This window comes from Myodes glareolus, chromosome 18 (genome assembly GCF_982192425.1).
Source record: "Myodes glareolus chromosome 18, mMyoGla1.1, whole genome shotgun sequence".
Lineage (NCBI taxonomy): Eukaryota > Metazoa > Chordata > Mammalia > Rodentia > Cricetidae > Myodes > Myodes glareolus.
The window spans coordinates 70,117,366-70,250,115 of record NC_142043.1 but is presented as its reverse complement, the minus strand read 5'-3'; the positions used below and the strand labels follow the sequence as shown (position 1 = coordinate 70,250,115).

At 46.4% G+C, this 132,750-nt stretch overlaps 4 protein-coding genes, 3 long non-coding RNA genes and 5 pseudogenes across 13 annotated transcripts; 2 read left to right on the top strand and 10 right to left on the bottom strand.

The window, feature by feature from the left end:
- Window positions 1-17,305: 17,305 nt before the first annotated feature.
- LOC148119236 (large ribosomal subunit protein eL6 pseudogene) lies at window positions 17,306-18,243 on the bottom strand (annotated as a pseudogene).
- Window positions 18,244-22,726: 4,483 nt separating this feature from the next.
- On the bottom strand, window positions 22,727-26,355 carry LOC148119235 (uncharacterized). The gene is made up of 2 exons (XR_015735524.1): window positions 25,954-26,355; window positions 22,727-23,627 (listed from the first exon to the last, which is right to left on the bottom strand). It is a non-coding gene; the product is annotated as an uncharacterized LOC148119235 (long non-coding RNA).
- Window positions 26,356-32,877: 6,522 nt separating this feature from the next.
- On the bottom strand, window positions 32,878-33,663 carry LOC148119234 (serum amyloid A-4 protein pseudogene; annotated as a pseudogene).
- A 4,725-nt stretch (window positions 33,664-38,388) lies between these two features.
- Window positions 38,389-41,382, bottom strand: LOC148119233 (H-2 class I histocompatibility antigen, Q10 alpha chain-like). Its single transcript, XM_087898583.1, has 6 exons — window positions 41,277-41,382; window positions 40,778-41,047; window positions 40,329-40,610; window positions 39,466-39,741; window positions 38,824-39,338; window positions 38,389-38,696 (listed from the first exon to the last, which is right to left on the bottom strand). The coding sequence occupies exons 1-5, from the start codon at window positions 41,347-41,349 to the stop codon at window positions 39,082-39,084; spliced, it is 1,158 nt and encodes a 385-aa protein (XP_087754709.1). The 5' UTR covers window positions 41,350-41,382; the 3' UTR covers window positions 38,389-38,696; window positions 38,824-39,081.
- Window positions 41,383-49,937: 8,555 nt separating this feature from the next.
- On the bottom strand, window positions 49,938-50,723 carry LOC148119232 (serum amyloid A-4 protein pseudogene; annotated as a pseudogene).
- A 4,587-nt stretch (window positions 50,724-55,310) lies between these two features.
- On the bottom strand, window positions 55,311-58,460 carry LOC148119231 (H-2 class I histocompatibility antigen, Q10 alpha chain-like). Of its 3 annotated transcripts, none has more exons than XM_087898584.1 (6): window positions 58,359-58,460; window positions 57,880-58,149; window positions 57,431-57,712; window positions 56,572-56,847; window positions 55,930-56,445; window positions 55,311-55,802 (listed from the first exon to the last, which is right to left on the bottom strand). In XM_087898584.1, the coding sequence occupies exons 1-5, from the start codon at window positions 58,414-58,416 to the stop codon at window positions 56,189-56,191; spliced, it is 1,143 nt and encodes a 380-aa protein (XP_087754710.1). In that variant the 5' UTR covers window positions 58,417-58,460; the 3' UTR covers window positions 55,311-55,802; window positions 55,930-56,188. The 3 variants fall into 3 exon arrangements, with proteins under 3 accessions (XP_087754710.1, XP_087754712.1, XP_087754711.1); XM_087898586.1 differs by having other exon boundaries at window positions 56,326-56,445; XM_087898585.1 differs by having other exon boundaries at window positions 56,326-56,445; window positions 56,667-56,847.
- LOC125404690 (H-2 class I histocompatibility antigen, L-D alpha chain-like) lies at window positions 55,723-105,136 on the bottom strand. 4 transcript variants are annotated; one of them, XM_087898575.1, is made up of 8 exons: window positions 104,873-105,136; window positions 104,411-104,680; window positions 103,925-104,200; window positions 102,143-102,418; window positions 101,899-102,012; window positions 101,686-101,718; window positions 101,490-101,537; window positions 55,723-55,802 (listed from the first exon to the last, which is right to left on the bottom strand). In XM_087898575.1, exons 1-7 carry the CDS (start codon window positions 104,943-104,945, stop codon window positions 101,491-101,493), a joined length of 1,089 nt encoding a protein of 362 aa, XP_087754701.1. In that variant the 5' UTR covers window positions 104,946-105,136; the 3' UTR covers window positions 55,723-55,802; window position 101,490. The 4 variants fall into 4 exon arrangements, with proteins under 4 accessions (XP_087754701.1, XP_087754700.1, XP_087754699.1 ...); XM_087898574.1 differs by lacking the exon at window positions 55,723-55,802 and adding an exon at window positions 81,337-81,876; XM_087898573.1 differs by lacking the exon at window positions 55,723-55,802 and adding an exon at window positions 100,930-101,349 and having other exon boundaries at window positions 104,873-105,135.
- On the top strand, window positions 79,462-80,361 carry LOC146889967 (Y-box-binding protein 1 pseudogene; annotated as a pseudogene).
- LOC146889964 (H-2 class I histocompatibility antigen, Q10 alpha chain-like) lies at window positions 81,337-88,774 on the bottom strand (annotated as a pseudogene). The gene is made up of 7 exons (XR_015735519.1): window positions 88,648-88,774; window positions 88,174-88,443; window positions 87,666-87,941; window positions 86,004-86,279; window positions 85,764-85,877; window positions 85,551-85,583; window positions 81,337-81,876 (listed from the first exon to the last, which is right to left on the bottom strand). The product of XR_015735519.1 is annotated as an H-2 class I histocompatibility antigen, Q10 alpha chain-like (transcript).
- On the bottom strand, window positions 100,930-121,138 carry LOC146889966 (H-2 class I histocompatibility antigen, Q10 alpha chain). Its single transcript, XM_087898589.1, has 7 exons — window positions 120,987-121,138; window positions 120,519-120,788; window positions 120,000-120,290; window positions 119,157-119,432; window positions 118,913-119,029; window positions 118,700-118,732; window positions 100,930-101,349 (listed from the first exon to the last, which is right to left on the bottom strand). Exons 1-7 carry the CDS (start codon window positions 121,048-121,050, stop codon window positions 101,345-101,347), a joined length of 1,056 nt encoding a protein of 351 aa, XP_087754715.1. The 5' UTR covers window positions 121,051-121,138; the 3' UTR covers window positions 100,930-101,344.
- On the bottom strand, window positions 116,790-118,345 carry LOC148119230 (uncharacterized). The gene is made up of 3 exons (XR_015735522.1): window positions 118,305-118,345; window positions 117,167-118,164; window positions 116,790-116,804 (listed from the first exon to the last, which is right to left on the bottom strand). It is a non-coding gene; the product is annotated as an uncharacterized LOC148119230 (long non-coding RNA).
- On the top strand, window positions 118,954-120,233 carry LOC148119229 (uncharacterized). The gene is made up of 3 exons (XR_015735523.1): window positions 118,954-119,056; window positions 119,831-119,935; window positions 120,049-120,233. It is a non-coding gene; the product is annotated as an uncharacterized LOC148119229 (long non-coding RNA).
- Window positions 121,139-132,750: the final 11,612 nt, after the last annotated feature.

The following is a 132,750-nucleotide window of genomic DNA, read 5'->3' as shown; positions in this document are numbered from 1 at the left end:
GCAGCTCTAACCCTAAACAAGTGCTCAACCCTTGAATGGGCTTGGATGGCTCCCCTGGGGACAACTTCCTGCTCCCCAACCCCCTCCCAGCCCCAGTCCCCTCTCACAAGGTTCCCCTCAGAGCCCTGCGGCAGCTTTCCTCACCAATCCCTCAAAGACTGAGCCTCAGACTTGGGTACCCAGCTTCCCTTCCTCAGGGGACGCTGGTGTTCAGCCTCGTCACCCACCCCTCCCCCAGCCCCCCAGGCCGAGGGATACCTTTGTTTCGGGGACTCGACAGGCGGAAAGATGCCAAGGAATGGGATTAGGAGGAGGGGGTGCAGGAAGCCTACCATAGCTTTCCTGCAGGGATTTTCTGGGCCTGAGAATCCTCCAGGATCCCGTTGGCTGGCCTGGTGCTTGTTATGTTTGCAAGAGAATAGCCCTCGGAGAGCCTGTCTGCAAGGGATGATGTTTGTCTGTCTGCACTGACACCGACACCTTGCCCTAAATGAAGTCCCCAGGGTGGATCTCACAGCCCCAAAAGGGCTCAGGACCAAAGCACCCCACCGCGTAGACAGCCAGACCAGAGTTCTGAGCCCGGGCCCGTCCCCGCCTGAGGCGGCTGGCGAGGGTCAGTGGCTCTAGCTGCCTATGAGAGCCTGAGTGTTCCTTGGGGAGTCTCCTGATGTAGTCAGCAGCCTTTGTCATTTGTTCATTTACTATTTGGAGATGGAGCCTAACTCTAGATACCAAGCTGACCTTGAACTCAGGGCAATTCTTCTGCCTTAGTCTCCCAAGAGCTGGGATAACTGGAATGAGCAACGAGCTCACCTTATTCTCTGAGAGACTGTTTTAAAATCACGTCCTAAGTGTGTGTGTGTGTGTGTGTGTGTGTGTGCGCGCGTGCACCGCAGAGCACGGGTGGAGGTCCCCTTCTTCATCAGACCAGGTTGTCGGGCTTGGTGGTTGATGGCAGGAGCCTTTACCTCAGAGCCGTCTCTCTGGGCCTCTCTGGCCTTCCTTCTGAGTCTGCATTATGACCTTCGCTTCTTGCTCCTCTTCCTAGCTTTATGCCTGAATTGTAGTTCTTTTCTATCGATTAGTCTGACAATCTGCAGACGTTGAGGCTGGTGCTGAGTTCACAAGGCAGCCGTGAACTGCCCCCAAGGCAGATTAAGGGAGGGTAGGGCGAGAGGTGCCCCACCCCACCCATCTTCTCTGCCCCCAGGACAGAGCCATCACACACCTTTGTCATGCATTTACCTGCTGTCTGCCCTGAAGACTCGGCCTCCCAGGGGGGGAGGGGCAGGCTAGAATCCCCCACGCCCAGCTCCTCCACCCACCAGCCTCTAAGGCCTAGAGATCTCTCTCCACAGCAGGCCCAGTTCCTCCCCCCTCCCCGGCTGCCTTGTTTTCCCAACTCGACACCAACCTTGTCTCATGGATTATAATGTGTGGTTACTCCAGGTGGTGACCCACTGGCCAGGGCAGGAGACATGTTCCGAGTGCTTGGCTCCCTAGTGACCGGCTGTCAGAGCCAGGCTGACCCTAAGCATTCCTGGAGTCTAATGCCCACCTTAACCACAACTGTCCCAGCAAGTCACCTCAGAACTGGCCTGAAGATGAGGCTCTCCCTGGCCTGGCCTGGTCCTGTGCTGTCAGCGGGTGGCCCTGGAGATTGGAAGGCTGGTGGCTTAGCTGACCTGGTTTCTTGCCTCCTGGGTCTTAGAGAATCATCATAATATCTTTTTTTTTCTTTGAGAAAGGTCTTCCTATATCACCATAATGTCTTAAATCCCACAAATTCCAGCCAAAATTTATTAAGTCTCCATGTGCACCATATTTTAGGACCAAGCCGAGACCTGTCCCAGAGCTCTAGAGAGCCAGGAAAGGCAGATGGCACCAACGTTTCCAGTCGGGAGCAGCCTACCAATGCGGCAAAAGGGTTTGATGGAAATCCAGATGTGGTGGTCCACACCTGTGATCCCAGCCCTTGGGAGTCCAAGGTCAGGGGCTGGAGAAACAGTTCAGCATTTCTGTTCCCAGCACCCACGTTGGGTGGCTCATAACCTCTAACTCCAGCTCTAGGGAACCCCCAAGTCTCTGACCTCTGTGGGCATCTGCAGCCATATGCACACACACACACACACACACACATACACACACAGTGTTTCTCTGTAGCACTAACTTTCCTGTAACTGGCTCTGTAGACCAGGTTGGCCTCAAACCCACTGAGATCCTCCACTTGCTTCTGCCTCCCGAGTGCTAGGAATAAAGGCAAACGCCACCAAGCCCGCTCTGATTTATATATATATATTTTCAATACCTGGAGGGACAACCGTGGGTGCTGGGAACCGAACTCTTATATTTTTGGTTGTGAGCCTAGCCTTTAACGGCTGAGCCATCCCTCCAGGCCTGATTTTTTTTTTTTAAGAGAGTTTAAGGCCAGCCTTAACCACAAGAGTCTCCAGGCCAGCTTGAGCCACAGAGACCTGTTTTAAAACAAAATAAGCAGAGACTTTGACGGGCAGCTCTGCTACTGTGAGCCCAGCCAACGCTCACTCGCTGGGTTTGCGGTGCAGGGCACCTGGAAACTCAGCAAAACAGACTCACACGAAGGATAACAAGATTAGAGCTGGAAACCACCTATTTTAGCTTCGGGGTTTTGTCTCCCTATGAGGCAAAGGGGAGAGAAGAAATGGGGAGCCTGCAGAGACCTGGGCTCAGTCAGGCATGAAAATATTCTCCCTTGCTCATTTACAGGGCCTCCCCTGCTGGACAGCACCCAGCCCCTCCAGCCGCCCACCACCGCACCCCGCGGGGCTTGACACTTCTCTTCCCAAAGAGCCGGTGAGAGCAAGGAGTGGGGAACAGGAAGAAACCAGAGTTCTCCACACTGGTTTGGATTCCTTAGCTGACTGCAACTGCAGCTCCCTTTCCTGGCCTTGGTTTTCGTGCCTGATCGGAAAGACTTGGGGCAGGCTGAGGAGGACCTGGCACTTCCTGAGTCTAACCTAGATTTGATCCCTGGGGCCCATAGGGTAGAAACATGTACATGTGTGCATGTCTGTGTATGTGATGTGTGTGTCTGTGCCTGTGTGTTCACTACAATGCCTGGCCTAACTCACCATTTTCTTCCACCTTGGAAAGAAAACAGCTGTCTTCTTCCCACACAGACGCCTGTCTTCCTCACTCCATGTTGAGAGGGGAATTCTCTGTAAAGAGAAATTTGACATTAGAGAGATGGGAGGGGACCTGGTGAGGTGAAAGCTCCTGTCTTCTCCATCTACCACCTCCAGGCTCCTCTCAAGCTAGACCTGAGCAGTTGCAAGACCGGTGTGGCTTTGGGTTTCAGTACTTGGATACCCATGAGAAACATTTCCCAAGCTGGGCAAGATGTCAAATCCTGCAATCTGGGCACTCAGGAAACTGAGGCAGGAGTACAGGAAATCAAAGATTAGCCTGAGGGAAACTCTGTGTCAAAAAACAGAGAGGAGAAACTGGGAGGAGGGAGAAGGCTCAGAGGCCATGTTGACAAATGGCCCTTTTAGGTGGAGCTCAGTTCTAATGCTGTGAACAGACCTTCCGAAGGATCCGCCCCCTCCATCCCTACCCAGGCCCCATCCTCTATCCTGTGCACGTAAGGAATAGACGTTACAGATACTGTACACAGCTCTGGGAAATATTTTTTAAGACTTATTTATTTATTTATTTATTATGTATACAACATTCTGCCTCCATGAATACCTACAGGCAAGAAGAGGGCACCAGATCTCATTACAGATGGCTGTGAGCCACCATGTAGTTGTGGGAATTGAACTCAGGACCTCTGGAAGAGAAATCAGTGCTCTTAACCTCTGAGCCATCTCTCCAGTCCTTATTTTATTTTATCTTATTTTGGTTTTTTGAGACAGGGTTTCTCTGTAGCTTTGGAGCCTGTCCTGGAACTAGCTCTAGTAGACCAGGCTGGCCTTGAATTCACAGAGACCCATCCTCCTCTGCGTTCTGGGATTAAAGGCGTGGGCCACCACACTCAGCGCGCTTTTTTAAATGAACAGGGTTTCACTGTGTAGTCCTGGCTGGCCTAGAACTTACTTTGTACACCAGGCTGGCCTCTACCTCCTGGGATTAAAGGTCTGACCCATGACCATGACCAACCCAAGTCTTGAGATTCTTGACATAAAAATTTTTTGGAAGAGCCAGAGTGAAGGAGTCAGTTTGTGGATGGGAGGACAGCCCGATGCACTTAGGTCAAGCTCTGGCTTTGGGGGAGGTGCACCCATGTGCCACAGCTCTGGCTTTGGGAGAGGTGCACCCATGTGCCACAGGCTATGGCAGACGGACTGGAGCTCCTGGAGCTACACTGGCTAAAAGAGGAGATGACCACTGAAGCTAAGAGAGAAGGGGAAAAAAGTATAAAATTTTTATCTCAGGTGTGGTGGTGCATGCCTTTAATCCCTGCAGGAGAATATCTTAGTTTGAGGCTAGCCTAGTCTACATAATAAATTCCAGGACAGCCTGGAAATAAATAACTAAAATAACTTTAAAATAATTAAGTAGTTTTAATGAAATAAAATAAATAAGTAAAATATTTATATTTTTATATTTAAATTTCGATATTTAGCTGGGCAATGGTGGTGCACGCCTTTAATCCCAGCACTCGGGAGGCAGAGGCAGGAGGATCTCTGTGAGTTCGAGGCCAGCCTGGTCTACAAGAGCTAGTTCCAGGACAGGCTCCAAAGCTACAGAGAAACCCTGTCTCGAAAAACCAACCAAACAAACAGATAAATAATCTGTATTTAAATTTAAAATAAAATAAATAAATTTTAATTAAATGAGATAAATAGTTAAAATATTTTTAAATCAAATTTAATTTATAGTATGTGTAAATAGAGGAGGAGAACTTTAGGCAGTGAGCTTACAGGTGCTGGGAACTGAACTCCTGGTGTCAGGTTTGGCAACAAGAGTCCCTACCCACCATGCCCAGAGGCTGAAAGAGAGGACCTTGCGGCTAGCCTAGGGCCCTACTCTCCCAGCCCTCCCCAGGTGCCCTCAGCATCTCCACCTTCCCTTTCATGGGCCCCACCTGTTCTGTGTGCTGAGGCCCCAGAACCCGGCTCCCTGGGTTTCTAGAGAGGATTATTCCACATGAGCGCCCAGAAAAAGAACTATGATACACTCTGCCCTGCATCTCCAGCAGCCAGCCGCTCCCTCCTGCACCACCACGGACCTCATTCCTTCAAACCACCTCCTCACTTGTCTCCTCAGGAGAGGGAGATAAAAGCCCACCCACAACCCCATGGGAAGATCAAGTGAGATCTTTGTGCTTAGACTCTGACCCTGCCCCCAACACGGTCTTACTACCTGGGCTAGAACTTTCTATATAGACCAGGCTGGTCTTCCTGCCTCTGCCTTTGAGTCCGAGACCTAAGTCATGTACTCCCATGCCCAGCCCTGCTCTGATTTCCTGAGTTCTAACTTTTCTTTCCAGCTTCTGCTCTCTATATAAGCTCCAAGAGAGATGTCCTGCAGCTTCATTCTGGCAGGGGGTAGGGAAGGGGTCAAACTAAATGAGATGGGCTGGGGTAGAGCTCATTGGAGGGTGTTTGCCTAGGATGAAAGGCCGTGGGTGGGTCGCATCCCCAGTCCACCACTGCCTGACAAGATTAAAAGGGACAGTTCATGCCACCATATGGGACTGTGGCTCAGTGGTAGAACACATGCCAAACACACACGGCTCCCGATTCAATCCCCAGGATTGCAAAGAAAACAACAGCAAAAACCATACAAGTAAGAATTTAAGGGCTGGGACTGGAGAGATGGCTCAACTGTTTAAAGCACCGGCTGCTCTTGCAGAGGATCCAGATTCAATTCCCAGCACCCACATAACATCTCACAGCCATCTGTGTCTCAGGTTTCGGAGATTCTTCTGTTCCACAGAGTTACACACATATAAGTTCACACACACACACACACACACACACACACACACACACTTTAAATAGCACTTGTTGCTCTTGGAGAAGACCTGGGTTCAGTTTCCAGCACCTACATGGTAGCTCACAATCATGGAGGTGCTGGAAATTTCAATTCCAAGGGATCCAATGTCCTCTTCTGACCTTTGAGAGGAACAAGCATGCATATGATACACATACATGCAAGCAAAACACTCATACACATAACAAATAAATATACCTAAAATAACCATGATAATAACAATAGGGGTCTGGAGAGATGGCTCAGAGGTTAAGAGCACTGGCTGCTCTTCCAGGGGTCCTGAGTTCAATTCCCAGCAACTACATGGTGGCTCACAGCCATCTGTAATGAGATCTGGTGTCCTTTTCTGGCCTGCTGGCATATACGGAGGCAGAAGGTGGTATACACAACAAATAAAAAAATCTTTTCAAAAAGAATAACGTAAGCATGAGTGTATTGACTACTCACATCTGTAATGCTAGGGGCACAGGCAGGCAGATCTCTGAGTTTCAGGCCAGTCAGTGATGGACAATGAGGCCCAGTCAAAAAAGGGCTTGGGGTGGGGGCGCTAAGAAAGTGAGAAAAAACTATGTAAGCCAGGTGTTGCAGCTCATGCCTGCCATCCCAGTACTGGGGAGGCAGAGGTAGGATCTCACCTTAAGGCCAGGCTGATGTGCATAGCAAAATTCTGTCTCCCAAACAAAAGTGAAATAAATTGTGAGGACGAGCAGCTGCCACCAGGAGGTGTGCAGGGAGTGGTACCTTGGTTCAGAGTAGACCCAAGGTTGTCTGCTAGGTGGAAACAAGGTGATGTCTGATGGAATCCGCTTAGCTTAGAACCCTGTCTTCATAGCTGCTGGAGCAGAAAGGAAAGCCACCCCTGGGTTTGGAAATGTGGGATTGATTTCTTTTCTCCTTTAGGGAAGACTGGGGGCAATGACTAAAGAGGGAGAGACAGAGACCTATCCTTGAGCAAAGCCAGGAGGTCTTATACTTCATCCCGCCCTTTCCTGTGTCCATATCCAGGAAGTTGGCACTTCTGGGGAGTAACGAGGGAAATCAGGGGTGAAATCTTCAGGCAGAAAAACATAGCCAGAATCTCAGGAAGAGTGGAGTCCAGAGCCCAGCACCAGACCCAAATTGTATACAGAGGATAATAAAACAGCTTCACATATTTGGGAAGGTTTTGTTGTTTGTTTGTTTTGCTTTGATTTTATATTTGTAAGGGAGTTAATTTTTAATTTATTTGTTTTTAATCTTTGAGATTATAATATAATCCCATCATTTCCCCCTTCCCTTTCCTCTCAAATCCTTCCAGGGACTCCTTCCTGGTCTCTTTCAAATTCAGGGTCTCTTTTTTTCAGTAACCTTTGTTAAAAACATATTGTTTGGGTGAACGTGTCATCCCAGCCCCTGGCATCCATATACCCAAACAGTCTAGAATGTTCGGAAGGAAGTTCCACCCCAAAACCCCTCCTCTGGAGCTGCCTCAGTCCAGACTCTGTCCTTGAGAAAGCCCCCCAAATGATGACCCCTCCCCAGAGATGCTCCTCCCCCCCAACAAATACATGGTCTCCTCAACTTCCCCTGGGGCCACCCAGAAATGCTGTGCTCAGAATAAACCCGGATTTATTGATTCAGTTTGATTGGCTTATTACATCAACTGCGGCGGATTCCCAGTAACCAGGAATTAAACTCAATACATATACATATATATGTGTATACTCTTAAATATTACCTGTTCAGTCTGTATAACATTACCTGTTTATATGTTTTCGGGCTGACCATTTTGTAGGTTAGCCAGCTGGTGTGCTCTTCCCTGGGGAAGACCATTTCTCCTGCTCCCAGCCTCCCTTAGTTGACGGTAGATTCTGTAGGTCGAGGCCTCCTGGTCTCTCCCCACCTTATCTCCTGTCATTCCTGTCCAGCTTGTGTTGCTGAGACTTTATGACATCACTAGAAGACACAGTCTCACAGCTAACTCCCTGACCCTCTGGCTCTTACACCCATCCTCCCTCTTTCCCAAGCCTTAGGTGTGGGAGTTGTCCCGTAGCTCAACAACTCAGCATTTCCACTGGTTGTGGTCCATGACTTCACTGTCCTTGGGTATTTGGTTAGGCCGCCAGTCTCAGGCATGATTTCCCTATTGGTTTCTTGTTTTGTTTTGTTTTTGTTTTTTGTTTTCTGAGGCAGGGTTTCTCTTTGTATCTGTCCTGGAACAATTTATGCTGGAGAGGTTGTGGGGTAAAGGGAATACTTCTGCATTGCTGGTGGGAATGCAAGCTGGTACAGCCCCTTTGGATGTCAGTGTGGCGATTTCTCTGAAAATTAGGAAACAACCTTCCTCAAGACCCAGCAATACCTATTTGGGTATATATCCAAAGGATGCTCAATCGTGCCACAAGGACATGTGCTCAACTATGTTCATAGCAGCATTGTTTGTCATAGCCAGAACCTGGAAGCAACCTAAATGCCCCTTGATCGAAGAATGGATAAGGAAAATGTGGTCCATTTACACAATGGAGTACTACACAGCAGAAAAAAATAATGACATCAGGAAAATGGATGGAGCTAGAAAACATCATTTTGAGTGAGGTAACTCAGACCCAGAAAGACAATTATCACTTGTACTCACTCATAAGTGGCTTTTAAACATAAAGCAAAGAAAAACCAGCCTACAAACCACAATCCCAGAGAACCTAGAAAACAATGAGGACCCTAAGAGAGACATACATAGATCTAATCTACATGGGAAGTAGAAAAAGACAAGATCTCCTGAGTAAATTGGGAGCATGGGGACCTTGGGAGAGGGTTGAAGTGGGGAGGGGAGAAGCAGGAAGGGGAGCCAGAGAAAAATGTAGAGCTCAATAAAAATCAACTTAAAAAATTGCTGATTGTGGTGTTTCCAGGGGTTCCTGTGCAGAGCCAGGCACTCACTCTGAGAGCTCGAGGCGTTCTACGTAGAGTTCCAGACTTCCAGGGCTACACACAGAAACTGTCTCAAAAAGCCCACCTCAGCCTGCGGTGTACCTGCCTGAAGTTGCCCATCAGCTCCCAAATGCCGAAAGCATACTCTCTCAGCCCTGGGCTGATGTGGTTTCTTGGCAGCCTATGACCTCAGATTCCCCCTTCCTCTTGTCATTCTCAGCCTCCCTCAGTGGCTCCAGTGTCTGTTGGGACCAGAAGGGGTTTCCTAATGTCTTCACTGCTTCTCCTGGTTCACACTGTCTAGCACGACAGGCTAAACTCCAAAGCTCTTCACAGGGCTTTCTTCCCCTTGAAGCTCCGACCCTCTCTCCTGCACACAAACATTTTCAAGGGACCCTTTCTGAACTCACCTCCGCATAATTTCCAGCAGCGATCGATCCTCCAGTGCCGTGTTCTCACTTTCCGTAATGAGAGTCGGGGCTCGGCTCCTGCGCACACCGGCATCTGCTTAGGAGTGACTAAAAGAACTAGATAGATAGAAGTCGCTCATCTCATGCCAATTGTGTGAATCTCTGGCAACTAAAACTTCTAAACTGGTCGGGCGGTGATGGTGCACACCTTTAATCCCAGCACTCGGGAGGCACAGGCAGGCGGATCTCTTGAATTCGAGGCCAGCCTGGTCTACAAGAGCTAGCTGTAGACTTTGGACAGGTTCCAAAGCTACAGAGAAACAGTGTCTTGGAAAAAACAAACAAACAAAAAAATCTTCTAAGCCACGGGCTGGAAAGACGGCTCAGTGGCTACCAGCACTGACTGCTCTCGCACTGACTGCTCTCGCAGAGGGCCGGGGTTCAGTTCCCAGCACCCACAGGGCAGCGCAGAGCCTCTGTAGCTTCGGTTCCAGAAATCTGTGACTTTCTTTTTTTTTAAAAAATATTTATTTATTTATTATGTATACAATATTCTGTCTGTGTGTATGTCTGCAGGTCAGAAGAGGGCACCAGACCTCATTACAGATGGTTGTGAGCCACCATGTGGTTGCTGGGATTTGAACTCAGGACCTTTGGAAGAGCAGGCCATGCTCTTAACCACTGAGCCTTCTCTCCAGCCCAATCTGTGGCTTTCTTCTGACTGACCTCCTTGGGCACCAGGCACACCTAAGGTGCTCATACATACAAGCAGGCAAAATGTCCACTCATATGCATAAAATTAATAGATCTAAAATGTTTTAAAAACAAAGATAAGAAATTTTTTTCTTTTTTATTTTATATACATTTTTTATTGATATTTATTGAGCGCTACATTTTTCTCTGACTCCCCTTCCTGCCTCTCCCCTCCCCACTTCAACCCTCACCCAAGGTCCCCATGCTCCCAATTTACTCAGGAGATCTTGTCTTTTTCTACTTCCCATGTAGATTATATCTATGGGAGTTTCTCTTAGTGCCCATATTGTTGTCTAGGTTCTCTGGGATTGTGGTTTGTAGGCTGACTTACTTTGCTTTATGTTTTAAAACCACCTATGAGTGAGTACATGTGATAATTGTATTTCTGGGTCTGGGTTACCTCACTCAAAATAATGTTTTCTAGCTCCATCCATTTTCCTACAAATTCAAGCTGTCGTTATTTTTTCCTGCTGTGTAGTGCTTCGTTGTGTAAATTATCACATTTTCCTTATCCATTCTTCGATCGAGGGGCATTTAGGTTGTTTCCAGGTTCTGGCTATGACAAACAAAGCTGCTATGAACATAGTTGAGCACATGTCCTTGTGGCATGATTGAGCATTCTTTGGATATATACCCAAAAGTGGTATTGCTGGGTCTTAAGAAAGGCTGCTTCCTAATTTTCTGAGAAATCGCCACACTGACGTTCAAAGGGGTTGTACCAGTCCACATTCCCACCAGCAATGCAGGAGTGTTCCCTTTACACCACAACCTCTCCAGCATAAGCTGTCATCAATGTTTTTGATCTTGGTCATTTCTTCAGGTGTAAGATGGAATCTCAGAGTTGTTTTGATTTGCATTTCTCTGATGACTAAGGATATTGAGCATTTCCTTAAGTGTCTTTCAGCCATTTTAGATTCCTCTGTTGAGAGTTTTTTGTTTAGGTCTGTACTCCATTTTTTTTTATTGGATTATTTGTTCTCTTGGTGTCCAATTTCTTGAGTTCTTTGTATATTTTGAAGATCAGACCTCTGTCTGATATGGGGTTAATGAAGATCTTTTCCCATTCTATAGGCTATTGTTTTGTCCTGTTGACCAAGTCCTTTGCTTTACAGAAGGTTTTCAATTTCAGGAGGTCCCATTTATTAGTTGTTTCTCTCAGTGTCTGTGCTGCTGGAGTTATATTTAGGAAGTGTTTCCCTGTGCCAATGCATTCAAGTGTACTTCCCACTTTCTCTTCTGTAAGGTTCAGTGTGGCTGGCTTTATGTTGAGGTCTTTGGTCCATTTGGACTTGAGTTTTGTGCATGGTGATAGATATGGGTTTATTTTCATTTTTCTACATGTTGATATCCAGTTATGCCAGCACCACTTGTTAAATATGCTTTCTGTTTTCCATATGATATATTTTGCTTCTTTATCAAAGATCAGGTGTTCGAAGATGTGTGGATTGGTATCCGGGTCTTCTATTTGGTTCCATTGTTCCTCCTGTCTGTTCTTATGCCAATACCAGGCTGTTTTCAGTACTGTAGCTCTGTAGCAGAGTTTGAAGTCAGGGATTGTGATGCCTCCAGAAGTTCTTTTATTGTACAGGATTGTTTTGGCTATCCTGGGTTTTTTGCTTTTCCATATGAAATTGAGTACCGTTCTTCCGAGGTCTTTGAAGAATTTTGCTGGGATTTTGAGGGCATTGCATTGAATCTGTAGATTGATTTTTGTTTGTTTTTTGAGGCAGGGATTCTCTATGTAGCCCTGGCTGTCTTTGAACTCCCTATATAGATCAGGCTGGCTTCAAATTCTCAGAGATCCACCTGCCTCCCCAGTGCTGGGATTAAAGGTGTACTCCCCACCTGGTTAGGAAATGAAGCACTTCCAAGCTATTTTTGCTTGTCTGTGACCCAGAAAAATGAGGCTTCTAGGAGAGCATGCCTGATTTAACTGCTCCTTAGCGTGACAGAGGAGGCGCTGATGACCCAGCCGGCGGCACAGCCACTCCTTCCTCTCCTGTGTTTTAGGAGCCCCACTTTCTAGCTTCCCTCCACTGGCGGCATCCTCAACCACCTTTCTCAAGCCTGTCTGCACCCTGGCAAGCTTCATCCCTTCCCTCGGGAAGGGACCCCAAGCTGCTACACAGTCTGCTGCCCCAGCCTCTACACCATTTTATGGATCTGCTCGACAGTTCCCCTAAGAGGAGACAGCAGCCCCTAAGATCAGGGCTCATTCACCCACCATCTTGATGCTTCAATCAAGAGAGTCCACACCATAGAAACTCACTTCTCTGTTCATCTCTTGTCAAACTGAGCTGCCGAGGAGATCACCTCTGACCCTCCCCTCCCTCACCCGCACTCTAGGGGCTGAGGACGGAAGATTTCCAGTTCTGGGTCAGTGCGGTGACAAACTTAGACCCTGCTCAAACCACAAACCAACAAGCCAGGCGTGGTGGAACTTTTGTACTGGATCTTCAGCACTCAGAAGGCAGAGGCAGGAGGATCGCTGCAGAAGTCGTCCTGATTTACACAGTGAGCTCCAGGACAGCCTGGTCTGCATTGTGAACTCCAGACTGGCCAGAATCACACAGCAAGACAAACAAACAAACAAACAAAGCCCACAAAATAAAAGCAAGAGGAGATGGTTGCCCAGTCACCCGCTTCTGAGAGGCACCAGCCTCTGAAGGACCCCGTCTTGGCTCTCTGGGCTCCAGGAAGGCTCACAGCACCCTATATGGGACCCCGGACGGCAAGGTCTCTCCACCACTGAGCACATCTGAGCCCCTTAGCTCACTAGTGTCTATGGTGACCAGTGGGGGCAGCTGTGGTTCACCAGCCTCAGGTCTCTGAGAGCAACGGCAGCCTCTCCTGTGAGGCTGGGTCGGGTGCAGCCTGGGTCCAGATTCAACCAGACTGGGAAAAGTAGAGGCAGCAGACAGTCACACAGATGGTGTCCAGCAGTCCCTGACTTAGCTTCTGCCAAGAACGGAGGGGCAACCTGAGTGCCAGGCGCCTTGTGCCTCTCCCCTGCACCTGTGTACGCCCTGGAAATCCCAGTAGCAGGAGTACAGCTTCCCTGAGCAGGGAAGTTGTCTTGTCGGGGTGAACACAGACAGGATAACAACACCTGAAAAGCCCACCATTTTATTCTTTGAGATAGGTCTGCCACTAAACCTGAACGTGCCCTTTTGGCTAGTCTCCCAGGATCTGCCTATCTCCACCCTCCATGTTGGGGTGACAGGCAGGTCCAGCTATGCCCAACATTAATGTGGTTGCTGGGAAATCGACTCGGCTCCTCTTGTGTTCACAGAAGCCCTTCTTAGCCAGTGATTCTTCTCCATAGACTCTTGCTTTTTCTGCTTGTTCAGCCAGGGATCCCAGGCCATGGACTAATGCTGCCCATAATTAAGGTGGGTCTTCCCACGCTAATTAACCTAATCTAGAGAATCACTCACAGGTATGCCCAGAGGCTGGCCTAATCAGGACCACTCCTAACTGGCATGCCCAGAGGCTCTTCTCCTAGGTGATATTAGAACCTTCACTTCAACATCTTTCTTTTTATTTATTTATTTTTGAATTTCTAGACAGTCTCACCATGTAGGCCTGTCTGGCCTGGAATTTGACGTGTAGATCACGTTCTACTCAAATTCACATAGATCCTGCCCCTGCTTCCAGAGTGCGGAGGAGACTAAGGCAGGCAGGTACCACCAGGCCTGGAAACAATCATCCTTAAACATCCCAGTGGGTGAGGAGGCAGCCTGAGCTACGTGAGACCCTGTCTCAAAAATAGAAAAGAGATTGGAGAGATGGGTGTCCAAACGGTCAAGAGCACTTTCTGGGGATCGGTGCTTTTCCTACGCATCGTTTGTGAATTCCAAGTCAGGCATCAGGTGCCTCCGACCCCGGGCGACACCTGAACTCAGGTGAACATAGTCATATGCAAGCACACACCTACAAATAATTAGACCCCCCTCCCCCCAGACAGGGTTTCTCTGTAGTTTTCGAATCTGTCCTGGAACTAGCTCTTGTAGACCAGGCTGACCTCGAACTCACAGAGATCCACCTGCCTCTGCCTCCCAACTGCTGGGATTAAAGGCGTGTGCCACCACCGCCCATCTTAAAAATAAATCTTAAACTGGGTGATGGTGGTGGTGCACGCCTTTAATCCCAGCACTTGGAAGGCAGAGGCAGGTGTATTTTTATGAGTTCCAGTCCAGCCTGTGTTGAAAAACAAGCAAAAAAAAAAAAAAAAAAAAAAAAAAAAAAAAAACCCACAAAACCCAAAACCACAACCAACAACAAAGAAAGATTAGGTGTTTTGGTGGATTGCTGACTCAGGCTCCGGGGCAGGGAGTATTTCCAGGGGCAGTGTGAGGTCACACTTGGGAGAAGCAGTTTCCAGGGGCCATAGGTTTCTTTATTACCTCCTTGCTTCCAGAAGGGTCTTTTCCCCCTGCGTGTTTGTCAGCCACAGGCGTTAGGCTGGTCATCGGAGGTAGTAAACAAACTTCATAGACAGGCTGAAGTGCCTTATCTCCGGTTCAGGCAGGTGACCGGTCCGACTGCGGCTTCACTTGCCCCGCCCTGGCTGAGGCCAGCGGTATCCCAGAGGTCCAAGGTGAAGGTCACTTCAACTGTTGGGAGTGGTGAGTTCAGCCAGAAAGAAGCCCCGGTGAGGGGTGTGAGCCACAACTCAGGTCGCTACCTGGGCACTAGAATCCACTCCGGAGTTTTCCACTTTCTGAAAACATCTTGCCCATCCCTCAAGAAGAAAGAATTTGGCCTTTGATGTTTGTTTGTTTTAAGACAGAATCTCAGCCACCCAAGCCCTGGCTGGCTTGGAACTTGCTCTGTAGACCGTGCTGATCTCAAACTCAGAGAAATCTGCCTGCCTCTGCCTCTAAAATGTTGGGAATTAAAAAAAAATAATTCATTTATGTGTATGTGTGTGGACCTGAGTATATGTGTGTATGTATCAGTACCACACACATATAGGCTTCTGAGGAGGCCAGAAGAGGGCATTGGATCCCCTGGAACTGGAGTTATTGGCAGATGTGAATTTCCCATGTTGGTGCTAGGAACTGGACTCAGGTCCACTGCAAGAGCAGCAGGTGCCAGGTGCGGCCACCCCTGAGCCACCTCTCTAGTCTCTCCCTCCCTCTGGGGCTTAGGATGTAGCTCTAAGAGCTAAGTGGAGCATGCCCGGAGTGTGTGAGGTGCGGGGTTCAATCCCCTGTAAGATAAATACATAAATAAATAATCCCACTGAAAAATAGAAACTACCGATGAAAAAATATTTTCCTTTTAGCAATTGCATCAGTAGTGGAGAACAAAACAGGATGTTGGAAATCGAATCCTTTTGGGAGAGTCAGGCTCAAGATCCCTAGCGAAGAGTAATCCCAGCATTTGGGAGGCAGAGGCAGGTAAATCTCGGAGATCAAGGCCAGCCTGGTTTACAGAGTGGTGCTGTGATAGTCAGGGTCCCTCAGAGAAACCCTGTGGGGGGCGGGGCGAGCGAGATTCCCAGAATCCTTTGTGTGTCCCCACTTCGTATACGGGGTAGGGAGAGAAGGTAGAGCGGAGGCACGACACAGTCGAGAGAGTAGACCCAAGACACCAGGGTCTGTGTCTTGGTCCAGAGGAAGGAGGGACAGGGCAGGGTACCAGCTGCAACTAGGGTCGTCTCAGTACCTGGACTTCACTTCTCGTCCATTTTGTCCCTTTCTTGCAGGGTCTGGTCTTGTACCTACTCCAGAGTCCCCTTGGTGGGTTCACTGTCTATGGCCCCATCACAACCCCCCCACCTCCTTATGCTTGGGTCACCTTTAACCTCCTTCCTCCGGGTCTATGTAAGCCACACCAGTGCCTTCAAAGAGACTCCTCCCTCCGTCCACCAGCCACCGTCCTTCAGGATCCTGTGTTGGGGGTGGGGTGAGCTGCTTGGTCCACAGCAGCTGCCTTGGAGCTCCTGTCTGATCTTTCTTCACCATCTTTTCTTCTTGGCTGCCTCTAAAGACCAGCAGGGAGGGGGAGAAGGAACCCTCACTCAGCTTCAGCCTTGTATGAGTCCTGGATACCTACTGAACGTTTTTAAATCACACATTGTCAGAAATGATGCCCCAAAACTTGGGGTGAGGGCTCTAGCCCTTTGACATTCCACAGGATTGTGTGAGTCAGAAACTGGACCAAAGTAAGTCAGTTTTCCAGAAGGATGTAGGAGTGAAGTAGGAGTTAACAGGAATTCCCTTGTCAAGGTACCCGAGATAAAGGAGGACCCAGCCCAGCTACCACCCACCTTGTCACCTAAGGGCACCTTTCTTCCCCTCTCACCTCCGCGGCTTTGTTCCGGTTCTGGGAAGTCAGTCCTTCTCCTCAAGGTCACCAGGCTGTAGGAGTCTTCACCGGCTCCCGGCTGCCCCCCCACTGCTCCCTCCCTTTGTTTGTGTTGCTCAGTTTCTGTTTATTTACGGATCAGGATCACGTGTTGTTGAGAAATTGTTCCACTCTGAAGAAAGGAGCAGAATTGAAGGAAAGCCAAGGAAACCAGGTCTGGAGGTAGCTGTCTAAAATCCAAGCAGTCCAGAAGCAGAGGCAGAAGGACCTTAAATATATGGCCAGCCTGGGATGGCTTTCCTTCAAGTCTCTGTGTGTGTGTGTGTGTGTGTGAAAGAGAGACATTTTACCTTTTAATCATCATCATCATCATCATCATCATCTTTATTATTTATTCTTCTCTCATTCATTATATCCTGGCCTAGCTGACTTTTTACCTATTTGAGTTGTCCTTTTTTTTTTTTTTTTTTTGGTTTTTTGAGACAGGGTTTCGCTGTAGCTTTTGAGCCCGTCCTAGAACTAGCTCTTATAGACCAGGCTGACCTGGGACTCACAGAGATTCACCTGCCTCTGCCTCCTGAGTGCTGGGATTAAAGGTGTGCGAGTTGTTCATTTTTTAAAGCCAAAAAAGACAAAGCAAACAGAACAAAAAAGAAATTTTAAACAATGATGTGGCCAGGCGCTGGGACCAATGCCCAGCACCAAGACACACAAATAAATACATAACAAAACACACACACACAAAAATGTTAAAATCAATGTTTTTGCTTCTTTCATTAAAGTTAAAAAAAAAAAAAGATTAAAAAAAGCCCAAAAAACCTGAGCCCCGTGCTGGGCATATGTCTATATCCCAGCACTTGAGGGCTGGGGTTGAGGCAGGAGGCTAGAACTTTGGGGCCAACCTGGTATACATGATGCGCATATATGCCAATACATTTTTGTTGTTTTTTTTTTTTTTGACACATGAAGCTGTTTAATTAGGTTGTTAGCAATTTAGAAAACCAGTTTGTGAGGATACATCCCATTGGTCAGAGAGAACTGAGAGCGCAGGTAGCCCTGCAGCTGAGGAACAGCTTTGATCTTTGGCAGAATCTGCGAGTCCACCGTTCTCTGATCAGCCTTGCGCTGCTCTGTAATCTCATATTTCTCCTTTTCTGTGTCAAAGATCTCGCCCTCCTGGTGCCTGGGCTTACGCAGCTGCTTTTTCTTGATGTAAGCATCAGTCAGGTGTTTGGGGATTTTAACTGTGCTGATATCAACTTCTGTAGAGGTGGCGATGACAAACTTCTGATGTGTTCTGAGAGGAACTCTGTGGAGGGCAAGAGGTCCTGTCACAAGCAGTAAACCACTGCCCAGCTGCTTCAGGAAAACCACGCTCCTGCCCCTGTGGCGCCCGGTGAGGATGATGAGGACAGTCCCAGGAGTGATGCTAGCACGCAGGCGTCTCACGTGCTGACTGAAGGGCTTTTTGCCATGGCTCAGCAGCTTCCGAGGCACATCTTCCGTAGGATAATACCTGGGCATTTTTCGAAGCTTAACCACCCGGGTACCACCTTTCTTGTCACCACCAACTGGTTTTGTGACAGTAGCAAGGACCTTTTCCTTTTTTCTTCTTTTCAACCTTGGTTTTCGCAGCTGTGTATTTCCTTTTGTACATGGCCTTTCTGGAATACACAGCAGATTGGGAGTCCCTGCCAATTCCTCTAACAAGGACTGGATTTCGGCTGCAATGGGGCTTCCCCTTCTTGAGCTTTTTAGCCTTAGGGTCACCCTTTTTGGCTGCACCAGCGGCAGGGGCATCACTGCCAGCCTTCTTGGCTGCAGGTTTCTTCTCTTTTGTATCAGGTTTATCGGCTTTTTCACCCACCATCTTGCAAGATGGGAAAGAGCTGTTGTTTGTTTTTGAGTCAGGGTCTCACTCTGTAACTCTAGCTTTCCTGGAACTCGCTCTGTAAACCAGGGGAGTCTCAGATCCTCCTGCCTCTGTCACCGAAGCGCTGAGATTTAAAGGCTGTGCCACCACACCCAGCACAATTAAAAATTTTAATCATTGAAAAAAGAAATCAGAGGACTGGAGAGATAGCTCAGTGGTTAAGAGCACTCACTGCTCTTCCAGAGGACTGAGTTCAATTTCCAGCAATTTACAGTGACTCACAACCAGCCATGATGAGATCTGGCGCCCTCTTCTGGCCTGCAGGCATACATGCAGGGAGAACACTGTAAACATAATAAATCAAACAACAACAACAAAAACCAGGGGCTGGACAGTTAGTTGGCTCAGCGGTTAAGAGCACTGGCTGTTCTTCCCAAGGACCTGGAACCAATTCCCAGCAGTCACATGGCAGCTCACAATTTTTCAGGGAATCCGACACTCTCACACAGACACACATGCAAGCAAAACACCAATGTACATACAATTCAAAAAAATCTTAAAAAAAGAAAGAGCTGGGCGGTGGTGGCACATGCATTTAATCCCAGTACTTGGGAGACAGAGGCAGGCAGATCTCTGAGTTTAAGGCCAGCCTGGTCTACAGAGTGAGTTCCAGGACAGCCAGAGCTGTTACACAGAGACACTCTGTCTTGAAAAACAAACCAAAAAAATAAAGCAAAACAAACAAACAAATGCCAGAACGAGTGAAACTGTCTGCGGATATTAGCGTCCCTCAAGTGAAGATGCCTCCTGCCGTTTTGATAGTTCCCCCTCCCTAACTGCATTATCTATTATCTCTCTTTACGTACGGATTAAAAGATAACATAAAGCTGAATGTGGAGACCCACACTAACCGCCTCAACACTTGGGAAACTGGGGCAGGAGGGTCACCTTGGATTTGAGACCAACCTTGAATCGTACAGTGAACAGGGATAGCCTGGGCTACAGGTGAGCTCCTGCTCCAAAACCCATTTCCCTGCAAAATAAATGAACTCCCAAGGGCTGGACAGATAGCAGAGTGGTTAAGAGCACGTGCTGCTGTCCCAGAGGACTCGGGTTTGAGTCTCAGCACCCACAAGCCTGTTCACTCCAGTTCTCCCGGCTTCCCAGGAGCGTCACACAAGGTAGAAGGCAAAATAGAAAGACTGAGGCTTCCGCGAGCCCAGCGCGCCCTCTAGTGTCCGTTAGGCTCCACCACACCATAGGTAGAAAATACGGATTGCGGTACAATCAGTAGGGTACAGCGTCTCTATGGCCCCTCCTGTTAACCCTGTTATTTACTCATCCCCCTTAAACTATGTTACTACAATGTCACTACATCTGAGGGTGAGTGAATTCCCAGAGCTCCTTTGGTTACGTCATAGCCCTGACAACAGAGCCACAGTACAAGGTCAAGCAGAAGGCCCCGGTACAGCGCCTGCGCTCTGCGTGAGCCCTGTGCTGTCTGTAAAGCCCCTGTCTCTGGTTGAACTCTGACCCTACACCTGCTCCCTTCCCTAGTGTCTGTCATTGTTGGGAGCTTTCTAGGAAGGACAGGGTGTAGTCTGCTTTGGAGTATTTTGTCTCCCTCCTTCTAGTTTGAGAAACCAGCCAGATTGGCTTGGGACAGCGACCCTTACAGTGTGGTCTCAGGACAAGAAGCAGACGATGCATCAGTAACCCTTGTTAGGAATGCAGTCCTCAGGGTGCTGAGAGGCTGAGCTGCTGAGCTTTTACCTCATATTCTACTCCTGGACTTGTTCTTTTGAGACAGTATCTTACCACGTGGCCCTGGCTGGCCTGGAACTTGTTATGTAGACCGGGCTGGTCTCAAACTTAGAGATCCGTCTGCCTCTGTCTCTCAAGTGCTGACTGCTGGGATCAAAGGCATATACCTTCACACCAGGATTGGATTTCTTTTCCTTTTTCTTTTTTTTTTTTTAAAAAGATTTATTTATTCATTATGTATACAGTGCTTTACCTGCATGTCTGCCTGCAGGCCAGAAGAGGGCACCAGATCTCATTACAGATGGCTGTGAGCCACCATGTGGTTGCTGGGAATTGAACTCAGGACCTCTGGAAGAGCAGCCAGTGCTCTTAACCTCTGAGCCATCTCTCCAGCCCCTGGATTTCTTTTTGAAAAGACTTATTTTTCTTTTATGTGTATAATTGTTTTTGCTTGTGTGTATGTATGGATGTGTATCTGGGGCCGTGAAGAGGGCACTGGACCCCTTGGCACTGGAGGTACAGGTGGCCGTGAACCTCCATGTGGGTGCTGGGAACTGAACCTGGCGCTGGGGAAGAGCAGTCAGCACACTAAATCTTCTGACCTGTGTAGAAATTCAATTTCTTTTCTTAAAAAGTATTGCTTCCATGCTGTGGTGGTTTGGATGTAATTGGTCCCCATGATCTCATAGAGAGTGGCCCTACTAGGAGGTGTGGCCTTGTTGGAGGAAGTGTGTCACCGTGGGGGCGGGCAGGGCTTCGAGGTTTCCCATGCTCAGGACACCACCCAGTGTCTCAGTCGACTTCTTGTTGCTTGAAAGGTGAAGGATTCTCGGCTCCTCCTCCAGTACCACATCTGCCTGCATCTGCCTGCATGCTGTCCTGCTCCCCATTATGATAATAGTGGAACTGAACCTCTGAACTGTGAGAGATCCACCCCAGTTAAAAATCTTCCCAATTAAAAATCTTCCTTTATAGGAGTTGCCATGGTCATAGTGTCTTTTCAAGTGATAGAATAACGCTTTTGCTTTTGGTGACCCAATGTGTTTCGTCAGGGTTGCTCTCAGGAGTGCAGACTGCTTACCAGTGGCTACCACTGTCTGACTAGTCATCCTCAGGGAGGGAGCCTTCGGGCATTTTGGCAGATCGTTGTGAAGCAGGCCTCTGAGTTCCAGACTGCAGAAGCTATGCCATACCTGGGAGATTGTTTCACCTCACACCGCTCCTAATGACTTAAAGGGAGTGGCAGAGATGTCCCAGTGAGCAGTGTGGTACACTGGGGCCATAGCAGAGGGAGAGTGTTGTTGAAACTCCTCCCGTAGTTGCTACAGCACCTTGCAGCACTGTGAACACTCCCCAGCAGGGAGGAGGCTTCCAGCTCAGTTCTCCCTTGGTTTCTCTATGTCCTGTAACTAGAGGACGCACTATCCTCAGCCATTGGTTTGGTTATCTGTTTCTTGTGGGCAACCAGGAGCACTGGCAATTTCCTGTGTTGCTGTTGGGCCCTGTCTGCCAGCCAATTCATGGGGAGATGGCTCAGCCCTGGAACTGGGTGTCATGGCTTTGGGAACAGCCTTTTTGAGACGGCACGCAGTAGTCTAGGTGGCACAGAACTTGCCATGTAGACCAGGCTGGCTTCAAACTCACAGAGATCTGCCAGCGTCTGCCTCCTATGTGTTTCTTCTTTGGGGGATTTTTTTCATCCTCACGGCTCACTGTTGATTGGGCTGGTTGCTTTCTCATTGTCTAGTTTTTGAGTTCATCTGTACTCTGGATATTAATCTCCGTTTGCTGGCAAAGACTTTCTGTAGGCCCCTTTTCACCCTGTTAGCTATTTCCTTGGCTGCTCAGAAGACCGTGAATTCCATGGGGTCCCCTTTGTTGACTGGTGTCTTTTTCTCAGGTGACTAGAGTCCTATTTAGAAAGTGCTTTTCTCTGTCTCTGTTTTTTTTTGTTGGTTTTTCTTTTCTTTTTTTTTTTTTAAAGATTTTAATTATATATACAGTGTTCTGTCTGCATATATGCTTGCATGCCAGAAGAGGGCAGCAAATCTTATTATAGATGGTTGTGAGCCACCATGTGGTTGCTGGGAATTGAACTCAGAACCTCTGGAAAGCCAGTCAATGCTCTTAACCACTGAGCCATCTCTCCAGTCCGGTTTTTCTTTTGAGATGGAGTCTCTCTGTGTTGTTTTGACTGTCTGGCCTCAAAATCACAGCGATCCCCCTGCGTCTGCCTAAAGACACATGCTCCTGTGACTGGCCTCTGCCTATTTTCTAAAGCATTTCCTAAACTAGGCAGTGGTGGCACACACCTTTAATCCTAGCACTCAAGAGGCAGAGGCAGGCTGATCTCTGTGAGTTCAAGGCCAACCTGGTCTTCAAAGCAAGTTCAAAGCTACACAGAGAAATCCTATCTTGAAAAACAAACAAACAAAATAAAATAAGGTGTTTCCTTTATTTTTCCTCCTAGCATTCTTAGAGTTTTGGAGGGTTTTTGTTGTTGTTGTTATTTGTTTGTTTGTTTTTTGAGTGTTCTGCCTCCATGTGTGCCTGCAGGCCAGAAGAGGGCACCAGATCCCATTATAGATCATTCTGAGCCACTATGTGGTTGCTGGGAATTGAACTCATGACCTCTGGAGGTGCAACCAGTGGTCTTAATGGCTGAGGCATCTCTCCTGTCCCACGCTACCGTCTCGCCAGCAAGAACCACGCGGTACACATAGGATACTTCTGCAGTAAAGCTTTAATGCCCCTTGGGAGAGCGGGCATCAGCCAACATGGCGGAGACCCAGATAAGATGGAACCCATCCCTTATATAGGAAACAGACCCTGCTTTGGACGTGTCATTCTTGGATTGGTCAACTGCTCCCAGTCCCAGGTGATACCTTGGGAGTAGTGGAAAAATACCAACACGTGTGAGCTTTCTAGCTCACCTGGCGGTGCAGCGCCATCTATGGTGGAGAGTGTGGTTGCGGCCTTCTACATCTCCCCCTAATTTTACTTCTTTGCAGAAAGGCAACTCCCTCAAAAGGTAAAGATAGAGGTCGCACTTCCCAAAATGAAAACATTAAAATGGGCTTACATGGAATCTGTCCCTAGGCTCATGACACCTGGAACCTATCCGGCCTGCCCTCTGCCAATTTTCTGGGAAAGGGAACATACGGCAGGAAACCCTTATGCAGAGCGACTTATCTCTCAGAGAGGGCCATTCTCTGTGCGATGCTTTTCAGCTCGACAACCTTTAGGGCTAGCTAAGCCAAGCACTCCACCCTGTGCAATGGACCACAGTCCTAGGGGTGCAGGAGCTGGTTGGCTTAAACCTTACTGCTTTAACATAGATAACCACATATCAGTAGAAGCTCCCTGTTCCAGGACAGCCAGCGCTGTGCAAAAACCACTTTATCCCTATGGCTTTGGGATTAGAGTCAGCAGACCATCCAGAGGAGAAACACTATTCCATAGCATAGGACTGTTCCAAACATTCCAACCCCCACCCATTCTTTGAAGTAGGAGATGAAGGACACAATCCAGGACTGGAATCCTTTGGCCAGGCTTATGTCCACTCGCGTGGAGTTGATTGTCACGATGGACCATCTCAAGGAGGACAGCAAATCATCAAAATTCTCCTGCAAGATACAAAGACAATTCTCGGGACAAGTTAGCCATTTTTATAAAGTTCTCATATGGTACATTGGTCACACATAAGGCTGGAGTTTTCCATTTACAGTCCAATTGGGCAGCTGCCATAAGATATCCACCTGTTCTTGCATTAGGTCAATTATTTGATTAAGAACCATTATTCCACCTCTAATAGATGTATCTATGGTAGCCTGTTGATCCAGGGCCGTAGCCACTGTGGTAGATAACTGATTGAGGGTCTCTGTTTTTCATGGTATAGGCCGTGCTGCCATTTAAAAAATTTATAGTGAACAGAGCCATGGCAATAGCCATTCTTGGCATCGGGGGCAGTTCCTTTATTATTCCCCCCCCTTTTTGTTTAAATAGATATTTATCCAATTTTTAATTTGAATAACCATGGTATTTTGTAACCTGTCTTGAAGATACCCATAGTGTTCAGCAGAAATAACTGACAGGATAAGGGAAACTGATAGCAAGCAATAACTGACAAAACAAGGGGAAACCCAGCAGCATAGCAATGGCACAGCAACAATAACATTGCAATGTACAGCAACAACAGCACAGCAATAACTGACAGACCAAGGGCAGGAGCTGGACCATCCCTCAGGAACCTGCCAGCTCCGCAGCAATCAGGTCAGACAGCTCCATAGCAGAGGCTTTGTCCTCAGGCCTCTGGACAGATGAATCCACAGCATGAATAGTAGCATTCCTAGAAAAAAAAACATAAACAAACTCTTCTCCCAAAATAACATTTAAGAGTATTAAAAAACTCAGTGTAAAAATTTAGCACAGTCAGTACTGGAAGTAGGCTGGTCTTGAACTTAGAGATCTACAGGTCTCTGTTTGTTGATATTAGATTTAAGATTTATTGGCTCCCGTATTTCTTGCCAGTACGGTGGCCTCGGGCTCCAGAGTCCGCCCGCCATCCAAGGGCTGTGCGCAGCCCTGGGCCTGCTCGCTGCGCGGATCCCCGTGTCCCAGGCCAGGAAGTGGCGGCTCCACCCCCAGGCGCCCCTGCCTTCCCCGCGGGGCTAGCCAAGTTCTCTGAGGCTGTGTTGGTGGCGGAGTGTGGCGGGAGCCGACACTCAGACCGAGGCGGCATAGGCGGCAACATCTCAAGGTCCGCACCAGAGCCGCTGCGGCTCAAGGGGCCGATGGGAGAGGCGGCGACCAGGGCCGCTTCCCTACTAGCAAACTCTCAACACCTGTGCCACAGCAAAAGCGGCTATAAACTCTCACAGATCCAGCCAACGACCCAATCACCCCAAAATCCAAGGGCCCTTCGCATCCACCTCCCTGCGGATCCCGAAACACCAGACAAGCCAAGCGTATACACAGCAATCTTTTAGGAGGACTTGAGTTCTTAAAATGCTAAGCAGTTCTTAAAAACTTAAGTCGCACTATGTAGATGTAATACGGTACTGCCTGTTTACTGCGTCTAAACCTTAATTGCACCTTTATTATGATAAATACGACCAGCCCTGCCTGAAGTCAGCATCGTTTAGCATAGCCAAATGGAATCAAAGCCATTTTGGCCTCTGAGACCCTCACAGTTTTAGGTACATTGCAAGGTACAATTAGGTACAATTCTGGCCTGGCAGCTTGTGGCACCGCTCTCATTCTCGGTACGTGACACCCTCCAGGCCAGGCACCAACTGAGCCGCACCAATTGAGCCAGCGCAACGTGCTCCCCACCATAGCCATAGAGCAAAGCTCCGCTCCAGCCGCCCTCCAGCCCCAGCTGCACCCACTCCGAGCCCAAACCGGTGCATGGAGCAAAGCTGAACTCAGAGAAGCAGGCTTGAAAGGACCTCATTTAAACTTTTAGGGAATTTGGGCGTCGTTAGTCTCTGGCTGCTTCCTGCTGTTATTGGGCCGCTGCATTTTAGGGGTAAACATTATAACATTTCAGGAGGTCTCGGTGATTCAAACCACGTGGATCTCAAGCACATACTTAGGCTCCCATCCTCCGAGGAGGCGAAAACAGAGCCTCTCCTCCAAAACATCATATTCTTAAGCCCATGTTTTAAATTTAAACTACCTTTTTTAGCAGTTCCTAAATTCAAATATCTTTCTCCTGTCCAGTACATAAAAAACAACACGAACAACATAACATAAAGCTTTTGACCTTGTAAATCAGCCTTCTCCCCCATTTTTACTTTTTTAAAATCACTGGGAGGTCCTTTTTAACTTATTTTCTTTTCTGTCTCCCCCATTCTTTACCGGAGGGTCATTTTTTAACTTATCTGGGTTCGCGCACAACCTCCCACTGCTGCTCAGTTTCTGATATGCTCTCTGGACTTTAGAGCGTACCTCTCTAAGCTTGCATGCCTGCAGTTCTGAATCCTCCTTGTGTCCAAGGGGTCTCCGGCGGTGCAAAGTTCTTCTTCTTCTTCCCGGGTATGGCACCAGATGTCCCGCGCTACCGTCTCGCCAGCAAGAACCACGCGGTACACATAGGATACTTCTGCATTAAAGCTTTAATGCCCCTTGGGAGAGCGGGCATCAGCCAACATGGCGGAGACCCAGATAAGATGGAACCCATCCCTTATATAGGAAACAGACCCTGCTTTGGACGTGTCATTCTTGGACTGGTCAACTGCTCCCAGTCCCAGGTGATACCTTGGGAGTAGTGGAAAAATACCAACACGTGTGAGCTTTCTAGCTCACCTGGCGGTGCAGCGCCATCTATGGTGGAGAGTGTGGTTGCGGCCTTCTACACTCTCCAGTCCCTTTTTTCATTTTTCTTTTTTATTTATTTATTTATTATGTATACAATAGTCTGTCTGTGTGTATGCCTGCAGGCCAGAAGAGGGCACCAGACCCCATTACAGATGGTTGTGAGCCACCATGTGGTTGCTGGGAATTGAACTCAGGACCTTTGGAATAGGAGGCACTGCTCTTAACTTCTGAGCCATCTCTCCAGCCACCCCCTTTTTTTCATTTTTCAACAAAGAGTATCTGTGTAGCCCAGGCTGCCCTGGAGCTCCACCTGCCTCTGCCTCCCAAGTACTAGGATTAAAGACATGTGCCAGCACAGCCAGGCTGAGTTCCTGGTCTCACATTGGGGTGTCTGAATCGTTTGGGGCTGGTTTGAGTGCAGAGTGAGAGATAAGGACTGAGCTTCTTTCTTCTATATGAGTCACTGTTTTCTCAACTCCACATGTTAAAAATGCTCTCTTTTCTCAAATACATAGTCTTGGCGCTTTTGTCAAAAATAGGGTGGGTGGAGAGTGGAGAGATTGTTTAAAAAAGTGGTTCTCAACCTTCCTAATGATGCGATCTATCATTTGGTTTCTCATGTTGCTGTGAACCCTAACCCCAAAATTATTTTCTTTGCTACTTCATGACTGTAACTTTGCTACGGTAATGAACTGTAATTTAAATATTTCTTATGCAACGTTTGCAGGTGACACTGTTGGGAACCACTGGTTGAGGTTAATAGGGCTCACAACCCTTGGAAAGGTCCTAGGTTCTAATCCCAGCACTTTCAATGTAGCTCACAATCATCCATAATCGAGTTCCAGGGGATTTGAGACCGTCTTCTGACCTCCTAGGGCACTAGCTACACATGCGGTCACATACATACATTCAGGCAGAACGTTCCACACTCATGAAAGTCTTGTGTCAGTGCCAGGCTGACGACATTGCTATTCCTTGACATATAACTTGAAATGAGGTATGGTAATACATCTAGCAATGTTTTTACCATTATTGTTATGTTTGGTTGCTGCTGTTGTTTTTGTTTTTTTTGGGGGGGGACAGAATTTATTTTATTTTAATTAATTAATTTTGGATTTTTGAGACAGGGTTTCTCAGTAGCTTTGGAGCTTGTCCTGGAACTAGCTCTTGTAGACCAGGCTGGCCTCGAACTCACAGAGATCTGCCTGTCTCTGCCTCCCGAATGCTGGGATTAAAGGTGTGCACCCCACTGCCTGACTCAGTATGATGTTTTTGTAAATAAGCTGGCTGCTGATGTCTGCATGGTGATTTTGTGACCTGCCACATTATTCAAGGTGGTCATCAGCTGTGGAGTCTTCTGAAGGAGCCTTTGGGTCTTCTCTATACAGAGTCATATCATCTGCAGGTGAGATGCTTTGCCGTCTTCCTCCCAATGTGTGCACCCCTGCGTTCTCCTTCCCTTGCCTTATCACTGAGCTCAGACTTGAAGGGCTATGCTGACCAGGAGTGGAGTGTGGGAGAGGGGTCACTCACAGGAGCAGGAACTGGCAGTCCACAGCATCACTGAGAAGCTCACCTTGACACAGGAAATGACTCACGGATGACTCACCCTCCTGGAGTTCTCTGCACAGCTTCCAGGCAGCTAGAAGTTCAGAGAATTTGCTTCTCCACAGCTGGCTGGCCAGTCCTCTCCCAGGGTGTGTTACTCCTTGTACTGCTGGGGAGGGGTCCTCGAGAGATTTTAAAGTGTTTTTTTTTATATCGAGCCATGTGGCTAACATAGATAAGAATAATGGGCTATATAAGTTATAAGAGTTGATAAGAAGCCTGAACTAATGGACCAATCAGTTTATAACTTTAAAAAAAGGTTGTTTTTTTTTGTTTTTTTGACAATGTTTCTCTGTAGTCCTGGCTGCCCTAGAACTCACTCTGTAGACCAGGCTGACCTTAAACTCACAGAGATCTGCTTGCCTCTGCTGGGATTAAGAAGTGCACCACCTTTGGCTAGACCTCTCTTTTTAAAAACTGTTTTATTTTACATGCATGGGCATTTTCTCTGCCTGTATGTATATGCACCATGTGTGTGCAATGCCCACTGAGGTGAGAGAAAGGCACTGGATCTCTTGGAGCTGGAGTTACGGATGACTGTGAGCAGTCGTGTGGGTGCTGGGACCTGAACTTAGGTCCCTTAGAAGAGTGGTCAGTGCTCTTACCCACTGAGTCTTCTCTCTAGCTTGTTGCTCTCCCAGACACATTTTGGCCTGTGATAGGGCAGAAGAGAGCTAGGTGGGAAAACTAAACTAAATGCTGGGAGAAAGTAGGCAGAGTTGGAGAGACACTGTGTGACCACGGGAGGGGAAAGACATGAGCTGCCAGCTGAAACCTTGCTGGTAAACCACAAGCCTTGCGGTAAAATACAAAATAATAGAAATAGGTTAATTTAAGGTATAAGAGCTAACTAGTAATATTCCCAAGCTATTGGTCAAGCAGTGTTTCAAATAATATAGTTTCTGTGTAATTATTTTGGATCTGGGCAGACGGGAAATGAAGGAACAGTCTCCACCAACAAAATGGTGCACCAATGTGGTCTGAAACATTTGGGGTTGATGCCTGCCACCCACTTTGGGTCCGGATGCTTGTGTGCCCACTTGGGGTCAGTAGGAAAGTAGCTGAGACCATGTGTGTGGCTCAGCGCCCCCTGCCTGGGCAGGCTGTGGGATCCAGTGTGCTGGGAGTGCCCCACCATCACACACAGAGATCTTTCCAGACTGCGCAGTGCACTGCATGGCAGATTTAGCTTTTACTCAGATAAAAAGGTGCTTCCCAGAGTTGAGGTGGTGAGGGTGGCTCCTTCCTGGCAGTCTCAGAGGCAGTTAACAGGCCTCTGCTATGCTGGGCTGGGCAGAGCCAACAGGCAGGGCTGTGGAGTTGGTTCTAGCCATGCTTACTTAGCATTAAAGAAAAGTGCTTCTGATCAAAAAATAATTACAGATACACATGTAATAAAGACAAATCCAAATGGAAAAGACCTCTAAATGGGTCACAGTGTTGGATAAATGTATGTGGGCTTGAGAGAAAGAAGGAAAAGAATAGAGAAAAAAATAAAACAACGTCTTTAAAGAGACAGAGTACTGACAGTCATAGATTAAAGGAGTAAAGAAAAATAAGCCACATAAAGACAGAAAATACACAGAGAATCTGGATTATATATTATTGTGTTTTATTTGAATTTTTTGACTGTGAATGAGCTAAGTACAGAGAGACAGATCATTGTACAGGCTGCTAAGCTTAACCAACATGTATCCTTTAAAAGTATCTTGACTTCACAATTTGGGTCTGTCTAAGGAGATGTTGCTTTGGAGAAGAGGTTCTGCTTTTGTTTCCACAGAAGATGAGAACGTATGGATTCCTTCCAGACTAGTGTGATTTGATGGACCAAGACCACCCAAAAGGTCTCCGTGAACACCCAAAAATATTTCACTCAATTAAAATCAGGAAACAGTTTCGAGAGAACTATGTCCAAATTCCCAAATATTATTCATAAATGTTTGTTTACATTTAAAGGGGGATATGCTATAGAGATGAATATTTTGCATTGGTATGAATCTTGGTTTATTGATATAAATTTAAGGTCAAATTTGCTATATGTATCTTTCTGCTCTTTATTAAGGTATTGTATTGTAAGATTTTAGACAATTCTGAAGCCATTTCTGACAATTCCAAACCCTCTCAGCCTCCTTGCCTTAGTGCTTCCCCTCCTCCCCTGTGAATCAAGGACCCAACAGCTACATATGCACGTACACAGTTCCTGAACAATTACCCATATACATATGTTTTGACTCAGTCCCCTGGGAAACGGGGTCAAAATGACCTCTTACCTCATCTGATCTGACAATAGTTCTCCAGTCAATTATTGGTATTAGCCCTTTTCAAATAAGCCAGTCATAATGGTCAAGGAACAACCCCTATTGTTTCTATGGGGCATTCTCCTTTAAAAGTAGACTGTACCAGCTATTCGAGGTCTCTCGGCTTCCCGAATGCTGAGGGACCCTGTCATGACAGAATTAATAAAATCCTCATGCTTTTGCATCAGCTGTGGTATATGAGATGGTCTCTGGGGGGCGAATCCTTCTCAGTTTGGACACCAGAGTCCAACAGTATTTGTGCAGCTCATTTAAAAATGTAATGCATAATTAAGAAATACAGATTAATAGAAAGCCATTTATAATAGTCAAGCTTGTAGTCATGTTAGTTAGGGTTTCTAGATGTGCAGAGATATATTTCAGTTAGATAGATAATCTTCAAACCTTTCAAAGACCTACGGAATATGACATTCAAAATGTTTTAAGCACTTAAGACTTTACATGACAGTGAGACACATCTGTTCCTGGCAGCATCAATCTCCTTCAAGAGGATGATGAGCATTGAAGAGATTTCTTTATGATGTTTGTTAGTCATTTGGACAAGAAACTGCTCTTGTCTGGATTGCTTGATGGCATGCTGTATGAACTGGACATACAGGACCCTCAGAAAAATGACTGCTGAACTTACTGAAAGGTGAGATGGTACCTTGGGGTTACTGCTTCATTAAAGAGTCTGCCAGACATTCTGTAGGACACAGAAGAAAGTGACTGACAAACTGCCAACATAGGTGGAACTGTCTTTGAAATTTCCTGCCTTATGGAAAAGTCTGCTGGACACTATGGGCCTATAGGCTGAAGATGGGTGCCCCAATGTTACTAAAGAATTTTGGGTGACTGTCCAGGCAGTGAGATATCTCTGTCAATTCTAGAGTTTTGGAAGTTGCTTACAATTCACTTCCTGTTTTCTTAGGTAATATTATATCCTTCTGGAGTCTTTGATTGAGTTGAAAATACATAGAATTATAGGTTTCCTTAGTTATGATAAAAGATAAAGTAGATATAAATATTGTAACTGTAATTCTTGTTTGATACCTGTTTTGTTATATGTAATTTTACTATGTTAAAGTTAAAACCTTCCTTTTTATTGGAACAGAAAAGGGGAAAGGGTATGGGAAACCCTTTTTTTTTGAGACAGGTTTTTTCTATAGCTTTAGAGCCTGTCCTGGAACTAGCTCTTGTTGACCAGGCTGGCCTTGAACTCACAGAGATCCTCCTACCTTCACCTCCTAAGTGCTGGGATTAAAGGTGTGTGTCACCACCGCCTGGCTGGGAAACCCTTCTGTATATGTGTTGCTTTTATTGGTTAGTGAATAAAGAAGCTGCTTTGGCCTGTGATAGGGCAGAATAGAGCTAGGCAGGAAAATTAAACTGAATGCTGGGAGAAAACAGGCAGAGTCAGAGAGATGCCATGTTGCCACCAGAGGAGATAGATGCTGGAACTCTGCCTGGTAAGCCACAGCCATGTGGCGATACACAGATTAATGGAAATGGGTTAATTTAAGATGTAATAGCTAGCTAGAAATATGCACAAGCTAATAGGCTGAGCAGTGATACAATTAATATAGTTTCTGTGTGGTCATTTTGGGTCTGGGTGGCCAGGAACAAACGAGCATCCTCTGCCAATACACGTGTTCTCCCAGACACATCATCATGACCTTTTGTTACCTCCTGAGTGTCATGGGCCTCCAAGTCCCTTCAAGGTGGAATATTTGTTTCAACTCAGGAGAAACTGCTATGAAACAGCTGGGTGCTTCCAGCATCCCTCAGGCCTCATGGTGTAGACAGACAGTGACTGCTCCAGGCATCTGCTTCCTTATTCTTGGAACACACAGCCAAGCTCCTTCCTCAGTGTGTCTTCACTGCAGGACCCACAGCCTGGGAGGAACTTGGTCCAGCACCCTTGAGAATGAGTCCTACAATCTTCAAATCCTTCCCCACATGTCACACACCGAACACCTATTTAAACAATGTTTTTTTCCCTATGTGTTTATTACACACCTGACATAAGTTGTCTAATAGCTTTTGTGGGTACAAGACTGAAAAAAAATCACACCCTGTCATCTGGCCCACAGCACAGCCTCCCAAGGCTTAATGGAGGGTGGTCAGTGATTGCCAGGCAGGCCAGTGGGTATGTAGGGACTGGGAACCTTGTCACTGTGAGCCCATGTGTTGACTTTCTGGTCAGTCAAGGAGTCCTCCTGTCCTCAGCCTATGAGACTCTGAAAGTGTACTCTTGCATCACTAGGAGAAGCAGACATGGAGGGGATCGCTCACCAAGCTGTGTGGACATAGTCTAGCCTCCCAGTTCCCCACTCTGCATGAGATGATCTTAGGAGGAAACCAGGAGGGCCAAGAAAGAGGGGCTGAAACGTTGGAATGTGACTTGCATGGCATCAGGCCAGTGCCTTGTGGTCATAGCTCTTCGGACTTATCTTTTATGTGATACATAGCAATTCTTCCTAGAAAAATATTTCTGAGTGTTCCCCATTTCCATCAACAAATTCCACCCAAAAAGTATTTGTTGGGCATCTCTAGCTTCTCTGGGGCTCCTGTGGATACAAAGTCCAGTGACATCCTATCAAGAGGAGATGGATGTGGCTCACAGGCCCTCAGTACAGCTGGAGTAGAACACTCAGAACCTCTCAGGCGGGCTCTGGGCTCTGAAGTAATTAAGATTTTTGCAACTTTGGCCCCATTCCTCAGCTATTCAGGTACCGTTTCAATCCATGGTTTCTCATTCCAAAATAAGACTGGCTTAGGAGGCCCTTAAAGTGTTTCTTGTCTGTGCTGAAGTCCAGACGCCCACAGTTTCTCTTCATTGGGCCTCAAAGATGCCCTGAGCAGGGAAGTATCTGTCTTAATTTTGGTAATGACTTTTAGATTGTCCTGATAGGCTCTCCACAAGACCCAAGTCCCGTGTATGGCTTCTTTGAAGAACAAATACCAGCCGTCACTGCTGACTTCCATGAACAGAGGAAAGAAGACAAGGATTGTGGCAAGCCTCACGGTACATTTGGTGGTGTGCTCGAGGCTCACTGTTCTCAGAGCTGGAGGGGGGGCTAAGACACCGAGAGCACCTTCTGCTCCAGTCAAGAATCAAGTTCAGTTCCCAGCACCCACACCCAGGGACTCTGACGCCCTCTTCTGACCTCCAGAACCCCCACCTGACTACACCCACATGGATGCTGCATATTCACTGTGGTGGATTCCATGAGAAATGTCCTCATAGGCTTGGGCAGTTGAGCTTGGTTTCCTATTTGGAGATGCTGTTAGAGGAGGTTGAGGTTTAAGAGGTGTGGCCTTGAGGGAAGAAGGAAGTAACTGGGAGAGGAAAAAGTCCCACCTGCCTCCATTTTGCTCTCTCTGCTCCCTGCTCCAGCCACTATGCCTGCGGCTCGGTGCACTGCTTGCCTGTCATGGCGCACACCTACCCATTGGAGCTGTGGCCCAAACAAACTCTTCTCAGTATTGCTTTGGTTGTGGTGTTTATCCCAGCAACAGAAAATTACTAATACATACACATGATTAAAAAAAATACTTTTTTGAGATAAGGCTTCATTTTGTAGACCAAGTTGGCCTTGAATTCCCAGAAATTCACCTGCCTCTGATTTCAGAGACCTGGCTAGCTTGTGAGTTCAAGGCCAGCTTGGTCTACAAGAGCTAGTCCCAGGACAGGCTCTAAAACTACAGAGAAACCCTCTCTTGAAAAACAAAAACAAATAACCCCCTGAGAAACAAACAAACAAAAACAAAAAACAAAACAGAGCCCTGGCTAACACACACACACACACACACACACACACACACACACACACACACACAAATCATTTAAAGACTACAGCTTCTCAACTGGGTGATAGTCACGCATGCCTTTAATCTTAGCAGATTAATCTCAGGCAGAGACAGATAGATCTCTGTGAGTTCGAGGCCAGCAGTTTTACAGAGTGAGTTCCAGGATAGGTCCAAAGCTACAGAGAAACCCTGTCTCGAAAAAAACAAAAATAAAAGCAAACAAACAAAACCAACCAACCAACCAACAAACAAACAACAGCTCTCTGACCTGTTGCTTCCATCTGCACTCTGGACACCCTTCCTATTCGCTCTCCACCCCTGAGACAACCTGTCCTTGTTTATCCCCTTATACTGTATCACAACCATCTTACTCCAACAGTAGAGGTTAGCAACATTGTATACATTCTCCAAACCAGGAGACCAGCAACATTGTGTACATTCTCTAACTCTAGAAGATAAGCAACATTGTATACATTCTCCCACTCCAGGAGACCAGCAACATTGTATATTCTCCCCTCTAGGAGACCAGCAACATTGTATTACTTTTTAGTAGCAGGGTCCGTACATCTGGAACAGACTTTGTGGGTTGATCGCAATGGCTATATCTGTGTCCCTCGCTTGAGGAGCAGATTTCCTTCACCCAGACGGAGACAGTGACAGCAGACCAAGGAAAACATCCATCCACGGTCAACTTGGTGAGCCCTGAGCTCCCTGGTCCCTCACAGGAGCCTGGGTGAGTCAGGGATAACCACTGACAGCCCCCCGCCCAGTGCGCATGTCTGCTCACACAGCTGCACCACTGCAGTCTCCTGCACAGCTCCCAGAAGCTCCACTCCACAGTCTCCTCTCCCTCAGGAACTGCAGCTGCTTTAACCCTGAGAGGGAAGCGCTACACTGTGTCAGCGCCGTGAACCTGTAGCTTCTTGTGTTTCCTGTTCCTCATCAGCTCCTCCTGACTCCAGCAGGAGGAAGAATTTTCTAAAGGAAAATTCACAAGTCACCTCTCTCTTCAACAGAAGCTCCCTTTGCTAATGCAAGACCAGGTCAAGGGTTGATGTGTCAAGTGCAGCCCCAGGTCCCCTCACACTGAGGTCAGAGTCACCTGACTTTCCTCTCAGAAAGGCTTTCCCCCACCCGACTTCTTCCCTCATCTTCCTTCTGTCTTTAACCTGTGATCTTATATTTTATTCACTCATTATAAATATTATTTTGAATGAATATTTGCTGTGGTCAGGGTACTGGAATTCATCATCCCGCACAAGATTATAACTTTTTGGTCACCATACATACATCTCTGCTAAGGCTCTTGGAGCTCCTGACTTGAGGTCACAAATCTAGAACAAAAAACTGTGGAGGCCAGAACCTTGAGCAGGGGGATGAAGTAATTTCTACCTCTGGTGAGCCCAATTATTTTTTGTTTGTTTTTGAAGACAGAGATTCTCTTTGTTGTTTTGAAACTTTTTCTGGAACTTGCTCTGTAGACTGGGCTGGCGTTGAACTCATAGAGATCTACCTACCTCTGCCTCCTGAATGCTGGAATTAAAGGCATATACCACCACTGCCCAGCATTTTTTCCCTTTTATCTTACTTTTACTCTCTTTGAAGAATTTATTATATTTAAACTATTTCTTTCTTTTTTCATGACTGTCTATACTCATTTGCTTTTCTTTCTTAAGTCAATGTCATTGTTAAACACACTGAAACTTGTTTAGAGTTTTTTTTTATCTGGAGCCCTTTTATCTTTAATCTTTCTTTTTATTAAGATTTATTTATTAATTATGCAAGCCTTCTTCTTGCACGTGTCCCTGCAGGCCAGAAGAGGGCACCAGATCTCGTTACAGATGGTTGTGAGCCATCATGTGGTTGCTGGGAATTGAACTCAGAATCTCCGGAAGAAGAGTCAGTGCTCTTAACTTCTGAGCCATATCTCCAGCCCAGTATCTTTAATCTTTTTTGACCATGTGAGTAAACTTTAAAGCACTAAGCTACAGCTGTGTCCTCCTCATGGTTCTATTGACTGGCTCCGCCCCACTCTCAGGTTGTGAAAGCCAAGCCTAATGCTCAAGGCCTGGTTGGAGGAGCCTGGTTGGAGGGGTCTGGTTGGAGGGACCTGGTTGGAGGGGCCTGGTTGGAGGGGCCTGGTTGGAGGGGTCTGATTGGAGGGGTCTGGTTGGAGAGGCCTGGTTGGAGGGGCCTGGTTGGAGGGGTCTGGTTGGAGGGGTCTGGTTGGAGAGGCCTGGTTGGAGGGGCCTGGTTGGAGGAGCGTGACTGAGAACTGCATTCAGCTCAACCCCAGAGCTCTAGAATGCCACTGCTTGCTTGCAGCTGGCAATTTCTTTTCTGTTTTTTTTTTCTTCTTTTCTTTCCTTTTCTTTTCTTTTCTTTTCTTTTCTTTTCAAGATAGGGTTCCTCTATGTAGCTTTGGTGTTGTCTGTCCTGGAACTAGTTCTTATAGACCAGGCTGGCCTCAAACTGACAGTAGTACACCTGCCTCAGCCTGTCACGTACTGGGATTAAAGGCGTGCACCACCACTACCTGGTGGCTTATGATTTCTCATGGATACCCACCTTAGTTTGGCTTGTTTCTAGTCAGCATTTAACTTAAGCCATCCCATGTACCTTTTGCCTTGGGCTTTTATCTTTCTCTATTTTTGTATACCTGTTTTACTTCTTCCTCTGTGGCTTGCTGTGTACTTGGGTGGCTGGCCCCGAAGTCCCCCTCTCCTTCTTCTGCTCCTTGATCTTCTCTTCCTATTTATTCTCTCTGCCTACCAGCCCTGCCTATCCTTTCTCCTGCCTTGCTATTGGCCATTCAGCTCTCTCTCTCTCTTTAAAGTTTTTTGAGACAGGGTTTCTCTGTAGCTTTGGAGCCTGTTTTGAAATTAGTTATTATTGTTTTATTTTTCAAGACAGGGTTTATCTGTAGCTTTAGAGTCTGTCCTGGGGAACTAGCTCTTGTTGACCAGGCTGGCCTTGAACTCATAGAAATCCACCTGCCTCTGCTCTCATTGCTGGAATTAAAGGTGTGCGCCGCCACCACCTGGATGGCTGCTCCGCTCTTTATTAGGTGTTGATCAGGTGTTTTAGACAGACAAACACAGCTTCACAGAGTTAAACAAATGCAACATTAAAGAATGCAACATGGGGGCTGAGGAGACAGCTCAGAGGTTAAGAGCAGTGTTTGCTCTTCCAAGGGCCTGAGTTCAATTCCTAGCAAGCAACCAACCACATGGTGGCTCACAATCATCTGATGCCCTTTTCTGGCCTGCATGTATACATACAGAGTTCTCATATACATAGAATATAAATAAAATTAAAATATAAATAAAAATAAAAAAGAATGCAATACATCTTTGCATCACTAAATAGATGTTCCACAACATAAATAAATGTAACACATCTTAAAATAATATCCTACAACATACCAGGATTTCCAGTTGGGAGGGAGGCAGAACATAAATCCAATAGGACCAGATTCAAGAAGGAACCCTGTAGATCCCTCCTCTCTGCCTATCCTACAATCCAGGTTAGATTTTGAAAGATGGGAAAGAAGGAGAGGACCTCCAGGGAGGGGCCTGAGGGGAGGCAGGAGCTCAGGAGACTGAAGCTCATGTTCTCATCCCACAGTCTCCTGAGTGCAGGGGTCTAGTTGGGCCTTGAGGGGACAGGGATGGAAAACACTCAGGGACCCTGAAGGAGAATGAGACAGGCACAAGAACAGGCTAGTCCTCCATACTAACTAAAAAGACAAGAATTAAACACAGAAGCCAGGGGAAAGAGCCACAGCCAGAACTGACCCCAGGGTGACCTGTCACAGCAGCCTTGACAGGACAAGGCTCTGGCCATCCCAGTGTCCCTGTGATCACAGGTGTCAGCATTTGGTTCTAAGTGATGAAGAGAACAGAGCCATGAGGGGACAGAGTTGACGAGTGACCTTGTCAGAGCCAACAACGGACTGAGCTCCACCTGGGCACAGCCCTGTTCTCACTCAGCTCCCACAGCCTCATCCTGTCCCACCAGGTGCACACAGCCTAATGAACACTGATTCTGGAAGGTTCTCCATGCTGCTATTTATTTCCTCCACAAAACAGTAAAATTCTCCCCTTTAATTTACAAGCCACTCAAAGCCTGAGGTCAAGTTCATAGTCTTTCCTTTTCTTTCTTTCTTTCTTTCTTTCTTTCTTTCTTTCTTCTTCTTTTTTTTGGTGTTTTTCAATATAGGGTTTCTTTATATATCCCAGGCTGTCTTGGAACTCTGGAGACCATGCTGGCCTCAAACTCACAGAGATCCACCTGCCTCTGCCTCCCGAGTGCTGGGATTAAAGGTGTGTGCCACCACCACCCGGCAACATTCAGATTCTTATTTTCAATGGGGAAGTTAGGGCTGCAGCTCAGGGCAGCATGGAGGAGACAGGATGGAGATGTCCCCTCCTGTCTGCAGGAACAGGAAGGTTGGCTGTGAAAGGGAACAGGGCAGTGCAGGGACAGGGTCAGGTGTGCAGGGTGGGCTGGGCTCCCCAGTTCTTCACATAGAGCTCATGGGATCATAGGGACTATCAGAAACTATTGCTGAGAGTGAACTGAGGGGCTCTGGATGTCACAGGAGAGACCTGAACACATCGTCTGTCACTCCATCCACACCAGGCAGCTGTCTTCACGCTACAGAACAAGAGTCATGGACAATCACTGTGAAGACAACATCCCAACAACCCACCACTCACTCAAAGGTGATTCTGGGAGTCCCTGTCTACTCTGCCCCTCCCCAAGTCAGGCTGAAGAGTGTCACCTTTGCAGTCTGGGAGAGACACATCGGAGACAGAGCATTGGATACTGTCCCTGTCTAGAGTAATACATAACTATTCATAGCATGGTACAGAGGATCCAGAAGGTTTGGATGGCGGGATTATTATGGGCTGCCTAGTTCCCAATCATCTCCAGATTCACTCCAACAGCCATAGGGACATTCCTGCCCCCCATTCTTACCTGGAGCTGGAACAGAGTCCCTTCATTTTCCACCTGTGAGAGACCAGGGAAGACCCCAACCCTAGGAAGTTTCCAGAACTGACAGCAGACCCAGGTTAGAGACAGCAGCTAAGAGGGGTGTGGATGTATTTCCCATTAATGAGGCAGAGACACTTCTAAAAGGGGCTGAGAGAGAACTCAGACCCTGCCCTTCCCTACCTGTGTTTCTCCTCCTCTTCCTCACAACAGCCACCACAGCTACAATGACAGTCACAGTTCCAGGGAGAACCAGAACGACAAGGATTGCCGTGATGGGAGCCGCGATGTGGATGGGAGGCTCTGGGAAAAGAAGGACAGGAAGTGAAGGTGAGGGCCATGACCCCAGCTCTCAGCCCTGACCCTGCTCAGTGTTTGCAGAAGGTTCCAGCTTTCCCTGACCCCAGCTCTGCACCCACTCCCTCCTTACCCCATCTCAGAGTGAGGGGCTGCCTAAGCCCCTCATGGTACACATGGCATGTGTATTTGTGCTCCTCCCCAGAAGGTACCACCAGAGATGCCCACTTCTGGAAAGTTCCATCGCCAGAAGGTCTGGTCTCCACCAGCTCCACGTCCTGAGTCTGTTCCTTCTCCTCCCTCTGCCAGATCAGGGTGATGTGAGCAGGGTAGAAGCCCAGGGCCCAGCACCTCAGGGTGACATCACCTTTAGGTTCAGGATGCCGGGTCACGTGTGTCTTTGGGGGATCTGTGCTGATATGAGGAATTCCACAATTTAGTATTTGTTCAGGGCACCCCATAAGAACTCAGTGACCATTCTAAGAGATAGAATTGGGATGTGGGAGGGAGGGATGCAAACCTCATACAAAAGCATCTGGGAGAATGGATTCTTTGGAAAGTTCTAGAAACTGGGGGAAGCATCCTAGGGTAGGGACGTCCATGTCTCCCATCAGGTAAAGGAAACTCCGGTCCTGGTGTGTAAGGGCTGACACACTCAGATGACAGGACTCAGTGTCCACAGACACTGGGTGTGGACAGAGTACCCGGCCTGGGAGAAGCCATGTCTGAAGGAGGCTGCAGACTGAAGGAGCCACTGTTGGTGATGTCGGGATCCTCTCTCCTCCCTCCTGAGACAGACGTGGAACAGTCCAGGGAGAAGGCTGAGCCCTGGGAGGTCAGTACAGTCCCTGCCATGCTGGATCAGGAGACCTAGGGACCCTGTCTGCCCTCAGAGACAGGGGCATGACCCTAGTGAGGGTTTCCTCATCCTCAGGACTGAGCCCAGTCCGAGGGCAGAGGGAGGAGTTGCCCGCCTCCGCCACCCCAACCCCGTACCTGTGCGCAGCAGCGCGTCCTTCCCGTTCTTCAGGTGTCTGAGCAGAGACTCCACGCACTTGTTCTCCAGGTAAGCCTTGTGTCTCTCTGCAGCACCAATCCGCTCCAGCTTTCTCCGGGACTTCTGCGCTGCCGTGTCCGCCGCCGTCCACATCTTCAGGTCGTCGTTCAGGGCGATGTAATCGTGGCCATCGTAGGCGACTTGACTGTACCCACGGAAGAAGCGACCGTCCGACCACGAGCACACGTGACAGCCGTACATATGCTGGATGGTGTGAGAGCCTGCGGGGATCCCGCGGTCAGCCCCGTCCACCCGCGGACTTCAGGGATTTCCGGGTCCAGCATCTCAGCGAGCTTCGCAGCCTCGGGCTGAACCTGGGACCCAAGGAGACGCAGGCCCGTGTGTAGGGACGTGGAGGAGTCTTGACTTTCGATTAACGGTCACTCACCATTCTCGCTCTGACTGTAGTAGCCTAGCAAGTTCCTCAGGTTCTCTCGGAATTCCTTCTCCCAGCCCTTTACTTTCCTTGTCTCCCTCTCCCAATACTCCGGCCCCTCCTTCTCCATCCACGGCGCCCGCGGCTCCATCCTCGGAGTCTCCGCGTCGCTGTCGTAGCGCACGAACTGCGTGTCGTCCACGTAGCCGACGATAATGAATCGGGGCTCCCCGAGGCCGGGCAGGGACATGATGGTGCGAAAATACCGCAGCGAGTGCGAGCCTGGGGGCGGCGAGCGTTGAGACCCCGACCCTGCTCCCGGGACCCCGGGCAGGAGCGCGGGCCGGGAGGGGAGCAGGGCGCGGGCCGGGAGGGGAGCAGGGCGCGGGGCTCGTTACGCGGGTGGAGAAGGGGCGGGAGGGTGCGGCTGGGCCACGCGGGGACGCGGCTTCCCCGGTGTCGCCTCCCGCCCTCCCAGCAGAGCCCGTTTCCCTCCTGACACCGGACTCACCCGCGCGGGTCTGGATCGGGGCCAGGGCAGCGGCCAGCAGCAGGAGCAGCGTGTGCGGCGACATCGCCCCCATTTAGAGATCGTGTGCGGGGTCTCAACCCTGTGGGAGTCGACTGAGTCGACTTTATAAGCAGTAACTTCGGCGACGCTGGTTGGTTCCCCAGGTTCGCGCCATCCAATGAAATTATGACCTTGTCATCAGTGTCCAGGCAGATTGACATGGCAGTTTAAGAGATGGAGAAGTGAAATTGGGAACATGGGGAGTCCTCAGCTCCGGACATCCCCACACCAGACCTCATCCACTAAAAAAATAGATAGCTTTTGTCTCGAACCCTGTGTTGCGGGATGAAGCACTGTTTGTCATGGTGTCTCTAAGTTCTGACCCAGAAGCTGTCTGGACACCAGGAAGCCAGGTTCATTTTGTTTTCTCCTCCACCCTTCCTCTTCCTTCTCTTTAATTGCCAGAGGCTGAACTTTTCTAGGAGAAAAGTCTCCTCTGGGAACACAGTGGCAACAACAAGCAGGCTGGAATGCAGTGCAGAGATACTTCTCTTTAAAACAGAGGCGCTGGCCTGCAAGCACCACACAGACTCCTGTGTGGGCAACTTCCACTGCCAAGCCTGATGCTCAGGAATCTCTCCTGTAAACAGAGACTTTGCCTCTTCACTCAGGATCGTGTCTTCACAGCCTGTGCTTACACTCAGACTCCTAGTGTTTCTTTCCAGATGATCATCTGTGGCTCCAGGGGCTTGTGATTTACACAGATCTTCATTCCATAGTCCTGAGATTGTCCGAGTGGACCTGGGTCACTGTCTCAGCACAGTAGACCCCTTCTCCATGGGAAGAGACCCCTGTGGAGACCAAATACAGCAGGGCACTGACCCTGTCTACACGCCACGTTTCTCTGTGTGCACACACTTCCATGGTGCAGCTGCTTTAGTGAATAAACCACAGTCAGAGAGGAACTGGAACTAATAATAAAGAGAATAATGGTGACAGCGTGGCAGAAATTACATAACCCGTGACCCTCACCCTCTCTCTCTCTCTCTCTCTCTCTCTCTCCCTTCACTCTCATTTTAGGAGCTGAGATGAGGGAGATGAAAGTCACAGACTTGTGGGACTCTGGATCTGATAACAGTTGGCTTCTGAGTTCCTCAGGCCTGTGCAGTGTGGACACTGACAGAGGGTGATTCTCATGGCTGGGTACACACTGGGGACTCTAGGTTTTATCCTACAGTTCCATAGTGTGGAAAATTTTAAATTTCTAATTTCTTTGTTTCCGGAGATTTTGACTTGATCACTTCAAATCTCAACCACACATAACTGAAGTGGATGTAAAGGCAGAGGTGAGTGGTGACTCAGTAGCAGAGGCACATACAAAGCAGGGTGTCATAGTGTGTTTGACCAGAGCTGTAAAAACTCCAGTCACCTCTGAATGCAGGTGTCCATGGCAGCCCCACACACTCACCAGGACTCCAACAGCTCCTGTTTCCGTGAACATTCATTTTAAGTGCGGTGTAAATTTTACCTGGAAACTTCATGCTCTTAGGTTTTATCCTCCCTAACTTGAGGAGGCAGTTAGCTTTTGGGAACTCTACAGAGAGTGTCTGTCTTGGATACTTTTCTACTTTTTAATTTTTTAAAAAAATATTTATTTATTTATTTATTTATTTATTTATTTATTATGTATACAGTGTTCTGCCTGCATGTTTACCTGTAGGTCAGAAGAGGGCACCAGATCTCATGGATGGTTGTGAGCCACCATGTGGCCGCTGGGAATTGAACTCAGGACCTCTGGAAAGCCAGTCAATGCTCTTAACCACTGAGCCATCTCTCCAGCCCGGTTTTTCTTTTGAGATGGAATCTCTCTGTGTTGTTTTGACTGTCTGGCCTCAAAATCACAGCGATCCCCCTGCGTCTGCCCAAAGGCACATGCTCCTGTGACTGGCCTCTGCCTATTTTCTAAAGCATTTCCTAAACTAGGCAGTGGTGGCACACACCTTTAATCCTAGCACTCAAGAGGCAGAGGCAGGCTGATCTCTGTGAGTTCAAGGCCAACCTGGTCTTCAAAGCAAGTTCAAAGCTACACAGAGAAATCCTATCTTGAAAAACAAACAAACAAAATAAAATAAGGTGTTTCCTTTATTTTTCCTCCTAGCATTCTTAGAGTTTTGGAGGGTTTTTTGTTTGTTTATTTGTTTGTTTTTTGAGTGTTCTGCCTGCATGTACACCTGCAGGCCAGAAGAGGGCACCAGATCCCATTATGGATCATTCTGAGCCACTATGTGGTTGCTGGGAATTGAACTCATGACCTCTGGAGGTGCAACCAGTGGTCTTAATGGCTGAGGCATCTCTCCAGCCCCTTTTTTCATTTCTCAACAAAGAGTATCTGTGTAGCCCAGGCTGTCCTGGAGCTCCACTTGCCTCTGCCTCCCAAGTGCTGGGATTAAAGACATGTGCCAGCACAGCCAGGCCGAGTTCCTGGTCTCACACTGGGGTGTCTGAATCGTTTGGGGCTGGTTTGAGTGCAGAGTGAGAGATAAGGACTGAGCTTCATTCTTCTATATTAGTCACTGTTTTCTCAACTCCACATGTTAAAAATGCTCTCTTTTCTCAAATACATAGTCTTGGCGCTTTTGTCAAAAATCGGGTGGGTGGAGAGTGGAGAGATTGTTTAAAAAAGTGGTTCTCAACCTTCCTAATGATGCGATCTATCGTTTGGTTTCTCATGTTGCTGTGAACCCTAACCCCAAAATTATTTTCTTTGCTACTTCATGACTGTAATTTTGCTACGGTAATGAACTGTAATTTAAATATTTCTTATGCAACCTTTGCAGGTGACACCGTCGGGAACCACTGGTTGAGGTTAACAGGGCTCACAACCCTTGGAAAGGTCCTAGGTTCTAATCCCAGCACTTTCAAGGTAGCTCACAATCATCCATAATCGAGTTCCAGGGGATTTGAGACCGTCTTCTGACCTCCTAGGGCACTAGCTACACATGCGGTCACATACATATATTCAGGCAGAATGTTCCACACTCATGAAAGTCTTGTGTCAGTGCCAGGCTGACGACATTGCTATTCCTTGACATATAACTTGAAATGAGGTATGGTAATACATCCAGCAATGTTTTTACTATTGTTGTTATGTTTGGTTGCTGTTGTTGTTTTTGTTATTTTTTTTGGGGGGGGAGAGAATTTATTTTATTTTAATTAATTAATTTTGGATTTTTGAGACAGGGTTTCTCAGTAGCTTTGGAGCCTGTCCTAGAACTAGCTCTTGTAGACCAGGCTGGCCTTGAACTCACAGAGATCTGCCTGTCTCTGCCTCCCGAATGCTGGGATTAAAGGTGTGCACCCCACTGCCTGACTCAGTATGATGTTTTTGTAAATAAGCTGGCTGCTGATGTCTGCATGGTGATTTTGTGATCTGCCACATTATTCAAGGTGGTCATCAGCTGTGGAGTCTTCTGAAGGAGCCTTTGGGTCTTCTCTATACAGAGTCATATCATCTGCAGGTGAGATGCTTTGCCGTCTTCCTCCCAATGTGTGCACCCCTGCGTTCTCCTTCCCTTGCCTTATCACTGAGCTCAGACTTGAAGGGCTATGCTGACCAGGAGTGGAGTGTGGGAGAGGGGTCACTCACAGGAGCAGGAACTGGCAGTCCACAGCATCACTGAGAAGCTCACCTTGACACAGGAAATGACTCACGGATGACTCACCCTCCTGGAGTTCTCTGCACAGCTTCCAGGCAGCTAGAAGTTCAGAGAATTTGCTTCTCCACAGCTGGCTGGCCAGTCCTCTCCCAGGGTGTGTGACTCCTTGTACTGCTGGGGAGGGGTCCTCGAGAGATTTTAAAGTGTTTTTTTTTATATCGAGCCATGTGGCTAACATAGATAAGAATAATGGGCTATATAAGTTATAAGAGTTGATAAGAAGCCTGAACTAATGGACCAATCAGTTTATGACTTTAAAAAAAGGTTATTTTTTGTTTTTTGTTTTTTTGGCAATGTTTCTCTGTAGTCCTGGCTGCCCTAGAACTCACTCTGTAGACCAGGCTGACCTTAAACTCACAGAGATCTGCTTGCCTCTGCTGGGATTAAGAAGTGCACCACCTTTGGCTAGACCTCTCTTTTTAAAACCTGTTTTATTTTACATGTATGGGCATTTTCTCTGCCTGTATGTATATGCACCATATGTGTGCAATGCCCACTGAGGTGAGAGAAAGGCACTGGATCTCTTGGAGCTGGAGTTACGGATGACTGTGAGCAGTCGTGTGGGTGCTGGGACCTGAACTTAGGTCCCTTAGAAGAGTGGTCAGTGCTCTTACCCACTGAGTCTTCTCTCTAGCTTGTTGCTCTCCCAGACACATTTTGGCCTGTGATAGGGCAGAAGAGAGCTAGGTGGGAAAACTAAACTAAATGCTGGGAGAAAGTAGGCAGAGTTGGAGAGACACTGTGTGACCACGGGAGGGGAAAGACATGAGCTGCCAGCTGAAACCTTGCTGGTAAACCACAAGCCTTGCGGTAAAATACAAAATAATAGAAATAGGTTAATTTAAGGTATAAGAGCTAACTAGTAATATTCCCAAGCTATTGGTCAAGCAGTGTTTCAAATAATATAGTTTCTGTGTAATTATTTTGGATCTGGGCAGACGGGAAATGAAGGAACAGTCTCCACCAACAAAATGGTGCACCAATGTGGTCTGAAACATTTGGGGTTGATGCCTGCCACCCACTTTGGGTCCGGATGCTTGTGTGCCCACTTGGGGTCAGTAGGAAAGTAGCTGAGACCATGTGTGTGGCTCAGCGCCCCCTGCCTGGGCAGGCTGTGGGATCCAGTGTGCTGGGAGTGCCCCACCATCACACACAGAGATCTTTCCAGACTGTGCAGTGCACTGCATGGCAGATTTAGCTTTTACTCAGATAAAAAGGTGCTTCCCAGAGTTGAGGTGGTGAGGGTGGCTCCTTCCTGGCAGTCTCAGAGGCAGTTAACAGGCCTCTGCTATGCTGGGCTGGGCAGAGCCAACAGGCAGGGCTGTGGAGTTGGTTCTAGCCATGCTTACTTAGCATTAAAGAAAAGTGCTTCTGATCAAAAAATAATTACAGATACACATGTAATAAAGACAAATCCAAATGGAAAAGACCTCTAAATGGGTCACAGTGTTGGATAAATGTATGTGGGCTTGAGAGAAAGAAGGAAAAGAATAGAGAAAAAAATAAAACAACGTCTTTAAAGAGACAGAGTACTGACAGTCATAGATTAAAGGAGTAAAGAAAAATAAGCCACATAAAGACAGAAAATACACAGAGAATCTGGATTATATATTATTGTGTTTTATTTGAATTTTTTGACTGTGAATGAGCTAAGTACAGAGAGACAGATCATTGTACAGGCTGCTAAGCTTAACCAACATGTATCCTTTAAAAGTATCTTGACTTCACAATTTGGGTCTGTCTAAGGAGATGTTGCTTTGGAGAAGAGGTTCTGCTTTTGTTTCCACAGAAGATGAGAACGTATGGATTCCTTCCAGACTAGTGTGATTTGATGGACCAAGACCACCCAAAAGGTCTCCGTGAACACCCAAAAATATTTCACTCAATTAAAATCAGGAAACAGTTTCGAGAGAACTATGTCCAAATTCCCAAATATTGTTTATAAATGTTTGTTTACATTTAAAGGGGGATATGCTATAGAGATGAATATTTTGCATTGGTATGAATCTTGGTTTATTGATATAAATTTAAGGTCAAATTTGCTATATGTATCTTTCTGCTCTTTATTAAGGTATTGTATTGTAAGATTTTAGACAATTCTGAAGCCATTTCTGACAATTCCAAACCCTCTCAGCCTCCGTGCCTTAGTGCTTCCCCTCCTCCCCTGGGAACCAAGGACCTAACAGCTACACATGCACGTACTCAGTTCCTGAACAATTACCCATATACGTATGTTTTGACTCAGTCCCCTGGGAAATGGGGTCAAAATGACCTCTTACCTCATCTGATCTGACAATAGTTCTCCAGTCATTTATTGGTATTAGCCCTTTTCAAATAAGCCAGTCATAATGGTCAAGGAACAACCCCTATTGTTTCTATGGGGCATTCTCCTTTAAAAGTAGACTGTACCAGCTATTCGAGGTCTCTCAGCTTCCCGAATGCTGAGGGATCCTGTCATGACAGAATTAATAAAATCCTCATGCTTTTGCATTGACTGTGGTATATGAGATGGTCTCTGGGGGTAACTCCTTCTCAGTTTGGACACTAGAGTCCAACAGTATTTGTGCAGCTCATTTAAAAATGCAATGCATAATTAAGAAATACAGATTAATAGAAAGCCATTTATAATAGTCAAGCTTGTAGTCATGTTAGTTAGGTTTTCTAGATGTGCAGAGATATATTTCAGTTAGATAGATAATCTTCAAACCTTTCAAAGACCTACGGAATATGACATTCAAAATGCTTTAAGCACTTAAGACTTTACATGACAGTGAGACACATCTGTTCCTGGCAGCATCAATTTCCTTCAAGAGGTTGATGAGCATTGAAGAGACTTCTTTATGATGTTTGTTAGCCATTTGGACAAGAAACTGCTCTTGTCTGGATTGCTTGATGGCATGCTGTATGAACTGGACATACAGGACCCACAGAAAAATGACTGCTGAACTTGCCGAAAGGTGTGATGGTACCTTGGGGTTACTGCTTCATTAAAGAGTCTGCCAGACATTCTGTAGGACACAGAAGAAAGTGACTGACAAACTGCCAACATAGGTGGAACTGTTTTTGAAATTTCCTGCCTTATGGAAAAGTCTGTTGGATACTATGGGCCTGTGGGCTGAAGATGGGTACTCCAATGTTACAAAAGAACTTTGGGTGACTGTCCAGGCAGTGAGATATCTCTGTCAATTCTAGAGTTTTGGAAGTTGCTTACAATTCACTTCCTGTTTACTTAGTTAATATTATATCCTTCTGGAGTCTTTGATTGAGTTTAAGAATAAATGGAATTTTAGTTTTCCTTAGTTATGATAAAAGATAAAGCAGATATAAATATTGTAACTGTAATTCTTGTTTGATAAATATTTTGTTATATGTAATTTTACTATGTTAAAGTTAAAACCTTCCTTTTTATTGGAACAGAAAAGGGGAAAGGGTATGGGAAACCCTTTTTTTTTGAGACAGGTTTTTTCTATAGCTTTGGAGCCTGTCCTGGAACTAGCTCTTGTTGACCAGGCTGGCCTTGAACTCACAGAGATCCTCCTACCTTCACCTCCTAAGTGCTGGGATTAAAGGTGTGTGTCACCACCGCCTGGCTGGGAAACCCTTCTGTATATGTGTTGCTTTTATTGGTTAGTGAATAAAGAAGCTGCTTTGGCCTGTGATAGGGCAGAATAGAGCTAGGCAGGAAAACTAAACTGAATGCTGGGAGAAAACAGGCAGAGTCAGAGAGATGCCATGTTGCCACCAGAGGAGATAGATGCTGGAACTCTGCCTGGTAAGCCACAGCCATGTGGCGATACACAGATTAATGGAAATGGGTTAATTTAAGATGTAATAGCTAGCTAGAAATATGCACAAGCTAATAGGCTGAACAGTGATATAATTAATATAGTTTCTGTGTGGTCATTTTGGGTCTGGGTGGCCGGGAAAAAACGAGCAGCCTCTGCCAATACACGTGTTCTCCCAGACACATCATCATAACCTTTTGTTACCTCCTGAGTGTCATGGGCCTCCAAGTCCCTTCAAGGTGGAATATTTGTTTCAACTCAGGAGAAACTGCTATGGAACAGCTGGATGCTTCCAGCATCCCTCAAGCCTCATGGTGTAGACAGACAGTGACTGCTCCAGGCATCTGCTTCCTTATTCTTGGAACACACAGCCAAGCTCCTTCCTCAGTGTGTCTTCACTGCAGGACCCACAGCCTGGGAGGAACTTGGTCCAGCACCCTTGAGAACGAGTCTTACAATCTTCAAATCCTTCCCCACATGTCACACACCGAACACCTATTTAAACAATGTTTTTTCCCCTATGTGTTTATTACACACCTGACACAAGTTGTCTAATAGCTTTTGTGGGTACAAGACTGAAAAAAAATCACACCCTGTCATCTGGCCCACAGCACAGCCTCCCAAGGCTTAATGGAGGGTGGTCAGTGTTTGCCAGGCAGGCCAGTGGGTATGTAGGGACTGGGAACCTTGCCACTGTGGGCCCATGTGTTGACTTTCTGGTCAGTCAAGGAGTCCTCCTGTCCTCAGCCTCTGAAGTGTTCTCTTGCACCACTAGGAGAAGCAGACATGGAGGGGATCGCTCACCAAGCTGTGTGGACATAGTCTAGCCTCCCAGTTCCCCACTCTGCATGAGATGATCTCAGGAGAAAACCAGGAGGGCCAAGAAAGGGGGCTGAAACATTGGCATGTGGCTTGCATGGCATCAGGCTAGTACCTGGTGGTCATAGCTCTTCCGACTTATCTTTTATGTGATACATAGCAATTCTTCCTAGAAAATATTTCTGAGTGTTCCCCATTTCCATCAACAAATTCCACCCAGAAAGTATTTGTTGGGCATCTCTAGCTTCTCTGCGGCTCCTGTGGATACGAAGTCCAGTGACATCCTATCAAGAGGAGATGGATGTGGCTCACAGGCCCTCAGTACAGCTGGAGCAGCACACTCAGAACCTCTCAGGCAGACTCTGAGGTCTGAAGTAATTAAGATTTTTGCAACTTTGGCCCTATTGCTCAGCTATTCAGGTACCATTTCTATCCATGGTTTCTCATTCCAAAATAAGACTGGCTTAGGAGGCCCTTAAAGTGTTTCTTGTCTGTGCTGAAGTCCAGACGCCCACAGTTTCTCTTCATTGGGCCTCAAAGATGCCCTGAGCAGAGAAGTATCTGTCTGAATTTTGGTAATGACTTTTAGATTGTCCTGATAGGCTCTCCACAAGACCCAAGTCCCGTGTATGACTTCTTTGAAGAGCAAATACCAGCCATCACTGCTGACTTCCATGAACAGAGAAAAGAAGACAAGGATTGTGGCAAGCCTCACGGTACATTTGGTGGTGTGCTTGAGGCTCACTGTTCTCAGAGCTGGAGGGAGGGCTAAGACACCGAGAGCACCTTCAGCTCCAGTCAAGAATCAAGTTCAGTTCCCAGCACCCACACCCAGGGACTCTGACACCCTCTTCTGACCTCCAGAACCCCCACCTGACTACACCCACATGGATGCTACATATTCACTGTGGTGGATTCCATGAGAAATGTCCTCATAGGCTTTGGTAGTTGAGCTTGGTTTCCTATTTGGAGGTGCTGTTAGAAGAGGTTGAGGTTTAAGAGGTGTGGCCTTGAGGGAAGAAGTAAGTAACTGGGAGAGGAAAAAGTCCCACCTGCCTCCATTTTGCTCTCTCTGCTTCCTGCTCCAGCCACTATGCCTGAGACTAGGTGCACTGCTTGCCTGTCATGGCGCACTCCTATCCATTGGAGCTGTGGCCCAAACAAACTCTTCTCAGTATTGCTTTGGTTGTGGTGTTTATCCCAGCAACAGAAAATTACTAATACATACATATGATTTAAAACAAATACTTTTTTGAGATAAGGCTTCATTTTGTAGACCAAGTTGGCCTTGAATTCCCAGAAATTCACCTGCCTCTGATTTCAGAGACCTGGCTAGCTTGTGAGTTCAAGGCCAGCCTGGTCTACAAGAGCTAGTCCCAGGACAGGCTCCAAAACTACAGAGAAACTCTCTCTTGAAAAACAAAAACAAATAACCCCACGAGAAACAAACAAACAAAAACAAAAAACAAAACAGAGCCCTGGCTAACACACACACACACACACACACACACACACACACACACACACACACAAATCATTTAAAGACTACAGCTCCTCAACTGGGTGATAGTCACGCATGCCTTTAATCTTAGCAGATTAATCTCAGGCAGAGACAGATAGATCTCTGTGAGTTCGAGGCCAGCAGTTTTACAGAGTGAGTTCCAGGATAGGTCCAAAGCTACAGAGAAACCCTGTCTTGAAAAAAACAAAAATAAAAGCAAACAAACAAAACCAACCAACCAACCAACAAACAAACAACAGCTCTCTGACCTGTTGCTTCCATCTGCACTCTGGACACCCTTCCTATTCGCTCTCCACCCCTGAGACAACCTGTCCTTGTTTATCCCCTTATACTGTATCACAACCATCTTACTCCAACAGTAGAGGTTAGCAACATTGTATACATTTTCCAAACCAGGAGACCAGCAACATTGTGTACATTCTCTAACTCTAGAAGATAAGCAACATTGTATACATTCTCCCACTCCAGGAGACCAGCAACATTGTATATTCTCCCCTCTAGGAGACCAGCAACATTGTATTACTTTTTAGTAAGCAGGGTCCCTACATCTGGAACAGACTTTGTGGGCTGATTGCAGTGGCTATATCTGTGTCCCTCGCTTGAGGAGCAGATTTCCTTCACCCAGACGGAGACAGTGACAGCAGACCAAGGAAAACATCCATCCACGGTCAACTTGGTGAGCCCTGAGCTCCCTGGTCCCTCACAGGAGCCTGGGTGAGTCAGGGATAACCGCTGACAGCCCCCCGCCAGTGCGCATGTCTGCTCACACAGCTGCACCACTGCAGTCTCCTGCGCAGCTCCCAGAAGCTCCACTCCACAGTCTCCTCTCCCTCAGGAACTGCAGCTGCTTTAACCCTGAGAGGGAAGCGCTACACTGTGTCAGCGCCGTGAACCTGTAGCTTCTTGTGTTTCCTGTTCCTCATCAGCTCCTCCTGACTCCAGCAGGAGGAAGAATTTTCTAGAGGAAAATTCACAAGTCACCTCTCTCTTCTACAGAAGCTCCCTTTGCTAATGCAAGACCAGGTCAAGGGTTGATGTGTCAAGTGCAGCCCCAGGTCCCCTCACACTGAGGTCAGAGTCACCTGACTTTCCCCTCAGAAAGGCTTTCCCCCACCCGACTTCTTCCCTCATCTTCCTTCTGTCTTTAACCTGTGATCTTATATTTTATTCACTCATTATAAATATTATTTTGAATGAATATTTGCTGTGGTCAGGGTACTGGAATTCATCATCCCGCACAAGATTATAACTTTTTGGTCACCATACATACATCTCTGCTAAGGCTCTTGGAGCTCCTGACTTGAGGTCACAAATCTAGAACAAAAAACTGTGGAGGCCAGAACCTTGAGCAGGGGGATGAAGTAATTTCTACCTCTGGTGAGCCCAATTATTTTTTGTTTGTTTTTGAAGACAGAGATTCTCTTTGTTGTTTTGAAACTTTTTCTGGAACTTGCTCTGTAGACTGGGCTGGCGTTGAACTCATAGAGATCTACCTACCTCTGCCTCCTGAATGCTGGAATTAAAGGCATATACCACCACTGCCCAGCATTTTTTCCCTTTTATCTTACTTTTACTCTCTCTGAAGAATTTATTATATTTAAACTATTTCTTTCTTTTTTCATGACTGTCTATACTCATTTGCTTTTCTTTCTTAAGTCAATGTCATTGTTAAACACACTGAAACTTGTTTAGAGTTTTTTCCATCTGGAGCCCTTTTATCTTTAATCTTTCTTTTTTTTAAGATTTATTTATTAATTATGCAAGCCTTCTTCTTGCACGTGTCCCTGCAGGCCGGAAGAGGGCACCAGATCTCGTTACAGATGGTTGTGAGCCATCATGTGGTTGCTGGGAATTGAACTCAGAATCTCCGGAAGAAGAGTCAGTGCTCTTAACTTCTGAGCCATATCTCCAGCCCAGTATCTTTAATCTTTTTTGACCATGTGAATAAACTTTAAAGCACTAAGCTACAGCTGTGTCCTCCTCATGGTTCTATTGACTGGCTCCGCCCCACTCTCAGGTTGTGAAAGCCAAGCCTAATGCTCAAGGCCTAGTTGGAGGAGCCTGGTTGGAGGGGTCTGGTTGGAGGGACCTGGTTGGAGGGGTCTGGTTGGAGGGGTCTGGTTGGAGAGGCCTGGTTGGAGGGACCTGGTTGGAGGGGTCTGGTTGGAGGGGTCTGGTTGGAGAGGCCTGGTTGGAGGGACCTGGTTGGAGGGGTCTGGTTGGAGGGGTCTGGTTGGAGAGGCCTGGTTGGAGGGGCCTGGTTGGAGGAGCGTGACTGAGAACTGCATTCAGCTCAACCCCAGAGCTCTAGAATGCCACTGCTTGCTTGCAGCTGGCAATTTCTTTTCTGTTTTTTTTCTTTTCTTTTCTTTTCTTTTCAAGATAGGGTTCCTCTATGTAGCTTTGGTGTTGTCTGTCCTGGAACTAGTTCTTATAGACCAGGCTGGCCTCAAACTGACAGTAGTACACCTGCCTCAGCCTGTCACGTACTGGGATTAAAGGCGTGCACCACCACTACTTGGTGGCTTATGATTTCTCATGGATACCCACCTTAGTTTGGCTTGTTTCTAGTCAGCATTTAACTTAAGCCATCCCATGTACCTTTTGCCTTGGGCTTTTATCTTTCTCTATTTTTGTATACCTGTTTTACTTCTTCCTCTGTGGCTTGCTGTGTGCTTGGGTGGCTGGCCCCGAAGTCCCCCTCTCCTTCTTCTGCTCCTTGATCTTCTCTTCCTATTTATTCTCTCTGCCTACCAGCCCTGCCTATCCTTTCTCCTGCCTTGCTATTGGCCATTCAGCTCTCTCTCTCTCTTTAAAGTTTTTTGAGACAGGGTTTCTCTGTAGCTTTGGAGCCTGTTCTGAAATTAGTTACTATTGTTTTATTTTTCAAGACAGGGTTTATCTGTAGCTTTAGAGTCTGTCCTGGAACTAGCTCTTGTTGACCAGGCTGGCCTTGAACTCATAGAAATCCACCTGCCTCTGCTCTCATTGCTGGAATTAAAGGTGTGCGCTGCCACCACCTGGTTGGCTGCTCCGCTCTTTATTAGGTGTTGATCAGGTGTTTTAGACAGACAAACACAGCTTCACAGAGTTAAACAAATGCAACATTAAAGAATGCAACATGGGGGCTGGAGAGACAGCTCAGAGGTTAAGAGCAGTGTTTGCTCTTCCAGAGGTCCTGAGTTCAATTCCTAGCAACTAACCACATGGTGGCTCAGAATCATCTGATGCCCTTTTCTGGCGTGCATGTATACATACAGAGTTCTCATATACATAAAATATAAATAAAATTAAAATATAAATAAAATTAAAAAAGAATGCAACACATCTTTGCATCACTAAATAGATGTTCCACACTGAATAGATGTTCCACAACATAAATAAATGTAACACATCTTAAAATAATATCCTACAACATACCAGGATTTCCAGTTGGGAGGGAGGCAGAACATAAATCCAATAGGACCAGATTCAAGAAGGAACCCTGTAGATCCCTCCTCTCTGCCTATCCTACAATCCCGGTTAGATTTTGAAAGATGGGAAAGAAGGAGAGGACCTCCAGGGAGGGGCCTGAGGGGAGGCAGGAGCTCAGGAGACTGAAGCTCATGTTCTCATCCCACAGTCTCCTGAGTGCAGGGTCCTAGTTGGGCCTTGAAGGGACAGGGATGGAAAACACTCAGGGACCCCGAAGGAGAATGAGACAGGCACAAGAACAGGCTAGTCCTCCATACTAACTAAAAAGACAAGAATTAAACACAGAAGCCAGGGGAAAGAGCCACAGCCAGAACTGACCCCAGGGTGACCTGTCACAGCAGCCTTGACAGGACAAGGCTCTGGCCATCCCAGTGTCCCTGTGATCACAGGTGTCAGCATTTGGTTCTAAGTGATGAAGAGAACAGAGCCAGGAGGGGACAGAGTTGACGAGTGACCTTGTCAGAACCAACAACGGACTGAGCTCCACCTGGGCACAGCCCTGTTCTCACTCAGCTCCCACAGCCTCATCCTGTCCCACCAGATGCACACAGCCTAATGAACACTGATTCTGGAAGGTTCTCCATGCTGCTATTTATTTCCTCCACAAAACAGTAAAATTCTCCCCTTTAATTTACAAGCCACTCAAAGCCTGAGGTCAAGTTCATAGTCTTTCCTTTTCTTTCTTTCTTTCTTTCTTTCTTTCTTTCTTTCTTTCTTCCTTCTTCTTCTTCTTCTTCTTCTATTTTTTTGGTGTTTTTCAATATAGGGTTTCTTTATATATCCCAGGCTGTCTTGGAACTCTGGAGACCATGCTGGCCTCAAACTCACAGAGATCCACCTGCCTCTGCCTCCCGAGTGCTGGGATTAAAGGTGTGTGCCACCACCACCCGGCAACATTCAGATTCTTATTTTCAATGGGGAAGTTAGGGCTGCAGCTCAGGGCAGCATGGAGGAGACAGGATGGAGATGTCCCCTCCTGTCTGCAGGAACAGGAAGGTTGGCTGTGAAAGGGAACAGGGCAGTGCAGGGACAGGGTCAGGTGTGCAGGGTGGGTGTGAACTGGGCTCCCCAGTTCTTCACATAGAGCTCATGGGATCATAGGGACTATCAGACACTATTGCTGAGAGTGAACTGAGGGGCTCTGGATGTCACAGGAGAGACCTGAACACATCGTCTGTCACTCCATCCACACCAGGCAGCTGTCTTCACGCTACAGAACAAGAGTCATGGACAATCACTGTGAAGACAACATCCCAACAACCCACCACTCACTCAAAGGTGATTCTGGGAGTCCCTGTCTACTCTGCCCCTCCCCAAGTCAGGCTGAAGAGTGTCACCTTTGCAGTCTGGGAGAGACACATCGGAGACAGAGCATTGGATACTGTCCCTGTCTAGAGTAATACATAACTATTCATAGCATGGTACAGAGGATCCAGAAGGTTTGGATGGCGGGATTATTATGGGCTGCCTAGTTCCCAATCATCTCCAGATTCACTCCAACAGCCATAGGGACATTCCTGCCCCCCCATTCTTACCTGGAGCTGGAACAGAGTCCCTTCATTTTCCACCTGTGAGAGACCAGGGAAGACCCCAACCCTAGGAAGTTTCCAGAACTGACAGCAGACCCAGGTTAGAGACAGCAGCTAAGAGGGGTGTGGATGTATTTCCCATTAATGAGGCAGAGACACTTCTAAAAGGGGCTGAGAGAGAACTCAGACCCTGCCCTTCCCTACCTGTGTTTCTCCTCCTCTTCCTCACAACAACCACCACAGCTACAATGACAGTCACAGTTCCAGGGAGAACCAGAACGACAAGGATTGCCGTGATGGGAGCCGCGATGTTGATGGGAGGCTCTGGGAAAAGAAGGACAGGAGGGAAGGTGAGGGCCATGACCCCAGCTCTCAGCCCTGACCCTGCTCAGTGTTTGCAGAAGGTTCCAGCTTTCCCTGACCCCAGCTCTGCACCCACTCCCTCCTTACCCCATCTCAGAGTGAGGGGCTGCCTAAGCCCCTCATGGTACACATGGCATGTGTATTTGTGCTCCTCCCCAGAAGGTACCACCAGAGATGCCCACTTCTGGAAAGTTCCATCGCCAGAAGGTCTGGTCTCCACCAGCTCCACGTCCTGAGTCTGTTCCTTCTCCTCCCTCTGCCAGGTCAGGGTGATGTGAGCAGGGTAGAAGCCCAGGGCCCAGCACCTCAGGGTGACATCACCTTTAGGTTCAGGATGCCGGGTCACGTGTGTCTTTGGGGGATCTGTGCTGATATGAGGAATTCCACAATTTAGTATTTGTTCAGGGCACCCCATAAGAACTCAGTGACCATTCTAAGAGATAGAATTGGGATGTGGGAGGGATGCAAACCTCATACAAAAGCATCTGGGAGAATGGATTCTTTGGAAAGTTCTAGAAACTGGGGGAAGCATCCTAGGGTAGGGAGGTCCATGTCTCCCATCAGGTAAAGGAAACTCCGGTCCTGGTGTGTAAGGGCTGACACACTCAGATGACAGGACTCAGTGTCCACAGACACTGGGTGTGGACAGAGTACCCGGCCTGGGAGAAGCCATGTCTGAAGGAGGCTGCAGACTGAAGGAGCCACTGTTGGTGATGTCGGGATCCTCTCTCCTCCCTCCTGAGACAGATGTGGAACAGTCCAGGGAGAAGGCTGAGCCCTGGGAGGTCAGTGCAGTCCCTGCCATGCTGGATCAGGAGACCTAGGGACCCTGTCTGCCCTCAGAGACAGGGGCATGACCCTAGTGAGGGTTTCCTCATCCTCAGGACTGAGCCCAGTCCGAGGGCAGAGGGAGGAGTTGCCCGCCTCCGCCACCCCAACCCCGTACCTGTGCGCAGCAGCGCGTCCTTCCCGTTCTTCAGGTGTCTGAGCAGAGACTCCACGCACTTGTTCTCCAGGTAAGCCTTGTGTCTCTCTGCAGCACCAATCCGCTCCAGTTTTCGCCGGGACTTTTGCGCTGCCGTGTCCGCCGCCGTCCACATCTTCAGGTCGTCGTTCAGGGCGATGTAATCGTGGCCATCGTAGGCGACTTGACTGTACCCACGGAAGAAGCGACCGTCCGACCACGAGCACACGTGACAGCCGTACATATGCTGAATGGTGTGAGAGCCTGCGGGGATCCCGCAGTCAGCCTTGTCCATCCGCGGACTTCAGGGATTTTCGGGTCCAGCATCTCTGCGAGCTTCGCAGCCTCGGGCTGAACCTGGGACCCAAGGAGACGCAGGCCCGTGTGTAGGGACGTGGAGGAGTCTTGACTTTCGATTAACGGTCACTCACCATTCTCGCTCTGGCTGTAGTAGCCTAGCAAGTTCCTCAGGTTCTCTCGGAATTCCTTCTCCCAGCCCTTTACTCTCCTTGTCTCCCTCTCCCAATACTCCGACCCCTCCTTCTCCATCCACGGCGCCCGCGGCTCCATCCTCGGAGTCTCCGCGTCGCTGTCGTAGCGCACGAACTGCGTGTCGTCCACGTAGCCGACGATAATGAATCGGGGCTCCCCGAGGCCGGGCCGGGACATGATGGTGCGAAAATACCGCAGCGAGTGCGAGCCTGGGGACGGCGAGCGGTGAGACCCCGACCCTGCTCCCGGGACCCCGGGCAGGAGCGCGGGCCGGGAGGGGAGCAGGGCGCGGGGCTCGGGACGCGGGTGGAGAAGAGGAGGGAGGGTGCGGCTGGGCCACGCGGGGACGCGGTTTCACCGGTGCCGCCCCCCCCCCGTCCTCCCCGCAGAGCCCGTTTCCCTCCCTACCCGCACTCACCCGCGCAGGCCTGGGTCCCGGCCAAGGCGGCCGCCAGCAGCAGGAGCAGTGCTCCCATTTAGAGATCTCGTGCGGGTCTCAACCCTGTGGGAGTCGACTGAGTCGACTTTATAAGCAGTAACTTCGGCGACGCTGGTTGGTTCTCCAGGTTCGCGCCATCCAATGAAGTTATGACCTGGAGCCTTGTCATCAGTGTCCAGGCAGACAGACATGGCAGTTTAGGAGATGGAGAAGTGAAATTGGGAACATGGGGAGTCCTCAGCTCCGGACATCTGCAGGCCAGACCTCACCCACTAAAAAAGTAGATAGCTTTTGTCTCGAACCCTGTGTTGCGGGATAAAGCGCTGTTTGTCATGGTGTCTCTAAGTTCCGACCCAGAAGCTGTCTGGACACCAGGAAGCCAGGTTCATTTTGTTTTCTCCTCCACCCTTCCTCTTTCTTCTTCTCTTTAATTGCCAGAGGCTGAACTTTTCTAGGAGAAAAGTCTCCTCTGGAAACACAGTGGCAACAACAAGCAGGCTGGAATGCAGTGCAGAGATACTTCTCTTTAAAACAGAGGCGCTGGCCTGCAAGCACCACACAGACTCCCACAGAGACCAGGCTCCTGTGTTCATCTGCAGTGGGCAACTCCCACTGCCAAATCTGATGCTCTGGGATCTCTCCTGTAAATAGAGACTTTGCCTCTTCACTCAGGATCGTGTCTTCACAGCCTGTGCTTACACTCAGACTCCTAGTGTTTCTTCCCAGATGATCATCTGTGGCTCCAGGTGCTTGTGTTTTACACAGATCTTCATTCCACAGTCCTGAGATTGTCCGTGTGGACCTGAGTCATTTTCTCAGCACAGTGAACCCCTTCTCCATGGGAAGAGACCCCTGTGGAGCCAAATACAGCAGGGCACTGACCCTGTCTACACTCCACGTTTCCCTGTGTGCACACACTTCCATGGTGCAGCTGCTTTAGTGAATAAACCACAATCAGAGAGGAACTGGAACTAATAATAAAGAGAATAATGGTGACAGCATGGCAGAAATTACATAACCCGTGACCCTTACCCTCTCTCTCTCTTTCTCTCTCTCTCTCTCTCTTCCCCCCTCCCTCTCTCTGACCTTCACTCTCACTTTATGAGATGATGAGATGAGGGAGATGAATGTCACAGACTTGTGGGACTCTGGATCTGATAACAGTTGGCTTCTGAGTTCCTCAGGCCTGTGCAGTGTGGACACTGACAGAGGGTGATTCTTATGGCAGGGTACACACTGGGGACTCTAGGTTTTATCCTACAGTTCCATAGTGTGGAAAATTTTAAATTTCTCATTTCTTTGTTTCTGGAGATTTTGACTTGATCACTTCAAATCTCAACCACACATAACTGAAGTGGAATGTAAAAAGGCAGAGGTGAGTGGGGACTCAGTCGCAGAGTCACATACAAAGCAGGGTGTCATAGTGTGTTTGACCAGAGCTGTAAAAACTTCAGTCACCTCCGAATGCAGGTGTCCACGGCAGCCCCACACACTCACCAGGACTCCGACAGCTCCTGTTTCCATGAACATTCATTTTAAGTGCTGTGTAAATTTTACCTGGAAACTTCATGCTCTTAGGTTTTATCCTCCCTAACCTGAGGAGGCAGTTAGCTTTTGGGAACTCTACAGAAAGTGTCGGTCTGTCTTAGATACTTTTCTACTTTTTAATTTTTTTTTTGTAAAAGATCTATCTATTTATTTATTTAATTTATTTATTATGTATACCGTGTTCTGCCTACATGTTTACCTGTAGGTCATAAGAGGGCACCAGATCTCATGGATGGTTGTGAGCCACCATGTGGCTGCTGGAAATTGAACTCAGGACGTTTGGAAGAGCAGCCAGGCCTCTTAACCACTGAGCCATCTCTCCAGTACCTTTTTTAACTTTTTAATTTTTTTTTTTTTGAGTAAGAGTTCCTCTGTGTAGCTCTAGCTGTCCTGGAACTTGCTCTGCAGACCAAGTTAGCCTGGAACTCTCAGATATCCACCTGCTTCTTCTCCTGGAATTCCTAGATTAAAGGTTTGCATCACCCCCTTCTGGCTTTAATTCTGCTCTTATTTTTGTGGGTTTGTTTGTTTGCTCTTTTGTGTTTTTGTTTAACTGAGATGGGGTTTCTCTGTAAGGCCCTGGCTGACATGAAACTCATTCTGTAGACCAGGCTATCCTGGAACTCAGAGATCTGTCTGCCTCTGCCCCCTAGTGCTGGGGTTAAAGGTGTGTGCCATCCTCACCTTGAAAAACTTTTTTTTTTTTAGAAAAGGTTTTTCTATACAGCTCTAGGTTGGCATTGAACTCAGAGATCCAATTGCCTGTGCATCCCCAGTATGGGCCAGCATACATGCCCATAGTTACTTTTTTATGGCTGAGATAAAACACTGTGACCCCAGCAAATTATAAGAGGAAGTGTTTAATTTGAGCTTAAGTTTTCAGAGGGTTTGAGTCCATGATGGCAGAGGAAAGGTGTGGTGGCAGGAACAGCTGAGAGCTTACATCTTGATCCACAGGCAAGTGTCAGAGACACTGGGAATAGTGGGAGTCTTTAAAACCTCTGTTCCCAGCCCCAGTGACACACCTCCTCCAACAAGGCCACACCCCCCGATCCTTACCAAACAGTTCCATCAATTGGAGCTGAAGTATCCAAACCTCTGAGCCTGTGTGGCCATTCTCATTCAAACCCCCACAGTACTCACTGTGGGATGTCAGATGCCCTTCAGGGATCTGCAGATGTGTCCACTGTGGTCTGTAGACAAACACTCTCACCCAGGAGGACTCCACTGCACTAGGATCTCCCACTTTGCTTCTGTCTCCTCCTGCTCAGCCTTTCTTCTTTTCTCTTAGGCCTCACCCCATCACTGCCCAGCACCCCTCACTCCAGAGCTCCACACTAACACTGTCTCTTTCTTTTTTTTTAAAATATTTATTTATTTATTATGTATACAATATTCTGTCTGTGTGTATGCTTGCTGGCCAGAAGAGGGCACCAGACCTCATTACAGATGGTTGTGAGCCACCATGTGGTTGCTGGGAATTGAACTCAGGACCTTTTTTTTTTTGGAAGAACAGGCAATGCTCTTAACCTCTGAGCCATCTCTCCAGCCCCCACTGTCTCTTTCTTTGAGGCTAGTTTCTCTCTGTGGTCAGCCATCTTGCTGGGAGTTAGGCTGCATGATTTCCTTATGTAAAAGTTACCATAGAACCTGGAGAGATGGCTCAGAGGCTAAGAGAGCACTCATCTCTCTTACAGAGATCTGGGTCAGTTCCCATCACTCTCATGGTGTTTCACAACCAAATGTAACTCCAGTTTCAGGGGATATAATGCCTGGTGCTCCTCTATACTCACACATAAAACAAACAGGACTATTTAGTCATCATTGCGCCACCAGCTAATGTAGCCAACATGGGGAAAAGGATAAGAACTGATGATAGAAATAGGCAGTGTTGAGATGAAAATTAACTAAACAGCATAAAATTAAAAATACAAGAAGATACTTCATTCTATGGGCCTCCTATACACAGTGGCTCATAGCCCCATTCCAAGGAGAAGAAGACACTGTGTGTGCTCATCTTTGCATTAGAGCTGTGGGTTGGTTTTATTTTTTTATTGTTTTTATTGAGCTACATATTTTTCTCCAAGCCCCTTTCTTCCTCTTCCCTCCTCTTCTACCCTCTTTCATGCTCCCTATTTATTCAGGAGATACTTGTCTTTTTCTACTTCCCATGTAGATGAGATTCGTGTATGCCTGTCTGTCTTAGGGTCCTCATTGTTGTCTAAGTTCTCTGGGGTTGTAAATTGTAGGCTGTTTTTTCTTTGCTTTTGTCTAAAAGCCACTTATGAGTGAGTACATAAGATATTTGTCTTTCTGGGTCTGGGTTACCTCACTCAATATAATGATTTCTAGCTCCATCCATTTGCCTGCAAAATTCAAGATGTCATTATCTTTTTTTCTGCTGTGTAGTACTCCATTGTGTAAATGTACCACATTTTCCTCATCTATTCTTTGGTTGAGGGGCATTTAGGTTGTTTCCAGGTTCTGGTAATGACAAATAATGCTGCTATGAACATAGTTGAGCACATATACTTGTGGTACAATTGAGCATCCTTTGGATATATACCCAAAAGTGGTATTATTGGGTCTTGAGGAAGGTTGTTTCCTAATTTTCTGAGAAATTGCCACACTGATATCCAAAGGGGGCTGTACCAGCTTGCCCTCCCACCAGCAATGCAGGAGTGTTCCTTTATCCCCCACAAGCTCTCTAGCATAAATTATCATCAGTGTTTTTGATCTTGACTATTCTTACAGCTGTAAGATGGAATCTCAGAGTTGTTTTAATTTGCATTCTCTGATGACTAAGGATGTTGAACATTTCCTTAAGTGTCTTTCAGCCATTTTAGACTCCTCTGTTGAGAGTTCTCTGTTTAGGTCTGTACTCCATTTTTTTTATTGGATTATTTGTTCTTTTGATGACCAATTTCTTGAATTCTTTGTATATTTTGGAGATTAATCCTCTCTCTGATGTGGGGGTTGGTGAAGATCTTTTCTCATTCTTTAGGCTGCCATTTTGTATTGTTGACCATGTTCTTTGCTTTACAGAACAGAAAGCTTTTCAGTTTCAGGGGGTCCCATTTATTAATTGTTGCTTTCAGTGTCTGTGCTGCTGGGGTTCTGTTTAGGAAGTGGTCTCCTGTGTCAATGCATTCAAGTCTACTTCCCACTTTCTCTTCTATGAGGTTCAGTGTGGTTGGTTTCATGTTGAGGTCTTTGGTCCATTTGGAATTGAGTCTTGTGCATGGAGATTGATATGGGTTCCCCCCTTTTATTTTTTTGGGTTTTTGAGACAGGGTTTCTCTGTGGCTTTGGAGACTGTCCTGGAACTAGCTCTTGTAGACCAGGCTGGCCTTGAACTCACAGAGATCCACCTGCCTCTGCCTCCGGAGTGCTGGGATTAAAGACGTGTGCCACCACCACCCGGCTGATATGGGTCTATTTTTATTCTTGTACATAATGATATCTAGTTATGCCAGCACCATTTGTTGAATATGCTTTTTTTTCCATTTTATATTTTTTGCTTCTTTGTCAAAAATCAGGTGTTTGTAGGTGTGTGGATTGATATCCATATCTTCAATTCGATTTCATTGGTCCTCCTGTCTGTTTTTATGCCAATACCAGGCTGTCTTCAGTACTGTAGCTCTTGTAGTAGAGTTTGACGTCAGGGATTGTGATGCCTTCAGAAGTTCCTTTATTGTACAGGATTGTTTTGGCTATCCTGGGTCTTTTGCTTTTCCATATGAAGTTGAGTATGGTTCTTTTGAGGTCTGTGAAGAATTTTGCTGGGCATAGCATTAAATCTGTAGATTGCTTTTGGTAAGATTGCCATTTTTACTATGTTAATTCTGCCTACCCAAGAGCGTGGGAGCTCTTTCCATTTTCTGGTGTCTTCTTCAATTTCTTTCTTCAGAGATTTAAAGTTCTTGTCATACAGGTCTTCCTCTTGTTTAGTTCAAGTTCCTTTATGGTATTTGTGCCTATTGTGAAAGGCGATGTTTCTCTGATTTACTTCTTAGCCCTTTTATCACCTGTATAAATGAGGGCTACTGACTTTTTTGAGTTAATCTTGCAACCTGCTACATTACTGAAGGTGTTTTTGAGTTGTAGGAGTTCCTTGATAAAATTTTTGGGGTCATTTATGTAAACTATCATATTGTCAGCAAATTGTGAGAATTTGACTTCTTCTTTTCCAATTTGTATCCCCTTGTTCTCCTTTTGTTATCTTATTGTTCTAGTTAGAACCTCAAGTACTGTATTGAATAGATATGGAGAGAGTGGACAACCTTGTCTTCTTCTTGATTTTAGTGGGATAACTTTGAGTTTCTCTCCATTTAGTTTTGTGTGACTGTTGGCTTGCTGTGTATTATGTTTATTATGTTTAGGTATGTTCCTTGTATTCCTGCTCTCTCCATGACCTTTATCATGAAGGTGTGTTATATTTTGTTGAAGGTTTTTTCAGCACCTAATGAGATGATCATGGTTTTTTAAAGTTTGTTTATATAGTGGATTACATTGACAAATTTTCATATGTTGAACCGTCTCTCCATCTTTGGGATGAAGCCTACTTGGTGATGGTGGATGATTTTCCTGATGTGTTCTTGGATCTGGTTTGCCAGTATTTTATTTATTTTCAAATTTTTATTGCTTTATAAATAATACCATTCAAAATTTCCACCTCCTCCCATCAATACTTTTGCGGCGCGCCCCTTGACCAGCAAGGAAGAACGACCACGAGTCGAGGATTCTTCTCAAATCACACTTTATTGGAGCCTCTTGGTTGAAGGGAGAGCGGGAAGCGAGAGAGAGAAAGAAACGAAAGAGAACAAGAAGAGAGAGAGAAAGCCAAGCGGCAGCTGCTTTTATAGGGTGGAGGGACCCGGGTACTGTCCTGACTGATAAATACCAGTTTGCTGATGCCCAAAGCCTCGGGATTGGCCAGGGACAAGGCTCAATTGCACATGTACAGGCAAAGGGCGCTCAGCCCCAAGCGGCAATGCCAAATAAGGACTTGATTACCTCCAAACTTCAGGACCGCCAGCGCCATCTCGTAATGGCCATATCCGGACGGCTCCTTACATATTTTATTGAGTATCTATGCATCAATTTTTATGAGTGAGATTGGTCTGTAATTCTCTTTCTTAGTAACGTTTTTGTGTGGTTTGGATCAGGGTATTTGTAGCCTTATAAAAAGAGTTTGGCAATGTTTCTTCTGTTTCTATTGTGTGGAACAATTTAAGGAGTATTTGTATTAGTTCTTCTTTGAAAATCTTGTAAAATTCTGTGCTGAAACCGTCTGGTCCTGGGCTTCTTTTGGTTGGGAGATTTTTGATGTCTGTTTCAATTTCCTTAGCAGTTATAGGTCTGTTTAATTTCCTTATCTGGTCTCAATTTAATTTTGGTAAGTGATATTTATCCAGAAAATTCTCCACTTCCTTTAAGTTTTCCAATTTTATGGAGTACAGGTTTTCAAGATATGATCTAATAATTCTCTAGATTTCTTCCATGTCTGTTGTTATGTCCTCCTTTTCATTTCTGATTTTGTTAATTTGAATATTCTTTTTCTGCCTTTTGTTTAGTTTGGATAAAGGTTTGTTTATTTTGTTGATTTTCTTGAGAATCAATTCTTTGTTTCATTGATTCTTTATATTGTCTTCTTTGTTTCTATTTTGTTGATTTCAGCCCTCAATTTGATTATTTCTTGCTGTCTAGTCCTTCTGGATGAGTTTGCTTCTTTTTGTTCTAGAGTTTTCAGGTGTTCTGTTAACTCACTAGTGTGGGATTTTTTTTTCAGTTTCTTTATATAGGCATTTAGTGTTATGAACTTTCTCTTAACACTGCTTTCATTATGTCCCATAAATTTGGTTATGTTGTGTGGTCATTTTCATTGAATTTTAGGAAGTCTTTAATTTCTTCCTATAGTTCTTCCTTGACCCATTTACGATTCAGGTGAACATTGTTTAATTTCCATGTGTTTGTGGGGGCTTTCTGTAATTAGTGTTGCTGTTGAATTCTAATTTTAAGCCATGGTCATCTGACAAGATACATAGGATTATTCCAATTTTTTATATCTGTTGAGGTTTGCTTTGTTACTTAGTATGTGCTCAATTTTTGAGAAGGTTCCATGAGGTGCTGGAAGAAAGTATATTCTTTTATATTTGGATGGAATGTCCTATAGATATCTGTTAAGTTCATTTGAGTTATAACATCTGTTTGATGTAGGATTCCCCTCTGTATGCTGTGAATACCATTGATTAATAAAGAAACTGGCTTGGCCTGATAGGGCAGAGTAGAGTTAGGTGGGGAAAACTAAACTGAGTGCTGAAAGAAGGGAGGTGAAATCAGAGAAGTCATGTAGCCCTACCTGAGACAGACACCGGAACTTTACCCAGTAAGTTTCAGCCTCGTCGCAATACACAGGTTAATGGAGATGGCTTAGTTCAGGATATAAGAGTTAGCTAAAAAATATGCTTAAGCTATTGGCCAAGCAGTGATTCAAATGATATTGTTTCTGTGTGATTATTTAGGGGCTTAGCAGCTGGGAAATGAATAAGCGGCCTCCTACTACATCTGTTCTTTTAGTATTTCTCTGTTAATTTTCTGTCTGACAGATCTGTTCAGTGGTAGAGTGGAGTGTTGAAGTCTCCCACTATTAGTGTGTGGGGCTTAATGTGTGATTTAAGCTTTAGAACTTCTTCTTTTACATATGAGGGTGCCCTTGTATTTGGAGCATAGATGTTCAGTATTGAGATTTCCTCTTGATGGATTTTTCCTGTGACTAATAGGAAATGTCCTTTTTTTTGTCTCTTCTGATTGATTTTAGTTTGAAGTCTATTTTGTTAGATATTAGGATAGCTACACCAGCTTGTTTCTTAGATCCATTTGATTGGAAAAACTTTTCCCAACTCTTTACTCTGAGTCGATGTCTGTCTTTGAGTTTGAAGTATGTTTCCTGTATGCAACAGAAGGATGGATTCTGTTTTCTTTCTTTTTTCCCCTTTTTTATTGATATTTATTGAGCTCTACATTTTTCTCTGCTCCCCTCCCTGCCTCTCCTCTCCACCTTCAACCCTCCCCCACGGTCCTCATGCTCCCAATTTAAGATTCTGTTTTCTTATCAAATTTGTTAGCCTGTGTCTTTTTATAGGTGAGTTGAGTCCATTTATATTAATGTATATTAATGACCAGTGATTGCTAGTTCCTGTTATTTTGGTTTTCGTTGTTGGTGATTTTATGTTTGTCATTGTTATGTTATGGTGTGTGTTTTTGTGGACGTAACCAACTTCCTTGGGTTGGAGTTTTCCTTCTAGTACTTTGTGTAGGTATAGGTTTGTGGTTAGGTATTGGTTAAATCTGATTCTGTCATGGAATATCTTGTTTTGTCTGTCTATGGTTATTGAAAGATTTGCTCAGTATAGTAGTCTTTGATGGCATCTGTGGTTACTTAGTGTCTGCATAACGCTTGACCAGGACTTTCTGACTTTCATTGTTTCCATTGAGAAGTCAGGTGTAATTCTGATAGGTCTGTCCTTATATGTTACTTGGCCTTTTTCATTTCCAGCTCTTTTTTTTTAAAATTATAAACTGTTTGGCCTGTTAGCTCTTAATATTATTTCTTTATTCTGTATGTTTAGGGTTTTATTATGTGGTGAGGTGACTTTTTTTTTAATTCACACTATTTGGTGTTCTCTAAGCTTCCTGTATCTTCATATGCATATATTTCTTTAGGTTGGGAAAATTTTCTTCTATGAGGAAAATTTTCTTCTATGATTTTGTTGAATATATTTTCTCTCCTTTTGAGTTGGACTTCTTTGTGTTCCCGGAGGTCACTTGGCACTCCCAGCATTTGTTCTGCCGTCCTGTAGGTCATTCAGCTCTGCTCCCATGGAGGTCACTCACTTGGGTCTGCTCCCAAGGAGATTGCTGACTCGGACCTTTCCTGGCAGAGGAATTGCTGTAGAACAAGACAAATTTCAGTCAGTCACTTGAATGGTCACATGTAACAGACACGACATCCCCACATCCAGAGAGTTCCTGCAGCTGGTGATCATTCCTTTCCTGTCTTCTCTCCCTCTTCACATCCTCCACGGTCTGACCTTTTTAAGAGCAAAGAGAAACATTAGAGTCTATGGCAATAGGCACACCTGGGTAGGAAAACCAGGGCTGCATCTGAGCCCACAGAGGATGAGGCTAAAGGAGGAATATTGGCTGGTTGAGCTGCTTTATGGCCTCTTGTCTCCTCTACTCCAAATCTTAGCTGCCCCACCCTCATCAAAATTTCCTTCAGGCTTACTCCTCCATGCTTTTTCATCTGTGGGAAGAAAACTCTCTGCAAGAGGGTCGGGAGAAGGCGGAAGCATGAGGGCCAAAAGGAGCTCCAAAGTCTGGAATTGGGGAGGATTCCAGAACTCAGAAATAGACCCGGGGAAGTCTGAGGAAACACTTGGATGTGATGTGCAGGAAAAGAACTAATTACCATCTGGAGGGTTGTCCAGTGAAGATCTTGTCCTCCGTTCTCTGACTGCTGGGACCCAAGCTCCATTCCCACCACTGTCAGAGTGATGTCCTGTGTCCTCTTGTGTACTTTGCAGTAAAGTGTCTACTAGCAGAGTCCAAGGCTGGTTGAGCACCATGTGGGATGACGCTGTCTACTCTGTGCAGTTCGTAATCCTGAGAGTCAAACTCCTGAATGCTACAAACTCTAATACTGAAATCCAGGAAGACTGCAGGATGGTGTTGGTGCAGAGGCAAAGGTAGGCAAATCTTTGTGAATACTAACCAGCCTTGTCTACAGAGCTAGTTCTAGGATAGCCAAGGGTAACTTAAGACTGCTCATTCATTTCCTGGCTCACCAGACCTCAATAATCACACAAAACTATATTAATTACAACACTGTTTGGCCAATGGTTCAGGCATATTCCTAGCTAGCTCTAACATCTTAAATTAACCCATTTCTAGTAATCTATTACAAGACTGTGACTTACAGGAAAGTTTTGAGTGTTTTTCTCCTTTGGTAGCTACATGGCATCTACCTGATTCTGCTTCTTTCTCCCAGCATTCAGTTTAGTTTTCCAACCTAGCTCTGTTCTGCCCTGTCATAGGCCACAACAACTTCTTTTTTAACCAATGGTAATAAAGCATATTTACAGTGCACAGAGGGGAATCCTACATCATCTCCCCTTTTCTGTCTAAATAAAAAGGAAAGTTTTAGCTTTAACATAATAAAATTACATGTAACAAAACAGGTATTGGGGGCTGGAGAGATGGCTCAGAGGTTAAGAGCACTGGCTGCTCTTCCAGAGGTCCTGACTTCAATTCCCAGCAACTACGTAGTGGCTCACAACCATCTATGATGAAATCTGGTGCCCTCTTCTGGTGTGCAAGCATACATGCAGGCAGAATGCTGTATACATAATAAATAAATAAATCTTTTATAAAAAAAACAGGTATCAAGCAAGAATTTCAGTTATAATATTTCTTTGTGAGTCTAAAGTTTTATATCTAATTTATTTTTTATCATAACTAAGGAAAGCTATAATTATAGCTATCTGTCAGTGACACCAGAAGGATATAATATTACCTAAGTAAACAGGAAGTGCATTGTAAGCAACTTCCAAAACTCTAGAATTGACAGAGCCATCTTGCTTTCTGGACAGTCATCCAAAGTTCTTCTGTAACATTGGGGCACCATCTTCAGCCTACAGGCCCATTGTGCCTGGGAGAGTTTTCCACAAAGCAGGAAATTTGAAAGGCTGTTTTGCCTGTCTTGGCAGTTTGTCTGTAACTTTCTGCTGTATCCTACAGAATGTCTGGAAGACTCTTTTCTGAAGTAGGAACCATGAAGGACTGTCTCACTTTCTTTAGGCAACTTTAGCAGTCATTTTTCTGAGGGTCCTGCATGTCCAGTCTATACAGAATGCCATCAAGCAGTCTAGGCAAGAGCAGTTTCTTACCCAAATGGCTAACCTTGTCACATTGAAGGCAAATTCCATAATGAGTTTCTTCAATGCCCATCATCCTCTCTGAAGTAATTGGTGCTGCCAGGAGTGTATATCTCATTAGTCACAAGAAGTCCTAAATTCTTAAAACATTTGAAATGCCAAGTTCTGTTAGCATTTGAAAGGTTTAAAGAATCTCTATCCATCTGAACTATATCTCTGTACATCAAGACAACCTAACTAACATGATGACAGACTTCACTACTATAGATGACTTTCTACTAACCTGTATTTGTTAATTATACGTTATGTTTTTACTTTATAATTTTTAAAAAATATTTATTTATTATGTATACAATATTCTGTCTGTGTGTATGCCTGCAGGCCAGAAGAGGGCACCAGACCCCATTACAGATGGCTGTGAGTCACCATGTGGTTGCTGGGAATTGAACTCAGGACCTTTAGGAAGAGCAGGCAGTGCTCTTAACCTCTGAGCCATCTCTCCAGCCCCTTTACTTTATAATTTTAAATGAACTATATAAACATAATACCTTAAATGAGAGTAGAAATGTACATATAACAAAATTGATCTTAAATTTGTATCAGTAAACTAAGATCCATACCAATGAAAAGCATTCATCTCTATAGCATATTCTCCTTTGAATGTAAACAAACATTTATAAACAATACTTTAGGAAATTTGGGTATAGTTCTCTCCTAACTGCTTCCTGCTTTTTGTTGGGTGAAGTAATTTGGAGTTCACAGAGCCCTTCTACGGGGTCTTGTTCCATCAAATCACATTAGTCTGGCTCTCATCCTCTGTGGAAACAAAAGCAGAACCTCTTTTTCAAAGCAACACATCCTTAGACCCAAATTTTGAAGTCAGGATACCTTTAAAATGTATATGTTGATTTAGTTTAGCAGCCCCCAGAATCAAATATCTCTCTGTAGGCAAAGAATTTAAAGAAAACAAAATAATATACATAATCCAGACTCTCTGTGTATTTTCTTTATGTGGTTTATTTTTCTTTTCTCCTTTAATCTATGATTATCTATATTCTGTCTCTTTAAAGACTTTGTTCTATTTTTCCCATATTCTTTTTCTTCTCTCTCTTAAGCTTACATACATTTATTCAACTTTGTGACCCATTTAGAGGTCTTTTCCTCTGAATTTATCTTTATTGCTTATCTGTAATTCTTTTCTTATCAGGACTGCTTCTTAAGATACTAAGTGGTGTGACTAGAACTGAGGCTGCTTTGCCTTTTGGTTCTGCCTAGTTCAACATGGCAGAGGTCTGTTCACTGCCTCTGCGACTATCAGGTGGAAGCCGTCCTCACCACCTAAACTCTGGTAAGCAGTTAGCCCATGCTGTAATTTGTAACACGCTGCCCACGAACCCCAATCAAGTGCTCAGCTTCCTGAAAGAGTCAGAGTTCTTGCTGCTAGCACAAACCAGGAAGCCACCCTTTCTAATTCTGAGTAAATAAGCCCTCTCTTAAAGGAGCTGTGGTAGCCCTGCAAGCCACCAGAAAACTGAGCCTATCCAAAAAAAAACCCAAACAAACACAACAAAACAAAAATAAAAACAATGTGGCTACCAAGAAGCTGCATTAAACTCTGTTTTTTGTGTCTAAAATTTTTTTTCCAAGCTCTACTAAGTGGATGTAGTTGGCCGTTTTGGCACCATTCTAGAGATGGAGGCTGCTTGCTTGTTTCTGCCTGCCCAGACCCAAACTAATTACACAGAAACTGTATTAATTAAAACACTGCTTGATTTATTAGCTTATGTGTATTTCTAGCTAGCTCTTACATCTTAACATAACCCATCTCTATTAATCTGTGCATCATCACGAGGTTGTGGCCTATTGGCAAGGTTCTGGCAGGCTCTGGTGGACTCTGGTAAGCTCTGGCAGGCATCTTTCTCCTTCAGCAGCTACATAGCATCTCTCTGACTCTGTCTACTGTAGGAGCCAGCCATGCTAAGCTAAATATGAACAGATCACCCAAAGGAAGTTCTTTACTTCCAACCATTATCACCTGGCAGAGTAGGATTCAGCCATCGATAAATTTAATAGAGGCCTGAATCTCAGTAATTTACCCTGAAGCAATACCTGGTTGCAGGAAGAACCACAAGGTTAGACTACCCAAGCACCACCCAAGAACAGATCGTCCAGAGGAAATGTCTAATGTTCCAACCACTGTAGATAGGACCAGCTGCCAGCACACACTCACCAGGACACCCCTAGACAAATGTCAGACAATCAGGGTTCCTGAACCTCAGAAACCCCTCACCCCCACACTTACTACTATAAAAACCCTACTCTAACTGAGCTTGGGGATCTCTCTTTATTCCAGTATATTGGACATGCAGAGACCGAGTTTGCAAACTTGCATAAAATAAAGGCTCTTTGCTTTTACATACGGGACTCAGTCTCCTTGTTGGCTTTTGGGGGATTTTGTGGATTTGAGCATAACATCTACTCCCTATATATATCAGGTTTCTTGCCTGGCAATATTGTGCCCTGCTATAGGCATGAAGCAGATTCTTTATTAACCAATGGCAATAAAAAATATTCATAGCATACAGCGGGGAATCCCACACCACTTCTGGGTCCTGCAGAATGTCTTGCAGACTCTCTCCTGAAGCAGAAGCCATTAAGGACCGTCTTACTTTCTGTAGGCAACTTCAGCAGTCATTTTTCTATGGGTCCTGAATGTTCAGCTTATACAGCATACCATTAAGCAGTCCAGGCAAGAGCAGTTTCTTGCCCAAATGGCTAGCTTTGTCACACTGAAGGCAAATTCCATAACGAGTTTCTTTAATGCTCATCAACCTCTCTGAAGTAATTGGTGTTGCCAGAAGCAGACATGTCTAACTGTTGAGAGAAGTCTAAGTTCTTCAAACATTTTGAATGTCATATTCTGTAGGTCACTGAAAGGTTTTGTAGAATACCTATTTATCTGAAATATATCTCTGTACATCTAGAGAAACCTAACTAACATGACTACAAGTTTGACTATAAATGACTATTAATCTGTAATTTTTAATTACACATTGTTTTTAAATAAACTGTATAAACTTAATACCTTAAACAAGAGTAGAAATACACATATAACAAAATTGACCTTAAATTTTTATCAATAAACCAAAGTCCACACCAATATGAAGTATTCATCTCTATAGCATATCCCCCTTTAAATGTAAACAATCATTTTGGGAATTTGGGTATAGTTCTCTTCAAACTGCTTCCTGCTGTTTATTGGATGAAGTATTTTTATGGTTCATGGAGACCTTTAGGCAGGGGATAGTAATCTTGTTCCATCAAACCACATTAGCCTGGAAGCAATCCACAGGTTCTCATCTTCTGTGGAAATAAAAGCAGAACCTCTTTTCTATAGTAACATAGCCTTAGACTCAAATTTTGAAATCAAGATACCTTTAAAATATATATGTTTATATTAGCAGCTCCCAGGAACAAATGTCTCTCTGCAGTTAACTCATTAACAGTCAAAAAATTCAAAGAAGGCACAATAATATACATAATCCAGACTCTGCATGTACATTCCGTAATGATGTGACTCTTTTTATTCTATTACTTTTTGATATTTATTTTATTATCTTTATTTATTTATTCTATGACTGTCTGTACTGTCTTTTTAAAGACTTTGTTTTATTGTTTTTAAAACTATCGATACTCTTTTTTTCTCTTTCTCCCAAGCCTACATACATTTTTTAAAAACATACCGTGGGGGCTGGAGAGATGGCTCAGAGGTTAAGAGCATTGCCTGCTCTTCCAAAGGTCCTGAGTTCAATTCCCAGCAACCACATGGTGGCTCACAGCCATCTGTAATGAGATCTGGTGCCCTCTTCTGGCCTGCAGGCATACACACAGACAGAATATTGTATACATAATAAATAAATAAATAAATATTTAAAAAAAAAACATACCGTGTTTTGTTAAGAGGTCTTTTATGGCTGAATCTGTCCTATTTTGTATCTGAAATCCTTTTCTGACAAGGAGTATTTTAAAATGGTAAGCAGGGTGGTCACAGTGACCTTGGATGCTGACTCTGCCTCTCTCTGCCTTTTATCATGGTGGAGGTAGGTCACTGCCAGCTCTGGGACCACTGGGTGGGAGCCATGCTCACCTCCTCAACTCTGGGAAGCAGTTGGTCCATGCTGCCACCAAGTAACTTACAGCACACTCTGAAAGATCCATAGCTATTCATGCCACCAGCATGAACCAGGAAGCTGTCTCTTAAAGGAGCCACACCTCTGCTATCCACCAGCAAACAGAGCCTATCTGAAAAGAAATGCAGCTACCAAGAAGTTGTGCTTAACTCTGTTCTTTTGTATTTAGAACTCTCTCAGGTTTTATGTGGATGTAGTAGCCTCATGTTGGTTGCCATTTTGTAACAGAGACTGCCCATTCATTCCTGACTCCCAAGACCCAAATACTCACACAAAAGCTGTATTAATTACAACACTATTAGGTCGATGGTTCAGGCATATTCGTAGCTAGTCTTACATCTTAAATTCATCCATTTCTATTAATCTATGTATCACCACGAGGCTGCAGCCTACCTGTAAGTTTCCAGTATCTGTCTTCTTTGGCAATTACATGGCATCTCCCTGACTCCACCTTCTTTCTCCCAGCCTTCAGTTTAGTTTTTCTGCTTAGCTCTATTCTGCCCTGCCATAGGCCAAAGCAGCTTCTTCATTGACCAATGGTAATGAAACATATGCACAGCACACAGAGGGGAATATCACATCACTGGAGCATACAGCAGGAGCAGGACACTGCTTTCCCCCAGTCTCCACTGCCTGCCTGGCTCCTGCCCTGCTAGAGTTCCCTCCAGCAGATCCTGTCAGAAGAGAAGTTGTGCCTCTGTCCCCCTCTGCTCCACCGCTCCAACTCCGTCACACTGTGAGGACAGGTCTGTGTTGTAAAGAGACACACACGTTTGTTTACCTCAGATAGGAAACACAGGGCTGATAAAGTAACCACTGCTTCAGTGTGAAACAGTGAGAATTTACTGGGGTCACTAACAGGAGTGTGGGAGAGGGGTGACTCACAGGAGCAGGAATAACTCCCAGCCCACCCAATACAGGGAAGGAGTCCTGGAGCTCCCTCTCTGGAGCTCCCTGCACAGCACCCAGGCAGTCAAATGGTCAGAGACTCCCTACACAGCTGGATGGTCAGTGCCCTCCCCCAGAGCATGCGACTCCTTTTCATACTGCTGGGGAGGAGTCCTACAGAGTTGTCAAGGTTTCTTTTTATCTAGTTATTTTATTTTACACGTATTGGTGTTTAGTATGTACATATGTATGTGCACCATGTATGTGCAGTGCCTGCTGAGGTGAGGGAAGGGCTTGAATCCCCTGGAACTGGAGTTACAGACAACTGTGGGTACCTTCTGCCCCTCCTGAGAGCCAAGTTCAGATCCCAGCACCCACAGTCATGGGCTCTGACACCCTCTTCTGAACTCCAGGACCCAGGCACTCACCTGACCACACCCACACGGATGCTACACATCCACTGTGCTGGATTCAGTGAGGAATGTCTCCATAGGATTGGTAGTTGAACTTGTTCCCTAGTTGATGATGCTGTCTGGGGAGGTTGAGGCTTAAGAGGTGTGACCTTGCTGGAGGAGGTGCGTTATTGGGGGAGGCTGTGAGAGTAAGAAGTCCCATCTGCTTCTGTTCTGCTCTTCTGCTTCCTGTTTGCCATTGTGGATGTGAGCTCTCAGCTTCCTGCTCTAGCCACAAAGCCACAAAAATTGTTTGAATACTTGCCTGCATGATACAATTTCTGTTTTATAATTTTTATTCTTTACATACATCACATCTGGATTGTAGTTTCCTCTACCTCCACTCCTTCCATTCTCCCCTTCCTCCACTTACTGTCTCTTCAGGATCCACTCCTACTTGGTTTCCAAAAAAAAAAAGCAAGTCCCTCAGTGACACCAGCTAACCAGGGCAGAACAAATTGCAGTAAGACTAGGTGTTAGTTTCCACCACAGCAGCAGCCCGCCTCTACCACCAAAGCAGTTACATCGTGGCATGTTGCCAGGTGCCTTCCCACTGTTAGGGACGCAACATGGACACCCCCTTCAAAGTGCCCACCAGCTCTCAACTGTCCTTTCTGAAAGTCTAGACCCTAACTGAACCCAGGGTATACATTGTACCCCTCACCCTCCCATCCCAGCACCAGTAAGGCAGCCGGAACCTTCCCCTACCTCTGATGGAACTCCACTGCTCTGGAGCACTCCACACCAGCTTGTAGGCAGGTGAGAGACTTGCCCCCAAGCTGTGCTCCAACACCCCCACTGACTGGATGGTGGCCCACCAAGACCCCCTCAGCCACTCAACCCCAAGCACCTAAACATCATCCTCGTAACCAGCCCTACTCAGCAACTCCAGCAGACTGCATAGGCACAGGTGCAAACCACAACAGTTGGAAGAACCAGCCCAGGCACAAGCCACTGGCTGAAAAAAAAAAGATGAGTAAATGCCAAAGTAAGAATGTATTCAACAACTGAAAGTGCAGTTTGGCACCACCAGAACCCAGTGATCCTATAACAGCAAAACCCGAACATTCAAATGCAGCTGAAACACAGGAAAATGAACTTAACAATTACCTCACAAAGGTGTTACAGACTCTTAAAGAGGAAATGAAAAATTCCCTTAAAGAAGTTGAGAAAAAGACAAACAAAAAATTGGAAGAAATCAATAAAACCCTTAAAGAAAGCAAAGAAAGCAAATACAAACAAAAAATAGACAGGTAAAAGCTGAAATAGAAGCAATTAAGAAAACAAAAACCAAGGGAATTCTGGAAATGGAAAACCTGGGGAAGTGAACAGGAACTACAGATGCAAGCATCACTAAGAGAACACAAGAAACGGAAGAGAGAATCTCAGGAGTTGAAGATACCAGAGAGGAAATAGATACATCAGTCAAAGAAAATGCTAAGTCCAATAAATTCCTAACAAAATACTTCCAGGAAATCTAGGACACCATGAAAAGACCAAACCTAAGAATAATAGGGATAGAAGAGGAGAAGAATCCCAGCTCAAAGGCAAAGGAAACATATTTAACAAAATCATAGAAGAAAACTTTCCCAAACTAAAAGGGGACATTCCTATAAAGACACAAGAAGCTTACAGAACACCAAGTAGTCTGGATCCCCCCCCCAAAAAAAGAAATCCTCTTGCCACATAATAATTAAAACACTAAACATACAGAATAAAGAAAGAATTTTTAAGAGCTGCAAAGGAAAAAAGCCATGTAATTCATTAAGGAAGATCTATCAGAATTACACCTGACTTCTCAATGAATACTCTAAAAGCCAGAAGTTCCTGGACAGACTTTTTTCTTTTCCTGGACAGAAGTTTTACAAACACCAAGGGACCACAGATGCCAGCAAAACTTTCAATTAACTTAGACAGAGAAAACAAGATATTTCATGACAAAACAAGATTTAAATAGTACCTATCCTCAAATTCATCTCTATAAAAAGTACTAGAAGGAAAATTCCAACCAAGGGACACAGTTACATCCCTGAAAACACAAGCAATAGATGATTTTAAAACATCAACCCCCCAAAAAAAGGAAACACATAACACACTGTCATCACCACTCACCAAAACAAAAAAATAGCAGGAATTAGCAATCACTGGTCAATAACATATCTTAATATCAATTGACTCAATTCAACAATAAAAAAACACAGGCTAACAGAATGAACACGAAAACAGGATTCATCTTTCTGCTGTATACAAGAAACACACATCAACTCCAAAGACAGACATTACCTCAGAGTAAAGGGTTGGGGAAAGATTTTCCAATCAAATGGACCTAAGAAGCAAGCCGGTGTAGCTATCCTAATAGCTAACAAAATAGAGTTAGAGCTAAAATTAATCAAAAGAGATAGATAAGGATACTCATTAAAGGAAAAATCCATTAAGATGAAGTCTCAATTCATCTATGCCCCAAATACAAGGACACTCACATTTATAAGAGAAACATTACTAAAGCTTAAACCACACCTCAAACCTCACACATTAATAGTTGGAAACTTCAGTACAGTACTCTCATCAATGGACAGGTCTGCCAGACAGAAAATTAACAGAGAAACAAGGAACTAACAGATGTTATGATTCAAATGGACTTAATAGACATCTACAGAACATTTCACCAAAACACAAAAGAATATACCTTCTCAGCACCTCATGGAACTGTCTCTAAAATTGACCGTATACTTGGTAATAAAGCAAATCTTAATGGATACAAAAAAAAATTTGAAATGGCCAGGCAGTGGTGGTGCATGCATTGGGAGGCAGATCCAAGTGGATCTCTGTGTGTTCAAGGCCACCCTGGTGTACAGAGAGATTTCCAGAACAGGAACCAAAGCTACACAGAGAAATCCTATTTTGAAAAAACAAAACAAAACAAAAAACCCCTGTATCTTATCAGACCAGTATGGGTTAGAGTTCAACAACAACACAGGCTACAGAAAGTCTACAAACTCATGGAAACTGAACAACTCTCAACCAAACCAGCACTGGGTGAAGGAACAAATAAAGACAGAAATAAGACGAAGTTACAGCATACCCAAACTTATGGGACACTATGAAAACAGTGCCAAGAGAAAAGTTCATAGCACTAAGTGCCTACACGAAGAATATGGAGAAATCTCACACAAGAGTCTTAACTGCACATCCGGAAGCTACAGAACAAGAAGAAGGACTCTTACCCAGGGGAAGCAGATGACAGAAAGTGATTAAACTCAGGACAGAAATCAACAAAATTGAAACAAAGAAACAATACAAAGAACCAAGGAAACAAAGAGTTGGTTCTTTGAGAAAATCAACAAGATAGATAAACTCTTATTCAAATTAGCCAAAAGGCAGAGAGAGAATATCCAAATCAATAAAATCAGGAATGAAAAGGGAGACAACAACAGAATTCATGGAAATACAGAGAACCATTGGGTCATACTTTGAAATCCTGTACTCCACAAAACTGGAAAATCTAAAAGAAATGGGCAACTTTCCTGATAGGTGCCACATACCAAAATTAAATCAAGATCAGACAAACAATTTAAACAGACCTATAATCCTTAAGGAAATAGAAACAGTCATTAATAGTCTCCCAAACAAAAAAAGCTTAGGGTCAGATGGTTTCAACTCAGAGTTCTATCAGAATTTCAAAGAAGAGTTTGTACCAATACTCCTTAAGTTGTTCTACACAACAGAAACAGAAGGAATATTGCCAAATCTTTTAATGAGGGTATAGTTACCCTGATACACAAATCAAACAAAGATGCAACAAAGAAAGAGAATTACAGGCCAATTTCCCTCATGAACATTGATGCAAAAATACTCAATGAAATACTGGCAAACTGAATTTAAGAGCACACCACAAAAAACATCCACAATGACCAAGTAGGCTTCATCCCAGAGATACGAGGATGATTCAACATATGAAAATCTGTCAGTGTGAGAGCCCCACCGCTGCTGCAGGCCTAGTCACCATCACACCGGGGGAAGGGGAGAGCCACAGCCCTTGCAGGCTCCAGTCACCACCACCGCAACCATGAGCAGCGAGACCAAGACCCAGCAGCCGCCCGCTGACACCAAGCCGCACGCTGACACCAAGCCGGGCTCCACGGGCAGCGGCCCAACAGGGACAAGAAAGTCATCGCAACGAAGGTTTTGGAAACAGTAAAATGATTCAGTGTAAGGAACGGATACGGTTTCATCAACAGGAGCGACACCAAGGAAGACATATTTGTACACCAGATGTCCATAAAGAATAACCCCAGAAAGTACCTTCTCAGTGTAGGAGATGGAGAGACTGCAGTTTGATGTTGTTGAAGGAGAAAAGGGTGCGGAGGCAGCAAATGTTACAGGCCCTGGTGGAGTTCAGTTCAAGGCAGTAAATACGCAGCAGACCATAACCATTATAAATACTACCCACGTCGTAGGGGTCCTCCACGTAATTACCAGCAGAATTACAGAATAGTGAGAGTGGGGAAAAGAACGAGGAATCGGAAAGTGCTCCTGAAGGCCAAGTCCAACAACGCCGGCCCTATGGCCGGCAGAGGTTCCCACCTTACTATTTGCGGAGACCCTATGGGCATCGACCACAGTATTCCAACCCTCGTGTGCAAGAAGTGATGGAGGGAGCTGACAGCCAGGGTGCAGGAGAGCAAGGAGGACCAGTGAGACAGAATATGTATGGGGTTACAGACCACGATTTCACAGGGGCCCTCCTCACCAAAGACAACCTAGAGAGGACGGCAATGAAGAGGACAAGGAACATCAAGGAGACGAGACCCAAGGTCAGCAGCCACCTCAACATCGTCAGTATCGCTGCAACTTCAATTACCGACGCAGTCGCCCAGAGAACCCTAAACCACAAGATGGCAAAGAGGCAAAAGCAGCCGATCCACCAGCTGAGCCATCCCTTCATTCCCTGGATCAGATCTTTTAAATAAATCTAAAGTAAACGTCTCCCCTAAATCCATGAATCTCCAGTAGAGGCAATACCAGGATTCCCAGAGTCAGGGAGGGAGGGGAGGCATCGGACAGAACACAGACCCAACAGACCCTGTGAATCCCTCCTCTCTGCCCATCCTACAATCCGGGTTAGATTCTGAAAGATGGGAAAGAAGGGGAGAACCTCCAGAGAGCGGCCTGGAAGGAGGCAGGAGCTCAGGAGACCAAAGATCATGTTCTCAGACCACAGTCTCCTGAGTGCAGGGGCCTTGAGTTAACAAGGAAGGAAAACACCTCCTACTGCTGTCACTCGGGGACCCAAAGGAGAATGAGACAAGAACAAGAACAAGAACAGGCCTAGTCCTCCATACTAACTAAAAAAAAAAAAAAAAAAAAAAAAAAAAACAAGAAATATACAGAGAAGACTGGGTGAAGAGCCATGGCCGGGTCAGAGCCCAGGCCACTCTGTCACAGCAGCCTTGGCTGTTCATAGTCCTGGGGACAGGACAAGGCTCTGACCATCCCAGTGTCCCTGTGATCACAGATCCCAGCATATAGTTTTAAATGATAAAGAGAAGGTAGCCAGGAGGTGACAGAGCTGAGGAGTGACCATGTCATGGTCAACAATAGACTGAGCTCCACCTGGGCCCAGCCCTGTTCTCACTCAGCTCCCACAGCCTCATCCTGTCCCACCAGATGCACACAGCATTGTGAACACAGATACTGGGAGGTTCTCCATGTTGTCATTTATTTCCTCCACAGACTCTAAGTATTTCAATCATTTAATTTAGTGTCCAATCAACCTCTGAGATCTAGGATGTGAGCAATCAAGTTCACATTGGGATTCTTTTCAGTGGGGAGGTCAGGGGCTGCAGCTCAGGGCAGCACGGAGGTGAAGATGGAGATGTGTAAACAGAGGCTGCTCTTCCATTCCCGATCTTCATGACCCGAATAATCACACAAAACTAGATTAATTACAACACTGTTTGGCCAATTTTTCAGGCATATTTCTAGCTAGCTCTTATATCTCAAATCAACCCATTTCTATTAATCTATGTACCTCCACGAGGTTGTAGCTTACCACTAAGGCTCCAGCATCTTTCTCCTTGGGCAGATACATGGCTTCTGCCTGATTTTGCCTTCTATCTCCCTGCATTCAGTTTAGTTCTCTTGCCTGGCTCTATTCTGCCTTGCCATAGGCCAAAGCAGTTTCTTTATTAACCAATGGTAATAAAAACATATTCATAGCATACAGAGGGGAATCCCACATCAGAAATGTCCCTGTGCTGGGAACAGGGAGGTTGGCTGTGGAAGGGAACAGGGCAGTGCATGGACAGGGATCCTGGTGTGCAGGGTGGGCTGGGCTCCTCAGTTCTTCACATTGAGCCCATAGGATCACAGGGAACATCAGACACTATTGCTGAGAGTGAACTGAGGGGCTCTGGATGTCACAGGAGAGACCTGAACACATCGTCTGTCACTCCATCCACACCAGGCAGCTGTCTTCATGCTACAGAACAAGAGTCATGAACAATCACTGTGAAGACAACATCCCCACAACCCACCACTCACTCAAAGGTGATTCTGGGAGTCCCTAAAGTCAAATCATGTCCATATTGCTCCTTCCTTGATCCGGTCCCAGAGTATTACATTTACTTTCTGGGAAAGAAACATAAGAGCCATGAGCACTGTTGCTGCCTAGTGTAAAAACATATGTATTCATAGAAAGGTAAAAACACTGTTGTAAGAGGAGCTGGCTGCATCCCACCTCCCAGCTAACTTAACCCTGAAATAACCACACAGAAACTGTATTCATTAAATTACTGCCTGGCCATTAGCTCTAGCATCTTATTGGCTAACTCTCACATCTTGATTTAACCCATCTCTAGTAATCTGTGTATCACCACAAGGTCGTGGCTTACCAGGAAATATTCTAACCAGTGACAGTCTCAGGCAGGAGCTTCATGGCGTCTGCCACACTGCCCTTCTTCCAGCATTCAGTTCTCTTTTCCACGCCTACCTAAGTTCTTCCCTATCAGAAGGCCAAGGCAGTCTCTTTATTATACCAATGAAAACAACACATAAACAGAAGAACCTCCTACACCATTTCCCCTTTTCTGTTTAAACAAAAAGAAAGGCTTTAACATAGTAAAATTACACATAACAGGTATCAAGCAAGAATTACAGTTACAATATTTAGATCTATTTTATCTTTTATCATAACAATGAAAAACTATAACTATCTATTCTTCAGCTCCATCAAAGACTCCAGAAGGATATAATATTACCTAAGTAAACAAGAAGTAAGCAACTTCCAAAACTCTAGAATTGACAGAGACATCTTTCTGCCTGGACAGTCACCCAAAGTTCTTTTGTACTGTTGGGAGTTGAGGCATCCATCTTCAGCCTATAGGCTCATAGTGTCCAGCAGACTTTTCTATGAAGCAGGAAAATTCAAAGACAGTTCAGTCACTTTCTTCTGTATCCTGCAGAATATCTTGCAGACTCTTTCATGAAGCAGGAACCCCGAAAGACCATCTCACCTTTAAGCAAGTTTAGCAGTCCTCTCTCTGCTGGTTCTTTGTGTCCAGTTTATGCAACAGTCCAGGCAAGTGAAGTTTCTTGCCCAAATGACTATCAAACTCCTTAAGGAACCTTTTTGATGCCCATCTTTCTCTTGAAGTAGATTGGTGCTGCCAGGAGCAGACGTGTCTCATTGTCATGAAAAGCCCTAAGTTATTTAAACATTTTAAATGCCATATTCTGTAGTCTTTGAAAGATATGAAGAATGTCTAACTGAAATATATCTCTATATATCTAGAAAATCTAACATGACTACAAGCTTGACTATTATCAATGATTATTCATTAACAACCTTTATTTCCTAATTATACATTATATTTTTAAAAGAACTACACAATCACAATACCTTAATCAAGAGCAGAAATATACATATAACAAGATTGACTTCAAATTTATATCACTAAAGCAAAATCCATACCAATGCAAATTATCCATATCTATATCATGTCCCCCTTTAAATATAAAAGAACATTTATAAACAATAGTTGGGAATATGGACATAGTTATTTCTCTCCAAACTGCTTCATGCTGTATGGGGGCGCTGTTAATCAGTCTTTCATGGTGTATCCTGTGTGCTAGGTTCATCTCAGTCAGCAGTTGGGCAAAGAAATTTTGAGGGTGTTTATGGCAACCTTTCAGGAGGGTGTGGTCTATCATACCATATTGTGTAACATGAGGGCTGGCTTGTTGGAGTTTCTGTCTCGCCCAGTACCTCACAGCCGGCAAGTCCCAAAGAAAATCACATGGAGTCTACGTTAGGTTATAAACGGATTGGCCCATTAGCTCTGGCTTCTTGTTAACTAATTCTTACATCTTACGGTAACCTATAATTCTTGTCTGTGTTAGCCATGTGGCTCAGTACCTTTTTCAGCTGTCAGCTCACATGTTGTTTCTTTGGTGGTCTGGGCAGGAATGACAGAGGGAGCTTCCTCCTCCCTAGCCTTCTCCTATTCTCATTGCCCCGCCTCTACTTCCTGTCTGGTTGACCCGCCTATACTTCCTGCCTGGCCAATCAGCGCTTTATTAAAATACATGATTGACAGAATACAGATAATTCTCCCACACCAATATTGGTCTAGAAGCAATTCACAGGGTCTCTTCCTCGGTGAAAACAAAAGAAGAACCTCTTTTCCAAAGCATCATATCTTTAGACCCAAATTCTAATAATTACATGCTGGTTTAGCTTAGCAGCCCACACAATGAGATGTGTCTCTGTACGCAACTTTTTTACAGTCAAAAAATTCAAAGAATACACAATAATATAGAGAATCCAGACTTTCTGTGAATTTTCCATTTTTACATGGCTTTTTTAACTTATTTTAATCTATGACTATCTGTACTCTGTCTCTTTAAAGACTTTACCCCCCCTTTTTAAAAAGCATTAGCTTTATTTTATGACTCTGTATACTCTTTATCTTCTTTCTCCCAAGCCTATGTGCATTTATTCAACACTGTGACCCATTTAGAGGTCGTTTATGTCTGAATCTATCCTATTGTGAATCTATAATTCTTTACTGTCCAGGAATATTTTTGCTTTGCACTTTTAAAATGCTAAGCTCTTAAGAATCCAAGCTATGACAATCCTAGGTCAAATACAGGTACTGCGGGCTTGCCCCGTCCAGTCCAACATTGTGGAGCTGCTTGCACCTCTGAGAGCCAAGCACATTGCCCCACTTTCAGGCACAAAGCTAGTTCATATTCCCATCAAGCAAGCTGCAGCAATCTGCTCACAAACCCCATCCAAATGAGGTCATGCTGGCGGCGCTGCTCAGAAACTGGTATTTCAAAACTGCTACTTTCTAGTAGAGCTGATCCTGCTGCCTACCCAGGCAGGAAGAGCCAAGTCACGAGCATGGTCTCAGCTACTTTACTTCCAACTCTGAGTGGGCACACAAACATCCAGGCCCACAAATGTTCCATAGCTAGAGTTTGTACTGGCGGCAGAGCCCAGGAAGCTTTGTTTTAAAATAGTGTGGCTTTTTTATGTTGCTATTGCTGAGTCAGGAAAATCTCTTTGCAGCATGTCCCAGCAAACAGCAAAATGTCTGTTTTTTCTGTGTGTCTAGAATTATGCTCTCTCAGGTTTTTAAGTGGATTTGGTCCATCATGTTGGGCACCAATCTGTAGTAGGGGAAATGGGCTGCAGCCCACCACCTGACTAGCTCACATCCAAAATAACAACAAAGAAACTGTATTCATTAAATTACTGTCTGATCACTAGCTCTAGCCTCTTATTGGCTAACTCTCACATCTTGATTTAACCCATCTCTAATAATCTTTGTATCACCACGAGGTCGTGGCTTACCGGGAAATATTCTAACCAGTGTCAGTCTCAGGCAGGAGCTTCATGGTGTCTGCCACACTGCCCTTCTTCCAGCATTCAGTTCTCTTTTCCACGCCTACCTAAGTTCTTCCTTATCAAAAGGCCAAGGCAGTTTCTTCATTCCACCAATGAGAGCAACACATTGACAGAAGGACCTCCTACACTAACAGAGCCCCTAGAAGATTTTGCTGGAGGAGCTATTATGTGTTGCCAGAGCTTACCCAAAACTGTAGCTTCACTCCATAGGCTTCAGGGACAATCCTGCATTCCATACTTACCTGGAGCTGGAGCATAGTTTCCTCCTTTTCTACCTGTGAGAATAAAAACTATGAGAGACCAGGGAAGATCCCAACCCTAGGAAGTTTCCAGAACTGACATCAGACCCAGCTTAGAGACAGGAGCAATGAGGGGTGTGGATGTGTTTCCCATTAATGAGGCAGAGACACTTCTAAAAGGGGCTGAGAGAGAACTCAGACCCTGCCCTTTCCTACCTGTGTTTCTCCTCCTCTTCATCACAACAACCACCACAGCTCCAATGATCACAGCTCCAAGGAGAACCAGACCAGCAATGACTGCCATGATGGGGACCATGGACTGAGGAGGCTCTGGGAAGAGAAGGACAGGAAGTGAAGGTGAGGGCCGTGACCCAGCTCTCAGTCCTGACCCTGCTCAGGGTCTGCAAAAGGCTCCAGCTTTCTCTGACCACAGCTCTGCACCCACTCCCTCCTTACCCCATCTCAGGGTGAGGGGCTCAGCCAGCCCCTCATGGTCCACATGGCATGTGTATTTGTGCTCCTCCCCAGAAGGCACCACCAGTGATGCCCACTTCTGGAAGGTTCCATCTCCAGAAGGTCTGGTCTCCACCAGCTCCATGTCCTGAGTCTGTTCCTCCTCCTCCCTCTGCCAGGTCAGGGTGATGAAAGCAGGGTAGAAGCCCAGGGCCCAGCACCTCAGGGTGACGTCACTGTTAGATCCAGGATGCCAGGTCACATGTGCCTTTGGGGGATCTGTGTGGAAGATCCCACAAAGATTTAAGAAATCCTACAACTTACAAGATAAAGTGAAATCTGCAAAGACAACATTAAATCAATAATGACACTGAACTATGTGACAGTTTGAACACTTCTGTCATCACACTAGTGACCTGCAGGTAGAGTTGTTCCCCCTCATCACAGAAATGGATATTTTCCTGGGGGACCCAGAAGCTATGATGAAATTCATGTGACCCAAAAGGAATGATGAATGAAGGAATGGAAAATAATTGAATTATATATGTGATTACATTCATATCAAAATAAGAAATTAGGGGCATGGGCCCCATGAATGTTGCCACCAACTCCTGCTGCCAAAACTGAGGCACAAACACTGTGGCCATCTTTCTTTCCAGCATTAACTGGAAAGAAATTAACCATCTAAGTGAACAGCTATCACCAAAGTGAGCAGCAGAAATGTGGTGAAACTCTGACACTCAGCTGGAGAAAATGACTCTACATGTCCTGCCTCTGGGGAGACAAGGCACCAGGTATTGTCACCCAGGATCCCTGAAGTGTGCTGTGGAGCCCAGTGCAGCTGTCACTGGGACACAGAGGTGCTCACAGGGAGTGTGGATCTTCCCTATCACTCCAGTCCTGGAGTTGCAAAAGACCCTGTCTCTGAGGAAGTTCAATTCCTAATTCACTAGGGCGACACTGTGACTTATTGGGGCTGAAGGAGAGCAGGGGTCTCTGGATGTTATTTCTCACAGAAAATAGACTAAGCTCACAGGAATCTTTCTCGTTTAAAGGGAATGCTGACTTGTCCAGTTATCCAGAGTAGCAGTCCCCCATGACATCTATGGAGTTTGGTAGCAATGATAGTACAAGGGGAAGGAAAGAAGCAATATCACCCCAGTGAGGAAGAAAAGCTCACCAAAAACAATATCACAACCTCAACAAAACAAAACATAGCAAGAATGAAAGAAAGAAAAAAAGAAAAGATAACTTCCCAACGATTTACCATGCCTCCCTTTAGGTAAAGTAGACTCTGGTCCTGGTGTGTAAGTGCTGACACACTCAGATGACAGGACTCAGTGTCCACAGACACTGGGTGTGGGCAGAGAACCCGGTCTGGGAAAGGCCTTGGCTGACAGAGGCTGCAGACTGAAGGAGCCACTGTTGGTGATGTCGGGATCCTCTCTCCTCCCTCCTGAGACAGATGTGGAACTGTCCAGGGAGAAGGCTGAGCCCTGGGAGGTCAGTGCAGTCCCTGCCATGCTGGATCAGGAGACCCAGGACTCTGTCTGCCCTCAGAGACAGGGGCGTGACCCCAGCTGAGGGTTTCCTCTTCCTCAGGACTCAGCCCAGAGGACAGAGGGAGGAGTTGCCAGCGCCCCACCCCCCACCCCCGCCCCGTACCTGTGCGCAGCAGAGTGTCCTTCCCGTTCTCCAAGTGTCTGCTCAGAGACCCCACGCATGTGTTCTCCAGGTATGTTCTGTAGATCTCTGCAGCACCAGCCTGCTCCCACTTTCGCCGGGTGATCTGCGCAGCAGTATCCTCCGCGGTCCATGTCGTCAGGTCATCGTTCAGGGCGATGTAATCCCGGCCCTCATAGGCGTACTGACTGTACCCGCGGAGGAGGCGCCTGTCCGACCCCACCTCACAGCCATACATCCCCTGGTAGGTGTGAGAGCCTGCGGGGACTCCGCGGTCAGCTCAGCCCTCCTGTCCCGGCCCCTTCATCCGCTCCCCCCCACCAAGCCACCACCCCTTCCCGAGCCACCCATGTGTGAACTCCTCCAAACGGAAAGGAAACAAGTCCTGGTCCGTGGCTCTCCTCCCGAACCTCCGACCTGTTACCCGGGGAGACTCACGCCCTAACTTAGGAACGTGAAGGTTTCGTCGCCTTTGACCGCGGTCACTCACCGCCCTCGCTCTGGTTGTAGTAGTCGAGCAGGGTCCTCAGACCCACTCGGAAAATCTGCTCCCAGGCCTTGACTTTCCGTGTTTGCCTCTCCCAATACCCCGGACCCTCCTGTTCGACCCACGACGCCCGTGGCTCCTCTCCTGGAGTCTCCGCGTCGCTGTCATAGCGCACGAACTGCGTGTCGTCCACGTAGCCGACAGAGATGAACCGGGGCTCCCCGAGGCCGGGTCGGGACACGATGGTGGAGAAATACCGCAGCGAGTGAGAGCCTGGGGGCAGCGCGCGGTGAGACCCCGACCTCCTCCTGGGACCCCGGGCAGGAGCGCGGGTCGGGAGGGGAGCAGGGCGCGGGGCTCGGGACGCGGGTGGAGAAGCGGCGAGAGGGTCCGGCTGGGCCACTAGGGGACGCGGCTTCCCCGGTGCCGCTCCCGCCCTCCCCGCAGAGCCCGTTTCCCTCCCGACCCCGCACTCACCCCAACGGGTCTGGGTCGGGGTTAGGGCGGCTGCCAGCAACAGGAGCAGCAGTGTGCATGGCTCCATCACCCCATCTCAGACCTGGGGCGAGTCTGAGTTCCGCGGTCTGCTTGGACTTTATAATCGGTGACCTCGGCGATGCTGGTTGGTTCTCCGGGATGTCGCCACCCAATGGGAGTCAGAACCCCCCAAGTTGTCATCAGTTTCTGGGCAGGAGAACCTGACACCGGTTAGGAGTTGGGGAAGTGAACCTGGGGACCTGGGGAATCCCCAGCCCTGGGCTTCCCCACCCAGACCTCACCCTCCTGGGACTAAGACTTTGCCTGAATCCTGTGCTGCAAACGGAGTACTGTGTGTCATGGTGTCTCTGAGCCGCCTAAGGCCAACTGCACCTCTGCTTGGTCAGGATGAAACCTGAGATCATGAAGTTTCCAGGTAAAATACACACAGCACTCAAAATGAATGTTCACGGAAACAGTGCGAGGGGCTGCTGTGGACACCTGCATGGGGAGGTGACTGGGGTTTTTACAGCTTTGGTCAAGCATTTTTGACACACTGTGTCATATGTGTCTGTGCAGGAAGGAGCCCCTGTTTATGTCTGCTTTCACTTCCTACTTCAGTTATGTGTGTCTGAGATTAGAAGATATCCACTCAAAATCAACAGAAAAAAATTATAAATTTAATTTTTCTTCACATCACTGAACAAATGTGGAGACCTAGAATCCCCAGTGTGTACCCTGCCATGAGAATCACCCTCTGTCCAGTGTTCACACTGCACAGGCCTGAGGAACTAAGAAGCCAACTGTTGTCAGATCCAGTGTCCCACAATCTGTGACAATCATCTCCCTCATCTCATCAGCTCATAACGTGAGAGTGAAGGTCAGGGAGAGAGAGAGAGAGAGAGAGAGAGAGAGAGAGAGAGAGAGAGAGGGAGGGAGGGAGGGAGGGAGGGAGGGAGGGAGGGAGGGAGGGAGAGAGAGAGAGAGAGAGAGAGAGAGTCATAGGTTATGTAATTTCTACCACAGGGTCATCATTATTCTCTTTATTAGTAGTTCCAGTTCCTCTCTGACTGTGGTTTGTTCACTAAAGCAACTGCACCATGGAAGTGTGTGCACACAGGGAAACATGGAGTGTAGACAGGGTCAGTGTCCTGATGTATTTAGCTACACAGGGGTCTTTTCCCATGGAGAAGGGGTTCACTGTGCTGAGACAATGACCCAGGTCCACATGGACAATCTCAGGACTGTGGAATTGAGATCTGTGTAAAACCCAAGCACCTGGAGCCACAGATGATCATCTGGGGAGAAACACTAGGAGTCTGAGTGTAAGCACCAGGCTGTGAAGACACGATCCTGAGTGAAGAGACAAAGTCTCTATTTACTGGTGAGATTCCCGAGCATCAGGCTTGGCAGTGTAAGCTGCCCACTGCAGGTGAACACAGGAGCCTGGTCTCTGTGGGAGTCTGTGTGGTGCTTTCAGGCCAGCACCTCTACCGTAAAGAGAAGCATCTCTGCACTGTATCCCAACCAGCTTGTTGTTGCCACTGTATTCCTGGAAGTGACTTTTCTCCTAGAAGATCCAGGGTCTGAATATTGGAGAGATAGAAGAGGCAGGGTGAGGAGAGGATGAAATGAGTCTGGCCTGTGGGTCTCTCATGGTGTGTCGTGGAATAATCATTTTGTACACTGTGAAGAAATGTCACTTGGATTGGTTTAATAAGAAGCTGAAAGGCCAACAGATAGGCAAGATTTTCAGGGTGGAGAGAATGCTGTGAAAATCATGGCAGAGTTGCGAAGAGAAGCAGAGGGAAGCAAGGTGAATATGGTGTGTGGAGGAAGAGCCACGCTACACGATTGAGCATAGGTAAGACGTGGGTGGATTAAGCTACAGGGTAGAGCGTAGGTAAGACATGTGGATGGATTTAAGTTACAGAGCTAGTTAGAAACAATCCTAAGCTAGTGAATGAGAATTAATAATTACTATTAAGTCTCTGTGTGGCTATTTGGGAGATGGCTGGTGGGGAAGAAATTCTACCCACACTGGTGTGCATGCTCTGTATCCACAGCTCTGGTTGTCTTGGTTCTTACTATGTAGACCAGGCTTGTCCTGAAGGCAGAGATATCCTTCTGCCTTTGCCTCCTGAGTGCTGGGTTTAAGGGCTTGTCGCCTCACCCAACTTCAGTTACTTTTCTATGGCTATGATATGACATCATAACCCCAGCAAATTATAAAAGGGAGTTGTTTAATTTGGTTAAGTTTTCATGAGTCCATGATGGCAGAGGAAGATGTGGTGGCAGGAACAGCTGAGAGCTCACATCTCAATTCATAGGCAACTGTCAGAGACACTGGGAATAGTGGGAGTCTTTAAAACCTCCATGCCCGGCCCCAGTGACACACCTCCTCCAACAAGGCTACACCTCCTGATCCTTACCAAACAGTTCCATCTGCTGAACCTGAAGTATCCAAACCTCTGAACCTGTGTGGACAATCTCATTCAAACCCCCACAGTATTCAGTGTGGGATGTAAGGTGTCCTGCAGGGTTCTGCAGATGTGTCCACTGTGATCTGTAGACAAACACCCTCAAACAGGAGGACCCCACTGCACTAGGATCTCCCCCTTTGCTTCTGTCTCCTCCTGCTCAGTCCTCTGCCTCCCCCCTCAGGTCTCACCCCAGCAGTGCCCAGCACCCCTCACTCCAGAGCTCTGCACTAACGCTGTCTCTTTGCATCTAGATTGTCTCTCCACTGTGAGTCATCTTGCTGTGATCCAGTCTGCTGCGGGATGACGCTCTCGTACACTGTAAAAAATTGTCACTCACATTGCTTTAATAAACTGCTGAAAAATGCAGATTGGCCAGTAGCCAGGCAGGAAATATAGGTGGGGCAACCAGACTAGGAGAATTCTGGGAAAAGGAAAAGCAGAGTTAGTCACTAGCCAGACTCAGAGGAAGATGAGAAGGCCTTACGGAGGAAAGGTACCAAGCCACATGGCTAAGCACAGTTAAGAATTATGGGTTAACATACTGATGAATATTTTGCATGTCACCACAGAACCTTCATATGGCGAAGGATGGAGATAGAGACAGAGACACATATTGGAACACTGGACTTAACTCCCTAGGTACAAATAAGAAGCAGAGGGAGGGAGATCATGAGCAACGAAAGCAGAACCAGAGGGAACCTTCATCCGACGATGGATGGAGATAGAGATGGAGACCCCCATTGGAGCACTGGACTGAGCCCCCAAGGTCCAAATGAAGAGCAGAAGGAAGGAAAACATGAAATAGGAAGTCAGGACTGCGAAGGGTGCGTTCACCCACTGATACAAGGTGACTGATCTAATGAGAGCTCACCAAGGCCAACTGGACTGGGACTGAACGAGCATGTGATCAAACCGGATTCTCTGAATGTGGCTGAAATGGGGGCTGACTGAGAAGCCATTGACAATGGCACTGGGTCTTGATTCATTTGCATGAACTGGCTTTTTGGGATCCTGGTCTGTTTGGATGCTCACCTTCCTGGACCTGGAGGGAGGGGGGAGGAACTTGGATTTCCCACAGGGCAGGAAACCCTGACTGCTCTTGGGAATGGGGAGGAAAGAGGAGAGGGAGTGGGGGGAGCGGGAGCGGGAACGGGAGGGTATTGGGAGGAGGGGAGGAAGTGGAAATAAATAAATAAGGAAAAAAAAGAATTTCAAATAAAAAAAAGAATTATGGGTTAATTTAAGTTGTAACAGCTGACAAATAAGCCTGAGCTAAAAGGCCAAGCAACTTGTAGTTAATGTAAGTCTCTGTGTGTTTCTTTGGGACTGAATGGCTGTGGGACTGGGTGGGGGCAGCAACTTCTATCTACAAGGCTATGGGTTCCTTCTGTAAAAGCTCCAATTGGAATAGAGAGATGACTCTGCAGTTAAGAGGACTTATTGCTGTTGCAGAAGATCTGGGTTCAGTTCCCAGCACCCTCATGGTGGCTGGCAAGCGTCTGTGACTCCAGTCCCAGGTGATCCAATGCCCGGCACACCTGTGTACTAATATTCAAAAACCAAAATTCACCTCATAAAAACAAAAGTTTAAGAATAAAGTTTTAAAAAAGAGCTCAATCAGCTTCATATCTCCCTCCTACACATCTAGAGTGTGACAGTCAGGGGCTGAGAGCACAGGGCTATTTAGTCAACAATGGGAGAAATGGGAGAAAAAATTGAGTCATTTACTAAAGTTATACAAAGCCCAAATGAAGCCTTTATAGATTTCTTACAAAGATTGATTTCAGCAGTAAATAGACTGATACCAAATTCAGAAGCTAGACAAGTAATAATTGAATCTTTGACTTTTGAAAATGTTAATTCTCAATGCAAAAGAATAATCAGATCATCAAAGGCAAGGTCAGCACCTTTGGAAAATGGATCCAAGATACAATTAATTAATTGAATCTTATGACCATGATGATATTTGGATAGCAGAGTTCATTTCCAGAAGTTTGAAGAAAAATTGAAATGTCAAGTGTTTTGATTGTGGCAAAGGTCACCTTAAAAGGGAGTGTAAACAGGAAGTTCCTAAAAGCAATGTTTTTTTCTAAGCATAATCCATTCAGAATGCCCCTTCCTTCTGGGTTATACAGAAGGTGTGGCAAATGCAGGCATTGGACTAATGGGTGTAAGTCAACATGAGTTATTAAAGGTAACCCTTTGCCTTTGGGAAACTCCGTGAGGGGCCTCTTGAAGGCCCTTATGCTATATCTGGTTCAGTCATTTCCTGCCATTGTAGAGGAAACACCTTCCCAGAGCAGTTAAAGAACTTAATGCCTATTGTAAGAAACCATACTGCTCTGAATAATAGAATAGCTATAGAAGAGAGAACAAAAAATTCAGGAGAAAGCATAAAGCAAGTATTTTGGCAAACTTTTACATTCTGAAACTGCTAAATCTATACCAGATAATACTGAATTGACTTTATTATTTATTCAGTTACATGATATATCATGATTAGGAATTATCCCCTATATGTAACACACAGTTGATTTCATATGGATCTACTATGTTCTTGAACACAAGGTAATGCAGAAATCAGTCAGTTATTTATTGGAAATGAGCTGGAGGCCTCAGCATTTCATAAAAAGTGTCATGTCAATAGCAAAGGTTTAAAAAAAGACTTTTCCATTTTGTGGCAACAAGCCAAGGACATTTTAAGGGAATGTCCTACTTGTTCTTTATAAACCAATTAGCGCCACCTGCAGGAAGTAACCCAAAGGGTGCTCAGAGGAATGAAATCTGGCAGATGGATGTGTTTCATTTTTTTAGTATTTGGAAAACTAAAATCTGTGCATTGCACCATTGATACCTATTCAGGTTTTCCATGGACAACTGTTTTGAGTTCAGAAAAAGTGCTTTGGTAATCACACAGTTGCTAGAAGCTGTGGCCATCACGGCTTACCTGCACAAGTGAAGACAGACAATGCTCCTGCATAAGTCTCTAATGAGATGAAACAGTTTTTTGATTTATTTTAATATAAAGCATATTACAGGTATATCACACAATCCAACAGGCCATTATAGAATGGTCAAATCAAACTCTAAATGATATGTCAAATAAACATAAAGGGATGATAAATACTCTAAGAAATAGATTGCATAATATTTTATTAACTGTGAATTTTATAAATGTTAATGAGAGGAACAACAGCTGCGGTGAGAGATTGGATAGTAGAAAAACCTACAGAATTAAATCAGATGATATACTTTAAAGACATGCTGACTTCAGAATGGAAACCAGGACATGTGTTATTTTGGGGAAGGAGTTTTGCTTTTGTTTCCACAGGAGAAGAAAAGCTATGGATACTATCAAAATTGATAAGGATTTGATTTGAACAAGTGACACCTCTTACTTAGAAGAGATGATAGTTCATCAAGCAACTTGGCTCTTTAATCTGAACTAACTTATAAAAATAACAAATGTTTTTCATTTGAACAGATATAAATTGCCAAATAAGAATTTCCCCAAAATTAGGGTTGGGGAAGGGTTTTGTTTCTGTCTTTTCAGTAGAATAAAGGTATCAAGCAGAAGAATCTGAAAACCATGGACAAATGAGACACCTGAAGAAAAAGGGTGAATCATCCAGAAAAAAATGTCCCAAGAAACAGAGTAAATTGGCAGCTGGTATATCACATTCCCAACCAGGTAAAATTTTGTAAATGTTCTGAAATGTTTGTTTCTGCTGTTTTCTGCAGATATATAATGAAAATGCTCTTTTTTTTTTGTAGTCCCAGTTCAGTTAAAGATGAAAGCTGGCTTTGCATTGGAGTGTGGCTCTCCTTCTCTAACTGAAGCATGCTTATTAAATTGAAATTCAAAATCTCTGTCTCATATGAGAAGAACCACCTGATAAGGGAAAGGAGGGGAAAAATGTATGGACATTTTATTGCCACTGATCTCATAATCCTTTGGCTTTATATTGACTCTTTAACAACTTCTCTAGAGGTATAAATTTTATGTTTAATATATTTATTAAACTTTTCATCATGATATTAATGGTTATATAGAGTACTAATTAATTCTAGAAGATTATCTCATATACCTTCCTGTACATCATTTCAGGTTTGAGTCTCTCTGAGTTTCCTGAAGTGTGGGGCAATATTATACAGGTCACATATTTCTGCACTGTATTGGCGGCCAGGCTTTCAAGCCGCCCCTCGCACCTGAGGTGGTCACAGGACACTTACAGACTGGCTGCCGCCTGGGTCAGGATGTGCTGATGTTGTTCTGTTCCTTTCTTTGTCAGTGTGGAGCTCGCCTGGGAAGAGGTGCTAATCCGAGCTAGTGACAGAGCTGAGGACCTGACTTCAGTCCTGCTACCCCCTGAACAGAATGTTAAAGAAATCCCACTCAGTTCACCTTGGGATAAAAAGCTGTTTTGAGAATAAAATGCTGGTGATCTTCAGGATTTGGATAGACCCTGAGACTCCCTTCTCATATTGCTGTGTGAACTGTGTCTCAATTATTCCCGTGCCCCCACGCTGGTCCAACGAGAGACAACAAATGTTGGGGTTGGACCCCGACACTGAAATGAACCACGAGCAGGACTAACAGTGATCTTTGAAGTCTTCATAAAGAGAATGGGGCCCCATGACAATGATTCCTCCAGGACTATAAAAATACCACTAAGCTGAGAAACACCACTGAAAGATCAGTTTTGGACTTTAAACTGCTCAGAACAATTTCAAGGTGTCTAGCTGAGATGATCCAGTCTAACAGACTATTCTAGCCAGGACTTGAGACAAGCCCTGCGCTTTCCCAGTATGCAGAGACTGAACAACAAATGATACAGCTGCCTCTCCCCCAGGACTTCACAAGTAACTCAATTTCCCCCCCACAATCCCTTAAAGATACTGTCACCACCCAGACAAAAGGAAGTAAATTTAAGAATACAATGCCCATATTCCCTAAAGGTGGCGTAGTTTTTGGCCTTTCCATGGTTTATGAATATTTGTCATTGTTTAGGGGGATTGGTTACCAGTTGTTATCAGTTATGGCCAGGAGAAAAGTTGAACAAAGGAGATTAGATACAGAGTTCTTGTTTTGAAAAGAAAAAGGGGAAATAGATATGATAGGTTAAAAGGGAGGATTATTGACTTTACTCTGAAAAGAAAAAAAGGAAGATTCGTATATATGATAAGATAAAAGGTAGATTTGTGAATCTGATTTTAAAAATAAACTACTAGTTTTAAATGTTTTGCAGTGGACTGAACTTTTGTATATTTTATACAAATTTTGTATATTGATAAAATTTTGAAATTAATTTTCTGAGAACATACTGTACATAGATTTCTATTCTTGTTCAAAGTATTGCACCTACACAACTCATTTAACTATGTAATGCAAATTTCTTTTTTTAAAATTTTATTTATTTACTATGTGTACAGTATTCTGTCTGTGTGTATGCCTGTAGACAAGAAGAGGGCACCAGATCTCATTACAGATGGTTGTGAGACACCGTGTGGTTGCTGGGAATTGAACTCAGGACCTTTGGAAGAGCAGGCAGTACCCTTAACCTCTGAGCCATCTCTCCAGCCCTATAATGCAAATTTCTAGTCCTTGAGAATTATTATTACCAACTGTTTAGGATGATAAGGAAATGCCAGTTAGTAATTAATCAGCTATTTTAATCAAACTTGTAGTCATGTTAGTTATATTTTCAAGGTCAAACAAAGATACATTTTAGAAAGACAGATCATCTTCAAACACTTCAGAGAGCTACAGAGTATGGTGGCATTTATGGTGATTTATGATGTTTTAATAGCATTGGGGTTTTTTTGTTTGTTTGTTTGTTTGTTTTTTGGACAATGAGAAAATTCTGCTCCTGGCAGCACCAATCCACTTCAGAGAAGATAAGAGGCCTCAACAGGACTCCACATGAAGTTTACTTCCTTTGTGGCAAAAGTAAGCCACTGGGCATGAAAATGTTCCTGACTAGAATGCTGACAGTGTGCTGTCCTAATTAGACAAGAAGGACACAAAAGAGAATGACCGACAAACATTGTCAAGACAAGGAGGAACAGCCCTTCAGAATTTCCTGCTTCACAGAAAAGTCTGTCGGATATGCTAGGCCTGTAGGCCGAAGATGGATGCCCGAATGTTTCAGAGGAACTCAGGGTGACAGTCCAGGCAGTCAGATGTTTCTGTCATTTCTTATATTTTTGGAAGTCACTTGTTTGTACTTCCTGATTATCAGTTAATTTTATTTCCTCCTTGGGTCTCTGGGGGAGTTGAAGGCTGGACAGTTATAGTTTTCCTTGTACACCAGATGCAGATAGCAAGTTACCTTGGAAAGTAATTTAGGTACAAGACATTTGACTCACAAGATAGATGAAGTATTTTCTATGAATTTGTCAAATGCAAATGGACTAGGTATTGTTGATGTGTTTATTGCCTGTATATATTGTATATAGTTATTGTACTTATTTCTATAGTTTTTCTTGTATTAGTTACAGCCTTTTTTATTTTACACAAAAGGGAAGTATATTGATATTTCATTTGTATTTTAATAAATAAAGATTATCTGAAGAACAGAATGTAAAACAGCCATGTTAGTTAGCCATACAGGCCAGGCAGTGGTGGTGCCCACCTTTAATTCCAGCAGCCACACTAGTTAGCCATAGAGGCTGGGTGGTGCATGCCTTTTGTTTGGTTGGAAGAGTCACCTCAGCCCCTAACATCCTTATCCAAGGAATCTGGGATGTTTAATTTAACCCATCTCCATTAATCTGTTCATCATCATGAGGTTGTGGCCTACCAGCAAAGTTTCAGTGCATCTGTCTGCATCTGTCTCCAGTGGTGACTCCATGGCTTCTCCTTGACTCTGCCCTCCTTTCTCCTAGCCCTCAGTATAGTTTTCCCCACCTAGCTAAGTTCTGCCCTGCTATAGGTCCAAAGCAGTTTCTTTGTTCATTAATGGTAATCATAGCATACAGAGGGGAATCCCACATCAATTGTCTATTAGAGTGATTGATTTAAAAGACTGCCTTTTTTTCTCTTTTGCTATATATTTACAAGAACAGGATGGAGAAAAATTTGCCTTCCTGGTTCCTGCTTATTATAATAATCTATTGAAAGGTATCAGCGGAAAATTCTTCCACAAGGAATGTTAAACAGCCCCACCTTGTGTCAATATTTTGTACAACAGCCATGAGAACTAAATCATAAACAGTTTCCTCAATCTAAAAATTATCACTATATGAATGATATCTTACTGGATGTTTCAAATGCAGATTCCTTAGAAAAAATGTTTGATGAAGTAAAGAGAATTTTGCCTTTCTAGAGATTACAAATTGCTCCTGAAAAAGTACAAAGAAGAGAGTCTATCAATTGTCTAGGATAAAAGATAGGTTTACAGAAAATTCAACCACAGAAAGTACAAATCAGGAGAGACAAATTACAAACCCTTAATGATCTTCAGAAGTTGCTGGAGATATTAACTGGCAACAGCCCATAATTGGATCAATTATACAAGAGATAAGTAATTTATTTCAAATCTTATAAGGCGATAAGGTCTTAAGTAATACAAAAAATTATCACCTGAGGCTGAGAGAGAATTGGCTTTGGTAGAAAAAGGATCACAGGATGCACATGTGGATCCCCTGGATCCAGAGCTTGGTTTATCCCAGTCATTCTACTTTTTACTCACTTTTATAAGGAAATTCTCTCTCTCTCTCTCTCTCTCTCTCTCTCTCTCTCTCTCTCTCTGCTGGTATTTTTTGTTTTCAGGACAGGGTTTCTCTGTGTAGCTTTGGAACCTGTCCTGGCACTCACTCTGTAGTCTTGAACTCACCAAGATCCACCTGCCTCTGCCTCCCAATGCTGGGATTAAAGGCCTGCACCACCACTGCCTGGCTATAAAGGAATTCTTAAGCAGAGAAAAGATAATAATTTAGAGTGGATATTTTTAGCACACAGAGTAAAGAAATAAAGACCTATGGCCAGGTGGTGGTGATGCACACCTTTAGTTCCAGCCCTCAGGAGGCAGAGGCAGGCAGATCTCTGTGAGCTTGAGGCCAGCCTGGTCTACAAAAGCTAGTTCCAGGACATGCTCCAAAACTACATAGAAACCCTGTGTCAAAAAACCAAAAATCAAAAACAACAACAACAAACAAACAAACAAATAAAAACAAGAAAAAGAAATAAGGACCTATATAGACAAGGTTTCCGAATTGATTCTGAAAGGAAAAATGGGACTCCATCAATTAGCAGGAATAGGTCCAGCTGACAATCTGGTACCTTTTACTAATGGTGAAATTGCCTCAGTATTGGCAGAACCCTGGCAAAGAGCTTGCAGCAATTGCTTTGGGAGGGATTAACAACAAATATCCCCAAAGCAGGAGACTTCAGTTTATAAAAAGAGCAAATTGGACCCAATTCCTGGAGCCCCTACATTCTATACTGATGCAGACAAATCAGGAAAGACAGGTCATGTCAAGTGCAGCCACAGGACCCCTCACACTGAGGTCACAGACACCTGAGCTTTCCCATCAGAAAGACCCCCTCTTCTCCCCTCATCTTCCTTCTGTCTTTGACATGTGATCTTATATTTTATATGTATTCTTTATTCATTCATTATATACTTATTGGTGTGTTTGCTGTGGTTGGCACTAGAAACCATCATTTCTCACAAGACGAAGACAGCAGAATCATCACAGAGATGATCACCTTCTTGGTCATCAGACATCTCTGCTAAGGCTCCTGGAGCCCCTGACTCAAAGTCACAAAATTAGAATTGGAAACTGCAGAGGCCGGAACCTGGAGCAGGGGATGAAGGAATTTCCATTTCTGGTGTTCCCACAATCTTTTTATTTTAATTTATGAATTTTGCATCTATGAGTGTTTTCTTGCTAGTAGTGTTTGCACCATGAATCTGCAGGGTGTCCACAGGGGCATTGGATGTCATGGAACAGGAGTTAAGGACGGTTATGAGCCATCATGTGGATGCTGGGATCTGAACCTGGGTCCTCTGCAAGAAAAGCAAGTGCTCTCAACCCTGAGCCATCTCTTCAGTCCCTAGATCATGTTATGTTTTTTTTTTAAATAAACATAAATCTAAAGTAGACTTAGCCTGTAAATCCTTGAGTCTCCACTGGAGGCAGCACCGGGATTCCCAGAGACAGATGGGGAGAGGGCACCTTTGGCAGAACACAGGACAGATCTGAGATGAGACCCTGGGGATCCCTCCTCTCTGCCCATCCTACAACCTGGGTTAGATTCTGATAGATGGGAAAGAAGGAGAGAACCTCCAGGGAGGGGCCTGAAGGGAGGCAGGAGCTCAGGAGACTGAAGCTCATGTTCTCAACCCACAGTCTCCTGAGTGCAGGGGCCTAGTGGGGCCTTGAGGGGACAGGGATGGAAAACACCTCTTACTGCATTCACTCAGGGACCCTACAGCGTAATAAGGTAGACACCACTCACAGGCACAAGAACAGGTCTAGTCCTCCATGCTACCTAAAGACAAGAAATCAACACTAAAGATAGCAGAAAGATCACAGCCAAGACAGTAGCTCTGGTGGCTCATAATCCCAGGGACAGGACGAGGCTCTGGCCATCCCAGTGTCCCTATGATCACAGGTGTCAGCATGTGGTTCTAAGTGATGAAGAGAACAGAGCCAGGAGGTGACAGAGATGAGGAGTGACCTTGTCAGAGCGAACAACGGACTGAGCTCCACCTGAGCACAGCCCTGTTCTCACTCAGCTCCCACGGCCTCATCCTGTCCCGCCAGATGCACAGAGCATTGTGAACACAGCTTCTGGGAGGTTCTCCATGTTGTCATTTATTTCCTCCATAAACTCTATCTCAATCCTTTATTTTACTGCCAATCAACCTTTGAGATCAAGGACGTGAACAATCAAGTTCATATTCAGATTCTTATTTTCAGCAGAGAAGTCATGGCCACAGCTCAGGACAGCATGGAGGAGACAGGATGGAGATGTCCCCTCCTGTCTGCAGGAACAGGAAGGTTGGTTGTGGAAGGGAACAGGGCAGTGCAGGGACAGGAGCAGGTGTGCAGGGCGGGCTGGGCTCCCCAGTTCTTCACATTGGGACCATAGGATCACAGGGACCATGAGACACTATTGCTGAGAGTGAACTGAGGGGCTCTGGATGTCACAGGAGAGACCTGAACACATCGTCTGTCACTCCATCCACACCAGGCAGCTGTCTTCATGCTTCAGAACAAGAGTCATAAACAATCACTGTGAAGACAACATCCCAACAACTCACCACTCACTCAAAGGTGATTCTGGGAGTCCATGAAACCCAATGATGTTCCCTCTGCCCCTTCCCAAGTCAGTCCCCAGAGGGTCACCTTAACAATCTGTGAGAGACACATCGGAGCCCTGGGAACCGTCCCTGCCTAGGGTAAAATTAGACATATATTAATGGAAAGTTAAAAACAGCGATCCCAGAATATTTTGCTGGAGGAGCTTTATGGATTGTCAGAGCTCCCCAAATTCACCACTTCACCCCAAGGCCTCAGGGACAATCCTTCCCCCCACTCTTACCTGGAGCTGGAGCATAGTTCCCTCCTTTTTCACCTGTGAGAAGAAAAGCTGTGAGAGACCAGGGAAGTCCCCGACCCTAGGAAGTTTCCAGAACTGACAGCAGACCCAGGGTAGAGACAGCAGCAATGAGGGGTGTGGATGTGTTTCCCATTAATGAGGCAGAGATTCTTCTAAAAGGGGCTGAGAGAGAACTCAGACCCTGCCCTTTCCTACCTGTGTTTCTCCTCCTCTTCCTCACAGCAGCCACCATAGCTCCAATGATCACAACTCCAAGGAGAACCAGACCAGCAATGACTGCCATGATGGGGACCATGGACTGAGGAGGCTCTGGGAAGGGAAGAAGGACAGGAAGGGAAGGTGAGGGCCATGACCCCAGCTCTCAGCCCTGATACTGCTCAGGGTCTGCAGAAGGCTCCAGCTTTCCCTGACCCCAGCTCTGCACCCACTCCCTCCTTACCCCATCTCAGAGTAAGGGGCTGCCTAAGCCCCTCATGGTGTACATGGCATGTGTATTTGTGCTCCTCCCCAGAAGGCACCACCAGAGATGCCCACTTCTGGAAGGTTCCATCCCCAGAAGGTCTGGTCTCCACCAGTTCCATGTCCTGAGTCTGTTCCTCCTCCTCCCTCTGCCAGGTCAGGGTGATGAAGGCAGGATAGAAACCCAAGGCCCAGCATCTCAGGGTGACATCACCTTTAGGTCCAGGATGATGGGTCACGTGTGCCTTTGGGGAATCTGTGTGAAAGATTTAAGAAATCCTACAACTAACAAGATAAACTGAAATCTTCAAAGACAAAGTTAAATCAATAATGACACTGAACTATGTGACAGTTTGAACACTTCTGTCATCACACTAGTGACCTGCAGGTAGAGCTGGTCCCCTCATCACAGAACTGCATGTTTTCCTGAGAAGACTCAGAAGCTAAGAGGGAATCCACATGAGCCAGCAGGTCAAGATGGTCTTCTTATGTGATGTTCTGTAGCATAAGTTATGTAGTAAAAGGATGAAGGAATGGAAAATAATTAATTTATATATGTGATTAAATTCATATCAAAATAAGAAATTAAGAGGCACGGGCTACATAAAAGGTACCACAAACTTCTACTGCCACCATTGAGGCACAACCACTGTGACCAATTGCTGACCAGTTTTACTGTCTATCCTAGTGAACAGTCATCACCACAGTGAGCAGCAGAAATGTGGTGAAACTCTGACACTCAGCCGGAGAAAATAAGTCCCCTAGCCCTGCCTCTGGGGGGACAAGATACCAGGTATTGTCACCCAGGATCCCTGAAGTGTGCTGTGGAGCCCAGTGAAGCACTCACTGGGACACAGTGGTGCTCACAGGGTGTGTGGATCTTCCCTGTCACTCCAGTCCTGGAGGTGCAGAAGACCCTGTCTCTGAGGAAGTTCAATTCCTAAGTCACTAGGGCAGCACTGTAACTTGTTGGGTCAGAGGGAGAGCAGGGGGCTCTGGATGTTAATTCTGGCAGAAAATAGTCTAAACTCCCCGGAATCTTTATTTAAAGGGAGCCCTGATTTAACTTGTCTATTTATCCAGAGTATCAGTCCCCATGTCACCTGTGGAGACGGATACACATGATAACACAGGGGAGGGAGAGAAGGAATACCATCCCAGTGAGGAAGAAAAACTCACTAAAGACAAAATGACAACTTAAAAAAAAAAGAATTAAAGAAAGAACCCCCCCCAATTTAGTATTTTTCCAGGGCACCCCGTAAGTTCTCAGGAGACAATTCTAGAAGGAGATAGGATTGGGGTGTGGGAAGGATGCAAACCTCACACACAGGAATCTGGGACAATGTATTCTTTGGAAAGTTATAGAAACTGGGGGAAGCCGCCTAGGGTAGGGGAGTCCATGTCTCCCACCAGGTAAAGGAGACTCAAGTCCTGGTGTGTAAGGGCTGACACACTCAGATGACAGGACGCAGTGTCCACACACACTGTGTGTGAGCAGAACCCGGCCTGGGAGAGGCCATGGCTGACAGTGGCTGCAAACTGAAGGATCCTCTCTCCCTCCCTCCTGAGACAGATGTGGAACTGTCCAGGGAGAAGGCTGAGCCCTGGGAGGTCAGTGCAGTCCCTGCCATGCTGGATCAGGAGACCCAGGGACCCTGTCTGCCCTCAGAGACAGGGGCATGACCCCAGCTGAGGGTTTCCTCTTCCTCAGGACTCAGCTCAGCCGGAGGACAGAGGTAGGAGTTGCCCGTGGCCCTTGCACCTGTGCGCTGCAGAGTGTTCTTCCCGTTCTCCAGGTGTCTGAGCAGAGACTCCACGCACCGGCTCTCCAGGTAAGCCCTGTATCTCTCTGCAGCACCGGTCTGCTCCCACTTGCGCCTGGTGATCTGTGCCGCCGTGTCCGCAGCCGTCCACGTCGTCAGGTCCTCGTTCAGGGCGATGTAATCGTGCCCGTCGTAGGCTTCCTGACGGTACCCACCGAGGAGGCGCCCGTCCGACCCCACGTCACAGCCGGACATCCCCTGGATGGTGTGAGAGCCTGCGGGGACCCCAGGTCAGTCCTGCCCATCTGCCCCGTTCCGGTCACCCACGCCCGGCCCCGCCCACTCGTGGACGCCAAACTGAAAACTGAAAGGGAACCAGGTCCGGTCCCCGTTCTCCTCCAGAACATTGGAGCTGGGAACCGGGGCGACTCCGGCCCGTGCGTGGGGACGTGGAGGGGTCGTGACCTCCGACCGCGGTCACTCACCGCCCTCGCTCTGGTTGTAGTAGCCGAGCGCGGTCCTCAGGTTCACTCGGAAAGTCTGTTGGTTGCTCCTGGCGATCTGTGTCTCCCTCTCCCAATACTCCGGCCCCTCCTGCTCCACCCATGGCGCCCGCGGCTCCATCCTCGGTGTCTCCGCGTCGCTGTCGTAGCGCACGAACTGCGTGTCGTCAACGTAGCCGACAGAGATGAATCGGGGCTCTCCGAGGCCGGGCCGGGACACGGCGGTGTGGAAATACCGCAGCGAGTGCGAGCCTAGGGGCGGCGCGCGGTGAGACCCCGACCCTGCTCCCGGGACCCAGGCCGGGAGGGGAACAGAGCGCGGGGCTCGGGACGCGGGTGGAGAAGGGGCGGGAGGGTCAGTCTGGGCCAAGAGGGGACGCTGTTTCACCGGTACCGCCCCCGCCCTCCCCGCAGAGCCCGTTTCCCTCCCGACCCCACACTCACCCGCGCGGGTCTGGGTCGGGGCCAGGGCGGCCGCCAGCAGCAGGAGCAGCGTGCGCGTCGCCATCGCCCCCATCTCAGATCTGGGGCGACTCTGAGTTCCGCGGACTCCGTGGACTACGCGGACTTTATAACCTGTAATCTGGGAGACGCTGGTTGTTTCTCCTGGATCTCGCCACCCAATGGGGCTGAGAACCGCCAAGTTGTCATCAATTTCCAGGCAGAAGGACCTGACCCAGGTTAGGAGCTGGAAAAGTGAAACTGGAGACATGCTTGTCCACCCAGACCTCACCCTCCTGGGGACTAAGACTTTGAACCCTGTGGTGTGGGATGGAGCGCTCTTTGTCATGGTGTCTCTGAGCCGCTAAGGCCAACTGCTCCTCAGGTTCGTCAGGATGAAACCTGAGAGCATGAAGTTTCCAGGTAAAATACACACAGCACTTAAAATGAATGTTTACCCAGGGCCATGGTGGTGTGGGCCTTTAATCTTACTTCTTGGGAGGCAGAGGTAGCGGATCTCTGTGAGACGATAGAGGCCAGCCTGGTCTATAAGCGGTGATTATAGGACAACTGTCAGACAGAGAAACCCTGTCTAGAAAAACAAACAATAAAGAATGTTCACAGAAACTGGTGCTGTTGGAGCCCCGATGAGTGTGTGGGGCTGTGACTGGAGTTTTTCCAGCTCTGGTCAAGCACTTCTGACACACTGTGTTGTATGATTCTGTGCAGGAAGGAGCCCCTGCTCACCTCTGCTTTTACTTCCTAGTTCAGCTATGCGTGACTGGCATTTGAAGATATCAAGTCAAAATCCACAAAAACAACAACAAAATATATAAATTGAATTTCCCCACATTACTGAACAGCGTGAATCCTTAAATCCCCAGTGTGTTCCCTGCCATGAGAATCACCCTCTGTCAGTGTCCACACTGCACAGGCCTGAGGAACTCAGGAGTCAACTCTGTTATCAGATCCAGGGTCCCACACACTGCGACACTCATCTCTCTCATCTCATCAGCTGATCATGTGGGACTGAAGGTGAGAGAGAGAGAGAGAGAGAGAGAGAGAGAGAGAGAGATGGTCACAGGTTATGTAACTTCTACCACACAGTCATCATTATTCTCTTTATAGTTAGTTCCAGTTCCTCTCTGACTGTGGTTTATTCACTAAAGCAGCTGCACCATGGAAGTGTGTGCACACAGGGAAACATGGAGTGTAGACAGGGTCAGTGCCCTGCTGTATTTGGTCTCCACAGGGGTCTCTTCCCATGGAGAAGTGGTATACTGTGCTGAGACAATGACCCAGGTCCACATGGACAATCTCAGGACTGTGGAATGAAGATCTGTGTAAAACACAAGCACCTGGAGCCACAGATGACTGGGAAGAAACACTAGGAGTCTGAGTGTAAGCACCAGGCTGTGAAGACACGATCCTGAGTGAAGAGGCAAAGTCTCTATTTACAGGTGAGATCCCTGGGCATCAGGCTTGGCAGTGTGAGCTGCCCACTGCAGGTGAACACAGGAGCCTGGTCTCTGTGGGAGTCTGTGTGGTGCTTGCAGGCCAGCGCCTCTGCTTTAAAGAGAAACCATCTCTGCACTGCATCCCAACCTTCTTATTGTTGCCATTGTATTCCTGGAAGTGACTTTTCTCCTAGAAGATCCAGGGTCTGAGTATTGAAGAGAAGAAGGAAGAGGAAGGGTGAGGGGAGGATGAAATGAGTCTGACCTGCTGATCCCTCCTGGTGTTTTATGAGACAAGGTTTGTGTCCATAGCTCTTACTGTCCTAAAACTTACTGTGTAGACCAGGCTGGCTTTGATCTCACAGAGACCCACCTGCCTTTGTATCTCAGGTCCTGGGATTAAAGGCTGTGTCACTATACCTGGCTTTAGTTACTTTTCTATGGTTGTGATAAGACACTGTGATCCCAGCAATTTATACAAGGAAGTGTTTAATTTAGACTTAAGTTTTCAGAGGGGTGTGAGAGTCCATGATGGCAGAGGAAGGTGTGGTGGCAGGAACAGCTGAGAGCTCACATCTTGATCCACAGGCAACTGTCAGAGACACTGGACATAGTGGGAGTCTTTAAAACCTCCCTGCCTGGCCCCAGTGACACACCTCCTCCAATAAGGCCACACCTCCTGCTCCTTCCTAAACAGTTCCATCAGCTGAAACTCAAGTATCCAAACCTCTGAGCCTGTATGGACACTCTCATTCAAATTCCCACAGTATGCAGTGTGGAATGTCAGATGCCCTACAGGGTTCTGCTAATGTGTCCACTGTGATCTGTAGACAAACATTCTCAAACAGGAGGACCCCACAGCACTGGGATCTCCCCCTTTGCTTCTGTATCCTCTTGTTGAACCCTTCTCCTTCTCCCTCAGGTCTCAGCTCAGCAGTGCCCAGCACCCCTCACTCCAGAGCTCTGCACTAACACTGTCTCTTCCTTTGCATCTAGTTTTTCTCTGTGGTCAGCCATCTTGCTGTGAGCCAGGCTGTGTGGTTTCCTTATGTAAAAGCTTCAAAAGGGGGTGAAGAGATGGTTCAGAGGTTAAGAGCACCTGTTGCTGTCCCAGGGGATCCAGGTTCAGTTCCCAGCATCCACGTGGTGCTCCACAACCATCTGTGACTCCAGTTCCAGGGGAGCCAGTGCCTGGTGCACATGCACACTCATAAGCATGAACTATACATTTAATAAAAAAATACATTTTAAAGAATGCTCCAATGGCTCCCTCTCCTACACATCTAGAGTATGAGGTCCAAGGGCTGAGGGCACAGGGCTGTTGAGTCAACATTGTACCACCAGTCCATGACGTCAGCTCTGAAACAGGACAGGATCTGATGATTGAAAGAGACTGCTGAAATTGAATAAAAAAATGAAAAGCAGTATAAAATTAAAAATACAAATTCATTTTATATATCTGCTCTGCACAGCGGGTCACAGCTTCACTCTAGGAGGAAGACACTGTGTGTGCTCCTCTGTGCACTTGAGCTGTGTGCTAGTTTTTAATTTCCACCGAACAACAAAAAAATTTAATCAGTCACTTAAATGGTAACTTCTAACAGACCATGGCATCCCCAACATCCAGGGAGTTCCTGTAGATAGTGATGTCCCCTGTCCCCATCTTCCCTCTGTCTTCAGCTCTCCAGGGTCTCATCTTTTTAATGTGACAGAGAAGCATCAGAGTCTAGGGCAATAGTTCAACCCATTAAAGAAAACAATTGAACTCGTTCTAAGCCCACAGAGAGTGAGACTGAAGGGGGAAGTATGGCCGAGCTGCCCCACAGGCTCATGCTTGCAAGACTCCAAGGGTCTCGGGTCTCAGGCTGTCCTGTCCTCATCAGACTTATAACCCGTGGGAACAAAGCTTCTTGTTTTCTTTCAGGGAGGAAGCAAATTCGTGGAAACCAAAAGCGGTTGCAAAACATGGACCCAGGGATGTTTCTAGAACTCTAAAGCAGCAGTTAAATTTAGTAAGGGAATTTATTGGTGAAAACGGGATCCTGTAACCTGGGATCAGGATGTGTGCTGGGACCTACTGAAGCTGAGAATTTGAACCCTCAGATTCTGGAGGGTTTGTCTCACCTGAGAAAGGAGTCTCTTCACCCTCAGCCACAACCCCTGAAATACTGGATTTTTCACTTCTGATTAGCAAATTCATCCTTCACTGTATGTTAACTAACCAGTAGGGACTGTCTCTGCAGGAACTGTCAAGTAGGACAATTCTGACCTCCCTCAGGACCCAGCAGTAGTTACCTCTGGACCTCTAACCAGACTGCAGGTAAGGTAGACAGCTACAGGGGAGGTAGGAAGTGTAATCTCAGAGGAGATGTGCTACACAGCTAAAGAGCTCCAAAAGTTCACGAAGTCATTCTAGCGGAAGTCTGGGGAATGTGTGTGGGGATGGATTGTAAGAATGTGGAATAATGGTGGAAGGAACCTAAAACTGGGTCACACTGAGTTTGTTGATATGGGCCCTCTACGTGCAGATTCTAGATTCTGTATAAAAGCGCTCACAGTTTAGAGAGGTGCCAAAAGTTTGTTTGAATGTTTGTCTGAAGCATTTGTCAAAGACGGGCTAATGAAAAGGACTTGGAGATGCCTGACATCCCTTGACTCAGTGTTGATGGAGGGATTTTAAGGCTCAGAGAAATTGCAGTGCTGGAGTTGAGTGTGCTGTGTAAAACCTAACCCTCCACAATGGGAAGTCCAGAAGACACACCCTTCACGGATCCTGTAAGACGCAGAGTGATGAGGGCACCAGCAGGTTCAAGAGTTTTGTTGTCAACCTTTCGCTTGAGCCAGAACTTAGGGCTGGAGGTGCTGCTGCTCAGTGCAGCTCAGCTGGACGAATTAAATACAATGGGGTTCATTGGGTCCCAATATGAGGGACAAATGGCAGCATGGAATTGCTAAAGGCAAGGTGATCATAGTTAGTTATATAATGGTCAGCATAGCAAAGTTACTTTTATGGTGGCATGAGTCACATGGACTTTGGTACTGGATTAATCACAGTGTTTCCAGGCATGAAATAAATAAGCTGTATTAGTCGGTGTTCTATTGCTGTGAAGAGACAGCATGAACATGACAAATCTTATAAAAGAGAGCATTTAACTGGGGTTTGCTTACAAATTCTGAGGTTTAGTCCATTACCATCATGATGGACAGTGTCACAGCATGCAGGCAGATGTGGTGCTGGAAAAGTTGCTGGGAGTTCTTCATCTGGATCCTCAGCAGCAGGAAGAGTGGGAGCTACTAAGCCTGGGTTGGACTTTTGAAAACCAAAGCCCACCACAGTGACACACGTCCTCAAACCAGGACAAACCCACTCCAACAAGGAGACCCCTCTGATTCTCTCTTAAGCAGTGCCACTCCCTGATGACAATCATTCAAATATATGAGCCTAGGGGTCATATTTATTCAAACCATCATGTCCCACTCCCTAACCCCCATAGGCTTGTAGCAATATCATGATGCAAAGTGCATTCAATCCAACTTCAAAAGTCCCCAGAGTCTATAACAGTCTCAACACTGTCTAAAAGTCCAAAGTTCAGAGTCTCTTCTGTGACTCATGGCAATCTCTTCACTGTAATCCCTTGTAAAATAAAAATAAAAAGCAGATCACACATTCCCACCCCACAACGGCACAGGACAAACATCACCATTCCAGGAGGAGAAAAATAAGCACAGTGAGGAAACACGGGGACCAAAGCAAGACCAGAATCCAGCTGGGTAACTCCACACTCTGCATCTCCATGTCTGATGTCAGAATGCTCTTCAGATCTCCAACTCCTTTCAGCTCTGTTGACTGTGACACACTTCTTTCTCTTGGACTGGCTCCACAGAGTTTTAGCCCCTGTCCTTGAGAGGTGTCCCATGACTGTGCCATCCCTTCATACAATCACCACACAGGCCGCCATGCAGGGCTGCCCTGACACACAGCATCCTCAGCTACTTTCCTTGGCTGCTGCATGGGGACAGAGATGCCACAACTTCATGGGCCACTTCCTCTTTGGAAACGACAACACTTTGTCCTTCCGGGAGTAGATACTTATTCTGGTTATGGATTTGCCTTTCCTGCACATAGTGCTTCTGCCAAAACCACCATCCATGGACTACAGGATGCCTTATCTACTGCCATGGTATTCCACACAGTATCGCTTCTGACCAAGGAACTCACTTCACTGCAGAGAAGTGGACAGTTGATTCCCAATCATGGAGACTCCTAGTTTTACCATGTTCCTCACCATCCTAAAGCACCTGGACTAATGAAAAGATGGAATGGCCTTTTGAAGACAAAGTTGCAAAGTCAATTAGGTGACAGCGGCCTGGACCGCAGAGGCAGGGTTCTCCAGAAGGTGGTATATTCTATGAATCAATGTCCAACATATGGTACAATTACTCCAGTAGCCAGGATCCGTGAGTCCAAGAATCAAGGGATGGAAAAGGGAACAGTTCTACTCACTGTCACCCCCAGTGACCCACTAGGAGAATTTTTGTTTCCTGTTCCAGTACCTTAAGTTCTGCTGGCCTGGAACATTCGGTTCCAGAGTAAGGAGAGCTCCTGACAGAATCCACAGCAAACATTCCACTGTACTGGAAGCTCAGACTTCTCCCTGGCCACTCTGGGATTCTGATGTCCTTTGGCCAACAGTCTAAGAAAGGAAAAGCAGCATTAGAAAGGGAGATCGATCCATATGACCAAGGGGAAATTGGTTTGCTTCTCCATAATGAAGACGAGAAAGATTATGTTGCCAGGCAGTGGCGGTGCACCCTCATAAATGAAAACCTTACAAATACACATCTTCCTCTGCACTGGCATGTCTTCCAATTGATGAAATCCCAGTACCTCGAATGAACTAAAACTTCACTTGTCTGAAGACACTGATGAAGTTAATTAATGTTGGTTGAAAAACAGCTGAGTTTATAGCAGGACCCGTGTGCAACCTTTCTGGTCGTTTGTCCACAGGATCATTTCTGTCCAGTGTGTGGTCTGGATGTGAGCACATGCACGAAGATTCCCTCAAACCCGGGCACAGGGAAGCCTGGTCCAGCAGATGGGAAAGGTTGGCAAGGAGCTCACTTCAGTGTGGATCAAGTTACAGGAGAACTTGAGAAGGACCACATCAGATAGGAAATTACCCTGGGGAGAGCCAGGTGCTGAGAGAAAAACAACCATGCTACTCAGGACAACCAAAGACTTCAGAATGCAGTTCATGACCGTCAGGGCCTAAAAACTCCACTTCAGATTTTCTCTCATGACCATAGCGTGTAAAGTGAGTGTCATTGGGACCTTGTCACATGTGCGTGTAATGTAGTGGGTCACTGTGACCTTGTCACATGTGTGTGTAATGTAGTGGGTCATGTTTCCTCTCTCTCCCTCTGTCCCTTTCCACGCACCCCTACCCATGTCTGAGTCCTAATTCTCCCCCAGCTCCAATGCATCACCCCATGAATTTCCCATGATCCACCCAGTAATTCATTGTTTCTTTTTGGTTTTGTTTTATTCTATATTTATTTTATTTAGTTTCCCAAGACAGGTTTTCTCTGTGTAGCCCTGGGTGTCCTGGAACTCGTTCTGTAGATCAGGCTAGCCTCAAAGTCAAAGAGATTCACCTGCCTCTGCCTTCCCAGTGCTGCTGAGATTAAAGGTTTAGTCATCATGGCCTGGTTCTGTCACTTGACTCCAATGTTCAAGGGGACCTAATAGTGAGCCTCCACGGCCTCCTTTCCTCAGCCTCTGCTCCCACCCACGGTAATGCTGGCCTAGGATCCTGGGAAGCCATGGACAGGACAAACATGTGCCCTGTCTTTCCCATGACAGTGAGTCCCTGCCGTGTTCTGCACCCGGGCTGCTCTTTCTCCTCCATGTTCATGACCAGCACACAGAGTGCAGGTGCCTCACACAGACCTCAGCAGGCTCTGGCTGTACTGGAAAACCTCACAGAGCCCCAGCCTGTTGGAGTCCTGAAATGTGGTGGCAGGGGTGACACACATGCCACTGTTGTCCCTCAGACTGAAAGGTGCTGAGCACTGGGACCTTCCTTCTCCACCCGCACTGGCCAGTGTCCGGGCTCGCACAGTCCTGCTGCAGTTCCAGCAGTCAGGGTGCAGGTGGCTTCCACTCTCTCACCCTGAGGGGGGGACCTGTCCATGTGCTCCCTGTCTTCTCTGATGTGGGGGCTGAGGGGACCCTGGTGTCAGGCAATGGGAGAGGGGAGAGCAGCGTGAGGAGAGCAGACAGATGTCCTGCAGGTCAAGTGCACCGCTTGTCTCCCATTTTCAGCACTCAAACCCTTAGGATTTTATGTTTTAGTATTTATTTTATGAGCATCCTGGAGCCCTTGATGGTCAGAAGCGATGTCAGATCCCCTAGATCTGGAGTTGTGGGAGGTTGTGAGCCACCATGTGGGTGCTGAGAACTGAACCAGATCCTCTGCATGGCCAGTGCTCTAAGCCACTGAGCCAACTCTCCAGCCCCTCCAAATTGATTTTTAAATAATTATCTTACTGTGTGTAAACAGAAATTGTATTTTGTCTAAAAGTAACTATTTCCAGAGTTGACAACAGAGTGAGAAGAATGGCTCTTTTCACAGGTTACTCTTTCCCACATCCTCTTCTCGTCCCTTTGTTAGAAGATGGATGATTTCCTGTCCACCTGTGTATTATTTCAGCACCATTTAGAAGTACATGGAGACAAAAGTCCAAATTTGCACCCACAGTAAGAGCTGATACTTTGTTGTCATTGTTTTGCTTTGTTTTTCCAGACAAGGTTTCTCTGTGTATCCCTGACTGTCCTTGAATCCACTTTGTAGACCAGGCTGACCTGGAACTCACAGAGAGTCACCTGCCTCTGTGCCCCTGCCCTCGGGTAAGTCAACAGAGACCCTAGAGGGGGGGGGTGGGAATGGGATGGGACAAGAGACACAAGAGATGGAGACAAGACAGGATTCTCATCAAGTCCCGTTTATGCAAGGGAATAATCCAGGTAAATACAGGGTAAGGGAAAGGAGGATGCTCTTCTTGTGTATATGGGTAACTAAACAACTTACTAGGCCACCTAACCAGGGTCTAGTGGTCAGGCAGAAAGTCCCTAACCGCAGCATGCAGAAAAGCCAGAATGTTCAGAAGACAGAAACAATGGAGCAGTAACGCCTTGCAGAGTTAGTGTTTGACAAATCAGAACAGAAGGAGAAGCCAAGCGCCACCGGGTGGGTGAAGCTGATCCAGGGAGCAGCAAGTCTCCCACACCTCTGCCTCCCAAGCGCTGGATTAAAGGGTGTGCCCCACCACCCGCTGTCATGCTTAATGTCTTCAGTAGTCGTGGACACTCAATTTTGATATGACAATAAAATAAATAACTTTTTAAATTTATTACAAATAAATAATAAATAAAATAACACTTTTATAAAGCTTTTATAAATATTTGTTTTATTTTTGTGTATGTGAGTGTTTTGCCTGCATGTGGGTATGTGAACCACATGGGGCCTGCAGCCTGAGGAGGTCAGAATCAGGCATCAGGTTCTCAGGAAGGGAGTAACAGGGGGTTGTGAGCTGCCTTGTGGGTGCTGCTCCAGGGCAAGGGAGGGGTGGGGTTGAGCTGAGGAGGGGCAGTGCCTGCGGGGAGCAGAGTGAGGCTGTGTGCACCTCTGTCTTAGTTATATCTACTGCTGCACAAACACCATGACCAAGATCTACTTGGTAGAGCCGGGGTTTATTTCAGCTCACACTTCCACCTCACAGCCCAGCATCCAAGGGATTCAGGGCAGGACCTTGAGACAGGATCCTGGGGGTGGGAACTGAAGCAGAGACCATGGAGGGACACATCCTGTTGTCTGGTTCCTCATGGCCTCCTCAGCCTGACTCCTTACACACAGGGTCTACCTAGCAAGTGTTGGCTCCTCTCACATAGGTCTGGGCCACCAACATCAATCGTTAATCAAGAAAATCCTACAGAATTGCCTACATGCGTTCTAAATGGAGGGAACTTCTCAAACACGTCTAGGTTTGTGACAACAGACGAAAAAGCAGACAACACAGCTTCCCAGTGCAGGGTTGCTGTGCCTAGGACCTGAGGGAGGATTGTGTGAGCCTCTTCCCTGGTATGGAGCACCAGGAACCCATCCTGTTTGGGTGGCCCCATTGTTAGAAGAGTTGGACTTTGGAGGAGGGGACAGAGTGGGTTCCAACTCCATTTCTGTCCCTCAGTCCCATGGCCCTTTCACCCCCTCACCTGGTGTGGGGCTCTGTTGATACAGTCATAGGAGCAAACTGTGTAGAGCAGGGAAAGTCTCTCAGAGCAGCCAAATCTGATTATGGGAGGGACTGATTATGGGGGGTTTTGGAGAGAGAGAGAGAGAGAGAGAGAGAGAGAGAGAGAGAGAGAGAGAGAATTTATAAAAGAATAAAATAAGCATTCTCCCACTTAGAGCAGGCCTTGGGTAAGCTGGAGGAAGCATCTCTTCCCCACCACGGTTGGTTCTCCTGGGCTGTGGGTTGGTAATGAAGTGTGGAGGGTGCAGATCCCACAGATGCGGAACTGCAGACTCACTGTGTGCAAAGCCTGCAGCTGCGCTGCCCAACAGGGAAGAAAGGAGCTCAAAGAGCAACCTGGGACTTTCAGTTTGATTTGTCTTGAGTTGCAACAGTCATGTGACCCTCACCTGGGCAGTCTCCTCAGATGTAGTAGACTCTGAATGCTTCCCCCACCCCACTCAGTTTCAGCCCCTCCCAAGTCACCTCTGCAGGGGCTCAGAGTTTCTCTTTCCTTTCTTCATCCTCAGTTGGGCCAGTCAGCCTGGAAAAGACAGTGAAGGGAAGAAAGGGAATTTACAGTCAGAGCAGGAAAGCTAGGGCACCTAGGAAGCCTGGTGTTTGGGTATCTCAGCACGGACCAGGAATGGAATCCTGTGAGGGGAATTCTCAATGCTCGTGAGAACACTCCAAGAAAAGAGTCTTCTGAGATAAGTTTGTTCAAGACAGGGATTTATTCTTGGACTGTGTTTTTGTGCCCCTCCCAATTGTAGCAGATAAGAGTGAGTCTATTTCTGATTACCCACTATTACTTTCTGTTGTTTCAAATGTTTAAACTATCCTTTATAAGTTTCTATGGAAACCGTGCTTTTCCCATGTGCAGCTTGTCCTTGTGACTGTACACAGCTTGAATCCATGAGAACACTGCTCCCGTGATCTTTCCTAACCCTCAGATACACATTGTCTGGTGCTCTGAATAAAGCTGGCTACTGCAGGCGACTTTAGGCTGCCTCGTTTATCAGTTCCTTTCTCCCATCTCTGAAAGTTTCTAGAGTGGGGACAACTGAGTGGCGACTAGATCCTGGGGAGCCCCAGCTGTACCCTAAAACTTGTGGATCACCACTGAGACTCTTCTTTCTAGATCCTCTCCATGCCAAGAATAAAGCCAGACACAACTTCCCCAGAGGGACTGTAACCTTTGCAGCTCAGATAGAGAGGTGTCCTGGCCATCTGGAGTCAAGAATATCACAAAATCATTCTAAGTTAGAAGCCTACAGCCCTGCTCCAAGGAAAGGTTTCCCCAGTGCAAGTATAACAACTCTGCTCCAGCAGGGGAGGGTTTCCCCGAGAAGCTCATGTCCTTCATCTCCACCTGTATTCTGCATCCACAGGAAATTGAGAATAATAGGACTCTATGCAGAGTTCATGTGTGGCTGTTTACTGGGGGAAGTGTGGTGGTTTGAATAAAAATGGCCCCTAAAGGCTCTTTAGGAGTGGCAGTGTTACCAGGAGTGTCCTTGTTGGGGTAGGCATGACCTTATTGGAGGAGGTGTGTCACAGGGGGTGGGAGGATGGCGTAGGGGTGGGCTTGATGTCTCAGACATTCAAGCCACCTCCGGTGTGGCCTTCTCTTCCTGCTGCCTGAGGATAGCAATGTAGGACTCTCAGCTCCTTCTTCAACACCGTGTCTGCCTGCCTCCCTCCCCAATGATAGTGGACTAAACCTCTAAACTGTAAGCCAGCCTCGATTAATCATTTTCCTTTTTAATAGTTTCCGTGGCCATGGGGTCTCTTCACAACAATAGAAAAGATAACTGAGACAGGAAGAGCCCCCATGCTGTCCTCTCTCCCAGGATTCCACCGTCTTCGTTACCAGCTCACAGTGAGGACCCAGGATGCAGCTGTGCAGCTTTTCACCAAGGCTCTTCAGGCTGGGCAAGCCTTCCTGCCCGTGACACCGAGAAAGCAGAGCAGAGTTCAGCGGGGTCGCAGAAACTGAGCTGGCAGCTCACACCTTGGGAACAAAGCCTCAGGTGCTGGCAGAGGGTGAGGAAGAACCTAGAGTGACCCTGTCCAGTGGCCGCATCCTCAGGAGCACAGAGAAGGTGTGTGCAGAAGAGAACGAGAGTCCAGCTTCTTCTAGGAGGGGTGGGTATCCGGGACCTGTGTCTTCTCTTTGCATCTGGCTGGGGTTGCAGGAGGAAGGGGGTCTGTGGGGCCTCAGCAGACACAGTGCACAAGAGGAGAGATACAGAGGGAGGCTCTGGACTGTGGTATTTCCCATGAGTAGAAAGAACCATGGGAGAAAGGATGCCATGGGACGGAGAGGTCAGTGCTGTCTGGAGGCAGTCTCTCATTCCCCTTAGGAGACTTGGGACTGTGAGGTTACTGCTGTCTGAGGGCAGTCTCTCATTCCCCTTAGGAGACTTGGGACTTTGAGGTCACAGAGGACAGCTACACCAGAGGCTTCTGGAATTTCTGTATGACTGAAAGCCCTTCCTCTACTGTGACCCTGTGACCCACAGCTGGATGGTGCTCTTGTCCTCACCTCAGACCATGACCGTGAGACTCTAAAATGACTGGGGTGGAGATGAAGTCATTGGAAGCAAGCCCCCCTGGACCTGTGCGCAGGGACAGCTGTGTAGAAGACTCTGGAAATACTTATGCTCCTGGACAAATTTCCAACACAGAATTGCTTGAAGCTGTTTGCTCAATTTGGGAAATAACCAGGCCAGCTTAAAGGTTAACAATGATATTTTTAATTGTTATAAGGGGAAACTCACGCCACAAAAACGGGAAGTCTGAATTCTGCTGTGTCAGGTGGGAATCACCCAGAGAGCGCACACCTGGTTCGTCCCTGTTTTCTTCCTGGGCTCCAAGTAGCCATGCCTTACCTAGGCTCCACTTCTAAAGGTGATTGGTTAGCAGAGCTTCCCCCATCACTTGTGATCACAGACCTCAGCATGCAGTTGTAAGAAACCAAGAGAACAAAGCCAGGAAGGGACAGAGCTGAGGAGTGACCATATCACAGCCAACCGGGACTGAGCTCCACCTGGGCACTGTCTGTTCTCACCCAGCTCCCATAGCCTCACCTTGTCTCATTAGATACCCACAGTATAATGAACACAGAGTCTGGGAGGTCTCCATGCTGTCATTTATTTCCTCCACAAACTGAAGTATCACAATCCCTCAATTTATCCACCAATCCACCTGGTGGATCCTCAGATCAAGGATGAGAACAATCAAGTTCACATTCAGATCCTTATTCCAGTAGGGGGAAGTCAGGGCCTCCAGCTCAGGGCAGCAGGCAGGTGGCAGGATGGAGATGTCCCTTTTGCCTGCGCTGGACCAGGGAGGTTGAAGGTAACCCAGACAGTACAGAGACAATCTCCTGGTGTGCAGATGTGGGCTGGGTTCCACCTTTTTTCACAATGATTCTATTGGATACCATGGAAATTCAGACAATTTTGCTGAATGAGAACGGAACACCACAGGAGAGACCTGAACGCATCTGTCACTCTGTCAGGCCAGGAAGCTGTCTTCATGCTACAGAACAAGAGGCATGAACAGTTATTGTGAAAACAACATCCCCAAAACCCGCCACTCACTAAAAGGTAATTCTGGGAAGCTCTGAAACCCAATCATGTCCAGTTTGCCCCTCCCCATATCAGCTCTCAGAGTATCACCTTTACAGTCTTGGAGGGACACATCAGAGCTCTGGGCTCTGTCCCTGTCTAAGATAAATAAATATACATATATATATATATATATATACATACACACACATATATACACATATATACACACACACATATACACACACATACACACACATACACATATATACATACATACACACATATATACACACATATATATGCATACATATATATACATATACACACACATATATATATATATACATATGCTTTATATATTTGCTTTCATAGGAAAGCAGCAAAGATAGGAACCACAGAAAATTTTGGTGGAAGGGCTATTGTGGTTACCAGATCACCAGAGATCTCCCAAACTATAGCTTCAGCCCAAGTGCCTCAGGGCCAACCCTGCCCCCCACTCTTACCTGGAGCTGGAGCATAGTTCCTTCCTTTTCCTCCTGTGAGAAGAAAAGCTGTGAGAGACCAGGGAAGTCCCCAACCCTAGGAAGTTTCCAGAACTGACAGCTGACCCAGGGGAGAGACAGTAGCCCTGAGGGGTGTGGATGTGTTTCCCATTAATGAGGCAGAGACACTTCTAAAAGGGGCTGAGAGAGAACTCAGACCCTGCCCTTTCCTACCTGTGTTTCTCCTCCTCTTCCTCACAACAGCCACCACAGCTACAATGGCGGTCACAGTTCCAGGGAGAACCAGACCAGCAATGACTGCCATGATGGGGACCATGGACTGAGGAGGCTCTGGGAAGGGAAGGACAGGAAGGGAAGGTGAGGGTCATGACCCCAGCTCTCACCCCTGACCCTTCTCAGGGTCTGTAGAAGGCTCCAGCTTTCCCTGACCCCAGCTCTGCACCCATTCCCTCCTTACCCCATCTCAGGGTGAGGGGCTCAGGCAGCCCCTCATGGTGCACATGGCATGTGTATTTGTGCTCCTCCCCAGGAGGCACCACCAGAGATGCCCACTTTTGGAAGGTTCCATCTCCAGAAGGTCTGGTCTCCACCAGTTCCATGTCCTGAGTCTGCTCCTCCTCCTCCCTCTGCCAGGTCAGGGTGATGAAGGCAGGATAGAAACCCAAGGCCCAACATCTCAGGGTGACATCACCTTTAGGTCCAGGATGATGGGTCACGTGTGCCTTTGGGGGATCTGTGTGGAGGGTTTAACAAACCCCACAATTAACAAGGTAAACTGAAACCTGTAAAGACAAATCGATAATCACACTAAATTATGTTTCTGTCTGAACACTTCTGTCATCACACTAGTGGCCTGCAGGTAGAGTTGGTTCCCTCATCACAGAACTGCACAGTTTCCTGGGAGACCCAGAAGCTAAGAGGGAATCCACATGAGCCAGCAGGTCAGCATGGTTTCCCGTATGCATAAGTAATGCAGGAAAAGAATGAAGGAATAGAAAACAATTAGTTTATATATGTGATTAAATTCATATCAAATAAGAAATTAGGGGCATGCACTACATAACGGTGCCACCATTGAGGCACAGCCACTGTTGTGAACACACAATGTTCAGCATTAACTGTCCATCCAAGTGAACAGCCATCACCAAAGTGAGCCGCAGAAACGTGGTGAACCTCTGACATTCAGCCAGAGAAAATGCCTCCACAGTCTCTACCTCTGGGAGACAAAGATATCAGGTATTGTCACCCAGGATCCCTGGAAGTGGAGGGCAGATGGAGGAGTTGCCAGAGGCCCCAGCACCTGTACGCAGCAGGGTGTCCTTCCAGATATCTGGATATATGTTCTCCAGATATCTGTGCAGAGACTCCACGCACTCGCCCTCCAGGTAGGCCCTGCTGACCTCCCCAGCACCAGCCTGCTCCCACTTGCTCAGAGTGATCTGAGCTGCTGTGTCTGCAGCCGTCCAAGTCATCAGGTCGTCGTTCAGGGCGATGTAATCGTGGCCATCGTAGGCGAACTGTTTATACCCGCGGAGGAGGCGCCCATCCGACCCCACGTCACAGCCATACATCTCCTGGATGGTGTGAGAGCCTGCGGGGACCCAGCGGTCAGCCCGGCTCACCTGTTTCTCCCCCCCCCCCCCCCCCCCCCCCCCCGTCCCCTGTCATCCTCGCCCCGCGGCCCTGCCCACCTGCGGACTCTAAACTGAAAGTGAAACAAGGTCGGGTCTCCACCCGAACTCGATCCTGGGACCCTGGCTACCCCGGCCCATGCATAGGGACGTGGAGGGGTCGTGACATTCGAGCCGCGGTCACTCACCGACCTCGCTCTGGTTGTAGTAGCCCAGCAGGGTCCTCAGGTTCCCTCGGAAAGCCTGCTCACGGTTCTTGGTTCTTTGTGTGCTCCTCTCCCAATACTCCGGCGCCTCCTGCTCCATCCATGGCGCCCGGGGCTCCTTCCATGGAGTCTCAGCATCACTGTCGAAGCGCACAAATTGCGTGTCGTCCACGTAGCCGACTTCCACATATCTGGGCTCCCAGAGGCCGGGCCGGGACACGATGGTGTAGAAATACCGCATGGAGTGCGAGCCTGGGGACGGCGTGCCGTGAGACCCCGACCTTCCTCCCGGGACCCCGGGCGCGAACCGGAGGGGAGCAGGGCGCCGGGCTCGGGACACGGGAAGGAAAGGGGCGGGAGGGTTCGACTGGGCCACGCGGGGACGCGGCTTCCCCGGTGTTGTCCTCGCCCTCCCCACAGAGCCCGTTTCCCTCCCGTCCCCGCACTCACCCGCGCGGGTCTGGGTCGAGGCCAGGGCGAGGGCCAGCAGCAGGAGCAGCGTGCGGGGCGCCATCGCCCCCACCTCAGATCTGGGGCGTCTCCTGAGTTCTGCGGTCTGCGTGGACTTTATAACAGGTGACCTTAAGGATGGTGGTTGGTTCTTCGGAATCTCGCCACCCAGTGGAGATGAGAACAGCTCAGTTGTCAACAGTGTCTGGGCAAAAGTACCTGACACTCTAGGAGCCTGTCATGATATGCTAAATAGAAACAGACCACCCAAAGGAAGTTCTTCACTTCCAACCATTATCACCACCAGTGTAGGACTCAGCCATCCATAAGATTAGTGGAGGCCTGAGTCTCAGTAGTTTACCCTGAAGTAATACCTAGGGGTTCTTACATAGGAGACTGGGTCTCCTTGTTGGTTTTTTTTGGGTATGTGGATCTGGGCATGACATTTGGGGGCTCGTCCCGGATCCTCCAAGCGCATGGGAACTACACCCGTAGAGTCTTCAACAGGTCGGTAAGTTTTCTGTGTTTTGTTTCATGTCTCATGTCTGTGTCTCGTGTCTTTCTGTGAGCAGGCCCAGGAACTGTAAGACCCTGTAGACAATCTAGGCAGAAGCAGGAAAAGATCACAGGCAGGCTACCTGGGGAGAGGTCCCCAGGGCCCTTCTGTGTGAGGGTGGTTCTGTCTGGTTTCTGTAGAGAGTCTGGTGGGATGCTCCTGGTGTATCAGTTCTGTCTAGAGACACGCAGGGTGTGCCTCTCAGTTCTGTAGAGAGACATGGGGGATGCTCTCAATGTCTTGATTCTCTAGATGGACGATGGACCGGCTGGGTGCACTGGCAAAACAGCTTGAGGCTGTCGTCTTTGGTTTGATATGGCACCAAGAGGATTTATTTGTCCATTGTCCTGTGTGTCTGAGTGTTGTTGTGTTTTGTCCTGACTTAGACCGACACTGACCACGTGGGACAGATTCAAATTGCAACTTCCTTGGCCTTGAGATTGGAATCACTTACAGGACTTTAGAGATAGGGCCATAAGCATAGGGGTATATTTTTCTGAAAGGTATTAAGACAAATAACCTCTACCCGCTGCCTTAAGCATTTCATGAAAAGGAGCCAGCCTTGGCCTGTAGTGCAGGGGAACACGGGCAGGTTCGCCATACAAGCAGGAGACTGCAGGGCAGCAGCTTGTATGGATGGGTGGCTGGGCTGTGCAGCCTTTTTGTTACAATGTAGCAAGGCTGCCAGCCACAGCTGGAGGGAGTGGATGTACCCTAATAGTTTCAAATAGTTTCAAACACTGAACAGAGAATCTGGGGTTAATTGCTATGGCTGGAGAGGTTAACAGTCTCCCCCCTCCCCATGCTGCATGCCCCTCCACCCCCTCCCATGCTGGTGGATGAGTTCCCTCTGCCTGACCTGAGGGCTGCTGCTTCAACTTCTGATCAACCGCATCAAGGGTTGAGCCACAGTGGCTGTGTTGTGACACTGTAGCCAGACTTCCCTCCACCAGAGCTGCTTTGGTCATTCAGATTCAATGTGTTATAAATGTCTGTCATCATTTAGAGGGGCCGGTTACAAATTATTATCCATTAGGGTATGGGAAAAAAACTACAGTTAGTCTCACATGTTTCACACTGGTACAGAATTTTATGAGATGTAAAGTTATTTTGTTGTAGTATATGCATGTTTTCTGTTCTTGTTTAAAATATTGTAGCCATACAATCTATTATATACTACTGAGGGAAACCCACAAGAAAGATTTTGGTAAGAGTTTTTATGTTGTCTGAAAAGCGGGAGAGACTTGGTATGTCGTCTGGAAAGCAAGGGAGTAAACAGGAGACTGAAAAAATGAAGAGAAGAAAAATGGATTGGAGGTTTATGAAGTTATAAAAGGCCAAAAGGGGATTGGAACTATGTTTGCTGTGGTTTCTCATGCTTGAATATATTGAATGTGCTTGTTTGTTGAAAAGTTTGTCTCTGTAGGTTTTCTTGCAAGCATGGAGCTGAGACAGAAGAGGTTTGGCTGTTCTCGCTGTCCCTGCCACCCATCACTGCTGTGGCCACATTTATGGACCTGACTTCAGAGTTTATCACTGAACTCTGGTTACTGAATTTGGGTTAGCAGAAATTCAGATAATTTTTTGGTACAGATAATGTTAAAGCTGTCTTCTTTACGTGAACATTCTGTAGCTTCAGCATATGCCTTAGAATCCAGTTCACGAGCTTCGGGCAAAGGGCTGGAGGTTGAGGAAACACACGCAGAGACAGACCAACACAGGGACCTCTCATCGCTGGTACAAAAGCCCCTCTTTAATAGCACCCTGGAGGCTTAAATACCCTGTAGTCAATGGCCAGCAGGTGAAAATCCCATCCTCTGATCCTCTAGGCTGGGCACAGCTAGTTAACCTCAGTTAGAAGGCTCTAGCAGGAAAGAACAGCTGAAGGCCAGGACTCAATTAGTCCCAACATAAGTTCATTTTTTCAGATACGGTCAAAAATCTGTTAAAATAAAAACTAGTTAAAAGTAAATTAGTAACACTGGGAAATCTATGCATGGGATTATAAAGAAACCATCGGCATGATTCCATTTTAAATTTTGGATCAGCATTTGCTAGAGTTAAAAAGAAATGGATGCCACATGATTTCACTGCCATCTTGACTAAAGGTGACCACATGGAGTGGGCCTAACAGATCTCCAAGATAGTTTGGAATGGGGCAGATTTTTTTCATGATGACTCATTTCCCGTTCTATAAACATGGTTTAAAAATTCATATATAATATTTAAAATATTAAAGCTGCACTTTAATATTTTTATACACAGACATGTACCTTGCTCTGCCAGCTAGACTTTGTTAATTTAAGAGTCACCCAGGGGATGATGGTTATAAAGACATAAAGGGATCATAAGGGGCTGGAGAGATGGCTCAGTGGTTAAGAGCATTGCCTGCTCTTCCAAAGGTCCTGAGTTCAATTCCCGGCAACCACATGGTGGCTCACAATCATCTGTAATGAGGTCTGGTGCCCTCTTCTGGCCTGCAGACATACACACAGACAGAATAGTGTATACATAATAAATAAATAAATATTTAAAAAAAATAAAGGGATCATAAGAAACAGCTGAGGTTTACAAATGTGTGGCAGGACTAGAGTCCCAAAGTGAAAGACTGAAAGACTCCCCGCTGGGCGTCTTCCCTCGGGGGGAGACCCCAAACCCAAAGATCAGTCGAAAGCACGCAGCCAGATGCAAGCAGCAAGAGGTTTATTGGAGATACACAGGCACCTGTGGGCGGCAAAGTCTCTCGGAGGACTTGCGCGCCGCAGGTTGGGGGTGAGGGGTTTTTATAGGGGAGCAAAAAGCAAGGTTTACAGAAGCGAGATGCAGGGTAGTAAATTGTTAACCTAGATAACATTGAGGGGACTGCTTGGCGGTTTATTGTTCCTCTCATCCTGCCTTCACCTTTTCTGGCTGGCGACCAGATGTCTGATAGCATAGCCCCTGATTCGTGACGAGCCCCGCTTTCTACATGACTCAGGCCTCGCAATCTTCTCTTTCTTTGTTCCTATGACCTATCCATAAATCTTATGTCTCGCAGCCAGATGAGGCTATCTTTGCTCAGGTGTCTTTGCTCAGCATTGTGGAGGTCCTGAATTAAGCCTGTTATTTGTTCAGCACTCTGGAGGTCCTGACTCCAGAGGCCTTAATGGAGCTTGCTATCTGAAAACCTTTGCAGAGCGTTATAACTGTGGTTAAGGTTAAAACCACAGTTTTAACTGTGACCCCAATGAAGTTGGGGTCCTTCAAAAGAATGTGCAGAATGGACCTTAACAGTTTTAGAAATGCCAGGGCCAGGTGATAGTCACCAGAAGTACCAGCTACGGTGAAATGGAGCAGGCTGAGATCTAAAAGACAGGCTATGTATATGCTGTTGAGGATGGGACCAAAGAATTACTTCATTTTTGATATTGCAGGAAGACATTTAAGAAATTTTAATTTTGTAGAAAAAAAATTTAAATAACTTTATAAGTCTGTGGGACATCTGTGTTTATAAAATGTTTTAGATTGTTAATATTTGAACTTAAAATATAAAGTCTAAAAATTTTGGCCAGCGCCATAAGCACCAAAAGTAGAAGGCAAACCTGAGCAGTTTGACAGAGGACTTGGAATAGCAAACAAGCCTATGAATCTCAATCTTTTAGAGGTTGGACAGAGGTCGTCTGGGACCACCTGCAGGTCAGATGTTTGAACTGAGATTCACAACATAGGTAAAACTGCAGTTGTGGGGGACAGCAGAGAAATTCTGTAGTGGGGGATCACTGTAACATGGAAAACTATATTAAAAGGTCAAAGCATTAAAAATATTAACTAATGGTTTAAAAATGTATTTCCTTGTTCAAGGTCTTTTCAGACTTAAAAAGTATGTTTAGCTTCCTCATCTTTGGTACCCTTGTTGGGTTTATCTATTTGGATAAACTGAGTCATAAATTTTTGTATTGATATTAAGAGATTTGCACCTCCTCTTTTGGGAAAAGAGTATTGTTTCTATGTCAATCACTCCGGGGTAATTAGAGATTCAGTGGCCTTGTTAAGAAAATGGATTAATGATAGGGAACAGAACACTCACACAAAAGTTAGATGGTGTGAACTTGTTCAACTGGTCTCCTTGGTAAACCACCTTACTTTCAGCTCTTGGTCCCTGCCTTATCAACAAACTAACGCCTTTTGTTTGAGAATGAGACAATACTGTTTGCCTGATGGTATTGAGGTCCCAGTATCACCCCTTGAACCAATGGACAGAAAGGACCCATGATTGAGTCCTGTCATCAGTACTTGTGAAGGGGGAAAAAATGTCGGGCCCAGGGCAGCCTTCCCAGGGCAGCCTTCCCAGGGCACCTTGGTACACTCCTGCTAAGACAGGTCTATAGATCAGCAGAAAGGCAGACCTGAGTCTCAGTTGCCCTAGGGCAGTGCTGACTCCTAGACTCCCTCCTGCTCCCATCTCACCCTGGGACTTTTCCAAGCCTCCACAGGCAACAGCATTAACAACTACATACAAACTTGTTCTCTTTTTACCCTCGGAATGAGTAGCTTCAATTCAAAATCATTACAGAGTGTGGAGTTCTAGTCTTGTGAAGGCTGCTAACTCATTGTAGACTGTTGGGAAGTACAAGTTAGTCAGTCATCTTTAAGGTACTGATAAAATTAATTACAGGAATGAGCCTTATTTAGGTCCTTGTATATGTTTTCAAAGTCAAACCTAAAACAAGTAACTAGAAACAAAATTTGCCCAATCAGATTTTACCTAGGCAGGCCCCATACTTCAGAGATTTGCAGAATATGGCATTTAAAATAATGATTAAAAAGCTTATTATATTAGACAGAGACTCCGAGATCCTAGCAGTAACCCAAGGTCTCCAGAGAAGATTAAGGGACACCATGATGTCTCCACGTGGATTATGATGATGTTGACAAATGGGCAAGATGCACAGTGCAACACCTGCTGCCAGGACCTGGTCCAGACTGTGGACAAACAAGAGGACACTGGAGAATTGATTGCACCTCTTTTATCAAGACAAAATAAGGTCAGTCTTTTCCAAGTCCCTCTTCCATAGGAAGTGGTATTGCTGGGTCTTGAGGTAGGTCCATTCCCAATTTTCTGAAGAACCACCATACCAATATCCAGAGTGGCTGGACAAGTTTGCACTCCCACCAGCAATGGAGGACTGTTCCCCTTCCCCTGCACCGTCTCCAGCATAATATATCACTGGTGTTTTTGATCTTAGCCATTCTGACTGGTGTAAGATGGGATCTCAGAGTCATTTTGATTTGCATTTCCCTGATGGCTAAGGATATTAAGCAGTTCCTTAAAGTGTCTTTCAGCCATTGAGATTCTTCTGTTGAGAATTTTCTACTTAGATCTGTACCCCATTTTAATTGATATATTTGGTATTTTGGTGTCTATTTTCATAATAAAAGCAATATATAGCAAACTGACAGTGAACACCATTTTTTTGTTTTTTTATTTTTTTAAAGGAGAAAACAAACTATCTTTTTTCATTACACATACCAAACCAAGGTTCCACTCCCTTCCCTCCTCCCTTCCCCTTCACATACCCCCTTACCACACCCCTATCCACCCATCAGAGAGGGTAAGGCACCAAGGCCCTCCCTACTATATCTAGGCTGAGAAAGTTTTCCATCCAAAGGACAGAGGTTCCCCAAAACCCAGTATAAGCAGTAAGGATAAATCCTGGTGCTACTGCCAGTGGCCACTCAGTCTGCCCCAGTCATGCAACTGTCAACCACAACCAGAGAGACCAGTTTGGTCCAATGCTTGTTGTTCCTCAGTCTGGCTGGTGGCCAAGAGAGAGGTAGGGGAGAGGAGAAAGGAAGAGAAGAGAGGAGAGAAGAGAGAGAGAGAGAGAGAGAGAGAGAGAGAGAGAGAGAGAGAGAGAGAGTTAGTTTAAGACAAAAAAGCAATACCCATTCAGGACACCTCTCCCCCATCACATACCTAGAAAATGATGTTAGATTCAGGAAAAAAAAGAAAAGAAAAGAAAAAATCAGGAACAGAAAAAGAGGCTGGTTTGGGGCTCTGCATCCTGGTCAGGCTCCCCCTGGCCTCCACTGCCCCATCCACCAGTTCCTGACTTCATTCTCTTTTTGTTCCTCAGAGCTTCTCTCCTGCAGGCTCACATCAGCCCAGGCTCTGCTGGGTGTGAAGAGGGGTGTGTAACTGGTTACTCCAATAGCAGGCTTGCCACTGTTGCACCATGGGCACAGCTTTTCTGGACAGTGAGTAGTGCAGCACACAGGAACCACAGCTGAGGAAGCCCTGATGACAACCCTCCCCCAGTTCCCGCACACTTTCCAGCTATGTGCACACTCCATAGCAGGGAGGACGCTTTCAGCTTAGTTCCCACCTGGTGTCTCTATGACCTGTAATTAGAGTGTCATCAGTCATTGGTCTTGCTACCTGGTTCTTGTGGGCAACCAGGAGCACTGGCAATTTCCTGTGTTGTTTGTGCGGCCTCTCTGCCCTGGCACTCAGCCCTGGCACTGGGTGCCATTTTCAATAGCCCCTGGTTTTGGAAATAAAGCTTTAGAGAGAGCATCTCACTGTGTAGCCTTGGCTGGCCTGGAGCTTGCTATACTGTGTAGATCGGGCTGGCCTCTAACTCATGAAAACCTGTCTATCTCTGCCTCCTTAGTGCGTATTTCTTCTTTAGGAGATTTCTGTTGATCCCATGGCCCACTGTTTTATTGGGCCATTTGCTTTCCTAGTGTCTAGTTTTTGGATTTATGTGCACTCTGGATGTTAATCTTCACATGATGTAGAGCTGGCACAGACGTTCTGGAGGCTCTCTTCACTCTGGCAACTGTTTCCTTGGCTGTGAATTCCATGAGGTTCTACTGTTGACTGGTGTCTTATTTCCTGAGCATCTCATGTCCTATTCAGAGAGTACTCCTCTGCCTCCATCTAAAGTATTTCCCCTGTTTCTTCTTCTAGTGTCCTCAGAGTTCCAGGTCTCATACTGGGGTGTCTGATGCTTTTGGGGTTGGTTTGAGTGAGGAGTGAGAGATGTTCTCTCCTTTGTCCTGGGCCTTCGAGTTCTCCAGCATTTCCTTACTGTAGACCTATCTGGGTCCCAGCCTGGTGGGCATCCAGGAAGAAGGCAGGGTGGTGACCTATGAACTGTCCCTGTTTCTGACCCCAGGGGTCATGGGTTGCTTAGGTGGTGACTGCTTTGTAGCTCTCCAGGATGGTGGCACATGCCACAAGGCCTGGGAACATGGACAGCTTTGGGCACTATCCTGAGGGCTACCACGGGAAAAAGCCAGACTCTGGGATTGTCTGTCTCAGTCCCTAGGTGGACGTCACAGCTCCTCTGAGGGTGGAGGGTCTGCAACACCTGCATCCAGACATTGGGGCAGGGGTGGACCTGGATCAAAGCACAATCTTGTCATTTACATTTGACCCAGACCCTCCTGCTGCCCTGCTTATGTGCCCAGTAAAGACCACAGCAGAGGTTCTCACCTTCCTAATGCTGCGACCTTTAATACAGTTCCTCACATTGTGGTGACCCCAGCCATAAAATTATTTCCATTGTCACTCCATAACTGTAATTTTAGTACTGTTATTAATCATAATGTAAATATCTGTGTTTTCTGTTGGTCTTAAGCAACTCCCATGAAAGGCTCCTTCAACCCCCAAACGGGCTATGACCCACAGGTTGAAAACCACTTCTCTAGAGTGAAGGACGATCCTTGACCAAGTCCTTTGGGGGGAGGGGTGTTGAGCAATTTCTCTATGCAGTCATGGTTGTCCAGGAACTCACTCTGTAGACCAGGCTGGCCTCGAACAGAGATCTGCCTGTCTCTGCCTCCTGAATGCTGGGATTGAAGGCATAAACCACACCATCCAGCAACCTGACCAAGTCCTAATCAAAAGCCAGGATAGTTTTAGATGCCAGCTAATTGGGAGATTGAGGCACGGAATGTAAAACCTGTTTGGGTTACAGAATAAGTTCAAGGCCAGCCTGGACCAGGTTTTAAAAGTAGAGGTGGAGGCAGGGAGATGGCTCAGCTGGTAAGAGCCCTGGCTGCTCTTCCAGAGGTGCTGAGTTCAATTCCCAGCTTCACATGGTAGCTCACAGCCATCTATCCTGGGATCTGGTGCTCTCTTCTAGCGTGTAGGTGTATGTGTGATAGAGTACCATAGACATAAGATAAATGAATCTTAATAATTTTTTTTAAAAAGGCCGGGAATGTAGTTCAGGGGCAGGAAGCTTGCTAGGCTGACAGCAATCCCTCTTGATTGGACCATACGTCTTGTGGGCGGAGTCAGCGCTGTCCTGTCGGAGCTTGCCCAGTCCACCTCATTTCCCCTTCCTGGTTCCCAGTTCCAGCTTTTCCAGTCTCGCTCCGGCTCCCAGGATCCTTGAGGCTTACCCGGCACAGCACTAGGTTGGGGGCCACAGGCTCACCCCAGACCCTGCCCTGGGAATCCTTCATGGTCCTTTCTAGCTTGCCAGGCCTTAAATATCTACTGCACCGCCGCTGCCCCGCCCTGCCCCAGGTGTCAGTCTTGGGGATCCCTGTGTTCTGGTCTCACCTTAAAGCCCTGGCTATCCTGAACTTGCTATGTGGATCAGGAACTCAGAGATCTGCCTGTCTCTACTATCTGAGGCTGGTTTTAAAGTTGTTCCCAAAGAAACCGGGACCCTTTCTTCGTGTTACATCAAACTAAGCTAGTGGGGCTGAGGTGTAGTTCAGTTAGGACGAACTCAACACACACGGTTAAATCCCGGGCAACATCAACAACTAAAGAAAAAGAAACTAAACTGACGCTGTGATGTGAGGGGCTTTGTAGCAGACAGCCGGTCCTTCAGTGTGGCCCAGACAGCCTCCAAGGCTCCTGAACCCGGCCAGCAGATGGAACTCTGCAGCCTTCAGACTGATGGACATTTAACACTGCGCGGTCCCTCCCTTGAGAAGTCGCGATGTCGCCAATCACCACCAGGGGGCAGCAGGACACAAGAGTGGGAGCGGGTCCGGGTGCCTGCTTACCTGAGAGGCTGTGAACTTTGATTGCTAGGGAAGAAGGAGGTGTAGCCTATGCCCTCTTCATCCTGAAGCAGGCAGGAATTTTCCCTTCAGTCCGAATCCTCTGTTTTGCGGTTTGCACGGGTCCTTGTGATCTCCGGGGTGAAACTCAACTTCTGGGGAAGATTACACCTCCAACTGCTTCCCCAATTGTTAGCTAAACACCACACATTCTCCAGTCGTGATCTCTCTCTCTCTCTCTCTCTCTCTCTCTCTCTCTCTCTCTCTCTCACACACACACACAGAGGGGGGGGCAGAGATAGAAAGAGAGAGATAGAGAGAGAGAGAGAGAGGCAGAGAGAGATACAGACACACAAAACAGTGACGCTGAGACAAGACAGAAGGATCAAGAATTCAAGGCCAGCCTGGGCTACAAGAAGATAAAACCAAACAAACAGCATAAACGGACACACAGGCTTCACAGGTCGCACCATCTGGACCCATCTGAAGCCGACGCTGTGTCAATTTCCCCTTCCGTCTGCTAATCCCTAAGACCAATGTGTGCGTCTAGGGCAGGCGACCATATTTAGAAACAACCCCCATACTGTCCAGGGATCTCTTTTTTTGGAGAAATCGTATTTGCCTCCATTTGTTTTTCTTTATTTTTTTAAAAAATATTTTTATTGTATGTGTATGGGTGTTTTGCCAGCTTTATGTCCCTGCACCATGTGAATGCAGTGCCCCAGGAGGCCAGAAGAGGGCACTCGATACCAACCTCTCCATCCCGAGAGCCTGCAGTTGCAGGTATGTGAGCTGTCCTAACCCAGGTCCTCTGGAAGAGCAGTGAGCAATCTTTACCCTGAGCAATCTCTCCATCACAGATGGGGCTGCACACTGGCTTCTCCAAGCACTGACACTGTCTGGAGTTGGTGGTGGCTATGCCGCCAGCATGGGGGAGAGAGTATAATATTTACAGACTCTAAACATCTCTGTCTTTGCTTTACCTTCACCCCAGCTCCTCTATCTATCAGAATACACTCAAGTAAATGTGCAGACATGTGAATACTATTTTTTAGTTCCATATCTAGTTATATACAATGTTACTCCCATAGTTCACCCCCATCTTTCTTCCTTTATCATCTGTCATTGTCAGTTTCTGAGAGCTCAGTTATCACCTCTGCGCCTGCAGTGTAATATTCATCTGACAGGTCCTTCACGTTTCCCCTGTGCCGCTGGCCACAGCTCTGTGCATTATCTGCTGTGCATCCTAAGTCCCACGTTGGGCGCCATCTGTTGTAGCCGCAGGCTCACATCTGTGCTCCACACTGGAGATCCCATATTCACACTGAGAGCTTGGGTGTCCCTGTCTGTGTCGGTTACTGTGGTCGTTTGAGTGAGATGACCCCATATCTTGGCCATTTGAATATGGAGTTTCTAGTTGTTCCTGTTTGGGGGCTGAAGGGAATGTGACAATAAGAAAGACTATGACATCAAACATAAATTAATAACAACTATTGTCACCCTTAAGGATTGTGTACTGTGAATAATTACATGTGCTATACTTAAAAGACTTCTTTGATTTATTTTATGTGTATGAATGTCTTGTCTGCATGAAGGTGTGTGTGTATATACATGCAGTGCCCTTAGGGGCCAGAGGGCGTTCTATCCCTCTGGGGATTAGAGTTAGAGATACTAGTCAGCATACACCAGGGTTCAATCGATTAAAGTCCTCTGGAAGAGCAGTCAGGGTTCTTATCTCTGAGCCATATCTCCAGCCTCCTATATATAATACACCTTTTTGTTATGTATTGTTATGTTTTTAGAGACAGGGCTTTTCTGTGTAACCCTGACAGTCCTAGAATTCACTCTGTAGACCAGGCTGTCATGAACCCATAGAGATCGCCTGCCTCTACCTCTAGAGTGCTGGAATTAGACACACGGGTCACCACTGCCCAGAGAGATATACTCTTATCTCATTTTTATATTTACTCCCTTTTACTGTACTGAAGAAAAATCCAGGGTCTCATGCACTTTCAGTAAGTCTCCCTAAGCCAGATCCTCATTCCTGTGCTGTATATGTGTGTGTATACATGTATGCATATGTATGTGTGTGTGTGATGTATGTTATATGTGTGTGTGTCAACTGGGAATTCAGGTTCCTGGGAAGTGATCCTAGTGCCCTGAGTCCACCAGCTAAGCATTTAGCTACTGAGCTATAGT

What these genes read in the sequence shown, in the direction of transcription:
- LOC148119233 (XM_087898583.1), bottom strand. Translation starts at nt 41,349, where the DNA reads ATGGGGGCGATGTCGCCGCACACGCTGCTCCTGCTGCTGGCCGCTGCC. An exon ending in CCCGATCCAGACCCGCGCGG is followed by an intron (nt 41,048 to 41,276) that starts GTGAGTCCGGTG and finishes CGCCGCCCCCAG; the next exon opens with GCTCGCACTCGCTGCGGTAT. An exon ending in GCCCCTCACTCTGAGATGGG is followed by an intron (nt 39,339 to 39,465) that starts GTAAGGAGGGAG and finishes TTCTTTTCCCAG; the next exon opens with AGCCTCCCATCCACATCGCG.
- LOC148119231 (XM_087898584.1), bottom strand. Translation starts at nt 58,416, where the DNA reads ATGGGAGCACTGCTCCTGCTGCTGGCGGCCGCCTTGGCCGGGACCCAG. An exon ending in GGACGCGCTGCTGCGCACAG is followed by an intron (nt 56,848 to 57,430) that starts GTACGGGGTTGG and finishes ATATCAGCACAG; the next exon opens with ATCCCCCAAAGACACACGTG. An exon ending in GCCCCTCACTCTGAGATGGG is followed by an intron (nt 56,446 to 56,571) that starts GTAAGGAGGGAG and finishes TTCTTTTCCCAG; the next exon opens with AGCCTCCCATCAACATCGCG.
- LOC125404690 (XM_087898575.1), bottom strand. Translation starts at nt 104,945, where the DNA reads ATGGGGGCGATGGCGACGCGCACGCTGCTCCTGCTGCTGGCGGCCGCC. An exon ending in CTACAACCAGAGCGAGGGCG is followed by an intron (nt 104,201 to 104,410) that starts GTGAGTGACCGC and finishes GGGTCCCCGCAG; the next exon opens with GCTCTCACACCATCCAGGGG. An exon ending in GCCCCTTACTCTGAGATGGG is followed by an intron (nt 102,013 to 102,142) that starts GTAAGGAGGGAG and finishes TTCCCTTCCCAG; the next exon opens with AGCCTCCTCAGTCCATGGTC.
- LOC146889966 (XM_087898589.1), bottom strand. Translation starts at nt 121,050, where the DNA reads ATGGCGCCCCGCACGCTGCTCCTGCTGCTGGCCCTCGCCCTGGCCTCG. An exon ending in GGACACCCTGCTGCGTACAG is followed by an intron (nt 119,433 to 119,999) that starts GTGCTGGGGCCT and finishes CCCTCCACACAG; the next exon opens with ATCCCCCAAAGGCACACGTG. An exon ending in GCCCCTCACCCTGAGATGGG is followed by an intron (nt 119,030 to 119,156) that starts GTAAGGAGGGAA and finishes TTCCCTTCCCAG; the next exon opens with AGCCTCCTCAGTCCATGGTC.